Source organism: Anopheles ziemanni, chromosome 2 (assembly GCF_943734765.1).
Source record: "Anopheles ziemanni chromosome 2, idAnoZiCoDA_A2_x.2, whole genome shotgun sequence".
Classification (NCBI taxonomy): domain Eukaryota; kingdom Metazoa; phylum Arthropoda; class Insecta; order Diptera; family Culicidae; genus Anopheles; species Anopheles ziemanni.
In genome coordinates, this window is record NC_080705.1 from 8589729 (window position 1) to 8712811 (window position 123083).

Sequence of the window (123083 nt, forward strand, 5' to 3'; positions counted from 1 at the left end):
CAACTTTCATCTATCTCAGAGAAAGTGCTAAGTCACTTGTATCCGAGATTTATCTGGATGGGATTGACCACACAAACTGAACGATGAGTGTCGACTACGTCTACTATTAAAGTTTCTTATCAAGAGCAACCCACTGTGAATCCACTACCATTAACACTACAGAAACTCCGCTTGACGTTGACATTGTCAACAGTTCAGTTGTTGCAACGCAGGTCAGATGTTGGGAGAACGACCATATCGGTTTTTATACAAATCACAAACTACGTGAACTTGAACTTCTGTCGTCTTCGTAGTGGTGGGGAAAAGTGGAAGTTTCGTCAGATCACGTCGTAGGCTTTTGTGAACGTTTTGTAATCGGTAATGGAAATGATACTCTGGTACAATTATATACATGGTGAACTTACCGCACTTAAGCTCCCTTTCGCGGGTTTTTCCATACGTTTTGGTTGTGATAAGATGTTTTTCACTTGCTCTGGCGTTCGTAAAATAGGAAGTAAGTGTGTGCTGAAACAGGGTCGAGGGTATCACGCAGCTACGGTTAGTGAGGTGCGTCGAGATCAATCTAGAAAACACAAGATCTAGGTATAATTGAGGCACTTCCCTGGGTCCGTTGGACACTATAATTATCAATTTTAGTTGAACAAACTTGCCCTTGTTCTTAGTCTTCATCTGCAGTCTGTTCGATTGGTTTGACTTCCCCCGTGTGCTGCAGTATCTGTAACCTCCATTACCACCTGGTCGCTGATCTGTCCCTGATCGTCCGTCTCAGACCGAACAAGAGCCCTGCAAGAATGAGGCACATGACCAGCGCTTTGAATGTAAACTTCTTCATACTGAATTGAGATTGAACGGCTGAACAAAAATGGTCGACCAAGTGTGATCGCCGACCGCTGGGAAATGAATCTTATCAGCTGATTTTTTTTTTTAATATTCCATATGAGCACTTTCGGGGATTTATTATCTGGCATCAAAAAGTCGGCCGAGAGCTTGAGCGGTTCGCTGATGTCCGAGCTCAGGTAAACAACATGTTCTCTGGTATGAAAAATACTGGACATTCAGAAATGCAAAATTCATTCCTAACTTAAGTTAAAATTTTATTTGTAATAAGTTGTTTTTGTTGGTATCATTCTCCACTATGATGAAGCAATACTCAAGTAATCCATTTCAGTTTTTGTTATTTAAAATAAATGTGCCCGATGCGGTTGACGGCTTTGCCATTTTTCAGCTAAACTAAAACACTGCTATGCAACTAAATAGCTAATATGTCCAGCTACATATTGCAAGTTTCATTTTTTCCGTGTAGGGTACACTGCTGAGCATACATTAAAAAGTTAGGTGAATATTTGTTCGATTTTCCGTCGCAGATTTCATATTTCACATGCATTATATAGTGGTAGCAGATGCGTTCTATTTTCTTTCCTTTCCCATACGGTTCTTGCTTTTTAGCACAATAACTTAACAGCTGATATGTCCAAGGTAGTCGTATATTTGTTTATTTCGTCATCGTTTGTCATTGTGATCGAAAATTTCGCCGATTGGAATGCTGTTATGGTATATTAAAAAAAAAATTAAATATGTGTATAGTACTCAAATTTGAAAATCATCTAAAATTCCCTTGAACTATAAGTTTTGTTTACGAACCAAATATTTAGGAAAGCACCTGAGATCTCTAACTAAAGAAAGAGGAGAATATCGGCTCCATTCAAAGGTCCGGTGGTCAGTGAACATTTTAAAAAATTAGCATGATGCTATGGAGCGAACCACGGCGTACTACACATTAAAATCGTCTTAATCTGTGTTGATAGTTGGTAGGGCATAGCTTTATCTGGCAGCTGAAAACAAAAAAAAAACAAAAGAAAAGTGGCATCATTTGCACTTTTTAAAAATGATAAGTTGAGGATAAAAGATTATTTACCAAACATAAATCATGGAATAGCGTATGAAATAACATATTAATAACAGTACTTTTATACAAACGAAAGGAATGCGGCGTGACCTTAGTTAAGGATAGTAGAACGACGAGTATCAGATAAAGATTTCAGAACGTTTCTGCCCCCTGGTTAATAGAGCCCCGGATAGTCGACGTATTAGTATTTTTTTACCTCTCATTTTCCTTGTCGGTTTATCCTAATCGCCAGCGACACTTTCCTTGGTGATCCAAAACTCGTCCATCGGGGCAATTGATTGGGGCGGAAAACATGAATGCCTGAAAGTTACAAACAAACACGACATCATAAGAGATCCTTATCATGCTGCGACAACTTAAACTAAGAAATTTTCTACCTCATATTCGTTAGATTTCGTTGACACTTCAACATCAAAGTAGGCATTGGGAGCTGAACCAATTAAAGTCACCAAACTAATCAAAAACACTAATTGAAACAGCCCCATTTCTTTCTTTGTTGAACTTCGATCTTCTGTGCAGCAATTCAATATACACAGACTTTGTTTTTATAGGAAAGACAATAATATTTGCTGACCGCACGAACTGAGCGAATTTTGCAAGAGCACTGTTAGCCTCTTCCTGTTCGAGACAAATGTGTAGTATTGCGAGTTCCGTGAAGCAGCTATCTACAACGATCCTTCCTACCACCCGGCGAATAAGTGGTTCAATGGTCCACCCAATAACCCAACGAGCCTCCTCTTTGACGGCTTGTTTAGCTAAGTCTGGCTTTGTGTTTACGGATGGCTTTCTATCCATGGATTGTTGTGTCTGTTGTTCATAAGTTTACTGATTTAAGGTAGTTGGAAGTTGATTTTCGATAGTTAGGCCCTTCCAAAGTATATACAACCGCCACCAAATTTTTACAACATGGGTGAATAGGTCTTTCAATTGGTAGGTTCATAACTCCTTGATGGAACCTTATTGGGTCATTGAGCCACTCATTCATCGGGTGCTTCACAGTACCTTGGCTCGTTGGGCCGAGTTCGTGTTTTATAAATTCTGATTATTCAACCAGCAGCGTACGAAGCTCTATGGTGTAATCTCAAGGGAGAGATCGTTCATCTCAGACCGAACAAGAATCCCGCCAAGAATGAGGCACATGACCAGCGCTTTTATTGTAAACTTCTTCATACTGAGTTGATTTAGAACGGGTAAACAGAAATGGTTGACCTAGTGCGATCGTCGATCGTAGGGAAGTAAACCTTATCAACTGTATTTTTTAATACGAACTTGCTGACCTGTCTGTTGAACCGGACATGCTGGTGGTGGCGAAGTGAAGAAAATGTATCTAGGATCAATTGGTTGAGGTATGCCATGAGGAAGCCGGATGGACCAAGTGGAGCAAAACCTGACGAGGGATATGCGTATGACCAAACAACATGCCAATTGTAAAGCCAACATATAAACTATAGGAGGTGAAGCAAGCATGTTGCGTTGCACTATCAGTAATTTTCTTTATTTCTAGTTTCCATTTCACTTTATCCCAACTGTCGACGGCATACTCCCTGGTTATCCAAAATTTGTCCAGCGGGGCAATTGATTGGAGCGTCAAACATAAATCGCTAAAAGCAAAATGAAAATAAAGTGTATTCGTGAACTTTTTAATTAAGAGACAAATTATACAAAGAAAACAGTAAATTACTTACCGAGGTTATGCGTAGTTTTTTGAACAGGCTCAGTAAATTTTGCGGTTCCTCCGTGTCGGGCTCTGCTTCGACCACGATTAGAGTCACCAAAAATACTAGAAGTATCAATTTAATCAACCCCATTTCTGCTACTTTTATTTCTACACAGGTGTATGCTGTTGGTACAGAAATGTTGGCGATGTTTGCCTAGAAACTTTTTCAACTTTGACGACCGCTGATTCCAGAGAAAGTTCAACCTTTGTGAGGTTGGAATGTTTTTCGGTTTATCTAGACTGGACTGACCGCAAAAACTGAGTGAATTTCCCAAGAAACACTGTGCTCCTCTTCCTGTTCGAGACAAATGTCTCGAGTATTTCTACGGTTATTTTATCTTATCAAGGGCAACGTGCTGTGAATGCATGAGCATTTCTAGACAAACACTTGACGTTGACATTGTTTGCAGTTCAGAGATCGCCTTTTAGGCACCATTTTTTTTTTTTTTTTTTTTGCTGCATACAATCGTTGTACATTTGTTAACCGGTCAGAGTTGTTGGCAGAAGAACCGAAACAGATGTTTGTGTAAATCATGCAAACTACATGCACATTAATTTCTGTCGTCTTAACTCGGGTGTGGAAAAGTGTCAGTGCGCAGTGCGTCTTTGGTCTAAATGTGTTTTTTCATCAGACCAAAGGTTCCTGACAAATATCCTATAATTAGTTTTTTTACTTTTTGTTTTCTATTTCGGTTTATCCCAACTGTCGATGGCATACTCCACGGTGATCCACAACTTCTCCATCTGGGCAAATTATTGGAACGTTAATCATGAATCGCTTAAAGAAAACAAATCAAGAAAAGTGCATTAGGGAACCTTAAAATATTGAGGCAATTTAAACAAATAAAAAATTCTATGTTTTACCGAGAGTACTACCATTGCAGGTTGTTGTGTGGTCTCTACTTCCTCTTGTTCTTTCGCTCCGACCCCAATCAAAGTCACCAAACTAATTTGAAACAATAATTTAATCAGCCCCATTGCTTCCTCTGGTGAACGTTGGAAACCCGCACAGTTATCCTTCTCTACACAGACTTATGCGCTTGTTATAGAAAAGAAGCTAATATTTTCACAGGAAATTTATCCACTTTGACGATCGACTATCTGAGAGAAAATTCAAGTGATTGTAGGTGGAGTTTATTCGCGATTTATCTAGATTGGATATACCTCACAAACTGAGTATATTTGGTAGAATATTGCGATCCTTCTCCTGAGAGAACTCTTTCGAGGATGTATGCTGTAATTTTATCTTATTGAGAGCAACATGCTACAAATGCACTAGCATTAACGGAATTAAGCCGTCTTATTAGCTATTATATTTTTGGCACTGCACTTCTGTTAAGCTATTGACAAAAGGACCGGCAAGATTATTGTATAGTTCAACTACGTGCAATACAACTTCTGTCGTCTTCGCACTCTTGTAGAAAAGTGGTGATGAGCAGTGCACTACGGCCAATAGTCATTGGATACCGTATGTTGGTAGGCGTCTTATCGCCAGACCAACGGCGTCTGAACTAATCGCTCTTAAATTCCTCTCCTCGGTATTTCCCACACGTTTGCGACGAGATTTGATGCCATCCGCTTGGTTGGGCGTTCGTTAGATAGGCGGTTGGCATGTCTGTAAAAAAGAATTAAGGGTATCGAATGGTCACGATCAACTAGCTTGCTTTGCATTCCATCAGGATAACCACTAGCTCGGCCATTTGTGGTACGATGACTTTAATATTTGACTATGTAATTTATCTCATTAAGATGTAAATCGAGGTTTCATTTATCTTAGTCTCCTCTGCATAGTCTGTTCTGATCGTTTATTCCCACTTTTCTTTGTAGTTCGGTATCTGCACCCTGTTCCGGTCACTGCAGGGCACTTCCTGATAGTCCGTATCTGCCTAAACTGAGGTAACGCTCAAAATAAGACACATGATCAACGCTGGAAATACGAACCTTTTGATGATGCATTGAATTTGTAAACAATACACGGCTAAATATAATGGACATTTTAATTAAAATATTTTTTTGCAATACAAACCATTGTCGCTCTATGCCATCTTCCTCTACTTTGGCTTATGAAAACATAGATTTAATTATTCTGGTGTATAAATAATTAATCCTTTGCACAATTAACTAATGATGTAACACATAGTTTTTAAGAACGACCGAAAGAATTTGGTATCGCAAGCTACATGAACTGTATTTTTAAATGATCAAAAATATATTTAAGTTTCATCTTAACACTTTACGGCATCTTCCTTTGTGATCAGCACGCTGTTCCGGTGGACAAGCTGGTAAATAACGCTGGCGGAAAAGATGTAGTTTGAGAAATGTGTTTGATTCCAACCCGACTGTACTTACCACCATCGGTTCCGGTTTTCTTTCTCGGACTGCATCTTCCACTCCTACTTCGTCGTCGACGTCTGGCACTTCCCACTGTTTTTTTGATATGGATAAGGCATGCGCAAAAGAAGACATCAATAAGATGAAGCATATCCCCACTGCAAAATACGTGAACTTCTTCATGGTCAAAAATTTGAAAAATGTCAAAGAACAACAATGTCCGTCCTAGAGTGATCCCCTGACCGTGGTTGAATGAGAAACATCTGAACGAATGGTTCTTATCTGCTTTAGAAACCCCAAGACATGAGATGAGTATTCACTGGAAAATACCACATATTTCGGTGTTTGTTTTTTATTCTCAAAAACTCTAAATTGGTTTTAAAAAAACCATTTCGTAATCAAATGAAACTCGTCGGAGAAAAAACTCGTTCAAACATTCCGATCCCTGTGGCGAATGGCATATTCCAAACACGCCTCACAACAGCTTCGGGAACATTACGCACATCCCACCGGTTGCGTTATGGCGCAGAAGACGTCCCCGAAGATGTCCCATTCATTGCGCCTTAATTCAATCACGGTTGACAAATTCTTGGCGATTCATGATAAGGGAGATGCGGAGAGCAAAACAACAACATCGGTTTTGCCGACGCAGATAAGCCCGTCGGTCTCCCATCGGTACTCCGCCCGAGCTTGAGAGGGGCCTGCGTGGACCATCGTGCCAGATACTGCGGACGTGAGCGGCAGAATTAGATAATGCTTGTTACTCGCAGAGCAGAGCACGGGGGGAAGCAAAAATTCGATTTAGATTACTTTGTCACTGATCCTGCTGGATCCGTGTTTAGGTTCAGGTCCGAGTCGCCATGAAGCGTTGGCGTAGCGGTTTGCCAGGGGTGTTCTACTCAACAAGAACGCATCACAAACATCACCATGCAGGGGCGTGTAGTTCTCCGGCCATACTCCCCCTTGTAGGTGGGGTGGATATCAAGTGGTGGACCTCAATCATCCCATTAGCAATCATTCCAATCAGAACCAACATCAGCACGTATCCATCGGGCAACGGACGGCCCGAAACTCAGTCCCATTCGAGAACGCGATCGAGTCGTAACACCTCTGCGGGAACGCAGACTTTTAAAACCAAAAGTTTATCGATTAGAAAGGATCTTTTACGATCCTGGAGTGTAGAAAAGAATCCAAGATAACAAGAGAAGATCGGTTCGTTTTACTCAGATTGATTAGTTCGGAGAAAATGGCGGACTTTAGTGGGTCCGGAAGCGCTCAAAAAGCACACACCAAGCGGTTGGCCGTGATCCTGCTGGTGTTTACTCTCAACCTGATCCTGTTCGGTGTTACGCCCGTAGATGGAAAGCGTGCGTTTGCCATCCGGATGCGAAGCAAGAGCAACCACAACACGGGCGCAGCGTTAGGTCGGAACTCGCGCAAGAACTACCATCAGATGCACCAGGAGGGTATGGGTGGAATGGTCCGCAATCCACCCGTGCCGGACATCCAGCCCCCGAGACCGATCGGTTGGAGCGTGGACGGACACGCGAACAGCCATCCCATCGGACCACCGCCGGCATATCCCGGTCTGGGACACCATGCCGTTCCGGCTGGAGGTGCTCCACCGGCCTATTCGCACTCGAAGATGAATCCACCGAGCTACGGCGAGGCTGTTGGCCACCACCCGCAGCACTCTTCGTACGCGATGGGCGCAGCAGCGCCTTTGGTAGCACCACGACACTACGATTACAACCACAACAGTGCGCTCTACGGAGACTCGAACGCGATCGGATCGAGCTACGGATCGAGCTACGGGTACCATGGACATCGGGCGTCGAGTAGTCCGTTCAGCATGGGAAGCATCCTGACCGGGGCCGCCTTGTGGCACGTTGCGCACGGTATCGGACACCACCACCACCATCATCATCACGGCGAGCACGGCGGTATCAACTCCGAGGAGCATTACTATCACCACAACCACTATCACCACGGGGAGGGTGAAACGAGTACCCTGCCGCCGGAAGTGGAGAACCCACACATTCAGGTGAACGCCAACTTCGACTTTGGACCGTCGCCAAACCCGCAGGAAGTTCCGCAGTCCCACGACGACAGCACAACCACCAGTGAGACGACGCAGACGATCGTTCCGACGTGAAGCCCTTACCAACAAGCTCGTCTGCACGTGTCCTCTTTGTAGTACTCTCCTATTTCTCTCCTAGTATTTGTCCTACCTTCCTCTTTACCCTCACGTGCATTCAGTGGCAATCGCCACACTGGAGGTTTCTGTAATATACGCCTGTGTATTTATTGTGTAATATTAATCACGATTCCCCAAGAGAGTGTGTACCCCAACGAACCCGGAACCGTGCTGGTGAAAGTAGGAAAACCTATCCGGCGCCATCGATGTATCGTATAACGCGTGTGTGCCTTTGGAGTTTAATCTTGGCCGGGTTGTGCCTCACAAGTTCCGGAAGGTCGACAAATCCTGCCCCCCGTCAGCAGGACGATCGGAAGTACTACGGTCTCGGTGGGATCATGGGACCCCAAAGCACCCCTCCATCCTCAGCTCCCCGAGTGATGTCGTTTCTGCAGTCGAAAATGATGCGCAATTTACGTCAGAGCCACCATTTCCACGTCTCCCCAGCGGCGACGGCGACGGCGGCGGCGGCAGTGACCGGCGGTGGTGGTACAACAAGTGATGATCGCGATCGTCGGTGCGATGATGATGGTGACCGGAAATCTCGTCGACACAACGAACATCAATTGGGTGACTATCGTTTGTATTTCGTTTAATTCGTTAAGTGCTCTCCGGCTTGAGCGTGTTAGGACGCCCGCTATTTGCACGCCATCGTCATGCAGACTCGGGTTGGACGCTGCCCCCAGAGTGCAGAGTGTGTTTTTGCGAGTGTTTTTTTTTGTTTTTGGTTTTTGTTAGCGTGCATTTGTTCTGGTCCAGGATTGCGAAACCAAGTGTGTCCGGTTAGTAGTGCACAACGTCCGTAGCGACATAAGAGGAGGTTCCCGCCACGCCGTGGTGGCGGAAGGGTGCAGAACGCTCTGCTCAGGCCACAGGAGAGTTTTGATTTGTATTGTACTGATTTAGCGATTACCACATATTTTTTATACAACTGAATATATTGATAATAAAGAATGTAGTATGTACGTAGCAATACAAAGGGAGAGTTTTCCATGTGATGGTTGAAACAGGGGTTTGTTTGCATGCTTCTCCGCTTTACTATTGATAACATTCTCAGCAAAACATTCAGCATACACAATCATGCTTCTGTGCTGAGAGAATACAACTTTTCAAGTTCAGTTTCAAACCTCCATCGCCGAGGATCATCTTCATTCGTCTTTAAGCAGCATAAACGCCGTGAAGTATGCAATATGCAACACCAAAAAGCTTTCCTGTGAACATTAAATTCGCATCGCAGTATTCACAGCTTTCGAACGCCCGTTTCAAATGAGGTACATGGAAAAGTTGATGCGGAAAAATGCATTGAATTTTAAGTGACAATCATTAATTCGATTTTCAATTCCCTATGGCTTTTTAATTGCCTTAAAGTTTGAGTCCAATAGTTTGAAACCATTTAACTCCATAATTTTAATAGTGTATTAATATATTTTTCAGCATTTCGAGGTTGGTGCAAAGTGTTTTATTTTATGTGGAACCAATTTATCGTTTGTATTATTTTTCCTATTTTTTGTTTGAATTTAATCATTAAATAATAGTTGTTGAATGAAATAGACAGTTGTTGATCTAAATGACAAAAAAGCTGTAAACATTGCAATCAATGATTTCTCTTTATACACTTTTAATTACTGAAGCGTAGAGAAACTGTTTCCTGTTGCAATCAATCAACCCCATCATGGGAGATTGAAAATCGCATTCTAGCTTACAGTTGCATCAGCCGTCGTTTCCCTCAGGAGGAGGCAGAGCACAACATGTTGTCCTAGTGTGGCTGCCACCTTGTTTTTCTCGCCGGCTGATTCCCGCACATGGTGACTGTTAATTTGTACGCATCTGCTTTTACGTCATATCGCACGAATCTGTTTGTTTCCTCCCCGCAGGACAAACCGATACGCAAATGGCAAAATACTAAACATCGCGCGATGTTTTCGATTCATACTTATTTTGCGCGCGATAACAATCGAACCATGCGACTGCGAAACGTGCACCGCAACGAACTTGTCGGTTGTCTTCCTGCAAATACTATGGGTTAATTATACTGTTTCACTTTCTTCTCGCCGCTCGCGTCATCTCGCCTTCCCAATCGCATGTGGAAACTTCCCAAAAAAAAGGGAAGCTGTAGGATAACCTTTGCGGCAATGGTTCAGTTTTCGAATTATTATCATTTCGACAATTTATTAACTCCACACTCATGGGCTTACAAAAACCAACCACAAGAATGCCTTGGTAACAATACATGTATTTTTAGCCCAAAGGTACCCCCCCGTTTGTACGTCTTCGTCACTATCCAAAAACACGTTGAAAGAAGTAACTGACCGCAAAGTACTCTTAGCGCCGCTTCTCGTGTAGATGAAGTGCGCAAAATGAATACCATGTAAAAATCCCAAGGCAAGTGTAAATTTAATTTTTTTGAAAATTTAATAAATATTGCTTATATTTAACTATACTAATGTAACCTTCTTGCTATAAAATTTTGGAATCTTCATTCACCTATATGTTACAAATTACCATACAAAAGTTCAGCTTCTTAGGACCATTCACCGCTCAGCTCGTTCGATAGGCTCGACCAGAAGGTGATAAGAACGACGGCCCGCCCTGATAGCGGGGAAAGTAATACTCTCGTGACCAAACGCCTTGAAGAAACCGGGCACGAGATGCCGACGCGCCAAGAGCAAAAGGTCGCGGGGTGCATTGCGCAAAACAGTTGTTGTTATTGTTGATGGAAAGATTTCCCGCTTTCCTGGTAGCTGCCTTTGACCGGTCGAGGGGGGCTTGGCAATGGCTTGGTTGAGAGAAGCGGGGAACAGAAAACAGGAATGACCTAAAGCCGTTAGGGACGCGTTCCCTGGGTGTTTGTATAAAAACCTTCCCGTACCGCGGGTTTGGTCCAGTAGTACGCAACCAACAACTGAAGCTGCACTAACGGAGATCTTACAAAGGATCATTTACAACTCGTAGCGATGGCCAAGCATCGAACGCTATTATTCCCGTTGGTCGGGTTTCTTGTCGTCGTCACCATATTCCTGTTAGGAGAAGTAGAAGGTGCTGTGGTTATAAGTCGGTCAGAAGCCTCAGATAGTTCAGCACCTCAAGCACAACCAGCAAACGGTGGATTCCGCTTCGTATCGGTCATTCCCAGCGATGAAAAGCATCACCGAAAGCGAGACAATCTGCTCGAACCTGCACTGCCCGTTGTTCCAGTAGAAGATAGCAATGCCACGAAGCGACGAACGTTCACCAAAAATCAGTTACGACCATGTACATTCTGTCGGTTCTTTACGACGGTAACGCCAGCACCGAAACCGAAGATCTATCTCAATGTAGTTCGACATTGAACCCAGCATGGTGCCAGAGATCGTTCTGTACCTCTACAAAAAAAGGAAGATTCACTTCCGAATAAGACTGATAGATGGCCAACCATCAACTGTATATAGTATTTAGCGTAATAAATTAGCTTTTCTTGTAAATAAAATGGAATATTTTTGTACAAAATAGCAAAAAAGTCTATGGGAACAATGATATAACCTCAACTAAATTAACTAGCCAGTGTTCGGAGTAAACTCTGAGTACGAAAGTTAATACGAATTTGTCTGATGCTTCACCTTCGCACGAGTTCTTTTATTTAATCCCAGTACTTAATTAAGCCATCCCATCCGGCCGTTACCAGCTTACTCGCTTCGTGCGGATGCCACAGCGTCGAGATGCACACGTTATCATGCGCCTGCCACTTCTTGTACAGCTTGGTCGTCTTCCAGTCCCAGATGTAGCACTTGCCATCGCCATCACCCGACACCAGGTAGCTCATATCCGGCGAAAAGTCCAGGTTACAGGCGTACCCGGACACCATATGGCCGGTGAATGTCTTTTTGCGATTCATCTTGAATCGGTTGATTGCGGAGAAGATGACGATTTTGTTGTCCAAGCTCTGGCACGCGAGCCACTTGCCGTTCGGTGCGAGCGTTACCGCCGGCATCGAGTGCATCGTCGGATCGGCAATGTACTTCATGTCCACCGGGATGTCCCACTCCCACACGCGCAAACTCTTGTCGTCTGAGGTCGTCACGAAGCGTCGGTTTTCGTCCACGAAGGTGATCGTATTAACCGCACCGAGATGTCGATCGTACTCTTGTACGACTTCTCCACTGCGTGTGTCCCACTGGAAGTAGAGGAAAAGTATGTTTGAACACACCCTTGTAGCCTCGACGGTGCTATTACTTACACATATGATTTTCTTGTCCGATGTTCCGGCAACGAAGAGGTGCTGCTTGTTGAAATCTGGATGAAACTTAACGCAGAACGGAATCTTACGTGAATTGAACCGCGATATCACGTCACCCGTTTCCGTGTCCCAGAGCTTCAGATAGCGATCGTAGCCGGCGGAGATAAACTTGTCGCCACTGTTGTTGAAGCTAACGTCCCGCACGGCCTGCCGGTGGCCAGAATAGGTACGCACGCAGCGACGTTCATTGTAAACTTCCCAGAGCTTCACACGCGCATCCATGCTGCAGGAAAGCAAAAGATGGGCCGAAACGGGGAACCAGCGGATGGCCGAGATGCCCTTCGTGTGCCCAGTCCAGCTGTGGATGTGAGCCTTTGGAAGGAAGCAACGATCCGGTGCGCCCGCTTTACGCAAATTGACTCCAACATCGTGCGGTGGATGCAAGAACGATCGTCCCTGGTAGTCGAATGCGTCTTTGACTGAAAGGTAATTGACGTAAAGTTAGACAAGGCACATTTCATTAACCAGTATACAGTACAATACTTACTATGCAGGATGGATTTCTCTTCGATGGGTTTATCTTCCTTAACCTTATGGCGACGATGTTTCTTTGCCATCATTTCCTCGATCTCGGCCCGTTCCTTCTCACTTGGCCGTGCGACCGTCTGTTCGTCCTCATACTTGCTCCACGGTCCAAGGAATCCTTCAACGTCTTCTGGATTATCGTTTCGTTCGCGCTTTCGCTTGTCACCGGCGCTTACTTTTGCCTTCGCTGATTCGAAAACCGTCGCCCCATCGGTATCGTAAGCCGCCTGCAAGTGCCCAACATAGCTTGGCCCTTCATCCGGTGCCGTTCCCTTCCCGTCTACCGATGGATCCAGCGCGTACCCGTAGCTGTGGAAGGTTTTACGTTGGTTATCGAACTGAAAGTCGCTGATGTGCGCGTTTTCCACAAATCCAGTGAGCATATTTTTCGGTGCCTTCATCTGCTGCGTTAGGAATGGGTTCTCCGGACCAGCTACAGGTGCAAACAGTTCTTCATAGCGCGGATTGTAGTTGATCTCCTTGATCGTCGGTTCCACCGCTCGCGCAACTTCCGATTGACCCTGAAAGCGATTGCTAGGATTGTTTAACCATTCAAGCTAACAACGCATTGGTTTTGTATTACTCACCATCGGTACCACCAAAGGAGCGGCACAGATTTCCAACGATTTCACAACGGAATACTGGCTGTCGATGGGTTTCAGATGCGCGGTTGCGTCTGGGGATTCCTCTTTAGTTTGCTCTTTACTTGCCGTCATTTTATCTTCTTCCGCTTCCGTATCACTGCCACTACTGCCGTAGCTTTGCAAATGTAGCATTTTGAATAGTTTTATAGGTGTTTACGATGTTTTTAAACCAAAAACTTCGTGGGTATTCGCGCTTTTCACGAATGCGTAGATGTTTTGTTTACGTTTCTTGACAGCCACATCAAGTCAAAGTTCCTGAACAAGATCAGTGAAAAAAGAGGTCGCAGCATACCATGTAATGACCTATTTCTGGTGGTGTCTCTCAAAAACTCCTCAACGCGAACAAAAATGAGGGATTGTTTATTCGCGTTGAGCAATTTTTAAGGCAAACCGTTAGGAATGTCTAGATATATTTTTCAAACCATCTGTCACAAAAATGTTGGATCAGAAAATATCTTTGACTCGACCTCTCATTTTACTGACCTTGCGCCTGAAGTTTCAACGGGTTTGACGTTTCAGTTGTTTGCAATTTTGACAATTTATACTAATCTGCTATCCTTGTTACTCTTTACAATCTTCGGAGGTAAATGATTTTCAAAATTTAGAAAAGTTTGAATATTCTTACATTGAACAAAGTTGTTTGCCTAAAAAAGACCTTTCACTTGAGGGGCTGCATGTCCAAATCGGTTCAGGGACTAAAAAGTTATCAACGAATTGCCAATTGCATACCCTTGGTACGGCACTAAACAGTCGGTTCGTCAAAGGCAGCGTTTGATTCAGATTAGCTTGCCAGTCGAACTTTGGCAGCCGGCAGTGGAAAACGTGTTTACCGCGCCTCGGTACGTCCGTTGCTAAGATATCGTGAAAGCATTTTTCGTTCGCGCCACCAAGTGCTTAAGCGGCTGTACGTCGATAGCTTCAGAAGCTAATTAAAATCCACATTTTGCCTTTCGAAATTGGCGTCATATCGTTTCGTATTTCCATTGCTGGTAGATTGCAATAACGACGCGGTAGCGGGCCAGGTGTGAATGATCTAACTTGTGTTGTATTTTCATCACCACACACGTACTCTACCTGCGATCCCGTTCGGGGTAGTTGATCGTACGTACGGCAAACGTACCGCCACACGATGTGTTGTGAGTTTGTAACCACGTAATTCTGTGAAATGTGTGAATCTAATTGTTCTAAAAAAAGAGAAAGCGTGAATCATCACCGCTAGTTTCTATCCTAGACAAGTGCAGCTAGATGTGCTTCCGTTTTGTTTTTTGTTGTAAATTGTAAGTGACTCAAAAGAAGCGTGCTGACGCCGATAAAAAAAACCGTCTCTATACCCTCAATTGTATACCTGTTCGGCGTAGAAGGTCGTAGAGATAGTGTTAACGGTAGACTGCAGAAAGAAAACAGCACAAACCAGAGGGGGGAGAAATACATTTATCGCAATGGAAATTAGCGCCAGAGGACACAGCAAAATGGCAACACATTTGGATCTAACCACACCTGTAATGGTAAGTTTAAAACATTTTATTTTTCAGTCACAACGGCAAAACACTAGCTCGCTGATAGTTGTAGCGTGGTAGAACAATGATAAGAAGTACTCGAAGTTTTCCATTTCGACCGAAGCAATTGGAAAACCTTCGTATGTTGAAAATAACATATTTACACAATGCTCAGTTATACAATACTAATTTATTCTGTACAAAAATCATGATACAATACATTTCACGTATCTAAGGTTTAATATTGTACTTCATATTTGTAGTGATCGCAATCATCGGATCAAAGGGAAAGTAATCGATTTTTAACAACGAAACTGGATTTGATTGCACCACCAATAATCAAAAATTGGTTTGGCATTAATCCACCCGGAAATGCCATATTCCTAGTTCGATTGTAAGACAATTTTCCCCTTCTCGATTGTGAAAATCCTATTTTGAGTAAGTCCACGGATCAGGGTACGGCTCCACAAACCGATGTGTGCCTAGTCATTCTGCCTCAGGGGATTCCCGGAATGCAAAGGACATTCTCTTATCGGGGAACATTTCCGAGCTGACAGTGGCCTTCCGGCGAAGTTTCGCGCAGATACGATGACGCTTGTTGTTTTCGTTTCCGGGGAAAAACTGCCAGCCGCTGTTATGAATGAATATTTAAGTTCTTTCAGGACACAAACCGCGAGACGGCGATGGGTGGCGCGGGAGGAAACCGGGAAAGGCATGAAAAGTGTCGCTAAATCAGTCCCCCATCGTCGGACTATTTTTAAATTTCATTCATGAACGTTCGTGCCGCCGTACGCAAAAGGAAAATCGAAGCCGAATCGGACGAGCACACGACGCGGAACGTTCAAAAAAGTAATTGGAATGTCACGATTTGTTTGGAGGGTGAGGAAATGTCTTCTTGAACCGTGATTAATATTACAGCAGATGAGCCGTTCGATGCCAACCTCTCGGCCAACACTTCAGCTCCACTCGCTTGAAGCTCTAACGTGGTCGAAATGTGTGAAAGGAAGGCGTCGACGAGCGAGGGGTTTTTCGTTGTAATGTTAGTGTTAGTTTTCCAAGGTTTTTCTTCCCACTATCCAAACTGCATCACGTTGCCCGAAGGCCACCCGTCCGATCACGGTCGGTCGGCGGCTGTTTTCTATCCGCTAGCGATCCGCCGGCCCCCGGTGTGTTTCGTGGGGAGTATTTGGGGTGGCCACTGGACTGGTAATCAAGCCGTGGCCACAAATGCACAATCCGTAAATGATACAAATAGTTGCCACAGGCTTTAGGTCGAGGAAACTGGTTTTCTTTTGTACACGCGTTTTATTTTACCATCATCGTTCAACGATTGGATCCGAATCAAATTCAATCCCTCTCGAGAGGTTTTTTTTCCTGGCAATTTCGGTCTTATAATATTGTATTATTGAGACACACACAGGCTAAAAAAGGACTTCAATCAATTTTGTTATATTCGTTTCATGTTTACTTCAGGTTTTTTAAATCAAAAGAAATACCATTAATTTAAATAGCATTGGAGATGCTAAAGATCTAACAAAAAGCATTTTTTAATAGCAGTCCATGTTCATCTTTCCGTCGTAAAACGTTTGTTTACAATTCCTTGATACCACTCATCCAACACGCGAAGATCATAGATCACGTTTCAGCGATGATCACAGACATTACACAGATGTTTAATTCTTGGAAACCTAACAGGCTTAGGAGGTTAGATAATGTTTTGCGAATGATTTAACCCTCGCGCCATGATTCATCTTAACCTTCCGGACGCTTGGGAGCGCCAACACGATGATTCATGTGTGCTTCCACTTGTACATACAATATAAAGTGTTCGTGTACAAGACGACACCCAGGACACCGAGCTAATCGATAAGAACCTTGTCCATTTTTCATGTCGCCAAATTTTGCGTAATGCAAGGTGTGGAATTTAATTTAATCCAGCATGTCTAGGCTAACCATTGCTCCTGTACGAGAATGTTGTTGTTTTGCAACCGAATCGACACTATACTGGCGCATCGAAGTGGAACAGGTTTTTATTTTTATTTTCGGCGGAAGCAAACCGCATCATGTACCGCTTGGAACCGAATTGAGCAAGCCTTCGTTAAACTGTGAAGTGGACCATGTAACACCATTGCCTCCAATGGTTTTCGCCCCCGTTTTTCCACACCCCTCCATAGAGTGGCTTTAAAGGTCAATGTGAAATGTTCACCGTACGTTAGAGATTACCCGCTTCCCTCAACCGCCTCGTGGGATGAAACTTGGAAAAGAAAAAAGGGAAGTTTTCCCTTTTTATGTTCGGTCGCAAGAGAACCTCAACTGTTGGGTGGGTGCATTCAAAATGAGCAGCCTTATGTTGTTTGATTGAAAGTTACGGTGAAAGATTCTCTCAAAAGCGTTCGTCCGGGAGGGTTTTCCTGAAGTTTCCCTGTTTAACTTTGCTTGAAAGAAAAAGGGCTAGCCGGCAAGCGATAATAAGAATTGGTAATGAATTTTGTGACTGACGCAACGTATCAAGCCCGCCAGTCAATTACGAACTCCATCAAAAATTTCCTGTCGACTTACTAATTCATGTCATTTTTTCCTTGTCGTGTTGTGTTTTCTTCGAGAATGGTTCGTTCTAGAATAAAAATCACCTGTTCCACAAGGCGTGCCTCGCGTCCACCGGACCGGAACATCGGAGTGATTTACGGCACCATTTTATTACGGAAACCGTTCCGTTGCTTCACCTTGCGGCCGATGGACGAATGCAGGATCCATACCTTTTACCTATCAATTTCCACGCGGCCCAGCAGGAAGAGCACGCGCTTGTCAAGTAAACCAAGTCCTAATGTCAACACTGAAAAGCTCGGGGGAAATCGTCCGATGTGTGGCCCTTTATTGCGTTGCAGAAAATTACATACAAAACGTGCAGTTGCTTTCGAAAGCGGCACTGATCTGTAAAGTCATTTATTGAAATTCTTTCACGAAGAATGCTGCTTAGCTGCATCTCGAAGGTTTCTGTTAGTTAGTTATGTAATTCATACTATTTAAAATATGCGGTGAAAAGACTACATAAAGACTGAAGCTTAGCAAACATTTCTCTTCATTACTAACCCCATGATTGCCCTGGGTGTTACCCTCCCTAATCGGGAAACACCCTTTTCGATGACGACACCACCGCAATCCTTCGAAATGCCACTGTATTGCAGTGTTTTTTTCTTCTATTCTCTATCATTTCCATCAATCATGGAACGCACGCAGTAGTAGCGGGAATTGGAAACACTTGTGACCTCAGCCGGAAAAGTATGTGTCATTGCTGGAGCTGGACGGGAAAGGCGTGCCTCAACACAACTCATCTGTCGGCCATTGGGTCATTTTTTATTTTTATTTTTTTCCTACTGAATAGTACAACGGAAGGAAACCTGTGGATCATATGGGCAAAAGCCGGATCCTTCAGGAGAAAAAAAAGAAACGAAATGGCATCGGGAAAGCATAACGGCGTTGAAACGTCGTGGGAGCAAAACACACCAACCGGAAGGCGGGAAGCAAACGACACCGCGAATTAGGTCAAGGAAGTGGCCACGGGCAGTCACTGTAATGGGTGTGTGGACACGGGGCGCCACAATTACTATGTCTGTGTGTGTATGTGTGACCGAATGCCATCCACTTTCCCCCCTCTGGACGGTGTGGAAATGGCGTGCGTGCTGATAATGGATATCCTTCCGCTGGTTATCCTTTTTCCGGGTGTTTCCGATTCCTGTAAAGGGGGTTTTTTTGTTTCTTTTATTTTTCCGTCGGACGTACGCTGATAACCACTGTTTACACGGTGGTGTGGAGTTTACTGCAGGCGCGTTGCAAAAAAAACATGCAACGGAACGACGGGACGACTTCCGTAATCCTTCAGGTTGTGGATGGACTTCCGGATGGAAACGTTATGCAACGCCAGGATCGGCGGTTTTCCGGCGGTGTTAATTGAATGGAATTAGTGGCCGTTCGTGGTGGTAGTGGCGAGTACCTTGCTTGCACCCAGTTTATGGGTCATTTAAAGCGGAACGTTTCGAAATATGAGGCACTGTGACAGCGCGACATTTTCACATCCTGTGGCCGTCTTGGTCACGTTCATAAAATGTCCTTGCTTGCATTTATGTGGCGCGTTCTAAAAAACGAGCACGAGAAGGAGTCCCTTGTGACGTCATCGATTCATTTTTTTTCCCCCAGCAAAATGCTCAGACAATGAGTCACGACAGTGTGATGCGGAACGTTAGTAGAACGTTAGTCTCTATGGGTCAAATAAAATGGCCATTTCCATTGTAACCTTCACGTGGCGATGGTCTTTTGCAACAGCATTTGAATGTGGGTGACAACAATTGACACACAGAAACAACACACGTTGGTGGTGGGAAAGTGGAAATCTTTTATGGTCGTTTACTGCTCGTTGTAGCGGATTTCTTTACAAGGCAGGAAATTGTGCAACGGCGAAGAGATTGTCCCACAAATGCTGCCGTACGGAATCCAATCGATATGTGCATTCGATGAGCGCAAATTGTGCACAGGCAGCAATTTGAACGAAACCCTTTCGCTTTGAGTGCACTTTCCTACTTTTTCCACACTTTCCAGCGTAGGTGTGTTGTTCTTTCTTTGAGAAAAGCTGGCGGCTGGCAAAAAAAAAACACATCTTTCAAAATATGTGCTGATAATGTTTTATGTACGTGGTTTCTTTTTCATTTCCAAGCCTTTTTCTACCCACCGACACACGTACCTACTCACGTGCGTCTTGACTTGTGCGCCCCCAGGGATGGGAAAGGGAGACGAATGAATTGAACGTAATTGAATTCGGCTGGATTGCAGCGAACAAAGAGGCCGTTTGTGGAGTCGCGGAGCGTTGGTATAGATTTATAAAATAAAAATGTAATCAATTCTATTCGCGTCAGTTACAGGGGTGAAACAAGTTGTTGTTAATTGAAATCTAAAATGCATCGCTAATGCAATGAAACATGAATGCAGAGCCCGGCTGTGTTGCTTTTTGCGGCGCGTTGTGCGATTGGAAGCGTGCATAGGAATTTGAAATTAATGTCTTTCGCGTATGAATAATCAGACTGCATTCCAATTGCAGAGACACCCTTCGGAGACCATAACCATAACACCAGCACCAACTTCAAGTTTGCAGTTGTATTGAAGCTTCAAGATGCAACCCGAAGACTTCCGTGTTCCGCCAACAGCGCGGTTGGCTGGGGTAACTTGAGTGCAACAGACGCAACCGGGACTGGAGGGAAATATCGAAACGACTGCATTTTTCAAAGCCCAGTAGAAAACCGACGCCAACACTATTCACACGCACACCACTACCGTCACCTCACTGCACCGGAAATTGCTAGCGAACGAGGGAAAAGAAGAAAAAAAATCTCGAAAGATCGACTAGATCAGCGGGGCAGGGGTCGGCAAACTTATTTCGGGTTGATTGAGATTTCTTAAAATAATATGCTGGGTTGGTAAAACCGTTCTTAGCGCTGAGAAGAAATGATCGTATTTCAGAATTTGACTGTCAACCAATAAATCTTTTCTTTTCACTTGAACTACAGTCAATTATTTCAAATATTTTGCCATATTCATTGGTCAGTTATCTGATGGAAGCAATTTGGATATTTTTTTGTTTAGAAATGTTGTTTAGAAATAACAATTATCTGCAGAACATGTATGTTAATCCTAAAGGTTAAGGGAGTGTAATATCTTCGACTCGTTGATCATTCAATCTTTTTATACGAAATGAAACAGTAGTAAACTTCAATGAAGTGCATTAATGTGAGTTAATTTTTTTAAAGGCAAGCAAGTTTATAAAACAAACTATATTGTGTGTTTTCTATTCCAAAACAATTTGCCAACCCCTGGATTGTTTTCAACCGTTGAGAGAAAGCTAGGGAAAATAATACGCAACAAGAAATCCCAAGACGTTGTGATGGGGTAGGGTAAGACGGCGATCGCGTACACGCACACACACTGAGTAAACCTCAGCATCTCCGCGAGATCGTAGACTGATAGCCCAACGTCTTTGGTGCGATCTTTCGTTTGAAAATAACGGAGAAGTGAGAGAGAGAAGAGGAGGCTGCAATGTTATTGTTTGGTGTTTATTTACTTTCCTTGCCTAACGCGGGGTCCCGAATCACAACAAATGCAGCGCAGCAGTCGGAAAAGGGAAGTGATTAGAAGAGAGAGATAGAGAGAAAGAGCAGACGCGTCGAGAAATGCGCACGGCACTTCGCCCGGCAGAGGAAAATCCGACCAAACTCGCGCATCCTGAGAGGAATTTAGGTTTTTCTTGTCCGTCCGTTTAGGAACGAATATCAGGTACAGTAAATTTCTGTAAATCTAAGTTTGTCAAATAATTTCTATGACGAATTTATCCATTTGAATTGGATCTGTTTCATATCTTTATAATATTTCTAAAATGACCATCTACCTTGATAAAGATCACTGTATTATAAGCAACGATGGAATATTCCTCTATTAACTGATATTTTCTGTAAAACCTTCCGCGACAATGAACGCGAGAGAAGCCGTACCGCCGGGCGAGATAGAGAGACAAAGAGAGAACTAGTCGCGGTCGTCGGGCTTCGCTGACGGTAAATTCCGTGGTAGCTGACAGTTGAAAACTGACCTTCGAGCACATCGAACCGCGGACTCACGTTTCGAGGTGATCGCATTATTTCGCGATCGTAAGCACCTATTTTCAAGCCTGTTGCGTCTTCATTACTCAAAGCACTGCGATGTAGATAGAGCTGATTCAGTCGAAGAAGAAGAAGAAAAAAAATCGATCGCGAAAAAGCCAATCAATTAAAGCGACAACGAACTCGAGCGGACAGTTGTGTTCTTGCCGTTTCATCTCTGCGTCGCTTATCTAGTGATAACCTTCGTTCAGGCAATATAGTGTGAGCAATTTTCAATCTTCGCCCTCCGGCAGGTGATAATGCGAACAAAAGCCGCGCGAGAAGGTGAAAGAAAACGACCGCGATAACGGGAGGAGAAAACAATAGAGCAGCCGGCGACCCTTGGATCGCCCTTTCCGTGAGGTGGCGGAGAGGGAGGAAGACGTTGGTCGGACTACGCTACCCGGGGGTTTCGGTCCGGTTTGGTCAGTTGTGATCTTCCCGGTCGTTTGAGAGGATCGGTCGCTTCGCCTGCGATTGAACCCTTGAAGTGTAGTGGGAACGGGGCAGTGAAAACGGCGTGCAGTGCAACGGAACACGAAGTGCAATGAACCGCGTGCTTGCTGCTGGTGCTGAGGGCCTTTGAACGAGGAGTTAATGTTCCTCCAACATACCAGACCTTGCCTTGCTGGTGCGTGTGCGTGTTTTTAGCGAATGCAAATAGGAAACACGATAGTGGATGCGTCTCCGCCTTCTGCATCATAATCGCAATTTCAATGCACGTATCGAGAGGCCGAAAAAAAACCTTCGCACCATAGTGCGTTGCCACGGTAACGAAAAACGGTGCGTTCGGCGTTAAGCTGAAGGAATGAAATAAAACTTGCCCCGTTTGTGTTTGTCGCCTCAGCCGGATATACCAGTATCGGATACACGTTCTCAAGGAGACTTCAACTTCTTCCGCCTTTGAATCGACGGTACGAGCGACGGTGCCATAGGAGTTTTTTTGTGTGTGTCGTGTTGTTTGTGTAAGAAACCGGGGCCACTCGAAGAAGCGTTCAATTGAACGAGTTCCGAAGGTTTTTATGTGCCTGGTCAGCACGGCCACGCGTCGGTTGTTAGAACACGATGGCCCACTACTCACCGAAAGCGAAGACGGGTACCATGAAGGCCGTTTACGAGAAGCTTTACGCCAACTGCTCAATATTCCGCAAGCTGCACTACGAAGTAAGTATTTTACCTGCTGCCTTAAGGGTTAATGAGGGAAAAAGGAACAGGTGATTTAACCGGCCGCACGGCTCGGGGATTTAACATTATTATTGTTTTAGGACATTTGCAATGTATTTTTAGGGAAGAGAACTTTCAGAAATACTGCACAATGTTCTACCATCGTAACCAGTAATAGGAGGATCGAAATACCTAAGGATTGAAATCGGAATTTCCCATAATTAATTCCAATTTCCTCACAACCGGTGTCGCGATGTTTGACTTGACAGACAGGTCACTCCCGGCTCGTCGATAAGCTTCGTTGACTCACGCCCCGAAAGAACCGTAACGGTTTGAATGGGACCTAAAAATAAACCTCCTTGCTTTGAACCAACAACAGGACAAAGGGAGGAGCCGTTGTTACATTTCTGGCGCACGTATTCTTTAAGGTAAACAGACAAATGGCCTACTGTTGTCTGTCGAGCATTTCCCAACCATTGAGAAAAGTCACCGGATTATAGCGACAAAATGTAGTGGACGGGTTTCTTCGTCGGCGGAGGGGGCGGGCGGTGGATTAAGCGGAAAACATACACTTGACCACATGTCGCTAAAAGTAGAAGTTTACCCATGCCGCCAAATTGTGTCAACCGTCTGTGGAAATCGGCTTCCGGCGACACACAACATAAACACACACATATGTCTCTCCCACCAACCACGCGAGTTGGATTTGGTCCACGATTCTAACGACGAAACTACGACGCACCATTTCCTCTCATATGACCAGCACACCTGTGGCCACATTGGCGTGACGCAACGACGACGATGGTGTGCTTGGTTTGGTTCCGGAAGCCACACAAATCGAAGCGAAAACCCGAATGCCAAACCGTTGACGATTCGAAATCGATGGAAGGTGTTCCCTTTTTTTAATTTTTATTGGTTCAACAAGTTATCGAAGGTACGAAGGGCAAACAACGAACTGAAGCCACAAGTATAGGGGTTTACCGGATTTATTTAAAAAAAATGTTTCGCTTTTTAAAATTGCGCCAAACGAACTTGAACCGCGCTCGTATTTACATCATTGCGGTAAGCCAATCCACATACAGTAAAAGCAAAAAACCTACTGTTGGTAGTCACCACCGTGGTTGCGGTAGGTTTGGCCTCAGAAAGATCGATGTTTCCAAGGTACGACGAAACGCGCCACAGGTTGCTGATTCATCAGGTCGAGCAAGCTTCTAGAAATTGCGATCGTAGGCGCTCTTCGCAAATGCAATAGTGCACTGACTGCAGCTAACAAGTTTAAGCTCATTGTACAAATTGAACCGTTCTTCTGTTGGATGGGGAAATGTATACACTGTCGTATTAAAGAAAATTGAATTAATTTTAATATTGCAGTAACCCAACGACGGATATGCAGCTTAAAAATGCATCCATTAAGTCATCGAGCATAAATCATTCATAAGGCACTGCACCGACCTCGAACCAACCTCGTGGTGCTTCTATATTATGATACGGTAAGGTAAAGCGGGGTAATATGCATCGAGTGATCAATTAGGTAATTTTGTTGTCGATCGCGTAAAAAGGTATAAGAATTAGTTCCACCGAAATGAAATATTTGGAATTTAGTTGATCTTCTTCGTAAACGTCAAACTATGATCGTATACATCGCCCCTAGTAATCGAATGACTAATGCCGCGACTACGCACATTCAAGGGCCACAGACCGGATGTCTTACCCTTTCTCCCGTTCTGAGAGGCTTATGATTGGAAACGAGATTGAAAGGAATTTACTGTCAATGATAGAACCTACTATCCATTTTAAACCACTCGAGCGGGGTCGGGGTGTAATTTTCCCACTTCGACAATTGTGCACTCGAGAACGCGCACCCACACACGAGCCTTTTTAATGCATCTCGAACCATAACAATACGCACGATACACGCAAATGCGCCGTACGGTTTCGGTGTCCTTGGGGTGGGAAGAGAACGATCTCCACCATCTCGTTGCCGTCGTCATCATCGTCGTCGTCGTCGGTAGTAGGGGGACACCACCGTTACATTGCGCTGTGTGCGGGTTGTGTAACGACGCGAGGCGGCATTCCAGCCCTTTTTTCCAATAATAAATTCTCCGTCCGCTGCGTCGCGTTGTTTCCTACGCGCACGGAATGTTCTTGAACGTTGTGGCGTCAGTTTGTTTCCTGCCGATCGCTTCCATCGAGTTTTCGGAAGCTGGATGACGACGCGCACATGCTCAGCATCATGCGCGCGCCCTGATCTCTCGTGTCTCGTTCGGGGTCGGCAAATTAAGTCAAATGAATCGATCGATCGCGATGACGAACAGCGAGGAAGGGGAGCCCCATCAATTGAAGTTAATTGATTGTGGTTAGCGAATCGCTTGAAATCAGACAACCCTGGACGACAATGGTACTTACTGTACGACTGTTCCATGGTTCTTCCGCCAGTTGGGTTCGAAAATCTGGAACGTTTCGTTTACTCGCGTGTCGGCGACAACGCGCTAGCAATAATGATGAATTATTGCCGCGAAATCGGAATGACGTTTTTGTGAATCCGATGGTGGTAGGGTGATCATTATTTTTAGTGCAACCGTTGGCCGATTGCCATCCAGTTGTTCGCAGCTAACGGTGCTAACGGACTCCGCCGCTCGACACCCGCCCATTGGCCAGCCTCTGATTTCCGCGGTGGGTTTCTCGATCGTCGTGAATCGCTAATGACCGGCGGCGGAAGCGAGTGAAGGGAATTGGCGCGAGAATTTGCAGCTCGTTTAGTGTTTGTATTTGCGATCTATTAATATACCGATCGCTTGCATCGATCGGGTGCAGGGGCTATGGGTAACTGAGTTTCATTGGCAGTCGGTGCTGATGATGATGATCGGTCGAGTGACAGCTGAGTGCATCCGAGCGATTGACAGCGTGACCAAGAAGGGCGGAGCGGGAAATATTGACCCACAATTATCATATACACTTTGTTCGCCGGTGAACCATCGAGTTGCTTTCGGTGTTTGTTTGTACGAGTATGTCTAGAATTATCAGACGAAACATTTGTTCGCAATCTATCATTTTTTTTTAACTTCCCGTTTGGGTTCGATGAATAAATAATCGTTCACCGGTATCTACCAAACGGAAGGAAGTATAAATGAGTACGCGTTAGTTTTAATTCCTATGACGCACCGTACGAGGGCGAGGGCTTGAAGACACATTACATTTCCATATCTACATCGACACATGTGTCCTGTCAATATTATTGTGCCAGGGTTCTCCAAAGCTGCGCTGTTGAAAATAAATGTGTCAATCGAATCAAACGGCGAACAAATGAAGACATAAATAATCTATCCCAACAGCAACCCCCCCGGGTGTGATGGGAAAGATACGATCGCTGTCACGATTCCGCACGCTCACTCCGGTAGCCCTTGGAAAGGGATGAACGATACCAAGATGTCACACACATTCCCCAAGTTCCAATGGCAAGTGCCCTCCGGTGGACATTGCTCCACACCTTATTATCACCCAGTCAACCACGGCAAGGTCACTACGACGCACCGAGTCACTTTTACACATTATCATCTCATGAGCAGCGCGCCCAACATCATCATCTCACATTTTGCCAATCTTCTTCTGTCAGCGATAAAGAAGGGAGTGCATGTGTACCGAGCTTAAGAGATACCGTTGTCCCTGCGGTGTGCTAACAATCTTCCCCGCATGAACACACCCAAACCGACCCCACTGTGCAACCCCCACAAGACAAGCGATCCCCCACTTCGGGCCGCTGTAAGAACGTGGACGGAAAGATGGATGGCTTTTACTTAGTCGAGAGTGTCAATCAACGCAAATACACAATATACGCTACATCGCGAAGCCAAACACACCGTGTCTAGCACTTGCCTGCTTCCCTCCCTTGTTTGCCGAAGCGCGATAAGGTTCGCAATTTTTTGTGCCATGTCCATCCGTGTTCCCTCTCTGTTGGTTGTTTTCTTATTGTTAATATAAAGTGTCCGTTTCGCGCGAAGTGTCCATCGCGGCACATCGTTGCAATCGATGGGAGATAAAAAGTGCATTTGATTGATTAGTGTTTTCGATAAGTGTCTTGTGCATTCTGGCGGGAAGATATGGTAATTTTTAAGATCTTTTGAGGCCTAGAAAAAAACTTTGATTTGATTATTATTCTATTTATTATCTTATTTTAATTTTTTGGAAGGTAATTTCGAAAGTATAATGTTGTTCAAAATTTAAAAAAATGTAAATTAACAAAATTTACAAAAAGTACTCTCATTCTTCCAAAGACAGTCACGTGGACACTCAAACCAATCAGATGCACTAGGCACATGACATGACGTATGTACTAATAGCCGGTACTAAAATACCTGACGCCACAGAACAAACACTTTTATTTCCAAATGATGCGGCGCTTTTACTTCTCTCTTTTTTCCGTTTGAGTTTTTTGTTGTCGTGATGGCATTCTAATGATAGCGAAGCAAATGACATCCTCGAGCATTATGGTATCTGTTCCATCCGGTACGGTTTGCTCGGCGATCATTACCCGTCAATTAAGGGTTTTGACCCACTAACTCTGGCGCGACCGTCACCGGTTCTTCCTTTGTCTTTCGACGACAAAGTCCTCCGAAATACGTGTGTGCGTGTGTGCGCGCTTTGCCCTATCTCAGGAGGTATTTTCAATAAAGGACACGCTAGTTATTGGGTGCCAGATGATAGATGTAATCGATACGATTAGATTGATTAGATGTTTCGTAATGGTTCATACAACAGGTTGTCTTTAATATTTCAGAATGTTGTTTCTAATTACGAGAATCAAAAGTTCCATTCCATTAGAGTCATCAAACAGTTATTTATACTGTAGAATTTCAGTAGTTTTAGTACACAACGTTATCAACTTTAAAGTCACTAATAAAAACACTCCAAACATCGACATAAAACTCATACCGGGGAGTAATAAAACGGATCAAAGGTCATGTACGAAGGTTTGTCGAACATCAAAGGCCAGCGAGTGACAAATACAAAAAAAGATGCTAGGGCAAGGTAGGTGTCTCCTCCCTATTAACGGCCTGCGAATGCCCCAACACACTTGCCAGCTGGCTGTAGCGCTGGTGATAATAAATGTGTTTACTTACAACTTGTTACTTTGAAGTGGGTCGTTCAGTGGATCCCGCACTTCAGCGGCGCCGGAGAAAGGCTCGAGTATTTACGTGCTTGAGACGGTGCCGAAATCTCCACCTGAGAGTGCAACCAAATATATGCCACATACCATTCCGCCTCCTCCCACCACCGATGGCGTTGTTGTTATCGGGCCGCGGTAGCTGGCTTACTGTTGCCCTCCCTATCGCTCTACTTTGATAATCGTTTGCGACAATTAGCTCTGGCAACCTTCGTAGTCATTTAGGCGATTTTTGTGGGTTTTTTTTTGTTTTTTTGGAGGCATGTCACAGTGTCAGGGAGGTATATGGTGGTACCTTAGCCTACCTTTTTATCTCCAGCCTAGATAGTACAAGCACGCGTCATCCGGCTGTGTGTTTGAGAACTGCAACAACATTGCGGCAAACGTCAAACCGGTGTCGGATTCCCTTTCCTTTGCCCCTTCAAGTGTGGACGGATTCCGACGGATGACGCATACACACCGACACACAAGCGAGCTGTGCTGCGGAACAGCTCCAGATGGGGAAGGTAAGATAAGGCCGCGGAATAGATTCCCTCCGCGCGGGAAGGTATGAACGTAAAAAATGAACGAAACCTGTTAGGACCTCCAGGCGAGAGTGTAGAACACAGCACAGCACACAGTCGCGCGATCGTGTGCTCTCCGTCGACACAACTCAACGGCTCAACACATCCGCACAACACCCGGCCGGGACATTCAGTGCACTCGCGTCAGTCTGGAGGGAACCGTTCAGCGGGACGGCGGTTTGTACGACGAGGAGTTAGCTCGGCTGCTTCCACCAAAGTTGCACTACAGCAAACATTGTGCCGGAGTGAAATTTATCCGATCACCGGCATTCGCCGCCACTATTCGCCGTGAGGAAGCCTGTTTGTGTTGTGTTGTGTGTAACCTTCGCCTGTGTTTGAGATGAAGGTTATCCTGAAAACGCCATGGCCCTCGACAAAGATGATCCAGAAGCTTTCGTCCACCTACAGCGTGGCGTATCCTTGGAGCTACTTACCGTGCCAGGCAAGTGATGGTCATAGTGATCGCCGTCGTCACTAAGCGTCGAGTGTACATATTGTTCTTCGAAACCGTCGTCGTAAACGCCAGCGGGGTCGGTCTTTCTCGTCTTGCCACCTATTTATTATTTGCATAAACACGATCGAGCGCAGCAACACGGCAGAAAATATGGTCTTGTTTACACTCGGAGGTGGTGGATGTTGTTTTTATACCGGCGCCGTAGGACGGAATAACATTCCAGAAGTCTGATGATGAATCATAAACGTTCTCGCAACACAGAAGACATGTTGATGAAGCATCACAAATTGGAAACATGGGAGGCCTTGAGAAAGTGATGAAAAACCGACCGACCAAGCATACCAGTGATGGGAATGCAGGACAAGATCGACTAACCGCGTGTTGCATTTGATAAGGGAGAGAGAAAAAAAAGAGGCGCCCTATCGTCACGAAACGCCACCGTTGGCAGGCGTTAGATTTCCTCATCGAGATAGTGACACGAAGGGGGAGCTAATCTCATTTACGTGCGTTTTGATGCTACCCCAAGCAGTAGGCAAAAGTCCGGCTGTCTAATCGCAGTAGTAACAGTAGTAAAGATGGAATGATAGAGGCGCGTAACGCTTCGTAACGGTTCGGTGCGAATTGTGAAATCGAAGCCACCCTTGAACGGGATGAGTTGGATGGTGGAAGGGTTTTTGTTGATGGAAAAATATGATAGCGAAGCAAAACCTGAGATGAGCTGCTGATACAACACAATTGGTCATCCCGCGTGTCGGTGTCGTGATCGAGGGAGATCGGGTTACTACCGCCCGACCGCGAGGCCAGGTGTGTATCCGGGTGTACTAACAATGTATCTTCTTAGTACAAGTGTCCTCAAGCATACCGTGTTCGGGCCGTTTATCAAAGCAGTCGGCGGCCTTTATGATGGTAATAATGTCCAAACCTCCGTTATCACTCTCGTATCAGCCGTCAGATGACGGTAGCTAAGGGGATAACACCTTGCCATCTGGACCGGGCCCTCCTGTTCGTGCGTGCGTGTGTTGCATGTGGTCCGGTGATCGATCAATCTTTGCCGTTCGAAATCGCACTGTTATCGCGCAATGGTGGCAGAATTATGGTCGTTCTGGTTAAACCAGGGTGTGTTGTAAATTGATCATAAAAGTGCTCCCGCCTTACATGCACCGAAAAGAAAGACGAGCGAAAGCGAACGCTATTCTCACGACGAACGAAAACAATGCCAAGGAAGCAGGTATCGTGTAATCTTAGCAGATCGTAGTCACATGGGGCAACGTTGTACATCCGGCATGTAGTTTGGCAAATGAAGTAAGAAGCAACACGTACTAGATGATTTTTAAAACGAAAAAACTAATCTAGTTATGTCATAAATAGGTTTTTATCTATTTCCACTGTTTTAATATGAACAATTCTATGAAGTCCGCTTTTTAAATCGAATTTCTTGGAACTTCTTCTAACTTTATTAATCCCCGTTACATTACTTAGTGAGAAAAATGTACGGAAAACCCCACCTCAGCCCCTTTCCCAACTCTTGGAGTTGACTCATCTATCAGTTGTTATCGGTGGTAGATTATCGAAGATCCGTATTGTACCTTCGTCTGTTTGTTTTTTGTTTTTTTTTGTCGGTTAATCGCAACCTAATCCCCATCCTGGACCAAGTTGTTGCAGCAACAAAGGCTTAGCTTAGCCTTCTGTTGATATTCGCCACGTTTTTTTCTTGCTTCACCCTCTTTTCTTTCTATCTGTAAAAACCGGTGAAGTTGTAAGTCATTCATGCATATTGGGAAAGTTCGTTAAAGTTCCACTAGGATTAGACTGGCTATGGTGACGATAAGATTAATGTAACCTTTTTACCTCATATCGATTGCGCAGAGGTGTGGAAGGTTTCGTACGCGTCGCCGGGATATAGGATAAGGCGGAATGAGTAGACTAAATCATGCAGGAATTACCACGGCAGCGTGTGTGCGCGGAGGCATGTTGTCACGCGATCATCCCCGTCCATCTAAAAGAACTAAAAGATAGCTACCCAGGGAGTTTCCTATCCTCGTCGACAAACACACAAACCGGCGGAGGACGAGGAGGTACTTACACACCTGTTGTGTTAATTTGTTGTCGCGAATCGATCCGCGTGCGATTGTTCTGTGTGCTCATTTCTTATTTGGCTTTTTCTTATTAATCATTTTATGGAAGCGCTGACGCACGCAGGCAGATTCTGTCGTTCAGGATATGGCACCAACGTTTTCGACCTAACGACATGTTTCCATTTTGTATGCAATTGAGCAGAAAGTGAAGATAACGAAGAAAAAAGTGTTATCAGAGAATGAAGTAAAACAGGCTTGTCCGAAGATATGTATGTAAACCAATATGTGTTGCAGTGTTTTTACATGTGATAAAAAAACCCAGACAGAATACTTTAAAAAAAAAACAAAATATTCTGGTTTGCAAGGAACGAAGAAACAAGAGGCGAGGAGGAAATGAAATGAAACTCGATGCATAACATATGCGGAAGTAGAAGACGGTCCATGTGGAAACCATGCTTTTGCAACGGAAGAATTAAGGGTTTGTCAAGGGATTTCGTAGATTCCTTTGCCTGGCCCTTATTTTGCAGCTGGCGGCCTTCCCTTTCGTCAAACAGAGCAGAGCCTAACCAAACACAGCATGATGGTCCAAGAAAAACATTCCTATTGCTGCGTTAGGGGCGACTTCGGAAAGGTGGCCCTTTTTCTATTCTTAGAAACGGTGTATGGAAATGATCGTCAAGTTGATCGCTGGGAGGAAGCTCTAAAATCTTTTTGACGTATGCGCTTTACCTTGAGTTGAGATAAGATATAAATGAAGACATGGGAAGGGCATTTGTACACTTCCTTGAACGGTGGATTTGATTTTGTAGAACTGTGTACCAACAACAGTCCCTATATCTTACGCGTCGCTTTTTTTTTCTTATTTCCGCAGGAAGTCCCGGACTCGTACGACTATAATGGACCGAACCTACCGAACCATCAGTCGGCGTACGCACACACCGGTTCGCCGTACCACCAGCAGAACAGTCAGCCCCCTCAGTCCGATGCCGGCAGCCCATCGAGTGATGCGGTGATGATCAAGATCGACGTACCTTCCCCGTTGCGCGACGATCCGCAGCAGCGCTACCCGAAGGAGATCGGCAAGACGCTGCTGGCGTTGGTTTTCCTGGCGCTCAATTTCTTCCTCGCGACCGTTTCCCTCTCGCTGGTGCACGACCGCGTCCCGGACCGGGATACACACGGTCCGTTGCCAGATGCGTTCCTCGATCGGGTGCAGCCGCAGGATTGGGCGCTGGATGTGAGTGAGATCCTCATCATGGTGGTGGTGAACTCGTGCGTCCTGCTCATCACCTTCCACAAGCATCGGTTCATCGTGATGCGGCGTGTGTTTCTGCTCCTGTCCGTGCTCTACCTGATGCGCTCGATGACGATGTACGTCACGGTGCTGCCGGTGTCGAGCCGGACGTACTACTGCAGTCCGAAGTCGAACGCCAGCAGCGCGGGCGTCATCGTGAAACGCGCCTTCCAGCTCATCTCTGGCATGGGCTTGTCGATCAATGGGAAGCAGATCTACTGCGGAGATTACATCTACAGTGGCCATACGGTGACGCTAGTCCTTGGTTATCTTGTGATATCGGAGTGTAAGTTTGGGAAAGGATAAACCCTGCAAAAACACCCGATGGTAAAGGAAAAGATTTCATCTCTTTAATTCTCTGCCTCCTCCACAGACTCACCGAAACGGTTCTGGCCGATCCATTGGATCTATTGGGGCGTAAGTTTGACCGGGGTCGTGATGGTGCTGGTCGCTCACGGACACTACACTGTCGACGTGCTGATCGCGTACTACGCCACGACGCGACTCTTCTGGACGTACCATACGCTGGCTAACAACAGTCTCCTGTTAAAGGTAGTGTGTACCTACTGCGATCATCTTGCATTCAAAAGCAGGTTGTTTCTAATCCATTTCTACGCCTACTTCTTTCTGCAGCAAAACGGCAACAACTACATCGGACGCGAATGGTGGTACTTCGCCTTCCGCTACTTCGAGCGGAACGTGCGCGGTCCCATTCCGCTCCAGTACGACTGCCCACTCTCGCTGCCATCGTCCTGGGCGAAGAAGTCACCCAAGCTGCCTGGGCGTGAGAGTTGATACCGCCACCACCAACACCACCACCACAATCACCACCCACCGACCGGTTGGCTACTGATTGTCGAAAGTTACCTCATCGTGTTAACCGAATCGTCCTCCATCTGGCGCGAAGGGCACGATGACAACCACTCGTCATAAGAGAGGAGGCCCTTTTCTGATACACGTTACATGAGGCTGTTCCGACGGTGTGACAATCAGTTGCAGACAATCTCCTCCTGCTCCTTTTCCTACACCCTCCAACTTTCATCCCAAAACAAACAAAAAAATAGGAAAGAAGAAAACAAAAAGACTTGCCGATAGCCACAACACGGGGCCGGAGGTGTACCATATGTAACGGATAAGGGATTCTAATCGGAGAACACATGTTTGTTCAACCCCTTCTTCAGGGCTGAGATCGTTTTAAGGACTAGGTAATTTCGTTTCGTTTCAGCTTCTTTTTTAACTCTATCCCATCGAGTGACGTTGGGAAAGCTGGTCGACCAAGCAACCACCAGCCTACTCTCTAAATGAATAGTGTGAACAGAACACAGTCGAAACACAAAGTAGAAAAAAGCAATTTTTGTCTAGGATTCGTTTTAGTGTAAGTGCAATCAGTTCAGTTCCGGGGCGGAGGCGTTTGGCTTATGTTTGTTAGTGTAAAAAGGAAGAGGAATTAGACCGTGTGTTCGAAGAGAGAAGACAAAGAATGCAGCAGTGAGGAAATACCAGTCAGATCGATGTCGTCGATGCAATTCATCAACTAAACAAACGACAACCAATGTGATATAACAAATTGCGCCGATCGCGCAATGCCACTGGACGGATTGAGGTCGCGAGTGCGTTTGTGTTTATGTACAGTAATTTAATAATATTGCATTTTAATTTTCGTTTCCGCTCCACCGAGCTTCATTTCAGCGAATTCAAAAGTAGACGATATTTCCCCACAAAGAAAACGTATACGAAATTGCGTTTCGTTAGTGGAAAAAAAAAATCAGGATTAAGTCAACGCGCTTCATCTTCATTTCTTCTTGGCCGGGGACGGGCATCCCTCCTCCCTACTAAGTGTGAAATCTCATTTAGAAACTACGGATCATAAATCAAGTCGACGATCACCCACGTGTGTGTGAACAAATTCCAGAAGAAAATCTAATCGTAGGTAGACACAAAGCATTGTATCAATAAAGCAAACGCCGATAGTGAGGAAGTGTTTTTACTAGTTTTCCTATTTGCACTCGCGGAAAGGGGAGTGTTCCTGTCTTTTGTCTAAAGCCCCCTTCTCCGCCCACTCGTTCCTGTCGTTCTTCCCGGAACCGCATCTGAGAGCGGCGGATTGTTGTTGGAACTCTTTAGATACCGTAGTTGTTGGATAGGAAAAATCGCGTGTGCCTTCTGAACTGCCTTGGAAAGACGAAGATAAAGTTATTTGTGAAAATATATTATTAATAATTATCTATAACGTGTTTCCTCTGTTGTTTTAGGAGATGATGACGTTAGAAAACCTGTAGGCGATTTGTAACACATATACACCCACTTTCAATATGCCAGTGTCCGATGTTAAACTCATTTAAATTGTAGTTCTAGAAGTTGTGAGCAATAATGGAACAGATCATCCACAAGAGGATCGCTTTTACGATGGTGAAGAAATAAAAGACAAAATGTACGGCGCATGCTCGATAGCTTTCCTGAAATTTCGATGACATCGAACCCAAAAGAATCAAGTACGCCGACAAGTGGTTCTCCATGGCAACGGTTACAAATATGTTTTTTCAATATTCCAACAAAGTCGGTCTTGTTCAGCTGAGGTTTTTTGTTATGTAATTAAAATGGTTCGAAGTAGGTACCCTCGACCTCTCTTTCACATCAAAAATCGATATTTTGGCTTTAACTTTTACTTCGACCGTTTTCAGTCACCGAACAACTGCTTCGAAAACGATCCGAACACAACGAGCTCATTATCGGTACACTGGAAGAACTTTCGCTGCACCAAGAGGACATCGAACGTATCGAACACATTGGAAACTGGTGCCGGGAGTTGAAGATACTCTTGCTGCAATCGAATCTAATCCCCCGTCTGGAGAACCTCCACCGACTGAAGAAGCTCGAGTACCTCAATGTGGCTCTCAACAACATCGAGCGGATCGAAAACCTGGAACCGCTCGAGTCCCTCCGGAAACTCGACCTAACGCTCAACTTCATCGGCGAGCTAACGGGTGTGGAAAGTTTGCGTGGGAACTACAACCTACGGGAGTTATTCCTCACTGGGAACCCTTGCACGGACTATCCTGGCTACCGGGAATACGTCATAACGGTTCTTCCGCAGCTGGAACACCTCGATGGGAAGGAAGTAACGCGTAGCGAGCGACTACGGGCGGCCAAAGACTTCCGGTTGCTGCGGGAAAGAATCGTTCAGCACGAGGCACAACAGAAGATCGATCGGGATGAGCAAAAGGTTCGTGTGCGCCAGTGCTTGGAGGAGCAGGAGCAACAAAGGGACGCGTACGCCGACGATGAGAAGCGGACGAGCGAATTTTGGCAGCAAAAAAGTGACCACTGTCCGGAGACGCGCATACAGATGGCAAAGTTTTCTCGACGCGCCGGAAAAGATCGACCCGGGGGAGGGTCGTGCATGGAGAAGCCGGTTGAGAGGAAGCCTCGAAGATTATTTGCCGACTGTGGAAGACCCTATAATTTGAACGAGCCCCGGTTGGGCTTCGAGTTCCGGGATGAACCGGATCGGTACGAGTTGGACCTGCATCTGTACCGGTTTCTCGATACGTCCCTCGTCGAGGTCGATGCACAACCGAACTATGTTCGAGTAACGATCAAGGGGAAAGTGTTCCAGCTCGCTCTCAGGCAGGATATTCAAACGGACAGTTCCAGTTGTCAGCGATCGATGACCACCGGGCACATGCTGGTGGTGATGCCGAAGCTCAATCCGGAACGGATCATCGTTCCACTGGCGACGAACAGCAAAGCTACCGGAAAACAACCTCCATCGGAAGGATTGCGTGGAACCGTAAACATCCGTGGCATTTGTAGCGTTGATGCGACGAAAGCTACGGATCTTGATGAAATTCCAGACTTGATTTGAAAACGACCGGCTTTTATTCCATCAACAATCCACTCTTTTCTAGCTCCTTCGCAAAGTTGGCGAAATCTTCATCCGTAAACACCGTCTTCTCCGGTGCGTCGTCGTCCGGTTCGCCACCATCCAAGTCGGCGTTGTGTGTGGAAGAGTCGTTTTTCTTTCCTTTCTTGCTCACTTTTACCCTCGTCACGTACCTTCCAGTCCGAGCTCGTTTGATGATCTGTTGTGTTTGCGGGAACAAAATAGAAACACAATCGTTGAGGAAAACTTTTCACCGAACAATAGATCGTCCTCTTGGTTCACCTTTTTGCGTGTTTCCGCGTCCAGTGTGGAGGTACCGAACATGAGCAGCTTCTGAACGTTGTCCTCCGTGTGGTCCCGCCGGTTAGCGATCTGTGCCCGGACGTCGGTGACGGTGAGCTTCTCCCGGTGCCGAATCAGATCCCGCTCCGTTTTGCTTCCCTTCTTGCCGACCAGCTCGACCAGCTTCTGATGCCGGGGTATTAGGTCGAGTGCACTTGCTTTCCGTTTGGTGGTGTTTGCTATAGGAAAGCAGAAACGCAACGTTGTCACTGTTCGATTTCGTAGAACGATGGAAGAACCTACCATCTGTTTTGGTTTTCACTATTGGGCTGTCTGCCAACATAAAGGCTTTTTTCACCAACGATTTCGACATTGTTAATAATGTGTAGAAGTTAGTTAAATATGAAAGAAACACACTAACTATTGAAATAAAATGCTAAACAAAAATGCACGTGTGATTCGCAATGAAATGTTTGTTTACTTTTTCCGAAAGTCGAGTAGTGTTGGCAATGGATGTACAAGGTAAGAACAAGTTGAATCCGATCCCTACATGGAGCTATTCAATCCGATCGTCAATTTAGTACCGTTAAATTCTCTTCCACCATGAAATAGGAAAGTTATAGCTGTAAATAAGAATTTAAATTTTAGTGTAACCGATGTAATGAATAAAACATTACCATTTTGATCAAATTCCCGAGGTAGAAAAAGGATTTGTTCCGTTGGCGGGTCGGAGTTGAAAGAGTCAATCATTCCCTGGAGCTACAACGACCACCACTAGTTGGCCTAGGAGCCAGGCGGCAGATGATACCTCCTATCGATCCTGCGCTCCTGTTACCAAAAGAGCCGGCCCGACCGATTTTCGACACATTTCGAGAGCAAAATCGTAGGGATTTTGCTTTTTGGTAACAGGGTCGCAGATCGCGAGGAGGTAGCCCGGCATCCGATCGAAAATACGTTCCTCTCTTTCTGTCCTTTGGCATATTGGAATGATGTCATGATCGATGCTGATTGGCTAGATCATGGTCCGGCAGACGATACCTCCTAGCAATCCTGCGCGCCTGGTATCAGACCAGCCAAAACGGCCACTTTTATCGAGCGTCGATTTCAATTTTTCACCGAAACGTTACAGGACTGTGATGTTTCGTACCAGGAGCGCAGATCGCGAGCAGGTAGCCTGGAGTCCTATACTCATCTCTCTTTCTGACCTTCGACTTTGGCCTGGCCTTGTGATCTCCTATCAATCCTGCTTCCCTGTTATCAGTGCAGCAAGTTTGATAGAGGTCGAGATCGACACGAAAACACGTTTCCTGGTTTTCACGATTCATTTCCGTTTCTAGGGATTTTCTTATAATTTCCTTACCTGCCAATACTCTTAAAACCAGGAAAAATCTTTCACTTTTTATACCAACACAACTGAATATGAACGTTTGTTATTTTTTAAATGATTCATGTTTTATTATTTTATTTATTCTCTTATGCGTCACAGGAGTTTTCCAACTCTCAGGTTTACTTTTCCCCATGCCACTGGTCTGCGTCTCGCGATCACTTTCCCGCTTTTCCTTAGCGCTTCCTTTCGCTTTGCCGCTTTTAACAACCTAATAATACAGTGGGTGACTGCTTTTCCGTTCCCAACAACATTTTCCTTTGATTTTCTTGCTGCTTGTCCGTTCCGTTCCGTATCCCGTGTCCTTTCTCTTGTGCCTCGTCCGGTTGATCGTATCGGTTAATTTTCCACAAAAATTTCACTACTGTACTTTTTGAAGGAAGTACCATTTGCTTGTCGTATTTGGTTCACGTTCTGTCCTTCGTTCGTCGAATTGCCTACGGAAAGTTTGAATTGAAACGCCTCAAATAATGTGTTATTTAAAAGGACACCTTCCTTCCCTGCGTTTTTGGATTCTACTCTAGGAGCGTCCGGCTGCTGCTGCTGCTGTCCGTTATAATGTTTAGTAGTAAGTTTCATGTGTGATAAGTAGTTTAAGTGTTCCTCTCCTTTCCCTTTGGCATCAACAAATTGCTCGTTATAACAGTTTCCATCCACCCCCGCTCCCTCCTGCTGGTCTCTCTCGTTCCCGCCCGGGTAATAATTTGTTGCTTTACTTTGTAGCTTTGTCAATTATTATATTCTTTATTTTCACCATTGCTTCTATATAAAAATAAATACTTAACATTCTCGGTTACCGGTCTGTTTTTTAGATGTAACAACAAACTCTCTCCGCCGTTACGGACGCCTTCGTTAGGATTTGTGTATCTTATTAAAACGTCCGCTTCGTTCAATCCGTCTCACACCGCACTGTTCCGTTCCATTTTGCGCTTCCGTAGGATCTCTCTAGTTAAATAATTATCTACACCAGCCCATCATATATACGCAATCAGTCACTCCATTTTCCGTGCCTAACGATCTCCCTCCCCTGTTGTTAGTGCCCTCCTCTTTCTATGTACATTTTCCTTATCCCCGTACTCCCAACTTTACGGTCCGATTTGAAAGGCATCCTAACAACAAACATTGTTGACTCTCAACGCTCTCATTCCTATGTGCCTCGCTTTGCTTTTCCGTTCGTTATCCACCCTTTATCCGGGGATCCTTGTAGCACCGGGGAAAAATAATAATACGAAACAAGCACCCCCTCGTCATTTCGAACAAAAGTGTCGCCTTTTCTTCCTCCTCACAAATCGGTTTGCGCGTCTAAAGATGTGTGTGGTGTTTGGCAAGAGGCTTGTGTGTTTCTCATCGGAAGGTGGAAAAACTCAACGGAACCGCGACGTAGCGATTAGGATACTACCCCGATGGCTTTAAAAGGGTGGGGGCCTAAGATCTACAGTTCTGCTTAAAGACTGGGTAGTTGTTGTTGGTGGTACACGCTAGACACTACGATCGTTTTAGTTTTTGCGCCTTTGCCTCTTCTATCGCCTATCTATTTATCGTCGTTTGCACTCTCTTCAACGATCTAAGGGGCCATTTTTTCCCCCGTTCTAACCGAAGCGCGGAAGCGATTGTGTGTTTAAGAGTAGGTTGTCTTGAATTTAGTACGAAAAAGGAAAGTAATTTTAAAGTAAAATAAAAATAAAAAATATTTCAAACTCGAGCAATATCAACCCACGACGACGACCTCCGGGTTTCCTTGTTGGACTATTTATGTTGGTATGCTACTCCGAAAAGAAAGTAAACGAAATCCAGGATTGTTGTAGCTTTACAGAAAGTTATATCGTGTGCCGATATATTTAAGAAAAGTATAGTAACAGAGGGAGAGGTGCACAATAAACCCTTTGATGCCGGTGGATAGATAGAGTCTCCTCCAGCTAGGGCTTGGTGATTTTGTACTTCTCGAAAGATGTTGGAAAGATAGAAAAGTCACGAAGGGAAACGAGTTCCCTAAAAGTACAGAGTTAGGGTACCGATTTGATGTTAAATGTTCACCATGGGGGAGAAGGAGGGTTGATCCGTCCAGGGTGGGGGTTAGCACGAACTTTTCCAGAGAAAGGTTCGGAACCGGGACGTGGGACCAACGATGCCGATGAGATCTTTTACTTTGCCGGGTCAGTCGGGTGTCGGTTTTGATATTGCTCGGTTGTCGAAAAGAATAAATTTTCATAAAGCATGAAAAGTCGAGTAAATAGTATGAATGATTGAAAGATCTACAATGAAAAAAAAAAAATAATTCGTTGTTCATTGGACTAGAAGTAGAATTAAGTTGTAGAGATGCACCACACACCGTCACATGTTCCACACACCATCCGCCACACGCTAGTAGTTTGTGATGTGCGATATAATTTAAGCGCTCCTACGAGGAACATATCATCCGAGGGCATTCGGAACACGGGAAAGGGGTCTGTACGTCCGGCAAAGGATAACCGGCGTAATCGTAAAACAATTGTCACATCATTCACCGACATCAAAGCAAGCACTGGAAAGAAAGGCAAACTCGATCGCAAACTCACTCGAAGGATGATTTTCTAAGCGCATCCTATCCTAGGAAAAGTAGGCTATGGTAGGGTAGCTTGAAATGAAGGATGATCTTACTATGTTCGAACGAACTTCTGTGTGGATTTCACAGGAAATAGTTTAGGAAGAAGAAAAACAGAAGAGGTTCAGTTCCGTCCCGATTGGACTTACACAGACACACACACACATGCAAACACGCACTAAGCCACACACGGCAGCACGCTTCTCATACACCGGAATGTTTCGGCACGCACCTCATCAGACGAAAAGCCGTTAATAAACTCTACTGCATAAACGATAAGCGTCATCTCTAATCTAAAGTGGCTCTAAAATCAACGACGGAGGATCACAAATACTGAAGTGTTTCTACGGCGCATTTCCGCGGGCAGTTTAAGAAATGTTTCGAGTGAGTGTACGACCATGTTTCCTTCTCCTTCATTGGCGTTTTTGTTCGCAGGGAAAACCGGATGTGGATGTGAAGAATAATTTCTATCGATGAGTATCGATATTGTTTTATCGTAATGTTTTCGCACGGTGTTCATTTGTGGGTTGTACATTCCTTTCGCATGTGTACCGCAATGCTCAATGGTCGAGATATATTGCACCCCTTTCTCTCCCGTGGTTGGGGGAAGGGTGAACGCGTTGGATGGGGAGGGGCGCGATCTGTGGTGCTTAAAACGAAAAGATAATATCCTGTTTGTTTGTCTACTCTAAAAAGTTGGTTAAACAAACGAAGAGAGAGAGATGAACTACAGATACAGTATTCTACATTAAATTCTCTCCTTCTCGCTTCGTTTTAGCTAAATGATTTAAAGATACTAAATAGGGACACAACTTAAAGGTCTAAAAAAAAAGTTCCGAAAGAAAGGAAACGCGACGATTTCTTCTTTCTTGCACCATCTTAGTGATGACGTAATGTGTGCCTTAAACCACTCTCCTATCTCTCTCTCACTCTTCTTGACGCACTTTCACACGAACACAGCAGCCTATTACAGCAGTCCACCTTTGCGGCCAAATAGCAACGAACTGATCGTGCCGTACACACTTTGTCCGAGCGAACGGGTACTTTCCTCTTTCGGGGCCGCCGCCGCCGCTTGCTGCGTTTCCTTTCGGGTATCCTTGCCTTGGTTGGAGGTTGATTTGCTGCCCGCGGAAGATGGTTTATTCCCGCCGACCGTGCCGAGATCTGGTCGGACGCCGGTCCGCCCGGTGGACGCACCGTTCACCGTGCCGAGATCCGGTCGCTGGGTACCTCCGTTCGCACCGTTCATCAGGTTACGGCGAGACTTTTGGCGCTGCATCTGCTTCAGTCGTGCGGCCGTAGTCGGTGAGGCGGTAGCGGCGGGCGACGGACGGTCCGAGTCGTTGCTCGCCACGGAAGAGCTGTCCGAGTCGGAGGACATCGCCGTGCTGATGCCGCTGCTCGCACCGGACGACGACGCCATACTCTTGAGGCTGTCGTGCGAAAGACCCTTGCTCAAGACGGCCTTGATCGTGCGCTTGTCAATGAGGACCGTTTCGTCGTCCGCTTGTTGTTGTTGCTGCTGCTGGTGTTTGCGTCGTTGATCCTGGAGGTGCTTCAAGCTGGTCAGCTGTGCCATCGGGCTGCGTCCGCGACCGGTCGACGCCGTGCTGTACATGGCCGACGAACCGTGTAGGGCGAGCGGACTGATGCCGGGCGGGTGCTGCGGTGGCAGCATGATGTTCTCCAGCCCGATACTCTCCACCTTCTCCATGATCTTGATCGAGCGGAGTGCCTTCTTCTCCAGCCGGGAAAGGGCGACCTTGTTGCGGGAAATAACTCTCGACGCACGGTCGGTGGGGTCGGAGGGACCGGGGCCACCGCTGCTATTGCTGGTCGAGGCGGCAAAGCGTTTGCGAAGGATATCGGCTCCAGATGCTAGCAGACCGGACAGGAGTGGTGGTTCGGGGGACATTGAACGTGTCGGGGAACCATCTGGAAGCGAAAAATGGGAACAGATTATTGAAGTACTCTTGGACTTGGAGCAAACAACGAAGAGCAACGAATATCCAACCGAAAAACTGACGCCTACTACGAACATCCAATCGAATTTCGTAGTGACGCCTACTGTGATTAACGATAATAAGACCAAGTCATTTATTTCTTACCTGGACTATTGCAGGGTGTGACCGTGGGTGAAAAGTTGGGTCCCGCGGGGGTGTTAAGTGCACTGGGGGTAACGGCCTTGATGCCACGCTCGTTCAGCATGGACGCGAGGCCTAGGTTGACGCTGAAAGTCGAGCAGGAGTTGCGCCGCGACAGACTGGACCGTGGCGTCGACGGAGCGGTCGGTTGTCGCGATGGACACTCGGACGCCATCTGCGAGGACATCTGTGACGGTGGCAGACTGAAGGTGACGGCCGTGGTGCCATCGTCCGGATGCAGTACGGTGCTGTTGGTGTAGGTGTAGGTGCATCCGAACGATTGGAACCGCTTGCCCGGGTGATCTTCGGCGTCTTCGTCCTCCTCAACGTCGGAGAGCGAGTACGTTTGAAGACCGAGTTCGTCGAGTCCACGACCACCGCGTATCGTAACACCGGGTCGTTCCTCGAGCAGTCCACTCAGCGTCGGCGTGGCCAACCGTGACCAGTGGTGAAGGGTCTGCGAGCCCTCGATCGGTTTCACAATCTGCAACTTCTCCGGTAGGCGCCACTGGGAACTGCTGTTACCGCCACCGGTCGCCGCCGACGACAGGCCGGACAAGCCGGACGAACCGGTAGACATAATACTGTCCGGCGTGCGGCAACCGAGCGGCATTCCCGACGGCTGCTCATCGTAGCTGTACGTACCGAGCGGGGCATGCTGGAGCATTGCTCGCCTCGCCAACACTTCGGCCGGCGTAAGGCGCTTCAAGGCCGCCTCCAGATCCTTGGCACCCGGTGCACCCGGAATGCCTGGCTGCTGGCCCGTTCCCGGGTAGCCATCGTCCGAGTCGGCGGTAAGGCTTTCGCGCGAGTACGACCGTCCTCCGAGCGAGCTTCCTCCACCGTACATCGTGCTGTAAACCGACGAACCACCACCACCGCCGCTCAGATACGAGTGTGCCATCGTGGTGTGCGATGCGCCAGCATTGGCCGAATTGCCTCCCAGTCCTGGGTAAACGTACGGCGCCATCCGTGGCTGCGAGGAGGAACTCATCGTCATCGAACCGAGCTGCGAGAAACTATCACTGAACCCGTTCGGATTCGCCCGGCTCGCCGTGCGCACCGTTTCGAATACCTTCCGGTACGAGGGCACCTGCTGCTGGCCGCCGACGCCACCTACACCACCTAGCATTCCTCCACGCACCGAGTCGATGCCCGAGTCGAGACTGTGCTCCGAGTAGAGCGACGTTTCCATCAGCTCCGACTGCAGGGAATCGGGTGCGCCACCGGCGAGTGCCGTAATGCCCGGGATGAGCGAACTCCTCGCCAACGGTTGGGCTCGTTTACGCTGCCGCCGCAGCTGCTCCTGCGTTTCCTGCAGCAGATTCAGCACCTCCTGATAGCGCAGCTTGAACTCGGACAGCTCGCCCGCCAGCAGGTTCTGGTTCTCTTTGGTGATGCTGAGCAGCGACGACGCTTCCTCGTTCTCCGACGTCAGCTGATGCAGCCGTATTTCCGCCTCCGACAGGCGCCCCGTGAGGCTGATGATTTGCTCATGCTGCAGCCGGTTTTCCTCCTTTAGTCGCTCGAGTTCCAAATCTGAGGAGAAGAGAACTGCGGTTACTGTGTGGTCCCGGAGCACGACACGACGAAACACGGTACTTACTCAAACCATCGAACTCGCTGTTGGCCGTCGTGAGCTGGTTGGCGATGTCGGCCATCAGCTTGCGCTCCTGCTCCTCGCACTCGTCCGTCTCCTTCACCAGCTGGGCCGTCTCCGTGCGCAGGGACTTGTTCTCCTCCTCCAGGTGCTTGACCTTGCGCTGCAGCAGCTCCAGGTTGATCGACTTCGATGCCGTCGGTGTGACTGTGGGCAGGAGAATAGCAAACGGAAAGCAAATGTTAGTCCAGCGGCCACCTAACATTGGGAAGCCATAGAGAGAGCCTCTCTGAGAGAGAGAGGGAAACGAGGCCGTACGGAATAATTGCATGCAAAAGCACTTGGACGTGGTGGCCGACACTGATAAGGAGATACTGCGACGCTGGTAACACAGCAACGAGCGACGATGACGGACCAACGGCATCATCAGCACGATCGGTTCGCTTATCTCCATTGACCTGTAGCCGCCGGTCGGTTGTGTCTTTCCTCCGCATCGGAATCTCGCTTCGTCGTCTAGGGACGTGCCCCTACCACTACAAAAACCCTCGCCTTATTTTCCTTTAATAGAACGAAGAGGTCGGAGGGGACTAAGCGTAAACCTATAAGGTTCATTAGAGAGAACACTTCACAACCGAACCGTCCTCCTGTTGTTGGAGGTTGCCGTAACCGAACGGAAACTCATTCGTGGCTTCCAAACACACTGAACCTCGAGTTCGCACTGAAAGGCGCCACCACCAAGCGACACGCGAGCATCAGCATTTCGTAACCGAGTTGGAAAACATACTCTGTCTATTGATTTTTGTACGAATGTTTCTTTTTTGTTTTCTTCCCACTAAGGATCAAACACTCCCCAAATAGAATCCGTCCACCGAGAACTGGCGCTACGTTATGCGCCAAAATGGACGGAGAAAACACGACATCTATCGATTTTCAGCTCGATATAATTCCGTTACCGCATTTCTTCGGAAGGAAAAGAGGACATGGAATGTTTTTTTTTTTTTACAATTACCATACAACGACGGCGCTAAAGTCTCCTTCTCGGGCTGGACACACGCAACAAACTGAGGTTTAAAATTAACTTTGACGAGAGCCAGTGTACACAACCCAACACTTCACACACTTTGGCTGATGCACTTCGACTGCATTTGTCGTTGCACTTCGGTCCGGAGTGCTATTGCGTCGTTGTTATGATTGAGCGGGAGGGGGGGAGGAGAAGTAGAAGCAGAAATGATTGCAAATGATAAGCAATAACGCTGGTGGCACCGTTTCTTCCTTCGTCCCGGTTTCCTCCTCTTTTCAATTAGATTAAAACGAATACCGGGGTGACACTTTGAGTAATTTTATATTTGCTTTACACCTCCTCCCTGGGAGATAAATCAAGAGTGGCCGAGAGTCAAGTTCTCGTCAGTCTGGTCAGGGGCTTATCTTGCCCGTGGAGAACAAGTTCATACCTCTGATATCAAACCCCGTTGAGTGGCATTAGATCATTTCGGAACGCAAACGCTTGTCTCCGTCGCGTATGACGCAATCGCTAGTTTCACGTGCTAATATATATGATAGAGCTTACGCCATCCACAAACTCGACGACTCACTGGAGGAAAGTTTCAAATTCTTTCTGTCCACGAAAGGCAGGATTGCAAATATATTAGTCCGTGGTGGCGATTCGATCGGCAAACCTCCACCATTTGTTTTCCCAAATGACTTTCACTCACGTCGCCATTGAGAGCCATTGTGATTCCTTCGCTTATCAGTTGATTTGGTAAAGTCGACTAAAACAAAAGGAATGCTGGCCGCCCCTCGGAGAGGGGTTGTTTGTAAATCAAGGAGTGGAAAAACAAACCCTATGTGTGAGGGTTCGAAAGGTTGGTAAAATAGAGGTGCGGTATTAGAGCCAACTTGTGTCGGGGAAGCTATTAATCAGCACAATTATTGGGAACGCCATCGAAAGCAGTCAACAACGCCTTCCTACAATGAAACCGGGAAAGGTAAGGTTAGGTGGGATCGCACGGGGCTTACCATTTTCACTGGTATCGTCGGCATCGTTCGTCAGTATGCCGATCAGCTCGTTCTTCTGGTGCAGCTCGTGCGAGAGCTGCGCCAGGTTCTCGTTCGTGCCCTTCAGCTCCTGCTCCAGCTCGGCGACCCGGTTCTCCAGGTGCGTGTTCTGCGTCAGCAGCTCCTTGCCGATCTGCACCGTCAGCTCGAGGTCCTTTTCCTTCTCTTCCAGCAGACGCGTTACGGCATCGATGTCATCGTACGCGCGGGTCATTTGGCTCACTCGGTTACCGCATAGGACTGTGTGGGAGAGAGGAAGAAAGGTCGGAACATCTTCATTAGTAACGGATAATTAGGTGTCATATATCGGGGGTGATTGATGAAAGTACGAGCATACAAGGAAGATAAAATCAAAGTAAATGGATTGAACATGATGACACAAACCAGACTTAAATCGAACAGTTTATTGTCACTGGAATTTCCTTTATCAAAGACCGACAGACAAAGAGGAAATAAAGTAGACCACTTGAACACGATAGTTAAGATAGAAATCGATACACTTGAACTTGAAACCGGGAACTACGACGCCACACGCTAATTGCATTCGCGTTCAAGAACGCTCAATCGGAGGTGGAAGTGTTTGGCTTATCGAATTGTGTCACGCTTTGTTGGAGGAAAATTACATTAAGAGGATTAAACCTGCCCATTTGTTCTACTAGAACCCGGGAAGGCCAGATTAGGTATTCTTCTTCTAACGATAGAAAACCAACACCACCTCTTTAACGTTTGCGAGTAAAACCCGCTAAGTGGTTGTTACGAAAACATGTAAAACGTAACAAAAGCAACAAGGTACCACTTAAAAAAGCCACTTTTCGGCCTATGCTTGTTAGGTTTGGAACTGCTTTTATTTTTTAATTTTGCACCCAACACCCAGCAGCTACGATTATGTTGTGTTTGGCCGAGAGAACCGGTGGGGCAAAAGAAATTGTGGTACCATTTCTTCGAGAAGATAGGGCAAAAGTCTGGCCGCGGGTCGTGTTACGCAACCCTCCGAAAAAACAAACAAAACAAAAACGAAACAATCCCAGGAGAAAAGAAACAAATCAAGGAGCTGCCGGCGAAACGAAAAGATTGCTCCAGTTTTCCACCACCACCACACAAAAACCGAAGAAAAGCTCCCCTCGTGACGGAATGGAATCGTGAGCGGAACATCAATATTAGCGCAGTCGGAAAGAAAAGTGGCTCCCATCTCGAGCAGCATCCTCTTTTTCTTATTCTCCTTTCCCAGCTCTAGGGTTTTTTTTGTGGGGTGGGTGGGTGGGTGGTGCTGTGGAATGTTTTGTTATTCGATTTTAATTTTTGTTTGTTTGCCCGATTAATGGAACGATTAAAATGTATTACGTTGGCGGCCCTGTTTTTGGCTTTCCTTTTCAGCGCTAAAAGGGTTTGTGCAATATTTCGGTTTTATTGTAGCATCGGATGATGTAATGTTTTGCATTTAAATGGTGTTTGTAAGAACCGGCAAATTTCGCATTCCAATAACCAAGGATTAATCACCTCACGAAGCATCATTACACGTGATTGCAATAAAACCGATTGGAAGTAAAATAAACCAAGGGGCAAAGAAAGTAAGTGTGAAGCTTAATGGATGACTTGGGAAACAAGAATGGCTCTATGAATGGTTAGATGGCCGCACCTGACAACCCTGGAACACGACACAAATGAGTCTGTCCATGTCACGAAGGACCTGCCGCCGACCGGAGCATGTCTCGTAAAGCATGAAACATTATCACGCTGCAGTTTAGTTGCCTTTTTAGCATCGAACGAGCATTTCGTCGTCGACGAGTCACCTTTGACAGTGATGATTTCGTGACCGGCGAAAGAATAAACTAACCGGTGAACTCCCTTCCTTCTCTTGGGAGTAGCTCTAATGAAGTCATTATGCAACATTCTTCTTCCCCTTCGGGTGTGTTTGTTTGCTTAACACTAGTTTCCCAGCACGGTAAAAAAGAAAACGCCAGAAGGTAAAGGGGGTTGGCATTCCGATCGACAGCACAGGATAAAAATGTACAACAAATTCACGAGGTGTCTAGGTGACTGTTGACCCTCCCCTTCATTTCCTTCACGACACGAAGCCTCATCATCTGGCTGACAATGTAAAAGATGCTTCTCCACACAATCATTCACGGTGAAAAGCTTCGAAAGGTTCCGAAAAAGGTAAATGTCACGAAAAACAAACGGGAACCACCAGCAGCGTTCGGTGTTATTTCGCAAACAAAATTTTCCGACCAACACTCCCCGGGTTGCCAATCGACACTTACAACAACAGGCCATTGTTCGGAAAGGATGTCTATTTTATTTATCTTAGGTCGATTCGATTTATCTGTCGAACGTTTGAAACATTTTTCGCCAACCATGAAGGGCAACACAAAAATAAACCTGAACGACGAATTATCGAGACCACCATCTCTCTCTTCGGCGGGTTATGAGATGCTGGTTGACGTTCGATCCATTTCCAACGTTCATTGTGTCCATAAATCCAATTAATATTGCCAATCACCAGACGGTGCACGATCGCGATCTGTTAACATGTTAATCCTTTCATTGGCCGAAAACGCGAAAATCGTGAGATGAAAGTGACACAAGTGTCGTGAGAGACGGGGAGACAACCCGTCCGGGGGACTGTAAAGGGACACAAGTGGATTTACTGCTGACAAATGTGTACCACCTTCTCCTACTGAAGGGGGAAACTACCTGTTCCAAGATGGTGGAAACTGGTTTGTTTGGATAATATTTGTATGGGGAGTATTTTCCTAAACCCTATTTGCTGAAAAACGGCAATCGCTATAAAAATTTACTGTTATTGACAGTCATAATGCTTAGCTTCTATTCTCTAAGCCGCGGCGGGGGTTTTAGGTTTCACTTTCCATCCACGTTTGTGGGCGATCGATGTGAACCACTTTCGGGTTCCCGATCGCCGGAGGAAGATATCGCCGAGAACTAGTAATTTATCGACTGACACTCCACCGTCGTCGTTGTCTCTCGTTGTTGGCTGCTTTATCTTGCCATCATCCAATCGGCCAGGTCTCGCTCCTCGTCTAACGAGCCGAGAGATGATGTACGATCATCTTCGATCTCGCGCATTACACCATTACGCAAACATTCGGTCAAACAAACAAACGCAAACAGCCTCCTCTTATTAACCCCTTCGCGAGCGAGCGATCGATCGAAAACGAGCTCTGGATTTTCCGCCGCTCGCTTTTCTTCCTTCTTTCCGACGTCGGGGTTTCGACCTTTCACTGGCGGCGATCGTTCGGTTCCGGACGTTCGGAAAACGCCGTGGGCCCCGGTTTGCAATCGATCGCGGCCGTTGTTGTTGTTCAACTAAAAGCATTTGGGGGGCTTTGAATTTCGGTTTTCTCCGCTGGGACGCCGGGGGAAATGGGATCGAGGTTTGTGCAGTTTTCAAAAGTGCCTTTAATTAGACGACCTTTGCGGGGGCGGAAAGGTCCTTGGGGAATCGATCGGTTCCTGGTGTAACGACACCTTTTCCTACCACTTTCTTCACCACAAAAAGAAAACTCCACGGCAAGCAAGAAGAGGTTGTGTAAAGGCGCTGATGTTGTCTTCCCGATAAGCGATCATCTTGAACATAAACATTTAACTTCAATGGAACGTTTCGGTGGAGAGTTGGAGGCTGCAGAAAGTAATAAACCTCAACAACAACAACCAAATATCAACCTTCCTTTTTTCTTTCCTTCCCGTGTATGAAAATACCACCAGGTTAACGGAACCCTTGTCGAGTGTTTCATTGCACCTGAAGCGTTGGCCTTCTCGAAAACCATTTCCCCCTTCTTCCATCGATCGATCTTCCGCCGCACGCCAACCGTTTGGACTGACATTAGAATCGAAGGGGAGAGTTTGAAAATTTTCCCAGACTCCACGAAAACCGGTCACTGGCAGCCACACCTTGCTGCGGCTGTCTGCACCCTCTTAGGCGCCCGCAAAACTGAGTGACTAACGATGTCGGCGCGATCCTCCACCGAGCGGGGGCTATTAAAATATTTATTGTTGATCGGAGGAAAAGTTCAAACGAACGAACGTTGCGAAGGGCTCTGGCAAAAGGTTTTCCACCCCGCCGGCGGTGGCGGAGGAGGAGGTTTGGTTGGCACTGGAATGTACCTTCTTGTGCGCCGTTTTTGCGTCAGATCAGATATCAAGCAGCCGAAGCGACTAACAAGATGCTGAATAGGAAAGGGAGTTGGGGCAAACAAACGGCCAAGCCTTAGGTCTAGTTTAATTTAATTTCATTTACTTGTTTACGTTTGCTCCCGCGTGGGGCGAAGGGAACGAATGCAATTAGTGGCGCCATCGGCGACCACCAGAACAACATTCCAATGTGCGAACGATAAGGAAGTCCCGGGAACAGGTTGGTCCTGGCAAAAAAAGGCACCACCAACGGGTTTGTTTTAAGATTTCGCTATCGAATTCAATATCAAAAGCGAGCAAATTTATCGAAAAGCCCTTTCCGAAGGGTGGACCCGCTGAGTGAATGCATTAAAATTGCCTTTGCCTTTTCGCGGTTGGAGAAATTATTAACAGCATTTACATAACACGACGCCGGAGCACAACAGGATCATGAAATGGTATGCCTCCACGGAGCGCGCTAATTGACGATGGTCAGGGGCTCGTTAAGGGCAAACAAGTAGGGTCACTTTCTATCTCGGGTTCATTTCCTTGGATTGTTTTCGGTTTTCCCATTTAGATTTGGATGTGGCCGTGGGCGATATCAGGCCTACGATCGTTTGGATGGAAAGTTTTCTAGCAAACGAGCGAGAGAAACATGAAGTTTAGAAAGATATGCAATTGGCTACACATAAGAGACACATTTGGATTCAGTTTAATAAGGTTCGATAGCAAAACAGGTAGAGTAACACAAATTAAACATAATTTAGCAAAAAGAAAACACACACACGCAAATAACAAACGAAAAATAAATAGTGCTCATTCTGAAAACACATAACATATAATCAAACAAGAATAGCAACAACCCGTTACCAGGAAATACTTAAATCAAAATCGAACACACACACACAAAATGTAGTTGGTAAATCCGTCCTGGAACTCTTCAAACCTGGCCGAACAACACCGTCTTCTCCTCCTCCACCACCACCACCATCTCTCTCGCGTGATCTTCGGTGCGATTTAACACTCGTGAAGCTGCTCGAATTGACAACCACCGTGCTCTGTGCACCACAAGCGCCTTCACTCCGACTACTTAGCGTACTTCTGGACGAGGGAAGCGCCTGATCGACGACGGAGGACGCGGCGGACGATCGGGATCGGGATCTGGCCCGCCGGATCGTGGACAGGAGCGATCGCGATCCGAAAATCCCCTGCGAGGAGGAGTCCTCTTCCGTCGGTTCGTCATCGTGGCGGGCTTTGGGAGATCGTTTCTTAAGTCCGGTCCAGCTTTTGGGAGTTCTCCTGTGAGGTCTCGTTTCGTCCTGGAAGCACTCGGTCGAGGAGGAGGCGGACGATTGGTCCAGATTTCCGCCGGGACGGACGGACGTTCTCACCACCGGCTCCGAGTGGCAACTCTGGTCGTCCGGTTCCGTTTCCGTCCCGCTGGCATTCGTATCCTCTCCGTCGGTTTCACCGCCCGCCAAGCTGGACCCGGCATTCTTCGCCTTCTTCTTGCGAAACACATTCACGGCACGGGACAACATTTTCAACAATTCGCAAACGGAGGCGGTTCGTTCGTTCGCGATCGTTTAAGTTCATTGATTTACCACCAATAATTACGCAAGGTACATTTTAACGGAACGTCGATCTTTCAGAAAACCAGAAATGGCTTGCTTGGAAAACACATTTTCATACAGTCTGATGTTGGCACTTTGTTCACGATCACACTTTTAATAAAATCTGCAAATAACTCGATAATGGTTTTCAATTGCGAAAGTTGGGAAAACCCCTATTAAAATTTGGGAAAATGGTTTCCCCCCAAACGGCGAACCGTTTTTCACCGTTTCACAATCGCACACCGCAAACTAAGCGGGCGATTTCCACAACTCGATCGAACGGAAGATAAATAATCAAATTATGATTAACCCGTTTTCAGCCAACGAGGAAAACGATTGCGCTGTTCGTCTTGAGCGTTCCCCCCCCCCAAGCTCTCCCCACTCTCTTCGACCCAGACGAATTCGGAAAATGTGTTTCCAGCTGCTGGAATTTGCATAACGGTGCTCGGGGGAGGCGCACATATTTCTGAACCAGCCAACGTTATCTAATGCAACCCTAATTGCACCATCGCAAAACAATGTTGCAAATCATCGCAGCATTGCAAACGGCAAGAACAACCGTGTGCACATTTTTGCGAGCAACCCACCCCCCGGTTGAGCTTAAGTGATTTCCATGGGACAGGGGAGGGGGGAAAGAAACGGGCATTAGAATAGGCAACATAACCACCATTCCTAACGACCGGAACAACAAACCCTCCTTCGTCTAACGACGACGGATATGAAGGTAATGGACGGAAGGGAACGCTTTAAATAAGTCATGCATTTTCGCGTTACGATGCACACACACAAATCATCCTTCTCTTTCTCGGCTGCACCTTCTTGTAATGATGTTGCTGAAGATGATCATGATGATGACCTGGCACGATAAACCACCAGCAGTCAGATTCAATTTAGGGCGCTGCTAATTTGCCACTCAGTCAAACGGAGATGTTTCCCGAGATTTCCAATTCTAGGATGATCGCGAAAATCCATCCCTGTGCAGGTTAACGTACCTCCGCTTCTTCCCCTTTCTTTCTCCCATCTTCCGGTGGTAGGAAATCGAGTGTAGCCGTAACGATTCCATTACTCAAGACCATCCTCCCGTCGCAAATGACGTGAGATAAGATTTGCAAAGCCTCTTCGGAGCAGCTTCATCGCAACGCAGCTAATGCTAATAACGTTCCAGCTGAAGCGGGATTCGTTCTTTTTCCCAGTTTTTTCTTCCATCGCTCACGGTCATGGCCATCGGGGGGGGGGGGGGGGGGGGGGGGGGGGGGGGGGGGGGAGATGGGATTGCAATGCCTTGCAGATGGGGGAGATCTTTACGAGTTCAATTACTGCAACGAATGCAAAGGAAACGTTGAATAAAAAAGGAAGGGGGATCGTTATTTCGCGAGATCAACTTTCAAAGACCTCCCACAACGGAACATTTCCGTTTGACACCTGTGGCATGCGCCCGTCTTCGCTTGAACGAAGGTTTCACAATGTTGTTGTGTGTGTTTGCCCTTTAAAGGGTGAACCGGGACTAAACAAAAGACAAGCACAAGCAACCTCAATGCATCTGAGAGATGTCGCAGTCAGAGGGATGCGCACACAAAAGTGCACTTGTTCAGTGGGACAAACATCATCATCCACCAACGAGACCGCTCTCTTTTCCGATGCATAATGAGCCATGTTGAACATATGTTCCAAGCAGAGGGGGGTTGTAATGCGAATTGGTGCAATGGCACAACAACAATGTGACCCCAGGTGCAACATTCTTTGACAATACAGTTGTACAGTTATCTTCCTCCTCCGGTCTGTTGATCATTTTATTATTTGTTTCCCATTCGCTGAGAGAGAAAAATTATGGAAAATGCCACACTCACTTCCTCCGGGAAGGGGGAACTAAAGGAAAACAACCCCCATCCCGTCCGAGTTATGAGATGAAAACTGGACGAGGAAAAAGGTGGGCAAAAATGTGCAGACAAATCTTCTAACGATATTACGAGGAAAAGAAATGCTTGTGTCTGGAAAAAAAGTGACACTGGTGAATGTCAACTTGTGTACGTGTATGTTCACGTGCGCATTATGAGAAATTCCGTACAACGTTTCATCATTACTCGCTCTACTGCCGCAACCATCCCGGCCCTTAAGGAGCCTGCAGGGGTCAATGAAACCTCACAGCGGTGCTTGAGAGAAGTTATTGGAAAATGTGTTCACGCAACGACATGACAGAAACAACGTACTTGAAGGAATTGTTGGCATATTTGTCAAGGAAAAAAAACACATGGAGCGCCGGGAAAATCGTTCACTCCGGAAAAGACCGAGATGACTAGCAGGTAAATGACCAGCTTTCCTCTTTCGCCTCTCCTGCAAGCGCGGAAAGGAAAACATGCTCGGACATGGCATTTCCCAATTGATGGCCAATTATTTCGGGAAAATTGAAGCTAATTTAAAAGACTTCAGCGTCGACCCGAGCCGACCTCTAACGATGGTTGCGTGTTGTTGTTATGTGTGTGTGGCATTGCTGGAAGATCAGTTGGTCTCTTTTAAGGCGAACCCAAACATACTCCTTGGGTTGTTATGTTCGGCTAGTTATAGAGCATCTTACTTCCATTGGGAGGAAAAACCTCTGTTTAGATTTACGCAAGAGTTGTCCAATGTTATCACAGTTCCAATTGAAAGTACTCTCCAAATAATTTTTTCGATAAACACACAGCTTCAGTCCAACTTTGCTCGGAAAATTCAACACACACACACACGCACACAGTGTGACACGGGCCCTTCATCAAACGCGTTGGTCAAGCACATGCGCACCGCGTGCAAAAAACCACTGGGAATTGGAAACTCGACGGTGTTTTGTTTCGGGGCTTGGGACCGCCGGTAGCAAATCACCGACCATCGAAACTTTCCGACCACGTCTGGGGTGTTGTCTGGGGGGAAAATTGATAGTTTTCACTTCACTTTTCCACCAGTCTGGCCAGTCATTTCTTTTCGGCCGATAGAAAGGTGGTGTTTTTGAATCACTTTTCCACACTATCCCTCTCTCGTTGTTGCATTATCTGCACCGACGTCACTAAAAACATGGGCGACACACAACTCGGAACTTCTCCCACCCCACCCCGGGTCGGTCTCGGTCCGGAGGAAATCCGGTGAAATAATGGTGGCCAAGAAAGAAAAAAAAACAACAACAACCACCGATCAATTATCAAACAACCATTCGCGATTGACGGTTGGAAAATGAGGAAATTACATCGCAAGGCCGAACACGGGGCGAAGGAAAAACTATTTGGTTAACTAAACGCACACAACGTTGGTGGAAACTATTTATTTATCTCTTCACTGTTGTTTTGCTTTTTGCAGATTTTTTTTCCTCTGCATTTTCAACACTGTGTTACAGCAGCATCACAATTTTGGTTTTGCATCACCATCCACAACACGGCGGAGTAAACACTATGGTTTATGATAAATTTTCATTAGCTTTCTTCAATGAATCCCGAATTTGTAATTTCAAAACTATACAGGAAAATTGCCTCCTATCTTGAGCAATACTCAGCTAGCACTAGGTTCGTACGAGGGACCGGAATTTTCATTCCATCCGTGTCTTCTCAACCGGAGGGGAAACTATTTCTACGTTTTCGACTCGCAGGTCACAGAATGAAAAGAGTCCGCGAGGCAAACGGATGCTGCGCAGAGGTACTCTTACATTCCTTGAACTCATTTCCCGGGATGCAAAAGGAGACAAAAACAAATCGGAAGGAAAAACGGACGGACGGTAAGCAATAATTATTTCCCTTACGTAATCGAACCAAAACATGTTCAATTAAGATGTTTCCATTATTCAATTTAGAAGACAAACAGTAGCACTTGTTAAAGTTCAAATTAAATAATCACCCTCGGCTACGTATTCTAAACATACAATTCAACCAACGAATAGAATGATATAACCACATCGAAAGCATTAAGCAAGCGACAACACAGAACTGCACATGAAGCTGCATATATATTTAACAACATTCGGCAACGAAACGGAACGTAAGAACGTGCTGTTTTATGGAAAACTCACAACACCGCGCCTGAGGTTGGTGCTTCGATAGACACAACAATATTAAAACATTGTGAAATACTTCCAACCGAGACAGAGAGAGTTGGAAAGACAGGGCGGTGAGTGAACAAGCGATGGAAAATATGAAAATCGGACCTGCGCACCAAATGCGGTACTCGTCGCGAATGTGAAAAGGTAATGCAAGGTGATGTTGGCGAATGTGAGTATGAATAAAAATATAACATCAAAGCCTTATGCGAGAATTTATAAAAACATCGAGGTATTGGCAAAACTAGCTAAGAAAAATCTCTAGCAAGAAGTGCAAAAGAAAGCAGATGTTGCGGTCAAAGATGGACCTGCATTTCGTACGTGTTTTTTTCCCCTTTTCCTTAAAGCAAAAGGGGTGTCGTCTTCGTCTCCGTTCGCAAGGGGTTTGGGCGATCGATATTTCTATTCTCACGTAGACACGGATGACGTTGGAGGAATCACGTAGACACGGGCTTTGGGTTTTTGTTGTTTACAGAACATTACATTTTTGGCACGCCAAATTCACTTTGAACACAGGTATTGGTTGTGATTGTGTAAGATATCTTAGATTATCCTTTTGTTTTAAGATTTGGCTGTTCCGAGGCAGTGATGAGGGAAGGTTGAATTAAACTTGCATCCTTTTCCCCACTGTTGTTTACAGATGTCCTACAGGGAAATTGGCAAAGCACACACCAAACAGGAGCTTGACTTTATGCCATCCTTTTGCTTGCAAACACATTTATATCCTTTTTCATAGCAACGCAGTTAAAGAATCAACTCCAAATGACGCACAAACGAAACGATTTTAATCTCCCTTCAAAAGGGGATTTTCTCGTTTACACTCACGAACTGTCAAACGCAAACTGACTCGCAGGATATCCGTGCGTTTACTTCGTCCTTTGCGACGAGTCCTGCGGTATAGGTGAGTATAGGTGTGCGTGTGTTCTCTCATAATGAACACCACGCCTGCACCATCTGATCCAGCTGATTTTTCGTGCGTTGGGAGGAAAATCGATACCCGGACACGAATAGAAATGTTGTCAATAACAAGGAAGTTTTCTTACCAACCAACGTAATTGAAAGTATTTTACTGTCAACTGGTATTTCCCGTACACAAGTCAAGTAATAAAACTATGTTCGTGTACTGTGAACTTTGAAATTGGATCAAGTGGAAATCCTTTACCTCCGTTTTCCCCACCCTCGTAAGGTTCTTGTGTTTCAAGAAGGTAAACAATAGAAGCAACACAATGAAGACAACAGAATGCAGATGGAAAAATGGACCGGACACGCATCGGGGATTAGCGTGTCTCCTCTTCTCCGTTGTACCGAGAGCCCTTCCTCCAGCATTCCCTCCCGGTTGTCGCAGTGTCACACTTTCCAACGTCATTGCTATGGCTTCGATGCGTTTAAAACGCATTTCGTTCTATTGCGAGCTCCGTACACGATTCGTCACGCCAGTTTTTCCCGGCAAGGGGAGGAAAATCTCTTAAGCACGACCGCGGGCGGGCGAGAAGCGGTAATAATTATTTTCATTTCTCATTTCTATCCAGCTTAAAATGGATTTCTTTAAGTCGGGCTGGGGTGCAGCAGCAGAGAAAGTATGCACGCGCGTATGCAAACAAATCGACGATGTACAGCAAAAATCGATTCCGGCTCCGAAAAAAGGGTCGTGACGAGCGCGAGAGATCGGGCTTAAAATGTTTAAAAATCGGTCAATCGGAAACGGGCCCTTCGCGAGTGACAATGTAATGATGGAGGCTTCCCAGCAGCGACGTCTGGCGCCACGAAGATTGCCCGATGGCGTAACATAACGGATGTTTTTTGTTTTCGGGGAGTGTCGCGCTTTACAAGACGACGTTCGTTCCACCCGGGGGGGTCTCTGGATTTGTTTGAATCGATTCGATGCAATTCGTCTTCAGTTTTGTCCTGCTGTGTGTTCGACGACGGTGTGTTTACATAAATTCGGAATCGATCGACCGTTCGAATTGGAACCATCCGGTGAAGAGGAGATGCCTAAAATAACAGAGCAGTTAACAAATGAGAGACAAACACACACAAGCTGTAAACAAACCTTCGGGCGGGTTGGTTTAACAAAATTTTAATTTCACACCCATTAAAGATTACCTCTTGATGGAGCCATAAATCAGCGGTTCGTTTTCATCGTGTCAGTGACTTTCGGGCCCTAAACAATTGGACCCATTTTTACGGGGTCATCAACACATCGTAATATGTTGACGTGCATTTCCCTTTCCCGTTGGAACGTTTCATTAAAATTTACCCTAGAAAAAGGGAATAAAGAACAGCCTATTAGCCGCCACAAGCGCTCATTATAAATCCAATGAATTCAGTGAGAGCAAACATCCGGATGGAAACTTATTTACGGCCTTTGAGCTTCCACCGGACAGACCGACAGCGACGGTAGAATAAGAACAATATATGCTTAACCTTTCCAGTTGGAGTGAAGATTAAACGAGGATAGAGGGGAGCTTTTTCCGATCTCTGATCAAACATTCCATTCTTCCAAGGGGAACAGAGAAAAATTCCCATGCGATGATTTAAGAGACCATCGTAAGAAAATTCGTTTTTTCGACCACCTCCTGTGCTAGCGCATCATACATTAATGATCATGAGCATTTCTTTTGCCAACAAATTCGGCCTCCAAAAAAACTAATAAAAGCAACCGACCGCAAATGGGGATTCTCGGTGTTGGCAATTTTCCTCGTGAGGTCAAACCTTCGCACAAACCGCGAACGGTCGCACGTATTTTATGTTGATGAACGTGAGCTTCTCGACAGACGGACTGAACCTGAAGAGCAGTGCAAATAATCATTTGCAATAACGTGACGAGCGGAGGGGGGAAATTTACTACTATGTGCCTGTGAAAAGTTCTGACCACCCGTGGGAGCACCTAAACGAGCAGGGAAGTTTCTTTTGTGTAACTTTTCGTTTGATCAAACAAAACCATCTTTCCTTATGGTACTTCAACGAAGGAAAGAATATTTTTTGAAGGACACATTTCACGTACGAACTCTTTAAAAAACAACACGAAAAAATCACCGACAGTATTGTAAAAACCGTTCATATCCACCGTAGGCTAAAGGAAACTAACTAAATCAACTACCTGGGAGAGAAAACTTTTCGCAAGGCACGTTGATTTACGTCATGCGTTTGAGAACGCCCGACCATAAACATGCTCCAGAGGCCAACAAATGAAACGTCGACGTGGTGACGACGCCGTCTGGCCACTTAAAAATAATGTTCAATTTCCTTTTCACACGAGTCGCGCAAAAAACCATTAAACATTAGAGAGAAGGTGTTGCAAAAACCAAAAAACAACAACGGGGAGCAAAAGTTTTTAACGCCAAGAAACAAAGAGTACCACATGCACAACAATAATTGGAGCAACGCAGCAGCGCAAAAGTAATGTAGCGTGTGGTTTTAGTTTGGGGTGAAAACAAGCTGAGAAAATCTACGTCCAAGCCCGAAAAAGATCAACCTCTTCCAGGGAGGAAAGGTAAAAGCACGTTGAAAACAAGAAACAAGTGTAAGTAAAACACCGATGAAGGGTGATCCCATTCGATTTCCTTTGGCGCTCACCACTTCCGCTTGCAATAAAACACTAGTTCGGTCCGAAAAACCCGATGGACAACCCACCACAACCCGGACGAAGGCGGAGTTCCCAAACCAAACCAACCGCCAAGCCAAAGTCTCCGTGGGAATGTGGTAAATATTTTACGCAATGAGAATATATTTGCAATCAAGGTAGGCCGCAACCGGCGAGGCGTCGTGTTCCAGCATAAAAGCCCTCCTTCCAGCCGGGTTTGCCAAACCCTAATCGACGGGTCACGTACTCAAGGGACACAACCGAACGGGGAATGGTGAATTTTTCCGATTTTATCTTCATACCAGCACGTCGGCGTGAGCGAGATTTTGCGGTTCAAAGGCGTAGCAATGGTTGCAACCTGCAGAGGCCAAGCTTTTCAGCCAAAGCAAAAGGTCGTCCCGAAAACCGCGCGGGGGGGTTCGTCGCTTGCCGACGACAAACAAACGCAGTTCGTGATCGCTCGATCCGACGGCGGAGGGTTGATAATGGTGTGTCGCGAAGAAAAACGTGCCCGTCGCGCAACGATTAGGGGGAGGAAAACATAGTGATAAACATATTTTACACCACAATTCGATTCCCACCCCACCCAAGGGGGAGGTTCGTCGTCGGGCGAAAGTGAACCTAATCACGAACGAAAAGGCGTCGTCGATATGACACGCGGTGCAAAGTAAGAGTATCGTTCCCACTTTTGACCGTGGGGTCATTTTTTCCAACCGACGACGCTTATTTTCCGGAGGCGTTCTTTCCGGAACGTGTGTTTCCCGCTTTGGTGTTCCGGAACCAACGTTAAACCACATCGAGGCAGCGAAAGTTTCGTCGCGGAACGAATGGGAAAGTACACTTCTTCGCTGGATGACCAGAACGCGCTCGCGCCCACCGACGACGATGGGGGCTTTTCCCCGGCCCAGCCCATAATTGCAATCCGAAGTAAAAGTGTGCGCCCCCCGTGTGCGGGAGGGGTTTCTTGCTTGGGCGGAAATTGGAAAATATGAATGGGACACATTCCGGAACGGAAATCGGAAAATCGAAACCCAGGCCGCCCAGCGATAACGGCGTGGTGGAAGAAAGTAAAAGCCCTTTTCGGGCGGGGGTGAGTGAGAAGTAAAAGAGGCGGACAGCGCCCCCCAAAAATTTCATTTCCGAAGACATTTCCTTCCAGCAACACAATGAGGAAGATTTTGTAACAAGTTGCTATTGATTGCTACGAGTTTCATTATCGGTCGTGTTAAATAACAACTTAGCGCGTGGATTAAACAGCTTATCACCTCAAAACTATTGTCTGTTAGTGTCTTTTCAAACTGTTTCGATAAGGTTTAATGGAGAAAAACTCGTATAAAAGGCGTTGGAATCCAGGAAAGTTCACACAATGCGGAATGATTAAGACATTTTCTCAAAAGCACTCCACTTCCATGAAATGCCCTGTTACTCCCCTTGGCGTAAATCGACACCGTACACCCCCCACACCCACCCACGCATGCCAAGAAGCTGTCCACACGTTTACACATTGCGCATTGTTTATGGCAGCATCACTTCGCTTCGATCGTAGGGAAATTGGACCACTTTTCCCATACGCGACGACTCGCTCCTCGACTCGACTCGGGGATGAAAAATAAAGTTATAACATCAGCTGTGCATACACAGCATTACTTCCCTTCTTTGCTCTTCCCTTCTCCTCCCCATGGTCCAAAAAGAAAACGGGTGGCGCGATCAAGTACAAATAAAATTTCGCGATCACGAGAAGGTGCCGGAGGTTGCATTATTATGTTTCTTTTCTTTACCTTCCCTTGTTTGTTTTCTTCTGTTCACACGAGCCTGCCAATAGAGCGCGGGCAGAAATGCGAGTAGTAACATATTTAAGCCTCCGGTAAGCCGGTATGGAAAAATATGCTTTGCTGTTGTACAACATTGTTCGACAATTTATTTCGCGCTTTAGCAGCGAAAAAGCACATTACTACCGGGCCCCGCGGAGAGGCAAACATGAGAGGGCGAAATCTAACACACAAAAAAACACATACCAAATGCAAATCAAACTGACCATTGTGTGCTCTCCTCCAAGGGGAAAGAAAGCCATTAGGGAGGTGGTGGTCGGAGAGGAGTCAGATTTTATGCAGATCTCGTGTCTCAACTAATGTCATGTGGGGGGCGGCAGACTTGAATCTGTTCCCATGAACGGGAGGAGAAAATTTATGGGAAAAGTTCATCGTCAAACGAGCGCTGCTTCGCTTTAACGCCTACGCACTTCCGCGTTCCGCTGGACGTTTGACTTTTTTCCCGGATTCCCTCCAGCTTTTAAAACGGCTTGATTAGCCGCCTGCTCGCCCGAGCTTAGCAGGAAGTCGAATCGAATCGAAAACACAAATCGCACACCAAGTCGCCACTTACTTTACCGGGACACGATTCTGCCCGTCGGTGGGAGAGAGTTTTCCACCTCTTCCCGAAGGGAAACTCTCACGCAGGATGCAAACATGCAGCATGAACATGTTTTGCACCGTGTGTAAGCTAACAATGTTGTCAAACGCTGACCGGGAATTAATTCAATCGCACCGAGAAACCTCCACGTTGGTTAATCACGACCTTTTTGCCGCTGGCAACCGAAAAACCACCGTGGCCACCGGATGCTGACACAAGCGCGCAAGGAAAAGACATTTAATTCCGTACATGTTCGATCAGTAAGGGAAGGAGAAACCAAATGCACCTCTTTCTTCATCCTCACGCCACCAACGGTCGGAATAATTGAATCGTTAGCGAGTATTTATTAGCCATGCCTCCCTCGTGGGGAGGTGGTACGACGAAAACAAATAACATACAATTATGCTAATCTCAGATAAAAATAAAAGTAAACACTGTCGCCAGTTAGCGGAGATAATTACTTAACTTTTCACTGCTGGCAGCGCATAACTTGGCGCCAGCGTGATCAGCGGATCATCGGTGTTGGAGCTTAAACCGAGAGGAGCTTAATACGAACGTGGTTGAAGCTGATAGCTTATTTGTTTCGCTAGCATAGAAGCAAAAGACGGAGGCGAAGAGTAAAAAATGGAAAGGACAGATGGAATGCATTTGCGGGCAATTATTGAGACGGGTTGTAATTACCTTGTTTTTGATTCTAAACATATAATTAAAGTGAAGATTTTTACGGAACGGTTTGGATAATTTGTTTCTAGTTTAAATACAGAGAATCAACTCTTCGATACCTTTACTAGTGTTTACTAACCAAACAGACTATTCAATTGGTATCTGTTTCGAAAGGGCATGGTTTGCAATTATGTTTCTCTCATGCCTGCACACCGCGCGTTTCCAGCGGCACTTCCCTTTCCACCTTTCCTCAGGCAATGCTGCACATCAACGCCGGGCGAAAGGAAACCAACTCTCTGACCGCGCAAAGTATCGCCGCCGGGGAAAGATAACGGAAAAACCACGGCAGCAACACCGACAGTGGCAGCGTTAGCATATTGGTGCGAAAGATGCACCACAACACACTTCCTTCCTCCCTTCCAGCAACCCCGAGAGTTATTTGATGGAATTATAGAGGATGAAAATGAATCTACGAATCACCCTCCCCGAGGGTGATGGCGGCCAAATGCCACGACACGAGGCGGAAAGGCGCCAGGAGGAACACCAATCGTCGTCGTCATCTGGGGGCAAGTTTGTTTAGTTCTTGATAGCCATTGCCCGCACCTTCGCCTGGCGGGTCGACCTGGTTTCGGAAATGCAGGTTTCTAGGTTGCACACCTGTAGGCATTGCTGGAGAGAGAGAGTGAGAGAAGAGCCACACCAGAGTCGTGCCCTCTTGTCCCCCCACCCATGTCTCCTTGATTTCCACAGCAATTGACCCTCAGCTTTAGCGGAGACATTTTCGAACGGAGCGTTCGTCGCTTGGTCGGGTGTTGAAGTCTTCTGTTTTAATCGCCACGAAAACATTTTGTTTCATCGTGTTGCGTGTGTTTCGTCTTTTAATTTGCATACAGGCGGCTGTCGAAAAGATGTCAACAAACAGATAGCGTGGAAAACCCGGACCAATGTTTGGAAAGTCGCAAAAACGCTGGTTGCTAATTTTTCTTCGGTGCACTCGTCGAAACGGGTTTCCCGCGGGCCGCATGTCATTTGATATGTTCATTGAAAGCGTAAACCGTTGGATCCCGTTGGTACTATGTTCTCCACTAACAGGTGGGGAGGGAAAACATATTTTTCTAAAGTGCCTTCTGCTTTCACCCTTCGCTCAAAATGCATCTTTCTTGCTTTGGTGGAGGAGAGACATCGTCCCATAAATTTTGCACATCCCGAAGCGGGTTTTGCGAAACTCCTGTTTCCCCTCCGACCATCAAAATCGACACACGTCGATAAACGGAGCTGGCCATTTCTTTGAACACGCGGTCGGTGTACCGGTTTTCCAGCGGGCAGTAAACATTGATCCCGCTTCGGATGCTGCGCTAGCGAACCCTCTCCTCCCTCTTCCGATACATTGTGGATAATCTATCAAAACGCAACGGCGCATCTCACGAGAAATCTATGAAGGGAAGAGAAAAGGGCCGTTAGACACCCGGGACAAGATTATTTTGTTTCAATCAACGTTTCCTCAAGCTTCTACAACATGACGGTACGGTATTGACGATTGAAACGTCCCTGTTTAGCCCTTTAACCTCGATTTGGACAAGTTCCGTCGGAGTATGACGAAGATAAGACCACCGTAGGCCATTCGGTTCAGCTCGTTCCCGCTCTGTGGGGGTTGTTGCCACCCGGGTGGAAATTTTTCACGAATCATCTTCATCATCATCAATGGATCGATCGATCGATCGAACGAACGAAGCCGTCACCCGCTTGATCGAGTGATCATGGCAATGAATTGACGGCTGGAATCGATCAATTCGATGCCCATCGTTCGAAGGTGGTGGTAAAATATTGTCCCGTCCCGGGAAAACCTGGGAGCGGGGAGGGGTGGCTGCAATCGATTTTTCTCCGTACGCCAAGATGATGCCGAGCCAAATGGGTCATCGCTAATCGGATGAACGGACGAATAGTAAAAGGCGGTCAAGAGCAAAATATGATCGATCTTCCGACGCTGTGTACGGGAATTTGAAATATAGTAATTGACATGGGAAAATTAATGAAAAAGGTACTTCGCACGTTTTTTCCTCGAGGGCTTAGTACGGTCAAATCGACATTTGTGTTCTACTTTTGGTGTGAAGCGTGCGAATAAAGAAGCAGAAATTATATCGATTTTGCTTGTGTAAAATAAAGCGCAAAACTAAAAATAAAATTCGCAATCAAGAAGTAAGTCCGATAATTTTCGGGTTTCTCTTTTTCAAGGAAAACAAATCCTACTTTTCCTAGGTAAAATGAAAAAAGCTGAATGTTTCTGATAAAGCACTGCACACAGCATGAACTATTTTCAAAATGGCCGTTCTTGAGCGTGCGCGGCACAAATACCTTCGAAAATCATCCGCTCGCTGTCGAAGCCACCGTAAGCCGAATGGTAGGACGTGGTCGGTTCCTGGTAGCGGAAAAAGGCACCCCCACCGTGGCCCGCCGACCCGCCGCCGCCACCCGTCGGCGTTTGCGTTTCGAACACCAGCTCGTCGTCTTCGAAAAATTGACCCATCGGATCCGCCTCACCCTGTTCTCTGCTCCGCTGAAGCTGTTCGTTTTTCAACCGCACGAAATCGACATCCACCTCCTCATCGTCGTGGGCTGACTGTCCGGACCCCGGAAGGATGTCGTCCGACCGGCGGAGAAATAGATCCGGATCCCTCTTGTACGACGAGGAGTTGTAGCTCGTTCGTCGACCATCCGGAGCGGATTCTTGCTCCGGTTCCGCGGAAGACGTGGCGAGCAGTTCGCGCTCGAGCTCGATCGTACTCCGCTCGAGCGTTTCGATGTTCTTCGAGATGCCAAAGTTGGCCTTCGCCTTCGTCACGATGCCTTGCGTGAGCAGTTGCGCCAGCTCGAGGTTCAGCGGAGTTCCGCACGCATCCGCCTCCTCGTCGCTGCTCAACGTCCCGAACCGGCGATGGTAAGATGACCGCTCGGGCCTCCTTTGGCCACCATTTGCTCCCGATTCGAGCTCCGGACCCTCCCGGATGTCCTCGTAGTCGAACACTTCGAAGTCGGACGGCGTGGAGGAGGACTTTTCTAATTCATCCTCAAATCCCGTGTGGGATGCATTTTTCCCGCAGAGCGAAGACACGTCCTCCTCTTCCATCGCAGCACGGGGAAAATCTCCTTGTTTTCTTTCGTACACCTTTTACTGTCTAGTCTTAAATTACTCCAGCCTTCAATTCACTTGCCATTTGCAGACTTCATCGTTTCGCACATGCTTATCAAATCCCATTATGCTTGTTGATTTTGGCGCGTCAATTTTCCCTCCACCAAACTATCGCTTTTCCACCGAAGGCACTTGGAAAACGACCACCCGCGCACGGTCGACGAAGGCGTAGGAGTTTGGGGCGGAGGCCCGACGCCTCACCCCACAGCAGGAGGCAGGCACCATAATCATATCAACAGCTTTTCCTCCTTCGTTTTCCCCACCGAACAACCGATAACAGCACTTCATCGTTTCGTCATCAGACGCGCTTCCGAAGCTCTCTCTCTCTCCGTCTCCCTTTCTTCGTGAGATCACTAGCACATTGTTGGCAGATTTGATCGAACATTTGCATACGGACACGTGTGTGAAGCTGCGTACGATGCGTGCCCGTCGGATCTTGGAATCGGCGTACAATTTCGCGCGCGCGCCTCTAATTACTCAATATCAATTCCTTCTTCTTATCACGACGGAGGACGCGGGGTGGGGACGATGGGCTGCTTGAGGGAGAGATGGATGGTATTTAATTCTCACACGCATCAACAATCAAAGCGAGGGGGTCTGTGACTTTTTGGGAGACGCGTTGCGATGAAGCTGCTTTCTTTGCGCGGAAAACATTCCTGGAATCCGCAAGCGCTTTGAAAAGCGAAAGATCTTATCGCCTTTGCATCACACCTATGTTATCTGCAGGAGATTTACTCAATTCGACTGTGAACAGAAAACTAACGATCAACGAATGGAGAAAAAAGGTACGAAAATGAAGCAAACAAACGTAAAGAAGTGGAAAATACGACACAAAACCGAAACGGAACGACTGCCAAAATCAACAAAAGGAAACATAAATAATACATATATCCATGATGCCATAAGGTTAGGAAACGACTGTTCAAGATGACGAGATAGACAACGGTATCATCGATGGAATGATCTTTGATGTGGGCCTTTCCATGTTCAACGATTGAATCATTTGTCATGCACTGAAGTAAAAAAGCAAAAATCCATACCGAGATCAAAATCGTGACGGTTGGCGCTCAATTATCACGTAATTAGTGCAAACGCTTCAACACAGATCACACTTTCAACGAGGCATCATTCCACAAATTGTCTTTGTGCCAACCATTGCAACCATTATATGTTAAATGAAAACGATCGTGTTGTGGTTTACGGCACAAGTGGGGGAAAGGTAAGATACGGTTCAGACGGTTTCATCTTCACCGAGTGAACCATTTTTCAAGCACATGCTTAAGGAAGATTAATGACTTTCGCCATCGTGAAAAGCTTTAGGTGGTAGGTGCCTGTAATTTTAGCGATTTATGTAAGAGAACGAGCAAACGAGCCTTATATGCTGCGAGGTTAGTGAACAACAGATCCATTCATTTTTAATAGATGCGACAGTCAATAGTCTACATGAATTAGAGTTGACGATGATAAACTATTGATGTCAACACGGCGATATTTTTTTTTCAATCCCTCTAAAAGACACATAGCTTTTCCCAATATTAATCCTGTTTGTATCCTGTTCTCCTTCGTGATTTCTTGTGCAAATATTATTCACGACGTGACACAAGGAATATTTCTTTGTTAGCCATAAACGCTCGAGTGGCTTGAATTAAGTCTCGAGGGAGCGGGATTTTTGTTAGTGCAGACTTATCGACTACTCCGACAACAAATGACAAATTGGCGCCCGCCGGTACTCAACTGGTTATGAAGTAATCCATGTTGCTGATGGCCTGGAACACCCGGGTGCTTCCACCCAGCGCCAGGCTCACTTCCTCCATTTTGCTCAGGCTCATCGTGGCATTAGAACGTCACACGTTTCGACTCTTGATGCAAAATGATACAAGGCGTCACACACACTCACTTTTGCGGGCTGTACGACATTTGCAAAAAGGTTTAATATGATGTACAGACAGAACAAGAACAACACTGAACGTGATTGAGCAAGAAGGTCGACTTCTTGCACTCTCTTTAGCAGTTTGGTTATTTCACTTTGATTGTAGACAACCAATGCTACCTTTCTTTTAAGCCACTTTAAAACAAACACAATCTTTTAAAACAGTTTTAGATCGTAAGGTTCTTCTCTTCGATATTGTATCTTAACAATCTTAGTGATTGTTTTAATTGGTTCACCAAATACCACTCTCACAAAAAAACTGCACATCACACGAAAGTGTTGCGACGAAAACCAATGATCTTCAGCATCAAAACATAATCGTCCACAGCTCGAAAAACGAACACCAATTTTCACCCGCCACCCGATCGTCGTTGTTGTGCGTCGCGTTGGGCTGATGCAAGCGAACTGAGAAGCCGGTGGCGCCAGCAAAGCTTCCCGGGCTCCACTTCTTCTGCATTTGGACCGCATCATGTTGGAGAGCCGGGGAGCCCACGGGTTGGCCCGTAAACATAACAGAGCATTGCACCGGAGAGAAAAGCCTCCGCTGAAGAAAAACCATTCACCAACATTCCCCCCAAAACAGTGAGAGTGAGTCTGCAGTGCGTGTTCGAAGAGAAGGGAGAGGATTAACATGCTCCAGCATGATTTTTGTGGAAGCATTAAAACTGCATTCGCATCGCAGGAGAGAGAGCGATTGGATGGGAAAGAATGTTAAAACTGCAGCCAACAGCGTCTTTACAAACGCAAGACGCCAAAACCAGCGAGCAAAACAAGCGAAGTAAACAATAAAAGCTCTTCATACAACAGAGAGAAAGAGAGTTGTGGTCAGTCTGAAGCCGGCAAACGCAAACTGCAGCCACCAGTGTTGCCAGTCGGAAAAATCCACAGACATTCGGAAATGTAATGTATTTATTTGTAAAATGCAGAAGCTGTTCTTCTTTGTCCAACCCAAATTGAGTCATTGTCCGGTGAGCAAAACAGATACGCCAATCATCAGCTTTATCTGTCGCTTTGGGTAATGACAATGTCTCATCGGTTGATGGAAGTCGGTGAAAGGATAAGTTTGGTGAAAGTTCCCAGATAGGACACAGTACCAGAAGGAGTGTGATCCTGAGTGATTTTCCATGATAAATTTAATGTTGTGCCCTTTTGTCCATCGATCACTCTTCATTTGTTTCATTTTCTCATTTTGGAAATGGAAAAGTTTATAGTAAAAACCTTTTCATTCATTCTTTCTCCCTTGTTCCAGTTACCTTTCTTATTTCCATTACTAATTTTGTTTATGTAAAATCCGTTCTTTTTAATGGCAAAGGTTGGCCAAAAAGGTTCCTTAACGCGAATAAATAATTAATGAAGAGAGAGCTGGAAAATTCGCTTCTGCCGAGTCCAATCTATGTTGGCCGTCAGATAGCATATCTCGTCCAATTTAGCATTCACCTATTATAATAAGTGTAAGCTGTGCGTTCATCAAATGAAATTTTCGGTACCTTTCTTTTATCGGGAAGACTTTATCACTTGCTGTTTTATGTTGCTTCCACTTGTAAATATTAATAAACGGGCCTCGGCGTTTTGATAGGTAACTCTTGAGTCAAGAAAATGCAAATATTAACATTTTATTACTTATGACGCAAAACAGAGAAATGTGATAAGCGAGCTTATGATAATCCCAACTGTCACATTCTACGCCGCGAGTGACTAGTTTCCGCGAGTCATGCTTCTCCTGTCGGAAGCACTTTTCTTCTGCACAAACCTAAGCAGAAGCTTCGACCAAACTGGGAGGGGAGGGAAAACGGTAACTTAATCCACGGAAAATTGTGAGAGAAAGTAATTATTTTCCTCCCCAAACGATGATGAGAGGGGACGCAGAAAAGGCCAGCACGAACGTAAAAACCGGAGGACCATTGTGCTGTTTGTCAAATTTCCTCTCGAAACACCAAGCGGGAAATGTAGAAAAAAAAACTCAGAAAACGGCAGCAAAGATCACGATAAAGAAGCAGCAGTAGTCCAAAGGGGTGACACGCAGTAGCGCCGATCTACGGACTTGGGGTAACTTCCACCCGCCGCCAAAAGAAAACGCAATAAATTTCAAGTGACAAGCCTTAGCGCGCGCGCGCAAGGTTTAATAGATGGATGAATATGTTTAGGCTTTGATTCGGGCTTTACAGCACCATTTTTGGACGCAGCTCTCGCTCAGTTATTTATTGCCTTATCAGCACATTTGAATTCAATAATAAATTTTGCAATCGCAATGAGTTGTGCATTTCAGCGGCATTTGAAAGGTTGTCACCTTTAAATCTCAAGCTTAGCTACCGTTTCGAACGGGTTTTCCTTTGCGGAAGCCAAAATTCTCCCTCGCGTTGCCTATTTGATATTTTTCGTGTTTCCAACCGAAACCACTATCACCTACCGTGTGTGTATGTGTAATATTCGAAAGTGAAGCAAATAAAACTGGCCACTTTGTTTTCCTTCACGTGAACAAACAAATTAACATCACTTTCTCGACGCGATCAGTCCAACGGCAGCATTCGGGACAACACAACAGTTGATCGGTTCAAAATGACCAATCGAAATCGATCATTCAATTTGTTGCCGCCGAATTTCTACCCCGTAATTGTTGGTGCCAGTGGAAAGGAAAAGAAAAAGCCCCAACCCCAAGCCATGATGTTTATGCCGCCAATGTGTCACCTGTTTCCCGAGGCAGGAAAATTACCACGGCAACTGGGATACCCCGACTGACTGGCTCTTTACGATCGGCGTCTAATTGAGCTCTTTTTCTGTATCGAATGTTGCGAATCGCCAGCACTATCGGCTTGATTTCGAGCTGATTACACCCCGTGAGGGAGGCAAGTAGTAAAAATCGATTAAATTAGATGCTGACTGGTGGACAACGGTGTTTAACTACTTTCCGAAGCCACACAACACAAAGAAAAAACATTTCCATTTTCCTTCGGCTGCCTGCCTTTTTGTGCATATCGCCAGAAGTGCTGTTTTACGATGTCATAATCATCAATGGTCGATAATTTTAGCGAACCGTTCGCTTTGCACTTTATTGCAACACGTTGTCGCCGCCAATCGGCAGCTTCGCGTCCGCTCGGCCGACGGTTCCGGTCAATCCATGGTGGGTAACATTTGCGATTTCCGAGCAAGACATGAAAACCAACCTGGCCTCACAACACACAATTGCCTAATCTGATTCGTTCAGATTGATGCAAAGTTTTGCTTTTATTTGTGGCTTCTCCGCCGCTTTTTCCCAGGGCGTGAGGCGTAATAGTTTTGCATACACGACCATTTTCCGCCCAGGGGAGGAAGTGTGCCAAACGGTCACATTAATTAGCCACATTATTATCCAGCAGCCAAACGGGGGCCCCCTCTGACTGGGGGCTGAACACAATTTTGGCCACGGGTCAATCGGTTTGCCATTTGTTATTCGGACCTGGCCGAAGAAGATACTCATCACTCCATTTCCCTGCCGTTTTGTTCGATGAGTGGACGGATGATGATTACTTCATCGGCGGGGAGTAGTAGAGTCTAATAAATCTTCCTTCTCCTCCGGCCCTCGGAGCTTGGTTTACGGTGGTGGCCAGTCTAAGGCCAGGGCGAATTAATCCCAAAAACCGTTCAATCAGGGAATTGAACCGGTGAGAGGTGAGCATAATACAGATCGAAAGTGAAATCACGTGTCGTTACGTCAAAACGTTGGTGTATGCGAAGGAAATAAAAATGGCAAATGCATGCCCCGCCACATTAGCGTTTGCGGTGCATTAATTATGGGGTTTCGAAACATTTTTCGCTGTTGTCAACGCGAACGAGCAAAACTGCGCCAAATAATTAAATTGATTGCAAAACAAACAGAATAACATCAGGGTTCGAAAGAAATAGGGTTCATTATTAATTATCGATTGATTGACGTTGGGAGGGAGGCATAAGTTCTGTCCGAACCGTGCCCTCAATCGGAGAAGGGAAGCTTTCTCAAGGACACATCGGAAGTCCCAGATCCCAGAAGGAGAAAATGGGAAAAATCGATACCACAAGCTAGAAACGCGGCGACGAATTGCAATGGCGTTGCATTCTTTTTAAAAACACTCTCAAGTGCCATTTCGAGTGCTAAACGGAAACGGAAAACGGAGCCATCGGCAAAGGCGCGACCTAGTTCTCTTTCCGGTTTGACCTAACACCATTTCTGGCGCCTGCCATGCCATCATTTCGTCCCATGGCTGCCGCCGGTGAATGTTGTTTTACTATCCTGTTTTGCGTTCGTTTCTAGTATGGTGAATTAATTTACAATTTCCTGCCGATCCTAACGGAAATGGTTTAACGCATTTAAAACTAATAACCTTTCCTCCTGCAGGTTGTAGGGTTATAACTGTCTCAAAAGGTCGAGATCAAAATCAAACATCTTAAACTTACAACAGAACAACAAACATGAATTTCAATAAAACCAAACATGTAGTTTCATTGAGACGTGACATGCTATCAGAAAACACACATCGCAACGTCAATAATCAAATCGCATCTAAATTGTCCCTCCAGGGAGCACACGGGAGGCTCAAGGTTTACCAATTCCCAAATCTAATTCAAATAAGAACCTTTTCGGAACGTGTACCTCACGCGCCATCCTCAATCAGTCCGAACGTCTTCGATCGAAAGTGGAGAGAGAGAGAACAAGTTCTCTAGTCGTAGAAGTAGACAGACAAGATGTAAGGTTAATGCCGGTCAAACTGGGACCCACAATGGATTGAGATTCCGTGCGCGTGATCACGTACTCCGAACGTCAGGTTAAAAGGGGCTTTAGTTTTATCTTTAATCTTTTTCTTCTACTCACTGTGTTCCGAGGCTTAGTATTAAGAAGAAGCAGAAGCAATAGAGTTACAACAAAAAACTGTTTTACTAACAAGTAATGCAATACAGGATGGTTGGAAAAAACGTCAAATATTATGCAAAAGTTGTGCTTTGTGGTTCTAAAACACGTCATGGGATAGTTATCAGGGTTCATCTTGAAGATTTATTAAGACTCTTTATCATTAGTCACCTTAGTTAACAAAGGTGACGTCACAAATTAAAAAATGGAGCCACGAAAATCAACTAATCAAGACAAGAAGGTAAAAATGGCGTGGGATAAACGACACCTTGCAGATTGAAAACAAACAAGGTGTATTTATTTCAGTTGCAAAATCATGCACCAAACAATCCAGCTTGATGATGCAGCAGATATACAAAAATGCGATCCCCAAAACATTTAGGTTTCTTTGAATATCTTCCCCAGTTTTACTTCTGTTGTGACATGCGTGTGCAGACAGGTTGAAGGCAATTCATTCACCTTCCTGTACAGTAAAGATGACTGCATCCTATTAAGATAAGGTTCGTCACGGTATGTTTTTTTTCTTCTTCTGCGATATCATTTTCGTAGAGAAATTGCTTTTGTCTTGTGTTTTTGTGTGTGTTTTTTCCTTCATAAAGCATCATCACCGTGTCTGTCACGCAAAAGAAGGTGTCCAATGTTTCATTTCGGCTGGAAAGAAAAAGAAACTGTCACTGGCTTCTCTCCGGGAGTTTAATCTTCCGGACAATGGATAGGTTTCTTTGCCATCCGTGGATGTGGGTGTAGGTGGGCGTGATGAAGCATACCCCCGACGCCACATCACATCATAATTCCACGGTGTCGCATAAATGAGCGATTTTTCGGAGGTCTCCCCACGAAAGCTCACTCGGGTTTATGTTTGTTTTTAGCCTGTTTTGCTTTTTTCCTTCACCAGAGGGAAACCTCCAATTAATTGCAACGCCGTTCGCGGCAAGTGTCACGCCGACGACGACCGTTGGGTGGGTGCGAAAATTGTGACCCCGTCCAATTAATTTTCCATCCGCTAGTGTAAAACACCATAGAAAGAAAAAAAATACGCCCGAGCAAAACGTTCCTTAACTGCGGTCAGATAGCGTCCATCTTTTTTTTTTGTTCCCGTCCTTCACACGGGGTGGGAAAGCATTTGCATATAATGAGTCCATTCCGCCATGGACCCCACCAGCGCCATGCTGCGCGATTTTTCGGGCGAAGTTTTTCGGGATCTAATTAACCTCGAAAAAGGTCGTCCACAAGATTTGGCAGCGGCAGCGAAATGAAGAAGAAAAACTTTCGCTCTTGCGCATGCAATCAACGGACAAAGCTTGTCTTCTGTCATCCCGCCCGTTTGATGGTTAGGATTTTTGAGGTACTGAGTCGATAAAGACACCAATGAAGGAAATTCCAAATTGGAATGATTTAGACTGTTACCGCATAGACCCTTTTCGTGGGATGGCACGACTTCAAAGCCGTCGAGCGCCCAATTCGTCTATCTTATCGACAGTCTTTCGTCAGTCTTGTGGTGTTCAAGTTTCTTTCGCCGCTCGTGGGCTTTTATGCTCTCATAAATGGTCCCTTTATTATCGTTTGATTGGTCAACATAGCTTCTTGAATTTTGGAGTACGCCCCTTTGAGATGCTTCCCCCCAAGACGATAAAATAATGTTCAATTGTGGCGAAGGTGGTAATTTTACTTTCCGTCTTTCATCCCATGTCCATAGCACGTCGTACGCACAAATGAAGAGCAATACCGTGAATTGTGCAACATTCTTCTGTTTTCCTCCGGACAACCTAATATTTATTTTAACTAGCACACCGAAGTGTTCACCTTACGAGCGTGCGTAAACGCACCATGAAAATCTATTTTCGCTTTTGTTTGTAAATAAAAGCGACTCCGAAACGGCCTTGAACTACTAGTTGCTTTTGCAAATGTACTAGGCAACGAAGAAGCTCTCGCAATAGGAGCGTTTAAGCGACCTACAGATTTTAACAATTTCACAATCAATTGAGAAACAAACTCGATTACATCTGGAGGTAATTGAAGTAAGTGTAAATTTTATGCAGTGTTAAAATTCTCATAAAACTCCACCATCAAAAACATGTCACAATATTCCATAAATTGAATGCAGCTGGGTGATCGTCAACTCTGCCAGACAATGGTGTGCAGAACACTGTTGAAAGTTGTTCACGTTAAAACCATGCCAATAGTAAACAGTTTCCCCACGCAGCATCCAATATGGCGGTGACTTAATTTTAATTTTGTTTTGGTCGCGATCCACATTTCCATTACGATCGCATGCAATTTCCATTTCCACAACGACCATTAATCAACGATCGTCGCGAATCCATTAAAAAGTGCGATAAAGGGAAATTAAAACCATCGAAAGTGAAATGAAATGCGTCCCAGGGGTTCCATGCCCACACCACCGAAGAGTGCCAACATTTTCGTTCCGTAGCATAAAACCTGCCACACACGCTAAGGGCAACGTCAAATGTAGCATTCTCTTCTTCCCATGGTGGTGTGCACGGGACGTTCACGTTCTCTTCCTTCCACACACTGGAAGTAAGAAGAAGGAATATCACTTTCACTGAGGAGTGTTTTAAAATCCTTTTCCATTTCCTCCCCATTTACCCCCTGAATGAACGCTAGACAACTTCTCAAGTGACATGTTAGTCCCGCCAATTTTTTTTCGTGTCCCTTTGCCAACCTGCACAGCATCCTTTCCCGGGCACCCGGCTTCCCTCAGGATTCGGTGCACTTTTCGATTTTCGTGTTCCGTTTTTGCTGAACGTCCCACCGATCGCGACGACCGATTGCATCCATCCATTATTACACAACATATAGATGTACGACGATCGTCATCGTTGTCGGGATCTTACCCTATTATGCACGACCGTTATGTTTTTCGTGATGGTTGAACACAAGGGTGCCTTCGGGGAGTAAGTTTCCACCGACATATGACAACATTTCTCTCCTTTCGTTGTGTCGAGAGAGTTCGCCGTGTGTATGATTTGTGATTTATTCAAGCGAATGAATTCGCAAGCGGCATATAATACGCGATCGCTCTCCTTTTGCGTTGCAAAGTGTAGCAAAACAAAAAATAAACCCGTCGGAGGGAAACTAGTTCCATTCCGCCGGCACATTGGATCGCACCCGAATGGCCATACATCTTGAACTTGTTATCTACTCGGAAGAAGACGAAATGCTCGCCTTTCTCCAGAAAAGTTGCCATATGCGGCATGTGTGATCTTGGCCGTGTTGTGTTTTCAAAAATTTTTCGCCAACTGCTTCACGCCGGGATGGTTTTGGTTTTGTTTTACAACCCTTCTGACACATGAAACCCCTCGATGTTCGCTGATATGTTTGAGTTTTGTGCGCTTGACGTACTGCACTGTTTGACATTTGGAGAAAAGTTCCAAAGAAACAACATCCGACTGGAAGATAAAAATATCGTTACAAATAACGAGATGCGACATAAAAAAGGATTTGAAGCCCGAAAAACTACATCATGGTTCGGTTGTCCAGAAAATGCGCCAATTAAACCGAACACCAACCGGTACGGTTCACATTTCCCAGCGGTGAATGTAATCCGACACACACGCGTTTACTCTAGTGTAACCACCCCTTCTTCGGCCAAACAAATAGACGCTTATCTGGTGTAAAGTCACCGGCGTCAGGAGGTGGAGTCTGCGAAATTCAATCATCTCCGCCGTGCATGCAAAAGCCCCATATCCACACACTCGTGACTCCGCTCGGTATTCGGGATAAATTGTGTTCAATTTGCTAACTTAATTCCTCCGAACCCGACATGGAAGAGCGGTGGAGTTGTAGGGTACGATCGTGTCCGCACGATGGCAGGCAAATAAATGCATGTCGGAAATTATTTTTTAAGTGCCGACTGATGGAGGGGGATGACATCACAACATGCGAATTGTTCATAACAAAGCTGAATGCGAATGCAGCATCTATAAATTCAGATAAAATCGCTAGCAAACTTTACAGATGTGTTTGTGTTCGCTTTGCACCTCGTAAAGCATGCTGATGATCTCGTGACACGCTGGGGTTGATGATCACCTGACGCGAAACCTTGAAAAGCTTCCTTCCACGGTGCGTTTCGGAGACGTTTATGCGGTGTGCAAAAATTTGAAGGATCGTTTCCTTAAACAGAAAACAGATGTAGGGTTTAAGTAGTAGTAAAATGGACAGCTAAAAAAATATACAAACGTTCGAGAAGTGTCGATGACATAAGTAACCTCGATGGTGCGCGTTCATCCATCCAAACCACCCACCCTCTTGCCCCGGGGGTGTTGTTGCACTAGTGTTGGTTGTTACACTACTTGGAAGCTTACTCATCCGTCCATTCAGTATTATTGAGGCACCTGCCTGCCTTTGTAGTACATTTTTACATCGATCTCCCGCGGTAGTGGTGCGATATTGATGCACGATAATAATCACCCCAGCCGTTGTTGGCGGTGTAGTAGTTCACGAAATTTGCTCACGGAACCGTGAAAATGCGTTCACTGCTACTATGCAGCTTCAGCGACCACTCAAAGATGGAGGGAAAAGCCTTGAGATGAGCGCGAGGGAAAATGAGGCCCCAGCCCCCACCCAGCAGAAACATTGAGTGCGTCGAGCAAAAATCGGTCAAATTAAAGAGAAATTTAACTACTTGAGCTGGAGCGTTAAGCGTTGTGTAATCGCAAAAGCTAGCCAAAAAGAACATTTCTCATTTTGTTTGAAAAATGCTTTTTCCTTTCCTTTGTTGCACTATGATTCGATGCTTCCACTAATCACACAACAAGGCGATAATTGGGTTAAATGAGAGAAGGTAATTAAAACATTTCCGATTGTTAAACGTACTAATGAAAGGTAATAACCCATTCGCATTCTAAGCAGAACATTTGTCCTACGTCTCGTTAGCTTTTATCCCGCTCGTAAGTGTGACATAACAGTCAATAGCGAACGGCCAGCAAATAATAAAAACATTCCTGGCCAGATTTTGGGTCGATTAAATCCTTTACTCGGCAACGAATCGCGCACTTTTGCGAGGTAGGTTGTTGTGTGAAGTTGCTAGACGGCGCCGACTGGCGGTGGTGTTTGTAAAATAGTGACCGGTGGTCACCTCCTATCGACCACGCCTGGGCACGGCTGGCTGAGCACCTCGTTGTGCTGGCCACGGCACTGTAACTGATATAAGCAGTCCATTCTCCACGCCAGTAGCGGTACGCAATCAGCGTGAAATTCACGGACGTTGGGTGGGTGCTTCGACTTCTTGCTCTTGCCTGGCCCCAAACGCCACACATCCATCCACACCGAAATTGGTGCTACTTATGTGAGCTCATAGTCCGGGGGCCAATTCCGCACAGCGTAGTTTGATAAGCGCGGGGCAAAAAAGATGCTTTTCCACCGCTCATGCAATTACTGTAACTGCGAGAGGTTTCTGGTGCCGTTACCCCCGTCCGTGCTTTGAAGGACGGGACAACGGCCACCGTTAACCACCGGGCAGATTTGAATAAAACATTCATCAACTAGTAAACTACCCAACTTCCGGCCACCGTGAAATGTAAAATCAATATTCGCCTTCTCCCGCTTGATACTGGGCTGCCGCCGATACAACCGGTCCCGTTTGAGCAGGTAACTGTAGCAACTGGACCGGGTGGAATCGATTCCACACTCCGCCACGACATTCGACCTTCAACTTCCGGCGTGTGGCAGGAAGTAAAGCGGGTCACTGGCAAATGATGAAATGCTGTACCCAAGCTGACCGTCATTGTTCCTTATAACTAAAATGGCATAACATGATGAAATGTAACGTAAAATGAAGGTAAAATAATAAAGGTAAGTTAATTAACAAAAGCAAACCGTAACAAAAAACACTACCTGCAGTTTATGCGAATTTCAAACGGTGGTGTTGAGAACACCGCACATTTGGAAGGATGATATGAGCAAAGGTTCCAAATTTTGCCTAAAAGGACGCTTCACCCTCCGAGGTAAACCACCTTTAGGTTTTATATTTTCGCTTCCATTCAACAGGAAGCGGGTGTGTATCCTTGGATATCCTGAATGAGTCACGTACGCTTTCAGCAAACTTGAACGCGGAGAAGCTTGATTTTTTGTCTTCGTTACGATATCAGGCACGGTCGATCAACACGGTCTTACTTCATCACTGCTTCTTCGAAGTAGACGCATACATAATTTGGCATTGAAATTTGTGCTTCCACTACCCCCACCACACCTCTGCACTTCGTTGTGTTTCAAACCCTCACACGAGAATTGTTGCTGCTTACGCTTCTGTTGCTTCGGTAGAAGATTATTTTATTTCTTCAACACTGCACAACAATAAACCACAGGTTACTGAAATGGATCACACTTCTTCGATGAGCACACAATGAAAAAGGCAGCATATTGCAGCACTTCTCCAGCCACTCGACGAGAATGCGTCATTCTTCCATTCGAGGGTGGCACAATTATCGAAACACGAACTCGGAGCGGAACCGCGCGTTTGCCAGACTATCTGGATGCTTTACTAACACGTTAGAGGCCAAATTTACTCACGATAAGGTAAAATTCACGTAATTTTCACGAAAAACAACAGCGACGTGTGTCGTGCAGCAGCTGAACCGCACCTGGAGCGGAATGTCAGTTTGACAGCATTGCTGCAGCTATGTTTTGACAGATGAATATACGGAGATAATGGATGAAATAGCTAATTTGCTAATAACTTTTTAGTTAGTTCACCGATTCAAACATACGACCCCTTAAATGAAAGGTCTATTAAAGGCGAACAACGTTATTTGCATATAAAGTTTTCATCTCTGGTAATTTATAAGAAAGATAAATCTTATAAGGTTACTAAACCCAAGATATACTTGCGGCGACCAAGGATTAGACAACTTGCATTGAAACAAGGTTGCTTAAACAAACACACTTTGGCTCCAAGACGTATATACCTTGGCATACGGTTGATTCCATTTCATACAGCTTGCATGCAACTAGACAATTTGAATTTGAGACTGAAACAAATAACAACGTTTAACAAAAACTTTTTCAAATATTTATCGAAAATTTGCGATAATTCAAAACGCAAATATTCGAAACATTTCAAATTAAACGGGGCTCCACCCTATATTTCCAAATTAGTCAACGCCACTTCAAAATCCAGTAATCCGCATCCCATAATTAATGCAGGGATTGTAAATGAACCTTTATTACCGTAGGGTAAATCGTTGGTCAGCCGGTGTCACAACACCAGGGACTTTGGTCACGCAATTCATGACGGGCGCCTCAAAATCAAGGACATTTTCTGAGGTGCAAAAAAGAATCAGAGACGGGCAAAACATTCCTAAGCAAACGCTAGACTCAACCATCAGTTGTCGGTCAACATTTGCTCGTGGAAAACCATTTCCTCGACTAGAACAACAATGAAGAACATGACGGACAGGGCGAAGGACATTCTATTAAGGATGAAAGGACTTTTTTTTATTAGTTTACCGGCTGACGTTCTGAGGGTTGTGTCAAATCAAGGCCAGAGTTGACATTTCGGGAACAAAGTTTCTTACGTGATCGATAAAGAAAGAAACTTAAATCGTTTGCAAACACGATACGACGTCTAATCCATGAGAAGTAATTTAATAACAAGTTATTCGGCAATCATAATAAAATAATGGCATTATTCAACAACCAAAAGGTTGTAGGTTCATGACAAGCACATCTTTCATTTCTTCAATTTACTGCCTTTTTCAAGTGCATATTCGTTGCAAATGTGGCTCAAGTGTGCAAATGTCCGCTTCAATCCATCGCTGATTCATTGAGCAGGCAAATGCGGATCCAATAAACATAAAAAACCGCCTTTATCTGCCATAGCCATTGCGCTAAAAGGCATGCTTTTTACAGGAAATTAAAATGAATACACACGGGTGGTCGGTGGAACAAACAAAAGCCAGTTGCAATTTTTCGAACCATAAAACTCGAGTGAGCACTCGACCCGCGAAACCGGCGGAGAAATGCACGCATTTCCAGTAACAAGACGTACGAGGGCAGATAAGAAAACAATCCAAATTGTTAATGGAATCACGTGTGGGATATGAAAAGTGAAGCCGGCCGGCTGATCAATTAAAATGCCTTCCGTCACTCACCGGGGAATTCATCTTTGCCAAGAGATGACGTTTCCTCTCGGATTTGAAAAGAATAATTAATTTGATGAGTTTTTAGTTTCAGTGTCTCAACAAAAGCTAGTTATAATCGAGGAAAAGGAAAAGTGTACGAACATTAAGAAACACTAAAATAAAAGCCAAAACACACACACAAAAAGTGAAAAGGGTCGAATAGGCTTTCCGTTACCCGTGTTTCTATGAACCTCGTAAGTTTATGTGATCTGAATTGGAAATTAGCCATTCGGTAATTTTTATCACACGTAAACAGGAGAAACCGATCATATCGGGGTCAATCGCTCACATCAATGGAGATGTTAATGCCAGCTGATAAAAGTATTAAATCATTTTGTATTTTAATAGACGGAATGAAACTGATTTCATTTAAATTGATGGGAAATAAAAATGATTTCTTCTTGCAAAGAGACATCGCACCGGCCAGCTTTTAAGCCAACCGAACTCACGATCTTGTTTTATTAGATAAGATTACCTAATCCGAGCCGTCAACACAAATGGAGGGTTTCAAACAAACGACATCGTAACAATCATCACTCTCGTCAGATTACCCGCCGGCAAGAGGCCATTAGAAAGGAAGAAAGTACCATCGGTGTTGGTCATCGTTTGACAAGATGATGCTGCCCCGATGAAGATCGTAATCTAACGCAGCTCATCTCCCATTGAGATGTTTTATCCGCGGTAAGTACGACTTCATTCGCGTGCGAACAACCATAGGCAGAGTGTTTTTTTCCCAGTGGCATCAACTTTGACCCATCATTGCGCGTCGGAAGAAGTAAAACCGGAGGCTCGTTGCTACCTTATAAGGCATCTAAAAGGGGTCTGGTTTAATAGTGGTCCTCCGAGTGAAAGGATGCCAACCGCAAGCACCTGGTGGTGGCACGAGTCTTACGTCAGGGGATGAATTCATGTTAGGATCGGCGGGAATGGTCAACACGTTTCAAATAATCACGTCGACTAAAGGTTCCTGTTTCGTTTTCAGGTGTGGCATGCGTTCGTGTTTACGTGTACCAAACCGAACGTGTCTCACGTTGCACTTGTGCGACACACGGAAGGATTTTGCCTTTAAAACTGGCATAATGGAACTCTTTTTTTGTTCCTGAAGCAAATCGTGCACGACATTCGTCATGTTTTGACAGATTCGTAGCAAAAGAGGCTAATTATTACGCAAAGGCTGCCGGAGGGTTTTCGAAAACCAGTTTGATCTGTGTACAAAGGTTCGAAAATAAAATCTCGTTTTGGGGCCCTCCTCCGGAAAAGCCTGTTCTTTTGCATCACACTCCGGTTATGTCCTCCGGAGTTGAATGCGATTGGGAGTGTCTCGAGAAGAAACAGTAGTAAAACAAAAGACGCCCGCCTCGACGCCTTTCTCTTCATCGCAACGAAAGTGAACTGATTGCTGGGCGCCGGAGAAGATCGATCATTCAGATGTCTTCAAGGCATCGCTCTCCCTCGCTGGTTGACTGATGATCTGACCTTTGCAACACACCGCACCACTTCGCACTATTATCACGAATAGAAATGGCGAGAAAAATTGCCAAGATAACCATCGGCAAATGTAGCTGATGTGATGTAGGACGCGAAAGTGTGTTTAAGACTACGATAATATCTACCGCATATTGGTCACCTGTAATTTTGTGGTGTCAAAAGATGTCCAAGGTGGGCCGGCCCCTTACAAGACAGGAAGATCTCGTCACTGCCCAGCACACAGATGGTCACGTTATTAATGGCCTTTAAGTAGCTCACCGTCGGACTTGATGTGCAGAGCTTGGTTGGATGTTGACGACTTTCGCCCGCTCTAGATGAAAATATTGATAGTCATCCCAAGGCGAAAGGGCCCAGGATGACGGTACAAATGGGGATCGATTGACGGGTTTCCGGACAGATCGAGCCATCGAAAACAACGCACCCCAAGAAGGGTGCTAAGTGACACACACCCTTCGCCTGCCACTCCTTCCCCGTCGGATGCCATTTTCCCGGGAGACCGGTAGCTGGACCGCGTGAAAAACGGTAGCGAAAACTGGGCGTGAGCCGTCGGTTGACGCCGCTGAAGGCAAACTTTCAATTTTATCGCCACCAACACTTGGCTTTATAGATCACCGCCCTTGAAGAGGCGAGCGCGAACGTGAAGAGTGAGGCGAGGGAGATTACTTTTCCCCCAGCTCCCCAAAAGGGAAATACAAACTAGCAATTTTGCTAGCGAGCAAAAAAAACGCAAAATCACAGACGGAGGGAAAACCCGAACGAAAAACCAGCAAGAGTGAAAAAGTGAAACACAACACAACGCAGCCTCCGGGTCCGTTGCCATGTTACGAGGAAAACTCGATCAATCGGCGGCTGCCAATAATTTATAGCCACCGCACGAATAGTGTTGATGGCTTCCCAAAAGGTTGTTATTACCATATGTGTGTGTTTGAGGGTATTATTAATTCATATATTTTAAATCGAAGTAGCCACCGGGCACGATTTCGTTTGAAACCAAATGACTAACAAAACACGTGACACAAAATGATATCTTACTTACGGATTAAGACGGGTCAAACCAAAAATAAGATAATGGCCCGCGTTTTGGATTCGATTACTCACCTAGAAGAGAAGAAAAAGAAAAAAAGGGATTAATTTTGTGAAATTTCCAAAGACATGGAACAAATTTGATGTTTCCAATGCGCCCGAGAAAACAACAAGTGGTGATAATTTACTTTTCAAAACTTCCAGATCGTGTTTGACTAATCTTCACAAGCTCTACGTTATAATCTTGTTTAGAAGACAACTTTCAAACAAACGCACCCGATGCACCACACCTGCCTTTTTTATTGGAACATGACATCTTCCCGAGTTCCCCTCCGCAGAAGAACATGATGGCCAACATAATTCAACATGTGACCCATTTTCTCGCAGCTCGATGTCGCGCAGCTAATAACGATCTTCAACATTCTTCGGGCGCGCGTGCGACAAAAAACATGTTCCCAAGTGGCGCAACTTAAGATCAATGGCTAAAGACTGCGTGGCCTTCTATTAAACGATGCTCTTGCACCAAGCCCTTGTGGTAGTAGAAGAAAATTGCATAAATTGCGAAAAAGAACACAACGACACGGCGATGGTGGACGCGTGCGAGTGAGTGAGGAGTTCAAGTCCCATTATGCGAGTCAGGGTCCTCCGCACGTAATTGGCATCATTTAGCAAGACCCTCCTGCTGCGGTTGTTTGCACTGGCAAGACCTACCTTTCTCGGCCGTGACACTGCTGCGTACCACTTTCAGGTAGGACAACCCATCCGCCCCCCGGGCCACGTAGTACGGATAGTCCGGGTACTCTCCGGATAGGCTCCGGCGATCCTCTTCTTCGTCGATAAAAACCGACGGATCCGTGTGGACCCGACCGGTGTTGGTCCTCGCCAGCGACTCTAGGCTGATACCGTACAGGGCTTTGGTGAGGGGTGAGTCCACCAGGGTCATCTCTCCCGACGCACCAGTGCCGGGTAGATCTGGGACGCTGCCACCGAGCCGATCCCGTAGCCTTCGCAACCGATCCGACGCTTCCAGCTCCAGCTCGAGGAAGCTGGGCCGGTCGTGGTCTTCATCCCCGCCGCTCGAGTCCCCGGACGCTCGTCGCTCGTTGCTCCTGGTGACGCCCGAGGAGCCTGAGCCACCACTACTCTCCTCGCTAATACTTCTTAAGTAGTTTGAACTATCGGTTAGTGATGGCGGCACGTTGCAAAATACTGGCGTTCGGCTCGACTCGTTGTACTGTAGGAATCGCCGCAGCTGGCGGGACTGGAAATGCTTGCTCTGCAGGTGCCGCTCGAGCACGGTGAACGTGTTGTGGAAGCCGCGGCTCGAGTCACTCGGCCGGCTGGTGATGGACGGCGGTCCCGAAGAGGAGTTATCCTCATCCGGCTTCGATGATAGCAGGAGTCCTCCTTTGTAGTCATCCTCTCCAACGCCGAACAACGACGGCATCGAGGATGCTTTCGACGCTGGACGGCGTAAGACCACAGGGGTTCTTGTGTCCCGAAGCAAAGTACTGTTGAGGAACCCACCGTCCAAGACACTCGAATCTCCATCACCAAACAACTTCTTGTACGCCTCATCGTCGTCGCCTGTCGGAATCGTTCCCGGACCGGGAACTCCACCACAACGGATCGGGCTCCCATCCGTCGTATCTACCGTACCTCCTGTGGCCATTGTGGGTGCATTCGTCCTTTCTCGTGTTGTGAAACACCAAGCACACACACGCACACGCACGTACACTGTTTCTTATATCGATCACATTATTCCAGCTTCCGGGAAGTTGCGACCGAGTGCTGCGCTTCCGATCAACTTCTGTGACCAACTGACCGCACTTTGGCTTCGCGCAGGAGCTCGCCTCGAGAGATGGATCACTTGTTGTTGTAGCAGCACCGGGCAATAATTACATCCCTTGCTTCCTCCACACACTCACTCATCCACCACTTCGAACCCTTTTTCCACTGGTTCACGTCCGTTCAGGAGCAGTTCATCGCGCGAGAGAAGAAAACTATTGTCGATGGAAACAGGTTTCGTAGCCTGACTTTGGAGAGAGAAAAACAAACTATTGTGGATTCACAGATGGCATTCGCAGGGTCCTCAAGCAGCAGCATCAGCATAACTTCGACGAAGAACATCAAAGAACCAAAAAAGGGACGATCGATTTCAAACGTGCTTCACTTTCGTTCGTCCAAGTCGACGTGATCCTTATGTCGAAAACCGAAACTTATTTCCTTTTCTGGAACCTTGTAGTAACCTTTCAGGACCACCACCACGTCACACGTAATAAAAATCGAAAGCCTCAACATGGCTTCTCTGAAATCTGAAACGATACGACGTGTGGCAGAAATAGTTGACCCTCTGGCTTGTCCATAAACGCCGCGCACACCGATCGAAGAAGAAATTTGACCCTTTGCGAAATGTCACGTGCCACTCTCGCCCCAAGAATGGACACTTCGAGTGGAGAAAATTCGATCAAAATGAATAAAACATCAACCAACTGTGGTACGATTGGAAGTGCGTTTTTCACCTGCATATCCGTACTCTACCTGATGATCGGTAGATTATGCTCTTCACCGCCACGGCAAGTGGCTGTTACATGATTTCGTGGAACTGCGAACGTGCTGCAATTGAAGGTGCAATTACGCTCTTTTCGTGGCAGATGCCTATCAGAGAGGGGAAATTAAGCCCGAAAAGAAAACCAACTTCTGTTCAAGGCGATCCTGTGAATTCCTTTTCAGCGAACGGGGGAAAAGAAAATCATTAAGGAAATTATACACTCCAAAGGGGACTTCTTCTCACCGGTAATGATGACTTAGTGTCACGAAAAGGTTTTCCGTAAAATTCATGAGGTACCTCAAAAATGTCTTATGACGGTACTCAACATCATACGGTGTCCAATATGGAACTTTAATAGGTTTTATCTTGCCCAGAAGAGTATCGGTGTTTGCACGTCAGGTTCAATCAACGAAATTTGTGGTCGGATTAATACCATAGCGGCCGCTTAGGACGTGTTTGCATATTGATAAGCAATCAATGTCCATATGTGTTCCCCTAAAAACATAGCATAATCGTGTGTTACAGATAACAACCGAGCAGAACCGATAACCAACCAACTGTCGAAGGAAATAAAGTGTATCGAAAGAGAAAAATGCAATGGTAACAAACGGTCATGGTTCGTTACGTCGTGGTCTTTTGGAAACCTTTTAATTAAGGCACAGTTATGAATTAATCGATGTTGGTGGACGAAACCGGTACATATGAGGTTAAATTACAGTTAAATCCTAAATCAAACAACCAATTAAATAACAAGTAATATTAGACTCAAATCCTGCAAACTTCCTTCCACAAGAAATTGATCTCCTTGACTCCAACCACATAAAGGGTTGATTTAGCAGTAAAATAAAGCTACGATGGTAATCCAATTATATTGGATCTAATACCGTCCGATCATTTTCACATTTATGACATGGTAATTATGATAGATTGTGATGTGGTTTTTGAACCGCTGCGGTATTGAATTTCCCAAGAAATCGATTGATTAGTCTGTAAAAGTGGAAGTTCATTCCCTTCCAGTTAGAAAAAAAAACTCTCTCACGACCTCAGGAAATCGATACGCAACACTGTGGTGGCACCGTTTTTCCGTTCCTTCCGTTGGAAATGATATCAGAATCAGGTTGGCCCGAGGCTGGCGCTTTATTTCGTGCGTTTGTTGACATTACGCCGGGCCGATCCACTGGGGACTGGGCTTTGCTCGTTCTCCCACGAGAACGAACCGAAATTTAGGTTAGCCAAACACGCTCAAAGCACAAACTACACCTTCCTGCAAAACAAACCCTACACACAGACACACACACACCTCGGGAAATGTCAATGATCCTGGCGCGCCATCCAATTCCTAGAACCACCAACTCGAAGGTGGCGTTGTCCTTGGTCCGATATGGAAAGGATATTTTTAGGGAACGTCGCTGCTGGAGCTAGAAACGACTAAAAGGATGCAAAATAATGACGACCATGATAGTTCAAAAAAGCTCTCTATTAGCGTGCCCTTCGATCGAGCCGTGTGTCATTATATAATAGAACGCTGACGGAAACCGTTTCTAATAACCGTGAAAATAACACGTTGACAGTGCACGTGCCTTGGGCTCAAGCAAATGGCGGGTAGAAAGGTTACCTTAAAGCTTGCACATTTTGTAGGTGAGTTTCTGTTTTTCCCCTTTTTCGAAGCAATAATGATCTTACGGAACGATAAATCATTCGGATGCATCAATGTCAATGTGTTTCAAACCGTCCAGTTGAAAACAATCAGTTAATAGGTGAAATGAAAATCAATTACAAACGAAACGAACGACGAAAATAAGTAAAAACAAAACCACGGCTTCTTAACCTTGAACTAAAATGAAAACAAGCAGTAAAACACTGACTCCATAGGAATGCATTTGCGGTTAAGCCATAACCGGAACTTTTATCAGACCTCTCACCGCATGAAACACCACTTTTCTGGCGTTTCACCGAAACACAACTTGCTATTTGCAAACACGACAAGCTTTCGAGCTGCATTAATCGTGAGATTTTGCCACTTTCGCGACAAAAACTGTTTTAAACCGGACATTGGAGGCAAATGGTCATGAGCTTAGGCCGTCGATCGATTCGTCGTCCCTTTCGATAGCAATCAATGTTTTACTGCATCGAAAATGATCGATTGTGTTGGATTAGTAAAACCTCAAGGAATGTATCTCTATTAGGTTTCCTTTCCCAATTTATTAATTTTTGCAATCAAAAAAATAACATTTTCCCAACGCTCTAATTCATTGAACATTATTTTTTCATTACTAATTGTAAAATAATGACAAATAATGAGTAATTGCTTAACGAAAGCATCATTGATCAATAGGGAGTATCTCACTTACTTAGTATAAAATTTTATCAAACAAAACATTGAAGATCTACAACAAACTTCCTTTGGGTGATTGTTAAAGAAAGCCACTTGTGGATACTTTCTTTCGCGTTGACAAATCCCTAGGACTTCGAATGAAATCCCTCCGGGAACAAACGTGCCCTTTGTCGGTATCTTATCTATTACTGGCTTGTGTCGCGCATCCAATTTCCGTCATCATAAACCTTACAAACCGGGGAGGCCCTTCAAACCACACACACAACCCTTCGGGTTCCTCAAGAGGGTGATAAATAAAAGGAACGAAAGAAGTTCGATCGATTGCAAACGGAGAGCTATGCGCAATCGATTGCAGACCGAAAAACCAGCCTGTCAAGAATCTGGGTCGAGTTAGAGAAGGCGCTACCGTGTGCAGCGATCGTCATCCACCGAAAGTCTTTCCTAATTAAGGCATTAATTGCTGACAACTTAATTACGCTGACGGAAGCAGCGGCGGGAGAAAAGATGCCCAGTGGTGTTTTTGAATACGCAACACTCCCACCAGTTGGTCAGCTGTTGCGGTTTTGTCCGACGTGTACAATTCGAGGGTGGAACGGAGAGAAAGAGGATGTAAATGAGTCGACGATCATCGATCGCACACGTCGGTTTTTCGGTAACGAAACCCGATACGCGTTGCCGATTATCTCGAGCGTCTTTGTCGGGGCGGGGATATTCCAATTAGCATCAGACAAAAGGCACATTATCAGCGAACGGCGATTTCGGGAGCGATTAAATAGCCAACGTCGAATCTGGACCGTTTTCGGACCGATACGCAAGACGGTCGGCGATCACTTAACGCGCGCTAAACGTCCGTGTTCCTCTCAGGCCCACCCCCACCACCCTTCATCAAAACGGCGATGAAACGTGTGTGAATTATTGTGAAAGCGCAAGCACGCGATAGAAGCCGCCTCGGTGTGAAGGAAAAATTGTGCAGCGTGCAGACGACGCGTGTTCGCGTTTGAATTTTCGCGCGCGAAGAAGTTTCCGAACGGCCCCATTCTGTAGTGAACGTTTACGCCAAGACCCTGTGTCAAGTATCCGTAGCCAATTGGAGCGACACAAACTGACGTTTGGGTGAATGTTTTCATTTGGGAGACCGGTGTGACCGAGTTGCATGTGCATGCGCAGCAATGCGGTGTGGAAAGAGGATGCGACATGGGAACGTATTTTTATGCCACCCCCGAGTCGAGGAACATCTCCGCCTCGGACACATTTCGACGATCGTTTCGATAGTTTATTGTAACAACTGCAGCGCTGACTCCTGCAAGTGATGGTCGGTTGTCCCCATTCGGATTAGAATTAAGGCAAGCCTAACAAGCGCTTCTGGTGTGCGTCTTAACTAAATCTTACGAACATGTCCCTACGGTTGGAAATTTGATCGAAATCAAGCCGGTAGCAAAAGCTATGGCGTCGTGATTTACGGCGACAATGGCCGGTACACACAATTGGACGGGATTATCATTATGTTTCGGGTGGGATTTGGTGGTGTCCACTTGTTGCAGCACCCACGCACGACAAAAAATATGGACCCCATTTAGTTGGGGAATTTATTGAACGGCCCATTTCAGTGGCCAGTGTAACCGTAAAATGATTAGCGATTTGGGTTGGAAAATGGTCTAGGGGATTCTTGGGAGCGTAACTCTTAAGCGGAACGGTCCAAGGAAAACGCTTTTTTTTCGAGAGGAACTCTTTATGACATCTATTCATCGTTCTGTTACATTTCCTTGTGATATAAACCGGATAAAATATGGTAGTAAATAGTTATTATTAGCGGTTACGTATTTTGAAATGACAAGCCGATCATTTAATACTTCGTCTCACAAAAATTTAAAAAAAACCCCAGAATACAATTTATTGCTATTTTTCTAGAACTTTAACACCCCACAAAAGTGCTGCTTGAACCATGATCTACGAAAACATGGAATATCCGAGAGCTAATTTACAGAAAACCGATCCATCGTTCAGCAATCGTTCGAGAGGATGTTGTGTATCGGATTCCAGCACCCCGAAAGTTTGTCTAAAAATAGACTCTAAGGTCTTTCTAAACGATGTGAGAAAATGCCGAGCCGTACACACTGGGCTGGGCAAACATTATCCGAGGATAAACAAAACTCCCCAACGCTTCACCGCATCTTGCATCTTTGCACTGCACGGGATGGGAATCGAGCAGGGAAATAAGTTAGTCCATTACGTCAGGGGCATCGTCAAGATCGGCGTCAAGAGGATCGTTTGCTTACGGGGCAACGATTCTTGGAGTGGTTTGTCTACGCCCCGGGAAGTTCACCATTCGAAGCCATTCAATCGAAACCCCAACGAAACGCGGAAGGGCACCAGGTTTGACAGGAAATAAAGGCCATACCGGGCAAACTACCGACCTCGCTTGGGCGAGAGAGGAGTGAAAGAGGAAACGTTAGGAATTCTAGCACCTCCAAAATGCAAACATGCTCAACGTCTTCCGTTTGAAGAAGTCCCTCGGGTATTCTCCCTCGGGAAGTTCGAGACAACTGCCAGACGCGACGGCCCACTTCCGCCGGCTTTAAGTTTCCCTTTAGCGTTCTGTCGGCAATTCTCGACATGGCCCGCACATTCCCCATTCGTGGTACATTGCAGGAGATTATAAATCTGTCCTCAGGGCGTTTGCTGATGGATTTCTCGGGTTTCTCTTTACCATTCGTTAGCGCCATCCAGACGGTTTATTTCAATTTATAGGTCACGAATGCTCGGGCGACTTGCTTTACAAGCTGTTTAATGTTTCATCGGGCCAGCCGAAAATCACCGTGAGAGATGGACAAGAAGATATAAAGGCCAGGTAGCTGCCATCATCTTTTAAAAGTTTTAATGACACTCCATCCACGGGCCGAGAGTAAGCTATAACGCATAAACGTGCGACTAACACTTTCTTCCGCCCGTCTTGAGAGGGTGCAAATTATTCCTCCACGAAAAATGTTTCACACCAAGCCACAAGTGTGTGATGGTTAGTGTTTGACATTTGTCAAAAGCACGCGGAGCTTCCTCAGGCTACCTGAGAAAAAAGCACCTTTTAAGCGATCGCAACTTAAATAAAGGTTCAAGTGTTAAAGTGATGATTGCTTTCCTAATGGCCGTCCGACCATTTCCGCCCTCCAAGGGTTATAGAAAGGGGTGGACAGCATCTGAAACTGATGGTCGTTTAATAGAAAAGAGCAGAAAAAAGAAAAATTAATGACCCCCTCGCCCAATATGAAACACGCGACAATGGCTAGCGGTTATGATAATGGATTTGTCAAACATGTAATTGACATCGTTTCCGCGAGCAGAAAAGCGGAAAAGCGTCGTTCGGTGGTGCTTTCGCGGGACGCCTAGATACCGTAACCGGAAACCCGTCTTTAACCCATTTCATTCGGGTTGTTTCACATCTGTAAAATGTGTTGTTTCAGGTGTCGATGCATTGGTCAACATTTGTTTTTAAGAGACGGTTACAAATTGAGGGAAAATGTTTGAGCATTACAAAAATGACTTCTACAGGAACCCTGAAGATATTACAAGGGACAAATTGCACCGCCATATTTTAGGATCAATATATGACTGTCTTCACAACAAACAACACGCAGTAAAGGATGGTACACTCAAATACTCGTAAATCCACAAAAAAGAACAATTGTTTGTAGAATGATAAAAAATGCCTCTCAAGAAGAAGCTTGAGAGAACTACGTTCAAAGTGTTATTAGAAAAGAAAACAAACGTTGTTTAAACATGACATCATTCACAATACAGACAGCAGTTCTGGTTAGGCAATGAATCAAATAAAACGATCGTCTTCTAATATCCCGACACACAGCTTTAGAGGAGAATCAAATCCAGTCACAAGACCCCGCGGTTGATGTTCATATGTCCGCCATATCCGTGTGTGTTTATCATCAACATGGTATTGATAGGTGATCACCATCAGTGGAGGTGTTAAACGAGCGTCATCAGTTCGTTCGTTTGAGCTTGAAAACGATCCAAACATGACCGAGGTATCAATTATCTCAACCGGTGGCATTACATCTTAGGCCTTCGGGGTAATCTTCAGTAGCGATTACAACAAAACAGATACACCACCACATACACACACACAGTCGAAGGTGAGAAACCATGCGTCTTATCTTATCGGACGCGAGTAGGCGGATGCAAGTCTGAAGATTGAAGAAAACGTGGCGTTTTCACTTCCACAGACGACCAGAGACTCAATTCGATCGTGAAAAAATGAAACTTTTTGACGTTTGCTACTACGTTCGTTTGCTTTCCTTCTTCTCCAATGCTTTTTGGCGCGTATCAGGTGAAAATTGAACAGGGAAAATGTTGGATTGAAACCGGCGTGTTGTGGTGGTAGCTATGTTGTTGCATGTTTTACTATGAATTCAGGTGCTGCTGCGTCGGCGTACCAGCACACTTTTGGTGTTCCTTTTGCTCCCCCACAACACCACTTTCCCACCTTCGCTTTCCGCCATTCGCCATCGTCGAACAAACTGCATCCATTTTATTTGACCAGCCACACCCCCCATTGCAGGAATTGCATCGTCCAAAAGAAATCAATGGCAAATTGGGGTTGCATGAATGATGTGGCGCGCATATGCCAAGGCCATCTCAAAAACGCACCAACTAAGACGCATCTGGCGCGACTCGTGTTGATTTTTCTCCCTCATCGCTTGGATGAATCCGACAACGCGCCGCCTTACCGGCCCCAAATTTCTCTCGGATCGGATTTTTGTCCTCCATCAAAACCCCCCGGCAGCTCCACTTTCCCCCAGGCCCCGGGTGTAAAGAGAGACAACGCAAAAGAAAAAGAAAAACAAGCGATAGTCGCCACCACGTGGGTCCATTTCAGAGGGAATAACGTAATGTAATGAAATTGAAAAGTGAAAAAACTACATCGAACGACATTCAACTATCGCAATGACGCTAAGCTTCCTCCGTCATCGCTTTCTACGACTGAAAATGGACAACACCTTCGCATGTGCGTTCGAAATGTGCAACACTAGGGACGAACTGGCAACACTGGTGGTCCAACGATGCTGTTTTCCAACGAACACAAAAGACAAGCGCACTTTGTTGTCCTTGAAATAATGGAGTCGTCGTCACAACACAATGCTCCAACATTTTCTCTCAGTTTGACGTTAACCGACGTGATTTTGTTGATGCTGCTGCTGCTGCTGCTCAGGATACCGCGATCAGCTGATTTTGTATTCGTATGTGTTTTGCCACTTTTTTCCGGAATTAGTTAAATCTTCAAACCGTAGGAATGGTAAAAGTTTGATACACGCGTAACCAGACGTTGACTGTGAAATACTGCTGTTGCTAAGGAGACAGAATCGGACGTCTTCGATCTATCTGTACTCGCTACCCCCGCTGCTAAGTTCACTTTCACGCAAAGCTGGTTCTTTTGAGACGAAAGCGATCGGTTGTTCTTTTTCCTTTGCTTTTCGCTTCACTTCACCGGTTCAACAATTCGACATTCTAATTTTACTTCTAAACGTGCACTTTTACTTCGCGTGAACTTTGTGGCTCGGCGAACCAAAACAGATCCAGAGGTGGCATAAAAACTGTGTCGAAATTTCAACCACACTGACTGTACGCTGCAGGGTATGACACAATCCTTTTTTTACTGACACCTAGAACTGTTTTCACTCAAATAGATTGATTTTTCCAACTGTATAACAATAAAAGGATATTCCCAATTTCGTATTTTCGAGCGCAAAATGTACACAAACTTTATAACATTATTGTAATAAGTTTAACATCGAACACTTTAAAGTGCACGGGTATTTGTATTTCGTCGCTGGGGATACACACATCCGCGTAATGCTTTCTTCCCGTTTTCCGAAACCGCGTATGTAAGCACACCAACAGTGCGTCCGTCCGTTCAGCGCAGCAAAGGAAGGAGCACACGTACACACAAATGGTGTGCAGAGAATTTCTATTAATACCGCGTACGTAGCATCACATGACGGCGAGAGACGTGAGGCACACGCGGTTTGACAGATCAGCCGTGGACCCGCGGTCGCGGACAAAGGATGGTGTGGAGCGGGTTGCCTTACGCCGGATTGGGGTTTGACTCACTCGCCGGACGTCACCGGCGCTGACCCATCGACGGTAAAATTGAATGATTGAAAAACCACAAACAGGACACACACACAACCTTAACGGATGTGATTGACGAGCAGGATTCACCACGTTTCAATAAAAAAAAACCCACACAATTAAAGCTGCCGGTAATGTCCTTCACCAAAGGACAAAGAGCCGGAAACCATCACAAAACCAAACACTCAGAAATACACATGCAACGAGAGGCCACGCACAAATTAACAACAACACAACAACAACAACAACAATGTGCATGCGAACGAACGATCAAAGTCCTGCAAACGGTAGCGGAAAATCCTAACCTCAACCTCAAAACCGGACCGACTGACAGCTCGAGAAGCACTGCGAGCAAAAAGGCCGCCGGATCGACGCATTCCAACCAACGGCGCCGCTCTCTCATCGATCGTGGAGCAAAACGACGTGGCTCTTTTTCTCCCTCACGCTGCTCAGGCACAACTTTACCATTTGTTGTCGCTTTCGAACGCGTGCTCTCCATTTCAGCTGTTCTCTCCACTGTTCAGCCCCCACAACAGCAGGAGTGTGTGATAGCAAAGTTGTGGAGCAATGGGGAGACTGGCAGTTAAACGGTCGTGAAACGATATAAACGATAAATAACAACTCCCCAGGAGTTGGATTACCACGTTTCTCGGCTGTAAGGAGGCGAGAAAACACAACGCCATGCTCGCTTCTATTTCTCTTCTAACAGCTCTCTATCGCTATCAATTCCACGATTGGAATCGAAGCAACCAACGTTAGAAACGGAAGAGAACGAACGTTAGACAAAACCAAGAGCGTCTGAGAGCTGGCGACTATCAGAACCAGCTGACTCGACAGTGAGAATCGTGGCCCCAACAGACACCCCCCCCCCCCCCCCCCTCCCCTCCACAACAGCTACGATGGCCTGAAAGTGACTGCTTGCCACTCGACAGACATTCCACCGAACGAGCGTATTGGGGGTTTTTAAGTAGGCGGCTCCATTGCTTCGCAACCAACATGTGTTCGACTGTCACCAAACGGATGGGGCCGCACAGTTATTCATCGAGTGCAGGTTCGCTGAGCAAAGTGTTCCACAACAAATCAAAAGTTAAAAGATATTGACTTATTGGTCACTTTCAGGGCAAACAGAGAGCTGGCGATAAATATATCAATCTGTTTACAAGTCAATACTGATTATCGAATGGGATATTTTTACGCAGAAAACTTTGTCGAAGAGAATAAACTTCGCTCCAACGAAAAAAGGGTGTTAAACTCCATGACCAACACAGTTTTACGATCCTTATCGCTTATACTGCACGTTTACATATACACTGCTAGATTGACCGGTCGTGGCCACCTAGTGATGGTGGTAATCGTTTGGATTAAGCTTCGTTGCTAACCATCGACGAAATCGATCGTGTCTAGACATAAACATTAGAGTACAGCTTTTTGTGAATATAATTTGATATGAAGCCCCGAAAAAGTATCTAAACAGTCGATCCTGTACAGAATGTAAAATAGGATTTTATTTTGTAAGTAATAAAAATAAAAGAAAACAATTTCCTAAAAACGAATGCTCCAATACAAAATGACGATACTGCACACACCATAGACGGATTTATTTTTGTAACGCGACACTTGAACACGTACCCCATTTTCCTCCCATTTTCTAGGTGTGTGGTACAATCCCCGGAGGGATTTTTGCGTTTTCCTCTCGAGCCAACAAGCCTCCGACTGGGAGTGGAAAACTGTGCCAATGTCAAAAAGCGACTCACAAAACAAATGCATTGCGTGCAGCGAAGGATTTTGGCACCGAAGTTTTCGTTTTGCTGACCACTGTCGGTTGGAAAAACTTACTGCAGTGGTGGTTTAAGGTTAGGGAGTTCTGGTTTGAACCCTTGCCAACGAAATGTTTGCGTCTCTTCACTGAAAGTTGGCAAAGTTGGTTTCCCATTCCCAAGAAGCATATCATAAAATCAGTAAAGTGAGAAAACTTTATATGTTGCCCACGATTTCGGGTAATAACTCGTGCTTTTCCATCGTTACGAGATCCTTTTTCATCTTATGCAATTGCAGTAACGACTCACCTTACTCGCATCATTGCGTCCGTCGGGCCTTTCCTTTGATGCTAATAATAGGTCCATTAACATGCTGGTAACATGTCGTTCCACCGACGACAACAGATTTTGATGAGTAAGACTTTCCACCGGCTACTCAGTCACTTTTCCATTATTACTTTCTTCTAACGATCAGAACACGCACGCCGGGAAATGATGGTAGAACCCTTGGGGGGTTGTTACTTTGATTCTCGGGCTTGTGGTGTGCTCGATCTGTCACTACAAAACGTCAAAAAGGCCACCGGTTGGGTCACACCGTCATACCACAACTTCGTCGGTGGTAAAAGGTAGAAAACGGTGAATTTATGATTTAATGTTTCCTCGTGCGAGTGAATCGTGTGACACAGTGTGGACTGGACACAATTCCACTTCCATCACTTCCATCCATCCAAACTTCGTGAGGTTGAGGTGATGTGTTCAGCATTTAAATTACTTCCCCCATCTCGACCCGTCACCCCTTTGGAACCCTCCTCTTTACATTTCTAGCAGCATTGACTTCAACTTCTACCGGCCGGCATTAGTCACTCGAGGTGAAGAACGTGAAGTGGTCGGTATAAAAACAACCGGTTGGCGATCGTTTGGAGATTCGAACACGTACGGAATGGGGAGGGGGGAGGGGAATCTTTCTCGACTGAGAGGAAAGATTCATAAACATGCAGCGAATCATTGCAACCGGACGAAATATGATTCATCGCTGCCGGCGCAAGGTACGGACGATTGGTTTTCTCGGTCCCTCGGGATGCATACAAACACTCAGCGCGATCTTTGAGTCAAACCGTCGTCGTGGCAAAAGTACTTTTCCTTCATCAAGCCCTGCAGGTGATGATGGGAAGAATAATAACCACCACCCGGCCGTTCTTTGCCGAAGAACTTCCAATACCTCATTAAACATGCATTGTTTGCAGCATAACTTACGTTTTTCGTGAGGAGCAGAATCGGCAGAACCCCTTCAGAGGAAAACACAACCCTCGAGAACCGGTATCCTACGATCAAGCCCCTCCACTCCCACGTGAGCACGTGAACAAAATGCTAGCATTCCTGGCAGGTCACTAAAGCGCATCGCTTCAGTGCATTAAATTGTAATGTGCAGCGGGTATTGATGTTGGCAAAACCGTTTCTTTACCACTTCTAGCTTGATCCATTATGGTTTAACATCCACATTTGGTAGGGAGGGAGTTCGATTATTTAGTTCATGGGAGGGATTGGAATTGTTAAGCTATGTAGAACACGCCGAAGAAATCCTAAAGCTTAAAACGCCACATGTTGGTATGGTTCCGCACAAAACCTAAGCTACCAGGAATGGGGCGTATACACGTTCACTTTTGGGTAAGGTATACCCTAACAAACATATGGTAGCTAAGGCAAGATCGATAGTAGATTGTTACCAGATGATCTTTATCTTTTAAAACTCCCAAGGAGAAACATGATCTTAGAACAATGTAGCAACACTATGCGGATAAAATACCACTCCTGGAGCATAGGACAACCACAAATTGATCCATGAAGCTCCCTAACTAAATGAACTTGCTTTCCAGACCAGTTTTAATGAATGCCACTAAAGACAAAGCATAGAATGTGGTCCATAACGGTGCTGTACGCCAGACCATTTAACCATTCGCCTCCTGCCTGGCATATTCCAGAATGCTTGTGCTGCAATATTTGTCGCATGCAGCAAAAAAAAGAACTGGAAAATCAAGTGCAGTATGGACGTAGGGTGGACTAGCCTTCTGGTGGTGTTGCCCATAAATACCCTGTTAAACCAGTCTGAACGGACAGAAAGGGGAATAGACACGCGAAGAGGGAATCGATACTCAGATCGCTATCCTCCCTTCGATGGTGCTATTTGCAACACTTGGCAAACCAGAGCCAGCAGCCCAACGAAGTAGAACATGTACCGAAGCATAACACACACGCACGGGGTGCAAGCTGATAGAATCAATTATGCTCTCCGATATCTGCGCCTATGTTTTCAGCTCCCCTTATAGTCTTGCGGGAGTTTGTAGATCACTTCCACTTCGATATTCCACAGGTGCAAAGTTTGCACAAGAAGGTTTCAAAATATGTTGGTAGCATACGTACCACTACCAATTTCATTTGACCGCAGCTCGGTAATTGATTTTTCGCAAAGTCAACATATTTTAAGGTCGTGGTTGGCAGCAAATATCTCCACACCTGCATGAAACGCGCTCCACTGCGCGCACACTGCGTGGTTCGAAAAGCGCAAAGTATGCAAAAATAGACAAATCTCCCAGAGCCCGTGCTCGATGGTCTCGCTTGAACTCGGCTGACTGGCTGTCTGTCAGTCAGACCGTTGGCCACGCAAGAAAAATGGCGAAGAAACGCAAAACCAACCTCCGGCAGCAGACCGTCCAAAAAAGACCTCCGACAGCGTGTTGATTTTTGGCCATATTTAAGATGTTTCTTTCGTGGATCCAACCACCATCGACTGCGTGTTGTGTTGCGAATGTTGAATAGCACAAACCAACGATCGCAACCGTACCGATCTCGGAGCAAGTGACGCGAAGAAAGTGAGGACTTTCGGAGGCGGGGGAACTTATGATGAAGGTGCTGATGTTAACACCCAAAGACACCTCACTCTCAACCTTGTACGCGATCGCAGAAAGGCAAACTAATATGTGGTCGAAGAATGTGTACGTTGTGCGTCATGTTGATGATCGCATCTTTTGCAAATAAGGTAAAAATAAAGGAGGAATAAGCAAATGGTAGGCTTTAACAAAACAAAAGAGGAAATTTACCAACACAGTATCAAGAAAAACGACACAGCATTATTCATCAGCTATAACGAACAGATTTTTAACAAAAATGTTGATTCTTTATGTAAAGACATACAGATAAAGCATGGTCAAATCTTCTCACACAAGGTATACAAAACGGCGGCACAACAATACAACAAAGGTCTGATAGTTTGTAAATAAATACAGCCCCGACTGATTGCTCGGAAGCATAAATCTTGGTATATCTCCACAAACATTGCAGCTTCTTACAATGCGAAGCACCGTGTGTACCTGAAACACTGTCAAAGACGACAATCATAATTGGTCAAAGATTACATCCAATTCTGCCCCAACCGATACGGGAAACGAGAGGTATGGACCTTGTTACAACATTGTGAAAGAGGGCGTTCGACGATTCAATGGGCTTCCTTTTAAAAAACATTCCACTGCATTTATCTATCGAAAAAAAGCAACAGCGGAAAAATAAAAGCAACCAACCCGACCCGAAAAATCCAAAACAAAACAACGTGTTTATTAAGGGTTGGGTTGGTTATCTTTTTTCTTCTTCTCCAACGTGTGGAATCACAATCACCAAATATCTTTGTTTCACATTTTTATGTTCCACTTTACCAAGATTGCGGTGGAGAAAAATGCCTTCAATTGTGGGCTTTATCAGAGGAGACCTACATCGAAACAATATTTGCAATCAATCATTTACCCCGAGGACCAAGAAGTGCAGTAGCAATCCGCAACCGGTTGCGCAGCTGCAGGCTGGCTTATGAAACGAAGGTTTTCTTTCCCCACATTTTCCCCAAAAGAAAACGTATTCAAGAGGAGCCCATTGAATATTTACTTGTGAAGACAAAGTTTCCCATTCATTCCGGGGCTGGGCAGGTTTCATTGAAGCGAGTGCTTTGGTTCCCAGAACCCAAGGAAACCCTTCAAGCGAACGCTTACATCACTTACAAACGTTCTGACAATTGACACCGCTTGACCGAAGGCACTTCTAAATCCTGATGCTCAATCGTCCATCCATTTTATGCTTCACGCTTGGTTTGACAGGTAAAAGAAGCAACACAAGTGAGCTCGCGACCAATATAATTGTATTTATATTCACGCTTAGGTAATTTCGTTATCTACGAAAAGTACAACCTGTGTTTGGCAGCCACCTTCACCTCGTTTTTTTTTGCAAACAATAATAATCCCACCGTACCTTTGATAGCGAAAGTAATTTTCCTTATCAGAGTTTGCAAAAATTTCCCCCAACGGAAAGGGATAACATCAAGGGGAAATAGAAAAAAGTGGGCTGAACAGGAATCGCAGATAATGATGTTTCTAGAATGCAACTCTTATCGCCGATAAAGCTTGGGCGACTTGCATCGTATGATTTGCAAAATCAACCGGGACCGTAATTGCAAACTTTTCTCCTTGTTCTTTTTATTGGAAGGTGTGCAATTAGTCACGTATTGGGGGCGTGTTGGGGGATCGAGTTTCCTGTTCTTATCTTACATTGCGATTCCTTTTGATTTTGAGGTGATACAGATACATTCAAACAGATTTAAAAAAAACCATCGTTTAAACCGGTTGTCCATTTGGATCCAATCAAATAATCCATCGTTACTCGCATTTTGAGAGTTGACCTAAAAACCCCTAAAATAAACCATTTTCCAGCTTTAATCCCTGTCGCAAAAAATTAGAGATTACTGCGCAGTATTAGGAAGTAGGGTAGAACCTTGCGATGAAATGGCTTGGGTTTAATTTTCCACATCTTTCACCGACCAACGAGCGGTAGCAAATTAAGTCATCACAACGTTCGGGAACAAGGGGGGAACCGTAATGGAGCGGTCAAACCATACGAACTAACGACACTCAACCGCCTTGTTCCCGATGGGAACTTCCATAATGCATTCCTTCCCGACGCGATCGAGGATTGCGCCGGAAAGAATTGACGTACCATGACGGGATATTATGCCGTACATAAACCTATTTTCGATCTCGTTTTCTGGCCGGGGGTTTTGGTTTGTGCCGATCTGCGCCCCAAAGATCACCCAAACCGTTTCGGAATGTAACCGAGCAGTGCAGCATCGAAGCTAACCCGTGTTGCGAATTGGTTCGCCAAAACCGAGACCGAGGCTTTGTTTTGTGTGTTTTTTTTTCTTTGCACGGCCCTGATTGAAATGTTCAGCATCGTTAGGTTTTGCGAGCACGACTTCATGCTGGTTCCGTTGTGGCCACCTAGCTCCTCTATCTTTGCGCGAATTTATTGCACAAAGTTAATCATCTGTAAAACAGCTCTATCGATCGGGAGCTAATCGCTGGTAGGGTGCTTTCGAAAGGGAAAACCATCAATCGTTTTCCACTTGCAACTATGTTGCCCAGTGTGTGATATTATTATTCACTTAGTGGGGAACTTTGTTCATTAAAATAATATAAATTCATAACCAAAGAGCCGCATTTGTTTGCGGTCACCTAACCCAACATCCCAATGAAATGAACCGGAAAATCTATTTTTCTTTGAACGACACAAGCATTAATGAAGACATTTCCTGTGAAGAGCAAAAGAGCATTGAACTTCCTTGAAGCAAACACTTTATTAATAATACGAATTGCCGTTAGGGCGATCTGGAAAATATAATGAAGTAATGCGACTAATAACCAATTGCAACATCTTCATCGAGCGGGAGGGTTATGTTTCTAAATGAACCGAAAAAAAAATCCTCCATTGCCCACCCAGTAAGACCCATTCGTTAATGCTCCATTAGCCCAATCGGAGCGAACGACAACGACAGACAGGAAGCATGCGTTACATCGGTGGTCTGTAATGGCCAGAAGATGGCCCTCCGATGGTTCATCAAAGGAGCGGAAAAATTATATAGTGGTTCTAATGCCACTCGGCGACTGATGACGATCCCCCATCGTCTCCCGAATGCTGCTCAATCGCTTTTAAAAATAATGAATTCTTTCCACCGACGACGGTGAGACGGGATCTTCACGTACTGGAAATCATAAATCCAAGCGCGGGTCACAAAACTGCTCAAGAGCATTCATTACGTCCCGTTATGTTGGGGAAGACACACACAAAAAACATACGAAATTGTATAATTACTAGCTTTAAAACGCACGACGTTCCCCGTTCACGCCTCGGTCAATGGCGATCGTGACGATGCTTGCACGAATTTTTAAGTTGCATTAATTTATTTGACACATTGATGGTCTCAAAATCAATAATTGAAATAATGGTGGCGTAAACAATAACAGTTTTCAACATATGCCGAAAACCTTGTGTTGGTTCTGGTTTAAATGAAAATTATTGGATTCTATTAATGGTTTTAAATAATATTGTTATTGTCAGGTGTATTATTTGCTATTCAATTGATTTATAACCAATTTTACTACTCCTTACTTAAAGGACAAATAATTGAAAAGCGATTTATTACCAATCAGTTTCCATAATGATTAGCTCCGGCATAAGGTGCATAATAAACAGAACAGGAAAATGGGCTTTTACGTGCTAATTAACTCGCCCAAAAAACAAAATCCTTTCTTCCATCGGAGTGGGACTGTTCCGTTGCTTTGGGGTCACACTTGGCTACCTTCAATTAGCTGTCGTTGAGCCGTTCAAAAACGGCTCGCGCAGTAAGGCACCCAGTAACGCGCATTACCAAACCATCGAGAAGCAATAATTTCCTTCTTTCACGCGAAATTAGCCAATGCTCCAGCTCGGCAACATTCGGAGGCGGGCAAATGAATAGAAAAGCATAAGCGAAACGCGAACTAGATAGGGCACACACAATTTGCACACAAACTTTGCCAAACTGTCAATCGACGGTTGAGAAGGAAATTTGCCTATCGATTGGAATACCGCGTTCCATCGCTTTCAAGTTCTTTTCGACTATTAGGTAGAGGAAATACAAGAAAATAACAGTTGTATAACATCCCATATTAATCATAAAGTGAGAGAAACCCCTTTCCAAAACCACCATCGGTCTAAATGGCCCAACATATCGGTCGCACTTGGCCTCGTAATGCGTCAAAGTGCAGACTGATGACTGATGAATGTCGTTTACCCTTTTCATTTCCAATGTAGCCTAGTTCTACTCGAGCCGGACTCTTTTACCCCCTGCTTCACTTTAATGTTCTAAAACCTCATCGAGGGCAGAGCGATGACAAATGGTCCAGTTAATGGAATACCTTAAAGTGTGCAACCCAAACCCAACTATGGAATGTACATTATTTTGTCTTTTGATGGAAACAAGCTTTCAATAAATTTATGGACTGCTTTATAGGGAAAATTAAACCATACCTACATGTTACATTTAATTTAATCATTCAATCCAAGGTTTTCGATCAACATACGTTCAGCAAACCATTGACCAAATGTATCTCCAGCAGGTGAAAAATTATACAACAGCTTCATTTTTGAAAAGCAAGAAAACAGGAACTCAAAGCATCCTAACAAAAAACCAAAAACAACACCCAACGATCGTGAAAAAATGCATAAATACAAACGGACGGACAAGCAAGTGCACGCATAAAAACATACACCATGCCCCGCGCGGTTCGTTCACGCCATGATGCACATTTATTTTCTACCCGAAGGCTTCCACCTTCAGCTGGACGTCGTGTGCGCAAACGATCAAGAAAATAAAAAAATTAAAATAATGGAAAACTGGCCATGAAAGTTAAGCTCGCAGAAAATTACACTAAATGATTCGGCGGGCTCCCTGCGTGAGATTGAATTAATGTTTTTCCCAGTCCACAGTCAGTAGGTCAGTGGAATTTGACGCAGTATTGAAGGAATTGCACCCACCGTAAGCACTTTCTTCGGTGCGCAAGGGTACTTTAATCGAGTGCAGTCCATTTCTTCACATTACCACCACCACCGGGGGATTGGGGATGAGGAAAATCCGTACATTGTCTCACACGCCAAACCACCCCGTTTTATGGAACTGTATCCCAAACGTTACGACAAGTTGAAGGTCACCTAATGATGACCATTAAGTGGTAATCGGATTGACGTAACCGGCGGCGGGTTCAGGTCCCCGAAGGAGGGTGAGAGTTAATTTCTTCACCATTAATAGGTGCACCCTTTTCCGAACGATAGCGCAGCCATTTCCCACGCACGCAGGTTAACTTTGTAAGCGGCATTTTTCCACTGCCTCCCCAAAAAATATAATCCACTCTTTCGTTATGGTGTTTCGCGGGTGAATTTCTATCATGGTAAAAAAAATAGGTTGGTACACTGGAACCTACTTCGACGGATCATATCCGAAAACATGGTTCAAAGCTCGTAAAGGCCGCGTAAATGATGTGGCCGGAGCCTGACTCTTAATCGATTTGAGTAACAACGTGCGAAGTGTTGGCACATTAGTGTCAGCATCGGTCAATTCTTTGACGGACAGTGCAACCTTTTGCTATATTAAATTTGTCCCCACAGTGTGAGAAGCCCTCGAGGTTTGAGACGAAGTGGACAATGTCATTGCACGCATTGCAGATGTGCTTTCGGCAAGATCCATTACATCAGAACGCATGCGACTTTACGATCGTTCAGTGACCCAAAAAATTGATCCCGAAAACGCAATGGAAAAGCAATGCGTAGAGTATGAAGTAAGTCGCAAACAACTTTCAGTGAGCTCATCGTTTCCATGACTAATGATAATGAAGAAGTCTGGAAGATAGGATTAAATTAATAAAAACTTATCTTCCACTGCTTTGAAATGCAAAACACCAATCTGAGAACGAACGCCTTTAGCGAACGCCTTGACAAATGCAAACTTTGAACAGAAAAGACAGAGCATGATAAGGGAAGACCCGTGTTGTTATCGGAACAAATTCGCATCTCCATTCCATTACTTTCAGCAGCATTTTTTGTGTCTACCAGCCGAAGTTCAAACCGATAAGATAAACAATATTGTGTACTTACTACTTACCTGTGCAAGTGATGTGTTCAATAGCGTACGAAGGTGGTTTGTTTTTTTAAACACGTCACAGAACAATTTTTTTTGTGTGACAGCGTATATAGCTTACGTACATCGTCGGTGCAAAATCACATGAAAGTTGTTCTTCTCGAAGGAAAAAAGAGAGAACTACAAAGACGATTCCATAGAGGAGCGAAAAAAGTCGCAAATCGCCCGAGTCGGTCATCACAAAAACCACGTGATTTACGTAGATGAAACGAGCTCAAAAATATACAAAACGTTTTATAAGCTCGACACAATAACTGTTTAAAATTTGAAATACATTGTTGTATTAACCTTGAATGGGGAACACCTTCGATATAGATACCTCAACTCCGTGTGGTGTACTATGTTTATAGCAACCTTGAACAACTCCCATTTTGGTTCTATTCACCTTGAAATAATGTATTTAAACATCTTGAATGACTATTACCTTAGCCTTTAAATATCTTGAATAACGTTATCTTCGATGTAAGAATCTTGTTCTCCGTTAGTTACCTTAATTTTTAAAATATGAAAAACTCGTTTTCAAAGATGATTGTGTCGTGTTAAACCAATTGTTGCCACAATTTCGGAGCATTGAAATTTCGGAAGATGTTCTAAATCAAAATGGGACATTCTACTTACGGAAATAGTTCAGCGCTTCCCGGGTTTGCTCCGTCGTCAGGCCGAGCCCTTCGGTCGGGATCGGTAACGCTGGATACTGCACGAACCAGTCCTGGTTTTCGTAGCCACCGAACGTGGTGGTGGTGTCCGCCCGGATCTTGTAGCGTGGGATTTGCTCCTCGAGCAGGGAGAAAATCTCCACCTCGGGTAAGTCTTCGGCGCTGCATAACTCTGCGAAACACAAAGCAGTGGAAGAAGACACTTAGAACAACATCCATCCCATGGTACCATTCATTATATGACGCTATGTTGCAAGCGAATGAGTTCGACTGTGTTGGCGTAATATGTCCGTAAATTTTGGGGATGCTGAAACATAAAATCACTTGTCAGACGTCGTGTAGGTGCGGCGTTTGTGCATGCCCTCTTGCGCACTCGATCTATTTGGAGTGTTTCCGGTGCCGGACGGGGATGCTCCAACACCTTCCCACAACGCGAGCAATGCATGGATGGGGAAGCCGACCGATGAAAACACATTGACAGACGGGTGCTGTTTTTAGAAAACGCTGTGCCCCGGCACCGACCGCTTCCGACGGGCATCCAGAGAAAAGACAGGCATTCTTCAACGAAACGTTAAAGTTACTTCGTTTGCCAACAAGCTACAAACCAGACATGTTTAAATCTTTCCCTATGATGACATGCAGTTGAAGTGGAGTCAAACGAATGTAAGCATGACAATGCAACTCATTCCTAGGAAACACTTATGACCGCATATTCCTATTCCCGTAGCAGCTCATGCCGTTAGCACGTGACTTTTATAATATTTGCTTCCAGATAAAGAGACTTTATATAGCCATTTTTGTTCTCGATGGCCTTATCAAAGAGTGATTTGGGATTGGGAAGAAAAGCTCATCATTATTTTTAGAAAAGTTTAATCACGCAGTAACTCTCGGTGTCATTCTTTTACAATTTAACAAACTAAGCCTGTAGTGCAACTTGCTATCATGGTTATTTCCGCGAGTTCCTGTCATGTCGAATCGATGCAAACCAACCACGCGAACTACATGGAATTTCCTTCTCTCGATGTTGTCCATCGGATCGAAATCTTCTCTCCTCTTCTCCCTGCGTGCCAAACGTGCAATATTAATCAACACACGCCAATGAAACCTCTTCTTGACCACCCTCTCACACCTCAGCCACTTGGCAGTCGCGTAATTGGAGCATGACGCTGGGTGAAATTGAACATTTTCCTTCGGTCGATCGAATTCTGTTTCTGTGTACGTACTACCTATGCCAGCGCAGAGAGCCATACTTTCGCGTGGTATAACCAAATTCAGCAAGATTTTCCCACTATACACGGGACAGTGTTGTGATCAAGGATGTTCGTCCGTCATGGGAAATTAATTGGAAAGAAGAGTTTACGCCAACCGCCAACTCTCTCCCCGGTGGCCAAGGGTAATCGATTTCGCTTTCCAAAAGACAAAAATACACCTAGATTGATCATTGCGCGATACGACGTCTAAATTGAGTGTCGTATCTATCAACAACCGTCTACATTCAACCAAATGTTTGCGGTGATATTTTCAGAAGGTTTTCTTCCGTCAGATATGCCGCTCTTTAACTCAGGTTTTCCTCAAAACACGTAAGACGAAAAAGCGAGCACCAGGGCCGCGAACAAACACAGGGACATTTCTGCGATTTATTCGCCCCACGTCATGGAAAAGGGAAAACTCCCCCCCATATGGTAAATCAAAACAGCTTTGGGCTTTCCGTCCGGTACGTTGTGCCGTAACGTTGTAGCAGAAAGCCATTGAATAGTTCTTCGGCGGCGTTTGGATCCATACAGTCCCATTCATACAAACGCTTTTCGCGTGCCGCAACACCACTCTGAATGAGGTGGAAAATGGCTTGTTCGTGTGGGCGCGATGGTGGAATCGTGTCGGCATTGACCAAACGGATGAATCGCTGCGGAGGCTCTTTCAGTGCAATAGACGGCGCGGCATCGTGTGTTTAGTTTATGACTTTCCGAGATGAGATACACCTTGAGGGTACATTTTGAAAGCGTTTGCTTGGGAAGAATGCGAACTTTTCTGAACCACTCTCCTTGCACGAGCTTAGATAAATCAACTAAAAGGAAACTTTTCAAATTAAAATACAATGTTCCACGGGGGGTTTGTCACTCGTAAACTTACCAGTTATGCATCCGACGTCTCGTTTCTCGGTTGCCGCCCGGGAGGAGGCCTGCTGCATGAGCAACCGCTTGCTCGGCAGGCCCGGCAAATGCTTCTCGATTGTCGCCTGAGTGTTGGGGCTCAGGGGTATCCTGGCCCCACATTGTGAGGCAGCCAGCTTGGATTGGTACGGTTCCTGCAAAGAAAGCGGACGAACAAACGGAGGCGAACATTTAATAATCATGGGATTGGTACTGATAGCGAGCATATATGTCGGAGTCAAGATGGTGTGTTTTTGATTTCTTTAATTTGTTAATCTCCTTCTCTCGTGATTTTTTTCAAGGCATGCGAAATTCACGCATCTGTATCCGCCACTCCCGCCGATGACATCAGCAATGTCAAGGTGAGGAATCCGACGTCGAGCCGAAACCTTTTTACGGCGGGCTTGACCTTTGCGCGTTTGAAGCATTTTCATAACTTTTGTTTTCCTTTTGATTCATTAACCTTCACCGAGTCTTTTCTTCTATCTCACGACGGGGCAAAAGACGAAAAAAGAAAACAACTTCGTTCCCATCATCCAGATTTCGGACGACTCCCTCTCTCTTAGGTCACAGCATCACAAGCTAATCTTGTTGAAACGGTTTCATGCCCAAAGGTCACACACTACGGCCAAAAGTTTCCCGTACCGTTCCGTAGACGTTGTGGGAAACGCGGACATGAGTTTCCCTCGCGCGAACTTTCCTTTTGCGGCACCACTTCTTCGGTGACATAATTATGTACGTTTTCCGAGCGCGCCAACAGCATTTTGCAGAGAGCAAAAGCGAAGCAATAGAGAGCGTATGCGTCTGTGTGTGTGTTTGATGTTTGATTTACATAACATTGGACCACGAAACACGATGGCCAACATGGTGGTTTCAAGTGCGACGTCGAGCAGACGCAATCCCCTTCCTTTCTCCTCCTCGTGCTCGAGTGTAACGAGTTAGAAGCATGCAAATTAAAAATATCGTTCAACATGAACGCGGCGGATGCCACCTAAACGACTCCCTCCCGTTGTCGAGCAAAAAATGGCCCACAGCTGTGGAGGATTATTTCGCGGTTAATTGCCATCAACTGAGGCGAACATCAAATGGTATGTATGCGATAATGTTTAATGGTGATCGAGTGATAAGCTTAAAGTAACACTACAGACAACTTTACAAGGATTAACTTTAAATCCCTTTACATTTACAACAAATCATATACAATGAAAGGTGTATTGTTAGATGCTCTCTCTAGGGAACACCTTGTCTACATTGTGCATTAAGTGCATTGTTATGCAACAGAAAATTTAAAGTTCATGTCTTTCATTACCACGTTTTAAAGTAACTCTCATTTTTCTATTCTTCCTCGCAGGTAGATGAACACCCACAAACAACCCAAATCCCGGTGGATGTTGGCACATTTTCAACCCCCCGATCGCACTTTTGGCTGCCAAAACTACTGACATGCTGTTCACTGCCAAAGTGTTTTCTGAGACACTTTATTTAAAGCAGCTTATTCTTGGGCGCAGGTCAGTTATGTTTTAATAGCGACATCAATCACACAAGCGGCTCCTAGACTCCTCGAAGGAGTAGGTACATAACCCAAAAAACAAAAAACATAATTCACGAACGGAACACACAGGTCGCGTTATGCAACCGAGAAGAAGAAGGTCCCCAACCAGGCCAAATTGCCCAACCTGAGGGACTGCGTCGTCGTGAATCGATTGCAAGTGCCGGCGACCGCATTGGGTCAGGTCAAGAGTTGAACGAACCCTTTGTTTCTTGGTCAGACATTGCACCCGGTGCATTGTGCATAATTTACAGTCCCTAACAAATGACGGACCACCAAGTGGAAAACCCGTCGAGACAGGAAAAAGGAAGAGAAAGAGACTCCAGAGGGTTAGTATAAAACCCTATGACGCCCGCCCGGCATCCAGCAATTTGCGTAAGCACGGTTCCACCTTAATCCACCAACAAAATCCATGCCTTGCAACATGTAGATGAACATTGTTTTTTTGACAAAATTTTCGAAAGCCCATCAGATAACCAAAGGCTAGCCTAATGCAAGACAAGGCCCGCTCCAGATATCGAAAATTAATTTCGGACAGATAAAATAATCTCCCAGACAAACACAGGGGCGGATATATTTAAAGCCATATTCATCCTTTCTTGAGCGGATGGATAGAAAAAAGAAGAATAAAATTAATTTTTAAGCATCGCAACAGAGCTACGAAAGTTGAGCGTGTTTACAATTCGTTAGATGATAATTTGGACAACTTCCAACTGGTACCGAGTATATCTCAATTTAATCTAAAACACGTGTAACACATTGAGAACTAGCTTTATCAAAAGATCGAAAGATCAAAATCGTTCCCTTACTTTGAGAAAACCTTCATAAATAATAGAGTCTGTTTGAACAGGCAAATGAAAATCGAAACAACAGTTTCTCGTTCACGAGAGTCGATTGCAAACCGACGAGGGAAACCCGAAACAAACCCCGACCGATCAATTAGCGACCAACGAGTGTGAAACACAACATAAACAGTTAAAAGAAAACGGTCCCACTTCACATCGGGAACGAGCATCAGCTCGCGAGGCCAAGAATCAATTATCATCCCGAGAAGGAGAGAAGAGGATTTAGGGAAAAAAAAACCGTCGAAGGAAAAACCGTAATCAAAACCAGACAGCATGCATTTGGGTTAGGAAATCCGCCCGTTCCAGTGATGGTGATCCATTTTCGAGCATCCACTACTTCGTCCAAGCCACACTTACGCATAACGCACTGCCAAGAATGTACCGTTCCCGAAAGATTCCAACGTTTAGCGTGGCCTTGAAGCGGGTGGTGAGCATGATTGTTTTCTCCTCCTCCACCACCCCCAGTTCCTTTGACGTTATCGTGGCTTCTATTGTGTTTTCATCTTGGCTTCAATTTTCACCAACACACACACGTCAGTTTACCGCGCGAGTTTTCCTCTCCTTTAGATGAAACGATCCGGCGCCACCGTCCATCGTTCCATGGGAGCACGTGTGGAAAACTCTGGCAGCCGATGGACGAACGAAAAATAGGAAACTAAAACAGAGAACAATATTCTACACTTCCACACAACACGGCAACGCGTTACACAATACTTTTTTCCTAGCTGGCAGCAGCACGAACGAAACACCAAAGCGATCGCACGACGAGAGTTTTCCCCTAGCGATCGCGCGTTGTGCGAATAAAATCAAACACTAACCGATTCGGGGCGGACGAGAACTAGTGCTCGTTTGCAGCTTCACAAAACCCCGTTTCGCCGCCGGCCCAGGACGGATTTTCGTTTGGGTTAAGGGATAAAACAAACCCCATTTGGAGGCGGATTCGGTGGAAAATCGATGAGGCCTTTGTAGGCATAAGTCTCTCTCTCTCTAAGCCGGCTAAGCCTCTGGGGAGATCGAAACAGATCTGCAACCTTGCTTCGCCAATCATTTCGCACATTTGCGCTACCTCGCACAAACACAAACTCTTTGTGTACTGCCTTTGTTTGCAAGTGAGTCGGGAAATTACTTCAATTTCGCGCCCCATCGTCGCGCCTTTCGCTCGTGCGTTGCGACAAAAGAAACGAAGAGAGAGAGAAAGGGGAGAACCAACGCACCGACGAGAAGTGCATAATTTTAAACGATTCGTCATGTCGACAACCAATTGGCCAACGCGAAGATCACGCCTCGCGCGGGATGCATTTGGATCGATCAAAATAGATTCACCACCACCACGGAGAGGAAAGCCACCGATAGTTCACCAACAACGCACGCAGGGGAGGCCACTCCACGCCGGAAGTGTCCCTATGTATACTGGCTTTGGTGTGATGCTGCATACCCGAACGAAGGAACTGATCATTGGATCGACGCTGATTGCGATTGAGTCACGCTCCGTTGGGTTTTGGGATGGCGAAGAGATGGAAGTGAAATTTCCCAATTCAATGAATTAGTTCATTTTTCAGCGTCCAATTGTGATTGAAAAGGAGGCAAAAAGAAACCTAAAATTGGAGTGAAATAGTGTTTGCCGGACGCAATTTACCATGCTTGTAATGACTCACTTTTCTGTACCAAACATAACAAACATAACAAACGTTTCAACAACTCGACCAGTTCCACTTCTCCGACGACAATTTACTTTCTTCATCTTGCGCTGTGTCCCCGTTTTCCACGCTCGGACCGCAAAAGGAAACGAACTTGAAACGCGCACAATTTTCAGTGCCATTCTCGTTAGATAACCAGTTTCTCACGACTTCGGTTGGTTGGCCGTTTTTATCGTGACTTGTGTGTACCGGGTTCGGACGTCAAACCACAGCCACTGTCGGCTTCAGCCATTCGAATGGGACCAATTTTCACGTTTGTGTGAGCAAAGAGGAAAAACACATGTTAACAGTGTGTTTAAGACGTCTATTTGTTTTTTGTGGCGAACCAAACGAAACCCATGGGTTCGAGATATACAATAAATTTTACTAACGAAAAATATGTGTACTAACAGCACGCAATTTGGAATTGAGTTTACAAGTTGGCAAATGTTACAAAAAATATTGCAAAACTAAAACGCAAAGCAACAACAACATATCAAAGTTTAAATAAACTTAAAAGTTTGCAAAATATGAGTAAATATCAATTTTAAAAGACGCAGAAAATATTACAAAGCAACAACAACATCATCAAATCAAAGTATAAAGTAGATAAATCAAATTTAAATTTTTTAAAATATGAGAATAATGCAAAAAAAATCGCTATTGCAAAGACATTAACAAACAACATGTAACAATAAGATATCTAAACGGAAACGAACAAAAAAACAACCATCTGAAGCTCTGCTAAAGTGACAAACTAACACAATATACCGGTAAAAGGTACCGCGGCAAGAAAAACAATGAAACGGAAGCCGGTGCTGTCAGCTGTCGGTTTCTCTTTCCCGTCACATTTGGCTGCACCATCAATATGGTATTAACTGCATATGCAACTCCGGTGAACAAATGGGGATAATTATAAGGAATATAAATTCTCCGATATGAATAAATTATCCTCCATTCCAGCGATGGTGCAGTGGGGCAGAAAGCGTGAAGAAAGATGCAAAACTGTGATCAAACTCAAGCAGGAAAACCCCATTACCCGGGCGGGAGGGTTCAGTGGATCGGGCCCATAGCATAACCGTTACGTCATAGGCGGTGTGGCTAATTTCGAATAATTCGCATCACACCTCGTAACAACCACGAGCCGATGTGAGGGGACGAAGGGGGGCGAAAAGGGAATGGGCACTTTCGTAGGGATGGGAATTTTTGTTAATGAATCGATAAAAATATCCAAGGGGTTTGGCGGCGACGAGTTCTTCGTCTAGACCTTGGCCAAACACGCCGGGAGATCGGACAAATTTGTCTCACGCGTGCTCTCGGAAAAGGATCGCGTGAGGATCGACGTCATGGGCGGGGTGGAAAATCGGCTCGAACCGCAATGTGTAAGCTTCACCGAAAAGTCTAGCATCGAGTGCCAGAATGGCCGCCACGGACGGACGATGTGTTTTGGTGTATGAAAAATATAGATATATTCGTCGATGATGCACGACATCATATGACACTCAACGGTGAGGTTGCATAAATCGGCTCTGACGACAAACACAGCAGGGGTGATGAAGGACGTATATCTTCTTAACGGTGGAAGCTCTTTGGCAAGCGAAAAACAAAATCTGATAACACAAAGTAGAAGCCTGATAAGCTCCAAACAGAAACCGACATTTAGTAATGCCAATTTGAAAAGTATTTAAATAACCACACAAATAAACAAACCAAACCGTTTTGTCATTCAAATTTGGCACGTCAACAACGCGTTTAAAAACGACTTTACAAATGTGCGCCAACTCACACCAGTTCTTCTTCCAACAGTGATGTCCTCTTCAGGCCCAGGAATAGTGAGTGTCTGGTGAACCGGTGAACTCCCAAATTAGCAAATTTAAAATGGCAAAACAAAATACAAACACAAAGTAGCGCCCATCGAGGGGTTGAAATTGACAGTCGAAGAAACTGTCCGAAATGGACGACGTCGACGCTGCTTTCCATCGATTTTTTCGCGACAGTTCAATGTCACGTCGAGCCGATCGCAGAGAGTCCACCTTCCCTACGGCAGCAAGGGAAGTTAGTAAAAAAAACACACACCATGTCAAACAACAATTTAAGCACAGGAAAAACGCCAACAAGCGAGTCATTTAAATAGCGGAATGCTCTCATCAGGGGAGAAGAAGGCAAGAGATTATTACACTGGGAGCCCTGAATGAGGTTTTCAAGATACGTAAGAACTAAAATCATCTAATGACATAAACCAATTCCAATTACCACTATTCGGTTGTTCTTGGTGATACACATTTTTCTTGAATTTTCACTACTTCACTCTTGTTTGCAAGCACAAAACTTCCGTCCACAACGTTCCACAACAGCTGGTGCAATAAATGCACTCGTTGATATTGGGATCAAGTATTGCACACACGCACACACCAATCTGCCTCCGAGGCCCCCGACAACGAACGCCTTTCCGTAATCAAGCGAGATATGGAGCCCAACACAACACTTGCTCGTCGTGGAACGAACTGAACAGGTTGGTGGACGAATGTTTCCAAGCTTCCCGCGCACTACTGAAGTGTTTCATCAACCCTACGCAGCACTAAATATGCCACAGAATTGTTCTTCTTCTGCAGCTCCAGACACAATTTAACAAGGTTATAAAAAGAGGAACATTGTGTAACGAAAACCCAAAAAGAAAAACGAAACACGAACGGAACATCGTGTACCGAAATTGAATCAGGTACCAACCAACCGCTGAGAGAGGCCGCTTCCGCCCGCTGTCTTGCTGAGTCTGTCCCACTTCCAGTACAATCTATTTGCTGTAGCACCTCCTTCGTCCCCCCTCAACCGAGCGACTGCTACCCTTCCCTTCCAGTTGGCCACCGAAGGCAAGATAAACATGTGCGCCAAATCACGTATGCACTTTTTCGAACGGGACGAACGAGTCGCGGCCGTCGGCGAGCCTCCTTTTTAGTGGACGTTTTGCAAAAAAAAAGAAAAAAAAATAGGAGGACAACTACACCAATCGTGAGCTTGCAGGTGAAGACACGGACCGGCATAAATCTAAACTTTGCTCACCGGTGCTTCGCAAAGTTCGGCAATTATGAGTTTTTCAGACGGTAAATGATGGCATTGAAAGCGAGAGACGATGAAGGAGCTTCCGTTCGGTTGTTTTATGCATGGTCTTATAAAATTGCATTAAGCTTTGAAACACTACATAAGAAACGGTGAGAAACTGCATTGAATTTTCCATATTTGGCAATACACTGTCTCCCAGTGACCGATAAGAAAATAGCAAACCGGTTTGTAGCAGAGACGTATACACAAATACACCAACAACGAACGGGTGACCGATCATTTTCAATTCGGAAAGTTCATTTGCCCCCCAAGGTGGTAACTGTAGATGACATGTAATATTGTAACTGACGCCTTTGCGAGTGGCTGATAAACAGAGAGCGTCCTGTGGTGATTGGGAAATATGATACCAAAAAAAGATGAACATTCATGTAGGATAAACATTGCTTGAGATAAATAAGATAAATATTGCTTGAGGAAAATATTCAAGATGCGGATAAAATATAATGTTACAACAAATAAATACAAAAATATGTCTTCTCTTGTAAAAATAATACCAACACAAAGAGTCGTCATTGGGCCCCGTTTAAAAAGCGGTCCAACATCGGTGACAGTTTAGCAAAGATTAATTACAATTGGAACGTAACCTGCACCTGACAACAGTGACCTATATTCCTGTTTCGGGCTGGCCAACCCATATGTTGTCAGCCGTTTTCCCCGACATCAGATAACAGTGCCATGTTTGGCATGATCGCGATGGAAAAAGGGGGAAAGTTATCTACCACATTGCCATCGATAAATTAGAAACGCTAGTTAGCATTACCGAAGTAATTAGTAAGAAAAGAATGAGAATTTTACCGAGCAATTGGAAATATGCGTTTTCTAAAAATAATCAATTAAATTTATGATGGCTCCAACGACAGAAACAATCAACACTGAAGCGTTGACTTCATACTGCACGTGTTTGACGACGATACCATAAAACAAACGAAACAAGGAAAATCCAACATCCCACATCTTTTTCTATTGCCTATTTGTCTGGCGTAGAGCAGACACTGCGGGTTTTTTTTGTTGCTGAGAGATAAGATGCTGCTTTGATACTTCATATATACTACCACTACTTTATTCCGCTCGATATTTGCTGCTCGCTCTAACCGACTGTCGGCACGCGGTGGATTCATTCCGCTGCTTATTTTCCTCGGATTGTCGCCGGCAGACGAAAACTGGCCAGACAGAACGGAGCCAATCGTATCGTAGAGTAGGAAAACCATAATGGTTATGTGGATAGATTAGTACAAATGTTGAAAGTTTCAAATTCAGAAAAAATATACTAAAGAAACAAATGCGAAAAATATGGAAAGCAACTGAAAATGAAGTAATACAAATGCTTATGCAATATAATGCAAATGAATGGCCAGACACTTGGCGCGTTGCAGTGGATTATACAAACGAATGCACATGGTAGGATTCTCCGGCCGTTTGTCGTCACATGATTTAGCGATAAGAGGCAGGAGATTAATGAACGTAGACCTGCTGTACGTCGTTGCCTTCTAGGGTCATGAGTCGTGCCTCCCTACAGCGAAAACCAATCCTATCTGCTGCCAAGGGATGCCCCCACTACCTTCTTATCAGCTCCGAAACGTCATCAAGGGTTTTAAGGGTACTCCGCACCTTCCTTCTTTGGGAGATTCACACGCGGAAGGGAACCGCGGTATTCCATAGAAATAGCTGACTGACTAAAAATACACACCACTAATGACCATTCGAAGCGCTGAAAGTGGGTGAGGGACTTTTTTGTCAGGAAATGCACCATCTTTCCATTCGAAACCCTTCAACAAATCCCGGAAAGCACACACAAGGAGGAAAACAAACAAGCATTTATTGGCGTTAGGAAAACTCCAAGAAAGAATCGATGTATCAGCACCTTAATGAGCGAGAGAGTTACAAAAAAAAGGTAAAGTGAAACCATCTTGAGCGATCTTTCGTACGAAGTCGGTTGGTGATTCAGATCCTATTAATAGAACCTACTAGCCTCCCTCGGTGATCGTTGATCGTGGATTGGAAATGCTGGGGAAAACAAAATTCTACCATGTTCTATTCCCGGAGTCGAGAGGAAAGCGGGTAAGGGAAAAAGGTTAAAGATTCATCCCTTTGGTCGCCCATAAGGGTCTTTTTCGTGCAACTAGAAAAGAATTGCATGAGAACAAAACACATTTTTGATTTCTTTGGAAAAACACATCAACACACCAATCTAAAACAGGATGGTTAAAGAAAACATTAAAAAATACACATCTCTCGAGTTCACGAGTCACGTTTTTCTAACACATATTTAAAGCAAATAAACATTCCTTCAGGGCGGAAAATGTGTGTGGGATTAAACAGGGAAAAGCGGACCAAGCATTGGACAACGTACGAAAAACCTAGTAAATTGGTGTCTCCAATTTACCGGAGTTATTTTTGAGCGCCAAACCGTGGCACACAAACTGCATCGCGCTGTTAAACGACAAGCTTACGGATGCATGGAAGCATCTTCACGGGGAATTTATGTTCGTTTTATTTTGGTTTCGCCGGCCGGCAAAACCGTTTCATTGCGAAGCGAACCACACACCGATGCCAAAGGGTGAGAGAAGGAATGCAACCATTCCAGTTGGTTGAACGAGCCGTGAAGTCAATGGAAAACAGCATGGTTGGTTTTGTACTTTCAATTGAATGCATCATGTGCCAAAAAACCAACAGTTGAGCAATTTTATTGTTGACGAGTATGTAAAGGAAAACCCATCTTGATTGCCTTATGAATTCCAATCAGTATTACGTGCGTCCAAAATTAATAACATTTTGGTTAAAATCATCTTTTAAAATGAGCGAACTGAAAGTTAATCGACATATTAATTCTCATCTTCAATCTCGCCAAGGCTCATGATTATTTCATCCATCACTGCCTCGGTTTCATGTTTGTTCAACCTTAAGAAAGCGAACCCAGAAAGTCAAAGGTAGTTTTCTGCATTACAAAGCGCCACCGGAAACCTGAAACAAGAGGAATATGATATGGTAGACTTTTCCACTTGGTTGGTGGTACAACACGCGTTCGTGCCATTTTCCCTTCATTGTAGCGACCGAAGTATGTGTATCGTATGACGGGCTCTAATTAAGAGGCGGAAAGTTGGAGGAAGAGATACATTTTTGTACAAAAAGTATTTTGAGGCACGGGTGGGGGCGAGTGCACGGTGCATTATGCATTGTGTGAAGCTGTGTGCGAGGATCGATGTCGAAAGAATGGTCGACTTCCAAAGGGATTCTCGTCTCGCACGTTGGGCGTTCTCTACGCTATGCCACTTGAGACGTGGAACAAATTATCGATCGAAATGTTGAGCGCTCGAACACGTAACGCTTTGCTTGTTTTTTATGGGACGGATTATGTTAAGCCCTTAAAATGTTATAAATTTTGTAAAAAAAACAAATTCTACCTAAGAGTGCACCATGAAATGCATATAAATCAGCCTATTTTGTTCCCGGCTCCCTCTGGATGTAATCCAACTTCGGTCAGGAATAAATTTAAAATCAAAATAGGTGAGCTTAAAATGTCCTGAATGGCGTCGCAAACGTCCTTGACGATTGTCCCCTTGAGTAAACGTCCAATCGATGATCCGCCAAGTGATGATGAGACAGCAGCGCACACGGAAAGAAAGCGAAAACTTTGGAGCTGACTGTGTTTCGCGTGTGGTTATCAGCCGGTTTTATCGGTATCTCTTATCGCTCCCACGCACTCATGAGCCTCGGTCGTTCCGGTCGGAATCGTTTGGTGCGATGCGTCTGGTGTCACGATAATCACGGTTCCAGCCACGATAAGCCAGACGCCCGGACTGGTGTTTCCAAGCACCATCAACCCCGCCCAATGTTGGCGCTCGAACGGGGTAAGGTGTGCGTCGAAATGTGATAGATCACCGTGTGCCATTAAAATCTGAAGAGGGGCACGCTTACCTTTGGGTTGATGAAATGATGTGCGCCGGTTGAGTGTGCGAAGATTGTACAACGATTGCTAAATGATTGCGCCAGCCGACGATTTGTGCATGTTTCGTTTTCTCGTGTTTGTTGTGCGATACGTTTGGCAGCCAAAACCTACAATAGAAAACAAGAAAAACACGATTAATGACAGGTATTCTAAATTTAAAAGCTTGGATAGTTTTTTTTTCTTCTTTCATCTACACGCTCCAATCCTAACGTAACTGTACACGGCAATTCCAAATATTTGACATCACCTAATTAGCAGCTTCATTCGTGCTCCAGATTGCTAATTATTTAATTTTCCTAATGATGCTGAGGAGTCTGTGATAGATTGAACCGGAATTTGACAATGAAAAAGTATGAATGAATGAGGCAGAGAACTTGGGAATGAGCTACAAAAGTAGAAGAAAACCTCATAGAAAGCATTCTTCGCCATTCATTGAATTGCCAAATTTACAGTTTACAGTTTGTAGCGAGCCATGAAACAGCGGTTTCATTGAACAAACCCCTTTTAGAGTAAAATATGAAATTAAAAAGAAGCTGTATCATCATATCTACGGTTGATGAAATTTTCAAATGCGAACCGAATGCCTACTACAATTTTACGAAAATTGGTCAATTTTACTTCTTCTGGTTGTTTCCATGGCGATTTTCCTTTCGTCAAAACCAGTGGGGAGGACTAGTTTTCGCTTCATTCCGCGCTGTTTTGTCATGAATAAAACAAAACCCAAGCTCGGGCACGGAACAGCACAACGGCAGGCGGTTTGGGTAATTTCATAGCAGATTCCATCGCGTTCAACCCCAAACCGCGGAAACGAAAAGAACGTACCGCCAACCACCGTCAAGGTTAGGGTCAATCGTTCACGGTGTAAAGGCGAGCGCAAATGAGGAGTTGCGATTCACGCGTTATAACACGTTCATATGTTCCTTGCACGGGGAATGAGTTGTACTCCACCATGGGGTCTTAAAGAATTGACCGCATGATGACCATCCATGGCACGGGGTCCATCGATAAGTAGTCGAGGCGCCAAGCTGGTGCGTTGACGTTAAAGTAGGCCGTGATGAGACCAACACCTTCTTGCGTTTTGGGTTCGATCCGAGTGATGGCCGCCAACTGTCATTGGGGAGCCGTTTTCTGGCGCCGGTTTTGTAATAAACGCGATACAAAGCATACAAACTGCCACGAGGATTGTAAAAGGGAGACCCAATTGCACATTACAAATGATCCTCTACACACGAATGGTTGTGTTTGTGTGTCGTTTGTTCCGAAGATCGAGCTGCTTTCCCCCGTCGATGACATAATCAACAGAGAGGCGTGAAAAAACGGCAAAACACCACGAATCGCGTCATCCTTCAACCATTTCGAAGGACTGTACGTGTGTTTGTGGACCTTACCTTTTAACTACGGGTACTTTGTTTATAGTTGGGTCCACTTCCGATGGCTCCAACTAGGAGGAAGGATACGTTTGACTTCACGATGACGGATCAACGAACGCAGGACTTTTTCACTCACACATACACACATACACGGGTAACTGTGTCACGGCTGCATGGGAACACTCGAGCACAGCTGACGGCACGGGGGTATCCCTTTTTCTTTGCGCCTTTTTTTCACTTCACCTTTCAACGAAAGAACAATTGATGAAGGGACGTGAGGACGAGGTGGCGCTAGGAGGAACCTTTGATCCAGCTTATTGTTTTCTTTCGCAAAAGAAAACCCAGCAAATAAATACTTTTCGCGAGTACGAAATCTTCGAATCACTTGATTTTGTTTCGAGCCCCTTCACTTTTCTCGGAAAATTATTTGAGGATTTTTCATTCCAGCGCGAGCGCCTTTGCTTCGGGTTTGACGTACGGGGATTTTTCGGGGCAGTACTTGCAAAACACAATAATATTTGCTCGCACAATTAACACAATTCGGCAGCTCACTGCGGTTGATTTTGTTTTGCTGGCGGATGTTGAAACGCACGAGCAATCTTACATACAGCCAAAAACAACACAACGACGATTGATCCGTGGCGTTTTTCGTGAAACTACCGAAACACATTTACGAACTACCCAACAAAAGGAAACAACCAAACTTTCCAACGATTGATTTTTCACTTGTTCGCCAACGTACTGCGATGGGATGAGGATTCGCACGTGGAAAAGAATCCCTCTGAAGGGAGTAGAACAGCATCGATTGCAGAAGTGATGAAATGACAGTGAAACTCCTCTTTCAAAACATTGCCAAAAACAGGTTTTTGCACAACCCAACAAATATCACATTGTGAGAAGACGCGGGCGTTTGTTGGGTTTTTATTTTTACATGGAAACTGAATAAACGCTGACCTCGTCGTCGTCGTGCTAGTCGTCGTTATCGAGAACACTAAACATTCGACCCCACGTAAAACACAAACGGGCAGGGTACTCTAGATGAGTAACTATTTGCTTACTCCATCATCTCGTGGCCTTTCGGATCTTTCCACTACTTCTACTACCTCATCTATCTTGCACCGCGGGCAAAAATAGCAACAAATCAATTTTTGCTAGTGCAAATTTACTTTTCTGATTACTTATTCACATCGTTATTAACATTTAGAACCTCCGAAACTGCTGCGCGAGGTGGTTAACGCACTTGGTAGCAGAATGATGCCGATCGGATTTGGGGATTCTTTGGTTTGCTTTGGAATCTTCGGTCAGCCGTTTTTCAACCGATCATCGACGGCCACCTTCCGTGGGTCGGGAGGAGCAGTACGGTCACTATTTTCTCGCCACTATAGCACCACAAAAATAGTCAACGAAAACGCACGCAAGAATCCGTTCGTTTCGTTATCGTCTGTGCGTCACATTTACCACAAAATGCACAGATGTGCCAGAGGACCATATATTTCTTCCCTTTTTCGCAACACTTGCTTTCCTTTTCGAACCTTCATTTTCCATTGCTGTCAAAGTGGCAGTTTAGAAATGGAGATGCGAAGTCGGAGCTGATTGGATTGGTTAAATCCGATTCGTACAGACTGTTAGCGAAAATTGTCTTCGTTACTGTTAATCAAGAGTTCAGCTCACTTCTAAAACTACTCTTATAATTTTTAAATTAGTAAGATAGTAAGTTTTACTACACACGTTAGTTTCAATGAAGTAATAATAATAAAAATGTTTTTTCGTTCAAATCACAGATCAGATGTATGAACTCGCTCCTTTATTCCTACACGGAGCCACGGTTTCCATCACTACTGTACTGTCAGAAGAGTTGTCAGTTGCTATATTTCGAAATATTTACGTTTTGACCAAGGTTACTTGAGTAACGTTTATTTGAAGAGTCAGAAAGAAATGAATAATTGCTAATTTATCGATATCATTTAAGTGTCCTGACCCAATTGGACAAGTAGGGGCCATATTACAGTACTTTTGAAGGCTTTTAATTCACAAACACCGTCACAAATTGAAATAGCAAATTTGCTAGTTGAACTTATCTTTTCTTTATACACCCTTTGGGTAACAATCCAAAAATTCCGCAGTTGCGCCTAAAGATATGCAACGAGTGATACATGAATAAATTTCGAACTACGAAAATTTCAATTATTGCAACGGCTTTGCGAACCCAATTTTCAGTACTTTGTTAACTTTTGAATACATAAAACCACAGCCATTTACTAACTCATATGTTTGTGGTTAACGATTAAGTGAAAAAAATACTTAAGCTCTTCGTTTTCCTTAAACATTATTTCATTGAAAATAAAAATCAAACACGATAATCAACCATCTTGTCATAAAATTAGTGATTGCTTTCAAAGTTGTTAATCTTTTTCCATACATCGCATTCCAAAAGACACCAGCAAACAAACCTCGTTTGGAACCGCCTCAA

At 45.2% G+C, this 123083-nt stretch overlaps 5 protein-coding genes across 5 annotated transcripts; 2 read left to right on the plus strand and 3 right to left on the minus strand.

Moving 5' to 3' along the window:
- Nucleotides 1-11743: 11743 nt before the first annotated feature.
- LOC131290592 (pre-mRNA-processing factor 17) lies at nt 11744-13788 on the minus strand. The gene is made up of 4 exons (XM_058319754.1): nt 13537-13788; nt 12912-13470; nt 12365-12843; nt 11744-12301 (listed from the first exon to the last, which is right to left on the minus strand). Exons 1-4 carry the CDS (start codon nt 13723-13725, stop codon nt 11768-11770), a joined length of 1761 nt encoding a protein of 586 aa, XP_058175737.1. The 5' UTR covers nt 13726-13788; the 3' UTR covers nt 11744-11767.
- Nucleotides 13789-22831: 9043 nt separating this feature from the next.
- On the plus strand, nt 22832-34701 carry LOC131294572 (phosphatidylcholine:ceramide cholinephosphotransferase 2-like). Its single transcript, XM_058322620.1, has 4 exons — nt 22832-22930; nt 32055-32763; nt 32851-33029; nt 33111-34701. The coding sequence occupies exons 1-4, from the start codon at nt 22832-22834 to the stop codon at nt 33270-33272; spliced, it is 1149 nt and encodes a 382-aa protein (XP_058178603.1). The 3' UTR covers nt 33273-34701.
- Nucleotides 34702-35074: 373 nt separating this feature from the next.
- On the plus strand, nt 35075-36342 carry LOC131294060 (protein tilB). Its single transcript, XM_058322109.1, has 2 exons — nt 35075-35084; nt 35159-36342. Exons 1-2 carry the CDS (start codon nt 35075-35077, stop codon nt 36340-36342), a joined length of 1194 nt encoding a protein of 397 aa, XP_058178092.1.
- A 2-nt stretch (nt 36343-36344) lies between these two features.
- Nucleotides 36345-37015, minus strand: LOC131281941 (uncharacterized). The gene is made up of 3 exons (XM_058311315.1): nt 36946-37015; nt 36643-36881; nt 36345-36559 (listed from the first exon to the last, which is right to left on the minus strand). The coding sequence occupies exons 1-3, from the start codon at nt 37013-37015 to the stop codon at nt 36356-36358; spliced, it is 513 nt and encodes a 170-aa protein (XP_058167298.1). The 3' UTR covers nt 36345-36355.
- A 4312-nt stretch (nt 37016-41327) lies between these two features.
- Nucleotides 41328-119331, minus strand: LOC131282772 (trafficking kinesin-binding protein milt). Its single transcript, XM_058312312.1, has 8 exons — nt 119213-119331; nt 108091-108265; nt 105923-106132; nt 46368-46646; nt 44358-44558; nt 43625-44290; nt 42716-43588; nt 41328-42542 (listed from the first exon to the last, which is right to left on the minus strand). Exons 2-8 carry the CDS (start codon nt 108146-108148, stop codon nt 41575-41577), a joined length of 3255 nt encoding a protein of 1084 aa, XP_058168295.1. The 5' UTR covers nt 108149-108265; nt 119213-119331; the 3' UTR covers nt 41328-41574.
- Nucleotides 119332-123083: the final 3752 nt, after the last annotated feature.

Excerpts from the sequence above, each read along its gene's own strand:
- LOC131290592 (XM_058319754.1), bottom strand. The coding sequence starts at position 13,725 with ATGCTACATTTGCAAAGCTACGGCAGTAGTGGCAGTGATACGGAAGCG. Across the intron at positions 12,844-12,911 it reads AGAGAAATCCATCCTGCATA|TCAAAGACGCATTCGACTAC; the intron begins GTAAGTATTGTA and ends ATTACCTTTCAG. Across the intron at positions 12,302-12,364 it reads CGGACAAGAAAATCATATGT|TGGGACACACGCAGTGGAGA; the intron begins GTAAGTAATAGC and ends CTCTACTTCCAG.
- LOC131294572 (XM_058322620.1), top strand. The coding sequence starts at position 22,832 with ATGGCCCACTACTCACCGAAAGCGAAGACGGGTACCATGAAGGCCGTT. Across the intron at positions 22,931-32,054 it reads TCCGCAAGCTGCACTACGAA|GAAGTCCCGGACTCGTACGA; the intron begins GTAAGTATTTTA and ends TTATTTCCGCAG. Across the intron at positions 33,030-33,110 it reads ACAACAGTCTCCTGTTAAAG|CAAAACGGCAACAACTACAT; the intron begins GTAGTGTGTACC and ends TTCTTTCTGCAG.
- LOC131281941 (XM_058311315.1), bottom strand. The coding sequence starts at position 37,015 with ATGTCGAAATCGTTGGTGAAAAAAGCCTTTATGTTGGCAGACAGCCCA. Across the intron at positions 36,882-36,945 it reads AGTGAAAACCAAAACAGATG|CAAACACCACCAAACGGAAA; the intron begins GTAGGTTCTTCC and ends GCTTTCCTATAG. Across the intron at positions 36,560-36,642 it reads ACGCGGAAACACGCAAAAAG|ATCATCAAACGAGCTCGGAC; the intron begins GTGAACCAAGAG and ends CAAACACAACAG.
- LOC131282772 (XM_058312312.1), bottom strand. The coding sequence starts at position 108,148 with ATGCAGCAGGCCTCCTCCCGGGCGGCAACCGAGAAACGAGACGTCGGA. Across the intron at positions 106,133-108,090 it reads AGACGTCGGATGCATAACTG|AGTTATGCAGCGCCGAAGAC; the intron begins GTAAGTTTACGA and ends TGTGTTTCGCAG. Across the intron at positions 44,559-46,367 it reads CGACGATACCAGTGAAAATG|TCACACCGACGGCATCGAAG; the intron begins GTAAGCCCCGTG and ends TCCTGCCCACAG.